The 121,409-nt window shown below is 38.2% G+C and overlaps 4 protein-coding genes across 8 annotated transcripts in view; 2 read left to right on the top strand and 2 right to left on the bottom strand.

Moving 5' to 3' along the window:
- Positions 1 to 16,629, bottom strand: part of LOC140236903 (uncharacterized) — a 60,030-nt gene extending 43,401 nt beyond the window's left edge. The window contains exons 1-5 of the mRNA XM_072316837.1: positions 16,545 to 16,629; positions 8,231 to 8,361; positions 7,481 to 7,570; positions 6,392 to 6,523; positions 4,782 to 4,937 (exon numbers count right to left, since the gene is read on the bottom strand). Coding sequence (XP_072172938.1) covers positions 4,782 to 4,937; positions 6,392 to 6,523; positions 7,481 to 7,570; positions 8,231 to 8,361; positions 16,545 to 16,566 — 531 coding nt within the window. The 5' untranslated portion in view covers positions 16,567 to 16,629. The remainder of the gene's footprint in view (positions 1 to 4,781; positions 4,938 to 6,391; positions 6,524 to 7,480; positions 7,571 to 8,230; positions 8,362 to 16,544) is intronic.
- Positions 16,630 to 42,589: 25,960 nt separating this feature from the next.
- Positions 42,590 to 60,454, top strand: LOC140236695 (armadillo-like helical domain containing protein 1). Of its 2 annotated transcripts, none has more exons than XM_072316617.1 (12): positions 42,590 to 42,628; positions 43,832 to 44,090; positions 44,853 to 44,921; positions 45,509 to 45,675; positions 46,038 to 46,234; positions 47,117 to 47,201; positions 47,978 to 48,097; positions 49,334 to 49,406; positions 50,431 to 50,560; positions 52,540 to 52,617; positions 55,314 to 55,395; positions 57,654 to 60,454. In XM_072316617.1, the coding sequence occupies exons 2-12, from the start codon at positions 43,891 to 43,893 to the stop codon at positions 57,671 to 57,673; spliced, it is 1,221 nt and encodes a 406-aa protein (XP_072172718.1). In that variant the 5' UTR covers positions 42,590 to 42,628; positions 43,832 to 43,890; the 3' UTR covers positions 57,674 to 60,454. The 2 variants fall into 2 exon arrangements, with proteins under 2 accessions (XP_072172718.1, XP_072172719.1); XM_072316618.1 differs by having other exon boundaries at positions 42,591 to 42,628; positions 43,836 to 44,090.
- Positions 60,455 to 64,199: 3,745 nt separating this feature from the next.
- LOC140236641 (uncharacterized) lies at positions 64,200 to 114,619 on the top strand. Its single transcript, XM_072316561.1, has 31 exons — positions 64,200 to 64,284; positions 66,158 to 66,312; positions 68,570 to 68,725; positions 69,182 to 69,334; positions 70,454 to 70,541; positions 71,817 to 72,081; positions 72,613 to 72,763; positions 81,140 to 81,324; positions 82,094 to 82,259; positions 82,841 to 83,002; positions 84,096 to 84,293; positions 84,968 to 85,185; positions 86,502 to 86,593; positions 86,817 to 87,043; positions 87,631 to 87,733; positions 88,577 to 88,829; positions 89,708 to 89,921; positions 90,659 to 90,721; positions 91,457 to 92,009; positions 92,349 to 95,041; positions 95,460 to 95,681; positions 95,974 to 96,741; positions 97,288 to 97,461; positions 98,002 to 98,112; positions 100,491 to 100,668; positions 102,071 to 102,222; positions 102,983 to 103,192; positions 106,936 to 107,160; positions 108,515 to 108,754; positions 109,302 to 109,467; positions 112,099 to 114,619. Exons 1-31 carry the CDS (start codon positions 64,200 to 64,202, stop codon positions 112,350 to 112,352), a joined length of 8,880 nt encoding a protein of 2,959 aa, XP_072172662.1. The 3' UTR covers positions 112,353 to 114,619.
- Positions 114,620 to 114,977: 358 nt separating this feature from the next.
- Positions 114,978 to 120,312, bottom strand: LOC140236778 (synaptonemal complex central element protein 2-like). Of its 4 annotated transcripts, none has more exons than XM_072316708.1 (4): positions 120,176 to 120,312; positions 117,866 to 118,066; positions 117,203 to 117,422; positions 114,978 to 116,439 (listed from the first exon to the last, which is right to left on the bottom strand). In XM_072316708.1, exons 2-4 carry the CDS (start codon positions 117,994 to 117,996, stop codon positions 116,239 to 116,241), a joined length of 552 nt encoding a protein of 183 aa, XP_072172809.1. In that variant the 5' UTR covers positions 117,997 to 118,066; positions 120,176 to 120,312; the 3' UTR covers positions 114,978 to 116,238. The 4 variants fall into 4 exon arrangements, with proteins under 4 accessions (XP_072172809.1, XP_072172812.1, XP_072172811.1 ...); XM_072316711.1 differs by having other exon boundaries at positions 117,866 to 117,940; positions 120,176 to 120,261; XM_072316710.1 differs by lacking the exon at positions 120,176 to 120,312 and adding an exon at positions 119,530 to 119,778 and having other exon boundaries at positions 117,866 to 117,940.
- Between the last annotated feature and the right edge of the window lie 1,097 nt (positions 120,313 to 121,409).

Below are 121,409 nucleotides of genomic sequence, written 5' to 3'. Positions count from 1 at the left end.
TATCACAATTATGGCATCTTAAAAGGAAATGAAAATGAATAACAAGACTTGAACTGCTTTAATGAAATCAAGACTTCCTGGTTAGAAAGTCTACAGTTAAAACGACTTTTACTCTTCAGTGTGATTAATTGATTTAATGACTCATTATTTTAAGCAACAATGAACTTGTGTCCCCTTACAGTCTACATAGTCTGTTGTAACCAAAAGACACCCCCAAAAACAAACACACAAACAAAAACAAAATGAAAATCTAAGATAGAGGGGTAAATTTAGTCAGGGCATCGAGTGAATTACAGACTGGTTGTACAAACTTTCATGTTTTCAAATAGCTCAGATGAAAACTGAACTTTATCCAGTCATAATCATGTTTTATCAACCTACTGTACATGGGATTTTGCATTTGATTTCAATTGAACACAGACTTCCACAACTGCTAGTGTCCAGTCCAACCTGTCATGTGATAATATGACACTCTCAGTGAATTAAAAGGCTGTAAAAAAGTGAATTCTACCCCAATATCAGGCATATATGCAGTCCAGTCCTCCACTTTCCTGCTTGAGAAAGTTGCAAGGGTTAAAGAAGCCTGACAAAAAAAAAGTGCATGTTTCACCTTTTCAACTCAATTCATCACTTGCGATTGATTTTCACTATCACAAAAACTGAGGTCATAATCAAAGAAAAAAGAATGTAATGCAGCAGTGAGTAGTTCTTACGTTTCATTGTTTTGAAAGGTGGAAGATGCATTATTGTCTCTTTCATTGATCACAACTGTGTTGGCTAAGAGTTCTACAAGCTGTAAGTTGGTATCAATCCCATTTGAAACACCACAAAGCAGCACAAAATTAAAGTCATGTTTAATGTATCTGCCTTATACTTCACTGGGTTTTCCATATTTGCAAATTTTGTGAGTTGAGTGTTAAGTGCAAATTCAACAAAATGCAGAACTTTTTATCTCTTATGCCAACATGACAGCAATGTGCATTCATACATTTCTCCGTTCATTACTAAACTCCACGACTGCGACTTCAGCCACTTATGAAATTGTTGGGAAGTCCCGATCTGCGAAAAATTAGACTTGCCAAAAACATTGTACTATATGGCATATCATACAATATAAACTAACAATGGATGAAAACGCAAACAACGACATGCTGAACAATGATACACTCGTATATTATGCCATTTCACATGCAGTCATGTACTGTATACGCCAAATATTTCACAAGGTTTTTATTTTTGCGAATTTCGTGGGTCAGGTGCTATTTGCGAAATTAAAGACACACAAAAAATAATGACTCTGATCCCAATATGAATGTGACACACACGTATACATTTCTCTGTTCAGTACAGCACTTCACAATCGCGAATTTAACCACTCGCAGAATTATCGGGAAGTCCCAATTCGCGAAAATTTACACGTAGACTCGGTAAATATATGGCGTATACAGCAACTTTGTGGTCCTTGCAGTGTGTCACTTAATCTTTAATTAGGATTTTATATCATAATATTGCCATTAAAATCATTTGCCAAGGCAATCCTATGAAGATGCGTGTTGTACACAATGTAATTTGGACGTTGAATATTGGACCCTCGAACATCAAACACATTGGACTTCAGGCTCAAGACCTGTATCTTTGCAATCAAGGCATTGTAAACTTCTGTTTTATTTGGGGAGGATTGGGTCAGCCCAGACCAACACTATCATCATATGCCTAGCACAAGGAGTGATCTCTCAAGCTGACAAAGCCGTTGGATAAACATCTCAGGTCAAAATTCAAAGAGCAGAGATGTTCTACCCAACATTCAAGGTGCGTTCACATTCTGCATTAATTATCATGGTGATCTTTTTATGCATATGCCTTATATTTCATATGAGGTCTCTATCAGGCAAACTTTCTCTGCTTTGTAAAAACTTTGTGATAAATGTCCCTCAAATTAGTTAATTTACATTGAGGAATAATCTTTAATAGCCCTCTGATGCCAAACAACAAAACAAACATTTCCTTGATAACCCAATGTCTGTACTAAGTGGCACTACATCAACTACATTCAACAAAGCAACTACATTTGTAACCTGCCAAAAAAAAGTGAATGCAGCATTGACGAAGTTACAAGTCCATGGGATATAGATATCAAAGCGGGAAAAGAGGAATAACTGATTAGTTTAAATTCAAACTCCACATCAACATATTGTATATCAGCATGTTCACAAACAATCCATGTTAACATTCATCAAATCTTTTTCAAATCTCTTGATGTATAATCCAACATACACCTATATATCATTTTGTCCTGTCTTTTTAAAGGGACTGTATAGTATCTGTTGAGGTGAGGATTCAGCTTGTAACGTTGTGCGAGATATTTAGAAACCACTCTATGAAATGTTAAAGAGCATACAATTCTACACAAATCAAAAGTTTATTTGAAGAAAATCGGTTTTGAAATGACTGAGATATCTAAAAACCAGGTAAAACAAAGAGATCCTAATAAAAGTCGTGGTCTGTCAATTTTATTAGGATTGCTTTTTTTTAATATCTCAGCCATTTCAAGACCAATTTTTATCGAATAAATATTGAATCCTTCTTGAAATTACACATTCTCTTTCATATTTCATAAGAGGTTTTCCATTATCTCACCAGAAGATTATATAAACCTGACGATAGGTCTCCACCAAAACTATACAATCCCATTCTCTGCAATACTCACTGCAATATAAATAGAACCTTGGCTGTTGTTTATTACACTCTCAATTCTTTGGAGCAGGAGAGTCACCGGTTGGTAAACACTTAAATGACTTTGTTTCCACAAACAACCTCTCCAGAACTTTGACCCAACTTTTTAATAATCATACTGAAGTCAAGACAGCTTATCATACATGTTTACTTCCCATAGCCAACAGAGGAAAGACACTTGTAAAATTGGCAACACAATAGACACAGTGGTTGATATCACTTGATAGATAAATGGAAATTCAATATTTACTTCTGTTTGCATTACCTGCTTCTGGTTCCAAACTACCAATCAACAATATCCCACGGCAGAAAAAATGTGTAACAACCTGGTAGCTACAATTTGGAGATAGAGATACCAAATGTAGGCAGTGTTAAGAGGATTAAGATTCCTATCTAGTAAAGATAAACTGACATTACACAAAGCCAACCAATGCAAAACTCCAGTGACTCCCATGAGTGTGTGCACCTCTGCCTCCACCGGTATTTATGACTCCACTGGTATCAACCATCTCATGAACTGCATCTCATATGGGTACTGGTGTATATGTATGTGTTACATTCTATGCTGTTTTGACCTGGGCCCCATTTCATAAAAGTTAGAATAGCAACTCTTGCTAGATTGACAACTTCCAATAGCAACAGCAAATCAGGAAGCGGGATTCTTGTCATTACCATGACAATTGCCATTCCAGCAAGAGGTGCTATCATTTGTGACCGTGCACCACAAAACAGACAAAAAGTCGCACCCCTTTATTTTACGTAAGGACTCAAAACAGGTGAAATGGGTCAACTATGACAATCTTGAGTTTTTCATATTTTCTGATAGAGCTTTCTTTTCTCTACATTATTCTTTAGTTTGGGATCATAACACGAATGAGAAAGTGTGTTTTCAGCAGTTTTTCTACAACCCCTTTTTGGGGGAGAGAATAGAATCACCATGTATGTATTAGAGGCCCTTTTTCATTTCTTTAAATCCTTTGTACACTCTTCACTTTCAAGTCTAATAACTTTTGAAAGGATAACGCTACTGCTTTGTAATTTCGCATTAATCATGGGCAGAATATATTAATAGAACATGCCCAATTTCAGCTTAATTTGACAATCCCTTCATTGTTGTTGCTCCGGTGGTTGACATCCTGTGTTTTGTCCCTTTCATCGCACAGCTAGTGCGGCTTGGTGAAAGATTAAGCGCTTGAATAGACCTTGTACTTTAGAGCCTCTTTTCTCAGTTCACATTTTTTCAGAGTGTGTGCTTTCTTTTCAGTATTTAGGTAGGCTCGTGGAGTCCAATTGAATTGAGTTATACATCATTTTAAAGCTTAGAGTCTGCTCTTTCAGAATCTGTCCTTAGCTAAAAAACCATGCCTGGCAACTTTTTGTTGGTTTTGTGATGCAGGGTCACATATCAACTTTTTATGAAATGGAGCCCTGGTGTTTAGAGTACACAATATTACAGGATATATCCTGCAATAGGGGAAGAATAGTGAGTAATAGGAGGAATGGAAAGGGAGGGAGGGAAGACAAGATGAAAAACAAAAATGAGCAAGAAGAATGACAAGTAGAAGATGAGGTGTAGGAAGGAAAGAAACTAGTGATGTAAAGGATGAAGGATGAAGGAGAAGGGGGTGAATAGATATGGAAGATAAAGGGGAGATGGAGGAGGAAGATGGGGAAGAAGAAGACGAAGAAGAAGAAGAAGAAGAATATGATGGTGATGAGGAAGAGGAGGAGGAAGACAAGGAGGAAGAGGAACATGAGGAGGAAGAGGAGGAAGAGGAAGAGAAGGAGGAGGAGGAGGACGAGTAGGAGGACGAGGAAGAGGAAGAGGAAGAGGAGGAAGAGGAGGAAGAGGAGGAGGAAGAGGAAGAGGAGGAGGAGGAAGAGGAGGAGGAAGAGGAGGAGGAAGAGGAGGAGGAAGAGGAGGAGGAAGAGGAGGAGGAAGAGGAGGAGGAAGAGGAGGAGGATGATGAAGAGGAGGAAGAGGAGGAGGAGGAAGAGGAGGAAAAGGAACATGAGGAGGAAGAGGAGGAAGAGGAACCAGTACTGACCTTGAAGGAGGCTATCTGCTTTGGTTCTGCCTCCGTTGCGGGTGTGCTGGACTGTCCCGTGATCTCCTCCTGCTTTTTCTGTGCTGCAATCTGCTGCTTCTTTAGGTCCAGGACCACTTCAAATAGGTCTTTCAGGGTCAGGACTAAGGCATCAGCCTGGTGAGAACATTTACAAGTATCATCTAACAAAATATAATTTATGCTAACTCCTTTCATTATCTTTTAGTACATGTGCTGAACAAACAATAACCACTGGACTATGTCTTCAATTTGGGGAACTAGAAGCGAACATCTTGGTTGGCAGGCATGTTGTTTCAAGCTTGTTTTAAAATTCTTGCACATGGTACTAGTCCAAAGTGGATACAAAATATGCAAGGTGAATGGGCCTTCAAGCATGCTGCAAAATATTACCATACTTGAAAATTGAAAGTTAGGAGAACTATCACTTCAACAATTATCAAAAAATTCACCTGCATTGTGGATTCAAAATATAAACCTTTGTTTTTTATTTGAAATTCATGCTGTAAATATATAACATTACAGTTCTACAAACCCTACTTCTGTTCCCTGTTAGAAATATTTGTTGCAGATTCATTCATATCTGTCTTCCTCTTAAAACAGAATACTTTTATGGCTGAAGGCATATTAGGCCTTTGTTTCAAAACAAGCTTAATTTCAATCGGTGGAACATCTACTTTGAAGTCTGCTGGATAATGAGCAATGGAAAATGAGGCCAGTTGCTACTGAATACCGGACGTTTGACAAAGGATGTTTTTGACAACAAGCCATAACAAAAGCATATAATTTTATTCTTGTGCATTTAGAACTCTATCAACTTAGAAGTATTGTGGGATGAGTATTAAAGGGTGTGTACAGTTCTGGTCGAGGTGAGGATTTAGCTTTTAACGTTTTGCGAGATATTCAGAAACCACTCCATGAGATGTCAAAGAGCATGCAATTCTAAGGGGTATCAAAAGTTTATTTGATGAATATCAGTTTTGAAATGGCTGAGATATCCAAAAACAAGGTGAAACAAAGAGGTCCTAATAAAAGGCGTGGCCTGTCGCCTTTTTTTATCATCACTTTTTCGGACATCTCGGCCATTTGAAAACCAATTTTCATCAAATAAATGTTGAATCCTTCTTAAAATTACATGCTCTTTCATATTTCATAACAGGTTTCTCATTATCTCACTTAGAAATGTTCAAAACATGAATCCCCACCTCAACCAGTACTGTACAGTCCCTAAAGTACTGACCTGCAAATGTTTACATTTATTTGTCATGACTCGCACATGTATCTTTAGGGCATAGAGCAAAGAAGATAAAACATGCAAGCAAAGAAGTTGCTCTGTCATACTTCTGTGGAAGAATTTTGCATTTTAGTTTGGTATCAAGTGCTTGGAAGACAGATGAACTAATGATTAAGACACAGTATTATTTTATATTTGAGAAATCTGTCTCCTGTATGTATGATACAAGTGACTATCCAAAAACTTCACTTAAGTCCATGGTTTTGATACACCCCTCCACAGGGCATGAGCCTCAGGCCACAGTCCTTTCTAGTGAAAGTCTTCCATCTCCAATCACCATGGCAACGGTGCACTCTACCTGTTTCTCTGTCTTGATGCCGTAAAACTTGTGGTTGCCCTGCTCCCCAGTCACGTAGCCAAAGGCCCTGAAGTCTGTTGGGTCCCTGGAGATAAATGATATTCTGTGGACCTCATGCTGATGGAGCACTTCCTGCATGTCAAAGGTTAGAGGTCAAGGGTTGAAGTGATATAATCAGATGGAGTATGTACACAATCAACATACATGTACACTGTTTTGAATAGATGGGATCCTCATTAACTTTGTACTCCAAGAAGATTTAGAGCAGAGCTTTCTTGGGTATTTTGTTGCTAGGTTTTGGGATAAAACTAGATAAAGTAGAATTCTTATCACATACTAGGCTATTCCTGATAAAAAAAAATAACTGGCAAGGACACAATGTATGTTTAAGAAGATGGTTTGCATTGATGTAAAAACTACACTCCACATACACGTGCATGGTGAAGAACTATACAGGTACTGTATATGCCAAATATTTCACGAGGTTTTTACTAGGTGCTATTCGCGAAATTAAAGACACAGGAAAATAATGACTGTGATCCCGACGTGAATGTGACGTACGCGTGTACACTTCTTCGTTCAGAGTACAGGACTCCCGGATCGCGAATTTAACCACTCGCGAAATCGTCAGGAGTTCCCGATTCGCAAAAAATTTAGACTCGTGAAATATAATGTCGTTATACAGTATACTGTAGGTGACTGTGCATGAGGGTGTACTAGAATTAAATTAATCCCATCACAGCTAAATTCAAGAACAACAGCCACTGAATTCTACTCAATCAGACAGTGGTTCAAAGTGGATAAAATGCACAATGCAAGGCAGAGATTCACACAAGTGACTCTGCATCAAAAGACCCATGAAACACTGGACCAGGTCACAATCTGGTTATGTTGGTTTTCTGAAGGAGTAAAATTTCTCCCAACTTAACAGAAGATTGTTGTTTTTGTTGATCTAATTTTTTATTTTACATTTCATTTTCAAGATCTCTCAAGCAATACCTACATTGTATACTTGTAAGCTTTGAGACTAAAGTAGGTTGGATTAAGTCAATTCAGGGAAAATCACCACCACAGAAATCTTGTTCTTACCCTCGTTCTCTCATCCAAGATGCGAACGCCCTCAATGGACACGTTGATGATAATCCTTGGCTTATGTTCACCGCTGGTTTTGACGAGATACTGTCAAAGAGAGGAAAGGTGTTTTGAAATCAGTACGAAGACCTTCTCACATTTTAATGCAATGATAGAATCTATCTCTATACCTTTGTCTCTCTTTCGAATCTATTCTCTCACTATTTTCATTAACATCATGAGAAAATGCTATTATAGAGCATCTCATTTATGTGCCAAATTGTCATCCTTACTATGATAATTGGGATTAGCATGTATCTCATCTTCACTCCTACTCCATCTTGTCTTCTTCCTCATCCTCTTCATCTTCATTTTACCCATCACTCCTGATGTCATCCATCCATCATCATCATCATCATCATCATCATAACTAAAATCACTTTCATCATCTCTATTATCATCTCTTCTTTCAGCAAAGTCTTTACAATACATACCATTCAAACCATAATTTCTTCTACCAACATCATTACCATCATCATCACCATCATTACCATCACCATTAGCACATTATTCATCTGCATCTACATAATCATCATTTTAATTGATTATCCTTCAATCAGGATACAAACGTAATCATTATCATTTTCATATCAATACTATCCCCGCCATCACACCACATACTGACACACCATCATCACTGTCATCATCACAACCATCTTCAACATCACAGCAAATCATCATCATCATCACTCTCGTTGCCATGGCTACCTTTAATTTGATCATCGCATCCAGACACATCTTGTCCCCCCTGGCCTCTGCTACCGGTTCAATGCCGATGAGTTTGGCTTTGAAGTCCACTCCAGGGAGCATGAAGCGGTCCTCCCTTGCCTCCCCAGCATCTGCCAAAAGATAAAACTTTAAAGTTTACTATCAAAAATCAGAATGCACACATAATGTACTCTTTGACGGCCTGTTCTCGCTGGGGTAATATCGGGGCATAAAAAATTGCCATAATTGAGCTGTCTATTTTGATACACCACAACAAAAACTTGCCATGTTGAGGCACCATCTGGAGACAAATCATGGGGTTTTGCCACCATAATAAATGTTCATACACATATGTGCAGTTGGCATGCACAGTTTGCTGCCACATCCAATGTAACACTAGCCTAGATGACATGCTGTAACTAGTATATGTTGCCATGTAGAGTGAGCTAAACATCATGTGGAAGTCACGACAGACATCTTCACTCTGCTACATGGGCTTATGACTGAAAATCATGACATCAAACACCATTTCAAGTCGATACAAATAGCATCGAGGTGTGCATTTTTCTGGCACTGCATCCGATTACTTCTAGCATAGTTGCCTAGCAACTCTCACAATGGAATCAGTTTTTGTTTACATTACAATATTATTTCCTCATTTATGAATGCAGACAATAATCAAATACCAATAAAAAATGAACTCTTGCATTCAAAGTTGGCAGAATCATCATCTGGTTGCCAGATAATGACAAAGTTAATGGGGAAAGGGTATTGTATATTGAGGTTGCTCAACTCATCCAAAGTTGAAAAGAACTGATTTTAAAATTCATTTTTCTTTTCTGATAACAGATAGCACTCATAATTTTGAGAAAGAAATCTCCATATCCGTCACCCACTCTCCATATTTTTATATCGAATTGTTTCTTTGTATTTTATACAGCCCTGATATCAACCGATTCATAGAGATAGTGGACTTTGAAAGCTCCTCTGCCTGAAAAGATGACTCGACAGATAAATCAAAGAATGGGATAATCTTCATTATTATTAGTCAGGTTAATCTGTTCTGTGTATCATATCTTGCTCAGAATCTCCCACAGTTTAATCTGACAAGCAGTACTTCTTGTCTTCATTTCACCAAGTCAAGGAGAGCAATTTCACCCAATCACCAAAGTAAAACAAAGACATGATAAAATCTGATTTCATTCACAGCGAGTGGTTATATTCAAAGCCTAAACAATTCACAGGAGCACCCAATAACTGGTGCCCCATTGTGCAGGAGACTACTGTGTTTCCATGGCAACCAATGAATCCTCTGAGATGGTAAGTTGTTCGACCCTAGATGGGTTGATTCTCCCACAGCACTACACCACTCACCAGCACCCCTGGCTCTTTTCGTGTTTAAAACCCTTCCTATGGTTACGCTATTAACCTCTTTGAGTTATTAAAACCAAGATCCAAGGAGAGGGTAACTGGAGACATGTTCTCATTATTGTGAAGTACCACTGTCTTTATAAATCAAGATGTTTGTGATTTCCATATACACTACAACAACAAATTGCAAAAGTGGAAAAATCAAGGATTTTGCCATCATAATACACATGTATGCAGATTGGTCGTCCACTGCACATTATTACGCTCTGCGAAATTAAAAAAAAAATAAAAATGAATAAAAAATAAAAAATTTGGCAGCTACACTGTAGCTGTGTATTTCAAGTGTGTGGCCATGGGAGGAAGGATTGCAGACATACATGGTTCTAAAATAACATGCCAATTACTGCAATTTTTCTGCAGTAAGCAGTCTCTTTGCAAATGGCACAAAAAATCCACAAACTTCACTTTAGCAAGAAAATTTTCCCTCTAGTCAGCCATTTTCTGGGCTCTGTTTTTGAAACCTCTATGCAATTTTGACTAACACTATCAATGAAATTTTATTAATTTTCTGACATTCTTTTTGTGATTTTTTTCAATGGCAATATAAACCAGCCCTTGCACAAACTCCACGAGTCCAGCCTAACACCCTTATCAGACAAGGCAATTTTGAACAAGTGCACCTCATCTACTGGCCATATATTTCGCGAGTCTAAATTTTCGCGAATTGGAAATTCCCAGTGATTTCGCGAGTGGTTAAATTCGCGATCGTGGAGTCCTGTACCGAAAAGAGAAATGTACACGCGTACGTCACATTAACATCGGGATCAGAGTCAATATTTTCATGTGTCTTTAATTTCGCGAATAGCACCTGACTCGCGAAATTCACGAAAATAAAAAACTCACGAAATATTTGGCATATACAGTATTTCTTTAGTCCGACATCTCTCTATAATAAAATGCTGCAGATTGTTCTGTGTGACTCATCTGATCTGCAATGTGCTCCAGTTGAATCCACACAATATACACTGTACAAATGTGTAATATAAGTTACGCCTTATCTGATAACTGAAGGGGGATTGCATTATCAACAGTCAGCAAGGCACAGATTACTAAACCTTTGCCCAAGGGGCAGCATGGGGATGAGCACATCAAAAATGCAAGCAATCTTATATTAAAGGCATTGTATAATCTTGGTGATTTCTTCTTTCTCCCAAAGAAACTGGTTACATGAGCAATGAATTGAAGGAATTCCTCATATTAGTATTTCTTAAGTAGGCATATAGGTCTATAGTCTCCAAATCAGAAAAAAAAAAAAATCGAACAACAATGTACAGGAAAATGCACACAAACACCATACTATAATTGGGAGGCTGTTTCTACCTCCTTTTGAATAACCTCCCTGACTACACTTACTTTTTGACATTATGATAGTAATAATAATTCAAAACAATTAGCCATTTGATAGTATGATCTCTACATTCCAAGCTCCCCAAAACTGATAAATATGCCATTCTTTATAAAAACATTATATACAGTGCATGAACATACTTTAATTCTCGAATACATATTGAAAGGACCTTCCCAAAATATATTTCATATTACAGCTTGAAAATGAGACTATATTGGCAAACAGCACAAAATTTCTTAGGGATCCTTCGGATTCTCAGACTTTAAAAAAACACAAAACAAAAAACAAAAACAAACTAGAAAAGCAATCTAAGAGCACATGACCTCCACCAAGCAGGTTTTTCCAACACTGATCTTGTTCTTCCATAGAGATCAGTGATTTCCACTCATACAATGCATGCTGAAATTAGCCCACTCTCCCAATTGTAGAAGCTTTTGTTATGTCATCAACTTTCAGCTGTGCGGTGCCCTTCACTCTAGCAGATACTAGAGCATGCATTTTTTAGTGCGCGCATGAAAACCTCAAAAATATGCAGCTTGAACTCCCAAGTTCATTGACCCAACCTGCCAAAATATCGAAAATCCTTCATAAAATCTGTAAAAATTCCAGGATCACTACCAAAATTTAATCATCTGTTACTTGTGTCATTTTCAATCTTTCGTTAAGTTTCATCCAAATCTGTTCACAACTATTCGAGTTATTTTGCACACGGACAAACAAACGGTAACGAAAACATAACTTCCTCCCTTGGCGGAGGTAATAATTCAGAACGAGTAGCCATCTGATAGTACCTCTACATTTCAAGCACCCCAAAGCTGAGAATGTCATTCATGATTAAAACATTTGTATACAGTGTGTGAACATACTTGATTTCTCAAAAACATATTGAAAGGGCCTTACCAAAATATATTTCGTATTGCAGCCTGAAAATGAGACTATATTGGCAAACAGCACAAAATTTCTTAGAGGATCCTTTTGGGATTCTCAGACTTAAAAAAAAAAAAACAAACAAACAAAAACAAAACAAGACTTTATGGCTGAAGTGTCAAAGAAACATACTGCACCAGTATCCTTTGGAAGCATATCAAATGTGGCCAGAAGTAAGGAAATCCTTCCCCTACTGCAATCAACTTTGTACTCAATAGTTATCAAACTTTGTGAGTAATACAATTACAATATTTGCAGTTGCCATAGTAACAGTTAAAAATACTCACAGCCGATTGGTTGTTGCCCAGCTGTTACCATGGAAATTACACTCATTGTATGTTGAAAAGTTGGTACATTGCTTTGAGATATACGAGCCCTGCAATTTGTGACCTTTGCTGGCTAGGGCCATAGAATGTCATTGTTGTCAGGTCCTGGAATTCTCCATGGCAATAAAATGAGCTCAGGGATCGCACTTTGAGCTCGCATAATCTGGCAGAACAGCCTCACATAAAGGCATGTGATTGATAACCACAGTATCAATTTCTCTAAATTTGGTTGTCATGGCAGCACTGCCAACACAATAATGACTTTTCTTGTGTCTGCAGAGAGAGAACCACCTCACATTTTTTTTTCTTACACCCCAAATGTTGTTTTGTAAATGGAATGAAAATATTCCCACACCAATCTCTAAAAGGCTCTTGGCAATTAACCCGTTGAGGACGGACTGATTTTGCTACAACACATATTTCCCATAGACACTTGCCCGAGTATACTCTAGGCTCTTTCTAAACGGTTTTAAAGATCGCTATGTGGGCATGCGAATGAATATTGAGCTTTTAAAGCTATTAAACTCCCCCCCCCCAAAAAAAAAAAAAACCAAAACAAAACAACAACAACAAACCAACCAAACAAACAAACAAACAAAAACAAGCAAACAATACCCTGGTGATGAAAAGGATACTATCAACGAAATATTATAAACCAGAATAATCAAGATAGGCTTACTCATCCATCCTGGGAAAAAGCATGATGGGATTGAAAATCTTTCTAATGTACGTATATATGCTCTGGTTGAAAAGATACAGTTGCAGCTCCCTACTACATAGCATTTTATATCTCTCAAAAGGGTACAGAGCAGAGCAGAATGACACTCCCACAAATTCCCCAATTTCCACATCCCCAAAATACCCACTTTTAAAGTGAAAACAAAGCTCTGGTAAGGGCTTGAGAACCTGTCTGGCACCATTTCATATTTGCTTGCAATATATCGAAAGAGTCTACAAAGAAACTTACCTGGCTGACGCTGTTTGCCGGAATGATGAGTCGTTTTGGAGTATTTTGAGAAAAATGATAAAAGTCGGAAAACCGACTTTTATTCCAGAAGGCTCCAGACTAACTCGGCCTCAGGGAGAACTCGACCCTATTTCAGTCAATTTACATGCAGTTCGTGATCGCCTTATTCTACTGTATAATACCAAATGAGGCCTAACTGAACAGACAGGAAAGTGCGTGCTAATCCTGTACAAAACAAATGGACAGCACGCGGTCCTCAAGCCTATACGCACATCACCTCAGTTGCTGAGATGTGCGGTCTTTGAAGTTTTTGTTGTTGTTTATCAAGCGTCTTTGATTGTTTTTAGAGGTGCTTGATAGGCGCACACTAATTTTGCATGCGCGCCAAAGAGGTTTGTGATGCGTGCATTGTAACAACTCGGACCATTACTGCGAGTAGTCAGATCGTGAAGTGCTACGTTGTACAACGTAGTTTATACAGGCCGCTCCCATAGTACAACACTGTACAATGCAGAGGGACAACCTTTAACAACTCAGCCCCCCCCCCCCCCCCCCCCCCGTCAAAGCGAGGCCAAGTTATCCCTGAGTTTAGCCTGACCCCGTTCGGTCAAGTTTTGAGACTGAACCCTTTTTGTCTATATTTCACATTTTCGTCGTTACCCATCGAATATCTTGTTATTACAGCTTTATTCCGCACACATCCTAGGCATACGTTCACATTTGGGAGCGAAATTTGACAACTTTTGCAGGTGTACCAGAACTTTGTTTGGGCTTTAATAAAAGAAAAGCCATTCGATAAATATATGTAAGAGAGCAAATATCCCTAAATATGAACATGAGTTTTTGATTATTTCATAGTGTAAAACAAGCCTTATGAATGCAAAGTGCTGAAGGCAAACTTGTAGAAATTCACTGCCTATTTGAAGTACTTACAAGAAACAACACATCAAGGTGGATTTTTCTCCACAAATTGCATATTTTGAGAACTGTGCACTGAGAAGGAGGGGCAGGCAAGATTATTTTTTCTTCCCTCCCTCATCAAAGGGGGGGGGGGGGGAGGATCTGTTATCCAATAAACTTGTCTCACAACCAAAGGTACATACTCCAAACATTATACCAGGAATAAGGCTATTTTGATTTTATGAGTTTTCTCCTTGCCCAGCAGGACATACTGTACTTTGACCTGAAGTGGAATTCACTCCCCCTCTCTCCTGCTCTCTCACTCTCTCTCCCCGACAAAGGTCAAAAGAGGTCATGCAGAGTCAAAGTTTTTGGAAAGGAGTCTCTAATCTGAACTGGGAGTATCACTGCTACGCCCATGGAAAAACCAAAACTTCATGGAAACTAACACCAAGTATCCCTCAGTTTGCAGTCTGTAAAATTTACAAATACTGAGAAAAATGTAGTCCCCTTTGAAATTGACAGAAACAGAAGTCCAAATGACTTTGGGTTGTACAGAGACTGTAAGAAAAAGAAAAAGCTAACAAGTTCTGTGACTGTGCCTTCCTTTGCATATAGATATAGAAGAAAAAATTGTTTTCAACTTTTTAATCACTAACAGCACGCACAAGTTCTTCAAGACAATTTTCTCCACGATTTTGCTCGAGACAGCTGTGTAAGGAATAACTGAACTGTAAATAAACATGCCATCCTCGTATTGGCCTACTCAAATCAACTGAAAAAAAAATATAAAAAATAATGATGCTTACACAAGCAAAGCAAATGAGTGCCAGTGAATGACAGAATTCATTGAAATCACAAGACTCTAATCAGCTTTTAGGATACCATTTCCATTTGACTGATGGTCACTATCTTCTTCTATGTAAATTTCTGCTCAAATTTAAGTTGCACCTTTGGTTTCATAGTACTAGCACTACCCATGAAAATTCCTTGTTACTAACTAAAAGAGCTGTAAAAGCAAAGTTTATGACAACTGATGATAGCTGAAAAGGAAATCTAATTTTTCTATGAAACTGGAAAAATACTTGGCCTAGCTCCTCTGACAGGAATATGAAGAAAAAAAAAAATCTGTAACATATCGCACTAACTGGTCAAGGGAATGTGAACTTTTTCAAAAGAGAATGAAAAGATACATGTGATTTTGTATTTTCCTTAAATATTATTCTACAACTGTGGCATCTCAAACTGATGTAGAGTCCCTATCTCGCAGAATTAATCACTGTCTGAACGATTTATAAATTCTGAGAAGCTTGTCTGATTTTCACAATATTCACAGTGTGAGGCACTGATGTCTCACCAAATACACTTGTATGTGTAGAGGAAAATTATTCCCTTCATAAGAAATGTTTGTTTTATTCTGCTATTATCGCTAGTGAAGGAATTGCACACAATTTCTATCAATAGCTTTGCTTTATTTTGTTTGTTTTTTTACTGTGACCGCCCAGCTCAAAACTTGCAAAAAGAAGGCCAAAATGAATTTCCACTTTTCTTGTAAGCTCTAAGCTATAAAATGATATAAGACCATATAAGATATGAAGGGCGGATCCAGGAATTCCGTAAAGGGGAGGCGCCTTTGAAAATAAAAGGGGGTGCATGCATTCCCCCCCCCCCATTTTTTTTCTTTGTATTTCTTTTGTTTCAACCAAGAATAAAGAGGGGGCGCGCACCCGGTGCACCCCCCTCTGCATCTGTCATTGGATATTAGACCACCCTAACCTATTCCACGAGGTGATTGAAATATTTGAGAGAGTTATAATGAGGTGCAGTTTCATACAAAATTTGTAGGAAAGGAAGATAAGAGGATTTACAGATTAGGGTGACTCAGGCATGCAGGGCTGAATTAGCAATGAAAACATGTTTTATATCACAGTGAAAAGAGTGCCTGTCTGAATAAATATGGTCCAGAAAAACTGCTAATATCAATTCTGATTCTGTTTTAAAGCACCAAATTTTGACAGTAGGTCAACAGAGAAAAGGGTACTCTCCCAAGTAAGACAAACTTTAAAAAAAAGAGTCTGTCAGCCTAAATGACATATTTGGTCAATTACAGATAATCCTAATCTGCAACTTTTTGTAGGTTTGGAGCTGGGTGGTCACAAATGTAATACTGCAAAGATGGCTGCTGTAAAACAAGGAAAGTTCACAAGCATTTTGATTTCACGAATTTTGCGAGAGCCAAGATTCGCGAAATTAAAATGTGAGCGAAAGTTCTTTTTTACACTGTATGCATTGAAAGTTAGACGCAACTCGCAAAAATTTCATACCGCAAAAAGGGCCATTGGCTCCAATTCATGAAAATTTCATGCTGCGAAAATCTCGTATGTTACAGTATTAGAGGGTAATGTAAAAACAAACCTAATGTTTTCCTTTTGATCATGTCTGGAATCTGGCCTCAGGCACCGACTGGAAACGAACACAGTTGAGCCTCACAGAATATGTCTGCATAGAAAGAACAGAAACAAAATACATTATATCTGGAATATATCTGAAAGCATCAGCAAAAGATAGTTTCAAGTTTACAAATTTTTCACAAAAAGAGAATCAATCTTTCTTTCTTTTTTGCCAGAAAGAATCATATGTCCTGTATCTTTACTATGGATATTCATCAAATCTGGTATGTGCCCGATACTTTGGAATGTGAAATTACAGAATAAATCCATTTAAATCGTGTTTGAAGCTATTTTAGTCTGTGAAAGCTTTGACAAAAAGTACATATCATACTAAAATAACATATAATAAGTATGACCTTCATCAACATAGCCTGACAAATAACAATTCAAACACACTGTACATCAGTGTGAAACGATAAAGATTACCATCAATATTTAACATCAACTTGCACAGAATAGTGGTAAAAAATCAGCTGAAATGCCTTTGAAAACAAGTGATACATTCATTTCGAGCATCATATTAAAGCTTTTGCAAATGATATCCACAGTCATGTCAATGCACAACCATTTTAGGCAGCATTCCACATTCTTACACTTCATGACAGCAGTGGGGGAAAAACAGGAAAATGTGAAATTTTTACAACTAATTGGTAACACCTGCTTACATTATTTTTCTCAGCGCTGGGGGAATGAACTAAGACTTAAGAATGACACACTTAATGAAGCACAATTACTACCGGTATTGCATCCAGGCTTACGAACAGGCGCATAAGGTTATACAAGGTGCATTCACATGCAAATTACCGTGGTATTACATACCATATTAACTCATTACATACTGCAGTAATTTGTTGGCACTGTTCCCAGTGGTAAAATACCATCGGGATGGTAATTCACTTGGCGCAGTTCTTATTCATGTTATACTCTTGTATTTCTGGTAAGCACTGTGCATGGGCATTCTCCAATAAGAGAAGAACATGAAGAATCAGTACCTATTCTGTGACACGATTCACACTCAAGGCTCTCATATGAGTATTCCTATGAAGTTTGAATCACCTTTCAAAGTAACACAGTATTTTGCAATGTATTTTGTGGTGTATTTGCAGTCACAATTACAAAATTCTGCACAAAATACTGCGGTCTTTCAGAATTGAAAGCACCTATGGTTGTTATACAAACACTTTGCAATTAAGTAATAACTCCACCTGATAATGGCATGTAAGACGACATTACATCAAACACACAGAATAATACAAGTTAGGTTACATCAGAAATTGAAAAGCTACAGAATCTTACATTTTGATTTCACAAAACAGCAGCAATGGCTGTAATCATGCTGTGTGCTTCGAATTCCTAGATGAGGTAATAATGTCTGTGTTTCAAATTAAATATCGTACCAGTACCAGTGTCCTGGTATTCTCTGAAGGTTTCCATGCTGGTGGAACATTTGGCGGCAGGTGGTTTCATGGAACATCATGTATTTTTTCTTGGATGGCCCTGAAAGAGTTTCAGTTTCAGTAAGCATGTTCTCACCAGAGAAAAGCATGTTTGCATGCTTCTCTATTCATGTTCTAACCATTCTTCGGAGGATGGTAAGTACATGCAATATTGAAATATCAAGATTGAGTAGGTCCCAGTACCACACTCATATCCAAAAAAGAGTGCATGGTGTAACCGTAAAACCACCTACCACCACTGTTTATTTGGTAAAATGTTTCTAATCATGTTTCACGCCAGATAAATCATTTCTGTTTTTGTAAGTCTGAATGCAAACTTTGATCATGTTTCTCCAATCATGTGTCTGGCGAATCCTGGTGTGAAAATGTTTTTAAAATGTGTTTTGCTTCATTCTGGGTGCACATATGTAATGTGAATGGCTTGACCTCTGTAGGCCCTAATCACAATCGAGTAGGCAGAGTCTGGCTGAACCCTGTTTTCATTTTTAGGCATCATGTATCACAAGTTGCATGTTTGATAGTCAGTCTGCAGAGTTTGTAGACAGCTGCTGCACAGAATGTTCCTTACAAAAACGGTTTGTGGATGGTGAGACTCATTTCTCTTTGATGTGAACAGTCGGCAACTCAGTTTCAAGAAACATGCTCGTAAATGAGTTCTTCCTCAATGTGAAATCCAGCTACAAGTACACGCCTGCCTACCCCCCATTCCCCCTGAATATGGCAATTCGCCGTCTAGATATCCTGTTAGAACAGGTGATTGATTGTTGAGGCTTTCTGACAACAGGCTCTACAAACATTCACAATGCAAGTACAAATCATCATAGCAAAAGAATGAAAGAGGTACAGGGAGAGGTACAGCTCTAATGACAGTTCTGATAATTTGACTTGTATCTTCACTCTATACCACCAAAATGTGATATCTCTCTGGAGCATATATATCTGTTACACCTGGAGAATGAATTGTGGTAGTTTTTTTAACCTTATCTCGAATCATCTGCCTCATCTTGCCATATCCTTCAATCTTCCTGAACTGGGTGTCACTGGAGTTACTCCACTTCTAGTCCCACGAACTGGATATCTTGCTGGGCATTTTGTAAGTTGAACAGTACCAGTACCATTTCAGTGCATGTACCGTATGCATACTCACCTTATTCGCTCAACCATGCCTTGAAGATCTTTGTATCTAACAGACTTCGAATAATGTGCATACCAGAGTACTTACCTGAATAGCAGTGTCTTTCAATGCATCTTTGATGAGGTGAGTGTCACTGAAAACATCTAGGCCAAATGGCGGTCACAAGAACAACAAAGAACCTTGTGAAAGAACTCTTGACAGATGACGAAGTCTGGTCCACAATCAAGGAGGCAGTGACCGACATAATCTCAAAGAAACTATGTGAACTTAGTGATCGTCTGGAAAAGCAGGAGGGACTCATCATGGACCTGCAAACAAAAGTGGTGGAATCTGAGCAAGAAATTGCAACATTAAAGTCAAAGGAAGTGCAAAACAAAGATGCCATCTCAAATCTACACTCACAGTTGAATAACCTGGAGCAGTATTCTCGCCGGAATTGTCTCCGTATACATGGTGTCCCAGAAAATGCACAGGAGAGGACAGACGACGTTGTTCTTCGCATCGCCAATAACAACCTGGGAATTGGCCTTCAACAAGGAGATATTGATCGATGTCATCGCATCAGTCGCCGTCACCCACCACCTGCTGGTACTACACCCAAACCGCGTGCGATCATTGTAAAACTGGCATCGTATCGTCATCGTCAGGCCCTGCTGAGAAACAGAAAAAAGCTAAAGGAACAAAAAAGCGGAATCAGCATATATGAGGATCTTACTGACACAAATCGTGCACTTCTCTGGGATGCCTTCGCTGAAATGAAAAGACCAAATACCAAGGTCCTGTCAGCTTGGACCATAGATGGCAGGATCATCATTTCCATGAGGGCATCAAATGGGAAAACAATCACAAAAAGAATCTACAGCAAGATTGACTTGCAAAAGCTCTGAAGATCCACCAACATATGAAGTGATTAATAGATTATTGATTCTATGTAAACTGGGTTCTGCTGATTGATTTCTTATATCTGACAATATAAAAGATCCGAATTTCAATACTACCACTCATATCTCACAAGTTTAGTGTCTAATGAAATAATCGAAAGGTGTTTTCTCCTGGTGTTTCTTTGCTATTGATTACAACTAAAATACGATCTAGGTTTATACCATTCTAATTTTTGCATTGTTTTTTTCTTTGTTTTTCCTCAACTTGCCAATTGTGTGATAGTTATTTCAACTACTCTGTAGTTATGTTTGTGTGTATTTTCGTTGTTTCATTGTAATGTCCAGTAAGAATGATTATCGTCATTTTCAGCGCCTTGACAATGTTGATTTAAGTATTCTTAAGGATTATCTAACTCCTTCTGACTCTGAGGAGAATGTCTTCTCGCAGGGGTATTTGACAATTAATGAATTTAATAAGTTTTTAGATAGTAATTTTGAACTCAAACAATTTCATGATAAGATATTTTGTGTACATGTGAATACCCGCAGTTTGTGTCATAATTATGATGAGGTTGCATTGTTTTTAGACTCTCTGTCTGTACAGCCCTCTATCGTAGGCATAACTGAAACATGGTTTCATGATAATATTGCATTGTCTTTGTATAATATTGATAATTATAGATTTGAGGAAAATCATAGAAAAACTAAGCGTGGAGGAGGAGTTGGTATGTATGTATTAAATGATATTGACTGTAAGAGACGCATTGATCTAGATGTAAACAATGATTTCATTGAAAGTATTTTTGTGGAAATTGAAAATTATAAGAATTCGTCAATAGTTGGCGTTGTTTACCGACCTCCAAATCAAAGTACTGATGAGTTTCGTTTTTATCTATCTCATATTTTAGACGTTGTACATAACGAAAAGAAAATAATATATTTGATGGCAGTGGCGTACCGTGGGTCAAGACATTGGGGGGGCACCTCATGGCAGCAACATCAGAATTGCATAACGTAACAATTAAATGCGAGCGAGCGGAGCGAGCGAACTTGAAAGTTTTGACATTTTACAGTCCCCAAACTGCCGTTTGTAGCTATATATAATAATATATGTATGTATATATATACAAATATATATATATATATATATATATATATATATATATATATTGCTTTGGAAATTAAGGGGGTTGCACCGGGCGCAACTGCTGGCAGTTGCTGGCAGTAACATCACGAGAATGGCATAACGATTAAATGCGAGCGAGCTTGAAAATTTTGACACTTAACAGTCCCCAAACTGCCGTTTGTAGCTATATATGGCATATAACGGTTAAATGCGAGCGAGCGAAGCGAGCGAGCTTGAAAATTTTACATTTTATGTTCCCAAAACTGCCGTTTTTAGGTATATTTTTTCGCTTTGGAAATAAGGGGAGGGGGCGCACCGGGCGCAACTGCTGGCAATTACTGACAGCAACATCAGGAGAACTGCATAGCCATTAAATGCGAGCGAGCTTGAAAATTTTGACATTTTACAGTCCCAAAACTGCCATTTGTAGCTATATTTTTTCGCTTTGGAAATTAAGGAGAGGGGGCGCACCGGGCGCAACTGCTGGCAATTACTGACAGCAACATCAGGAGAACTGCATAGCGATTAAATGCGAGCGAGCGAAGCGAGCGAGCTTGAAAATTTTGACATTTTACAGTCCCCAAACTGCCATTTGTAGCTATATTTTTTTCGCTTTGGAAATTAAGGAGAGGGGGCGCACCGGGCGCAACTGCTGGCAATTACTGACGGCAACATCAGGAGAATTGCATAACGTTTAAATGCGAGCGAGCGAAGCGAGCGAGCTTGAAAATTTTGACATCTTATAGTCCCAAAACTGCCGTTTTTAGCTAAATTTTTTCGCTTTGGAAATTAAGGGGAGGGGGCGCACCGGGCGCAACTGCTGGCAATTACTGACAGCAACATCAGGAGAATTGCATAGCGATTAAACGCGAGCGAGCGGAGCGAGCGAGCTTGAAAATTTTGACATTTTTTTTGACAGTCCCAAAACTGCCGTTTGTAGCTATATTTTTTCGCTTTGGAAATTAAGGAGAGGGGGCGCACCGGGCGCAACTGCTGGCAATTACTGACAGCAACATCAGGAGAATTGCATAACGTTTAAATGCGAGCGAGCGAAGCGAGCGAGCTTGAAAATTTTGACATCTTATAGTCCCAAAACTGCCGTTTTTAGCTATATTTTTTCGCTTTGGAAATTAAGGGGAGGGGGCGCACCGGGCGCAACTGCTGGCAATTACTGACAGCAACATCAGGAGAATTGCATAGCGATTAAATGCGAGCGAGCGGAGCGAGCGAGCTTGAACTTTTTGACATTTACAGTCCCAAAACTGCCGTTTGTAGCTATATTTTTTCGCTTTGGAAATTAAGGAGAGGGGGCGCACCGGGCGCAACTGCTGGCAATTACTGACAGCAACATCAGGAGAACTGCATAGCGATTAATTGCGAGCGAGCGAAGCGAGCGAGCCTGAAAATTTTGACATTTTACAGTCCCCAAACTGCCGTTTGTAGCTATATTTTTTCGCTTTGGAAATTAAGGAGAGGGGGCGCACCGGGCGCAACTGCTGGCAATTACTGACAGCAACATCAGGAGAATTGCATAACGATTAAATGCGAGCGAGCGAAGCGAGCGAGCTTGAAAATTTTGACATTTTATAGTCCCAAAACTTCCGTTTTTAGCTATATTTTTTCGCTTTGGAAATTAAGGGGAGGGGGCGCACCGGGCGCAACTGCTGGCAATTACTGACAGCAACATCAGGAGAATTGCATAGCGATTAAATGCGAGAGAGCGAGCTTGAAAATTTTGACATTTTACAGTCCCAAAACTGCCGTTTTTAGCTATATTTTTCGCTTTGGAAATTAAGGGGAGGGGGCGCACCGGGCGCAACTGCTGGCAATTACTGACAGCAACATCAGGAGAATTGCATAGCGATTAAATGCGAGCGAGCGAGCTTGAAAATTTTGACATTTTACAGTCCCAAAACTGCCGTTTTTAGCTATATTTTTCGCTTTGGAAATTAAGGAGAGGGCCTGGGCGCACCGGGCACAACTGCTGGCAATTACTGACAGTAACATCAGGAGAATTGCATAGCGATTAAATGCGAGCGAGCGAAGCGAGCGAGCTTGAAAATTTTGACATTTTACAGTCCCAAAACTGCCGTTTTTAGCTATATTTTTTCGCTTTGGAAATTAAGGAGAGGGCCTGGGCGCACCGGGCACAACTGCTGGCAATTACTGACAGCAACATCAGGAGAATTGCATAACGATTAAATGCGAGCGAGCGAAGCGAGCGAGCTTGAAAATTTTGACATTTTACAGTCCAAAAACTGTCGTTTGTAGCTACATATATATTTTTTTTCGCTTTGGAGGGAGGGGGCGCCCGGTGCTTTTGCGCCCCCTGGATCCGCCACTGGTAGTCAAGGGTGTCGGTTTATGTTCATGATTGGGGGAGGTATGACCAGCGAGGGGGCGTCGAAGTGACCAAGCGGGAGAAGGATGTCCAAAATCTGCACTTTATATGTAGAGCATCCCCTGATTTGTTTGTGTTTGTGAGTGTGTGTGTTTCATATAGATGGAAAAGTTAGGAAATAGCCAAGGCCAAGTCTTATTATTGGCAATGCAAGGCATTTGATAGACTAGTATGTAAAGCAACACTGCCAAATCAATGATCAAGCTTTGATAGCAAATGTGTACAACCTATCAAACATCACATTGCGCAACATTGCAGCGACTCTTTTTGCCATTCCGATGTTCTGAGCACACTGCGCACATCCTGTAATTGTATTCAAAATGCCAACCAGGAATCACACTGAATCACAATCTTTTGTCGTCTCCGGGCTTTTTGAACTATGTTTCACTATAATACCTCTTTATATCGATGGTTAAAAGAAATCTTAGAAAAATATCTTTTTTCTTGATCATCCTTCCATGTCGATTTCAAAAGTAGTTTACCAACCCTTGAATTACTATTTTGGTATTTTTTTTTCTTTTTTTCTTCTTTTTTTCTTCTTTTTTTTTTACCAGCGGATTGGGGGGGCACGTGCCCCCCCATGCCCCCCCGTAGTTACGCCACTGTTTGATGGGTGATTTTAACATAAATTTATTGAATGCCGGGAAAGTGCAAGATGTTAATGAATTTTTAGATATGTTGATGTTGTACTCCATGTTCCCTTCTGTGCAATGCCCCACGCGAATCACAAAACAAACTGCCACTCTTTTAGATAATGTACTTACAAATGATACATGTGTTATTCATTCAGGAGCCCTTTTTACAGATATATCTGATCATTTACCGGTATTTTGTATTTCTGATAATAGCATTAAGTCCCAAAGCAAGACAAGTTATGAAAAGCGGGATATCAACGAGACCACTATCACTCTTTGTGTACGTATGATGGAGAATGTGGAATGGTCACCTGACGCAAATGATGTTAATAGTATGTATAGTGATTTTTTGATTAAGTTTTCAAATGTTTACAATTTTTGTTTTCCTAAAAAAGTGTGTTACAAAAAAGAATTTAAGAAAGGTAAACCATGGATAACATATGAAATTCGTAAGTTGTGTAAAAGAAAGTGTCGTTTGTACAGATTATTTGTAAAGAATCCGAGTGAACGTCATGAGACTGTGTATAAGAAATGTCGAAACAAAGTTACAAATATGATCAAACTTGCCAAAAAACAATATTATGTCGGACAGTTAAACAAATGTAATGGAAGTACGAAAAAAACTTGGAATGTTATAAATAAAGCAATGGGCAAAGAAAATAACACATTCAAGTGCAATGGAATATTAAAGAATTGTGAGAAAATATCTGATAAGAAAGAAATATGCGATGTTATGAATAAGTACTTCGTTGATATTGGATATGAATTGAATTCAAAGTTTACACAAGATCTTACTGATAATTTTATGCAATATGTGAAAGTAAATGAACGCACTATTTATTTTAAACCTGTTACTGAGAAAGAAATTATAGACATAGTCTGTAACTTAAAATCAACTACCAGTGCCGGATATGATGATATTCACATAAAAGTTGTAAAGAGAGTTATACATATGATAGCAAAACGTTTGCGTTTGATATTTAATAAGTGTTTTGAATTTGGTATTTTTCCAGAAAATATGAAAATTGCTAGAGTGATTCCTGTGTTTAAAAGTGGAAGTCCGGAACTTGTTTCTAATTATCGGCCAATTTCAGTCTTGCCAGTATTTTCAAAAATATTAGAAAAGTGTATATATAATCGTCTTTTTAATTTTCTTACACAGTGCAATATAATACATGAAAATCAATATGGTTTTAGGCCGGGGCACTCCACATCATCTGCAATGGTGAATTTTGTGCATGAAGTTGTAACGGCGATTGAGAATAAAGAATATATGATTGGTGTATTTCTTGATTTAAGTAAGGCGTTCGACACGCTTGATCATAGTATATTGGTACGTAAATTATATGCATATGGAATTAGAGGATTACCATTACAATTACTTAAGAGTTATTTGTGTGAACGTAAACAACATGTAAGCATCTGTAATGATAAATCGATTAATTTAGGCATAAGATGTGGAGTGCCCCAGGGCTCTATTTTGGGACCTTTACTATTTTTGTTATATATCAATGATATTTTCAATGTTTCTGAAACTTTAAAGCTTATTCTTTTTGCCGATGATACGAGCATATTTTTTTCACACAAGAATATTTTAGAGTTACAAATTATTTTGAACCAAGAACTTACTCTGATGACAAAGTGGTTTTATTCAAATAAACTTACAATTAATGTTCAAAAAACTAATTACATGTTATTTACCATGAGAAAATGTAATATTGATAATTTTTCTGTCAATATCTGTGCCTCTCAGGTAAAACGTGTGTCGGCTTTGAAGTTTTTAGGATTAATACTTGATGAAAATGTTACCTGGAATGCTCATGTAAATAACCTTTGTAATGTGTTGGCAAAGAATATTGGTGTTATGTATAAATTAAAGTCAATGCCTAAAGTGTTTTTAAAAATGATTTATAATTCAATTGTTTTACCACATTTGTCATACGGGATCATAATTTGGGGCAGTGCATCAAAAACCCAGTTGAACAGAGTTTGTGTCTTACAAAAACGTGCAATACGTATCGTACACCATGCTTCATATCTTGCCCATTCAAAACCAATCTTTCATTTGTATAAGATGCTGCAATTTTATGATATTTATCTTTTACAGTTGGGTATTTTTATGTATTTATGTTACAAAAAGTTCCTTCCAGAATCCCTTTTAGATTATTTTTCGCTGAACAGCACTATCCATAATTACGAAACAAGAAATTCTGCAAACTATCATCTATATCACATGCGCACCTCATTTTTCAAAAATTCAGTTATATATCAGGGCCCTCATATATGGTATTCTATCCCTAGAGAAATTAAAGCATCAAAATCCATAAATAATTTCAAAATTAGATATAAACACTTTTTATTGGAAGATTACAAACATAATTAATTCAAGGCGTATTTTTGTTGTTGCTGTTTTTCTGTGTTGTTATCGTCCATACCTCCGTAGTTTTCTTTTGTAATGATTGCATTGGTTTGACTTGTTCTGTTTTGTCAACTTCACTGACATTTTTTTTTTCTTAGATAATTTTATGTCAAAGGTATGTATGTTACAGTAATATGGGTCAGCTACTCACAAGGGCTTTTCCTTTCTTGCTGCTTCCCCCACCAATGGCATTGTCTCTGTATGTAGTCATACCGCCACATTATTTTTACTTTTATGTCGTAATTCTATGTCCTATGAATTTTTCTCTATTTGTATCTCATTTTGTACACTCATGTTTTATTGTATGCTCTGTACATTTTTAATGCATGGTGCAAAAATAAAAATAAACTAAACTGACAAGTGCACAGTCAAGTACATGTACAATTGTACATGTACATGTACATGCAACTACGTAAAGCAATTCAAGATTTCAGACACTTTTAAACATCCATCGTAGAGTACCACATAAAATTGTTGCTCATTTGAAAAGGTGATTGTTGTCAAAGATTTTGTTGTTCTTGTTGTGGCTTGCTCTGAATACCGACAGGAGTAAATTGGAAGGCAAGGTAGTTTCATCAAAAAAAAAAAAAAAATGGAAACACACAAAACTGTGAAACTGCCATGTGCTGGTGTGTGTTCAATTTGTCTATGACAAGAAGACTAACAGGTGTCGTGAGAATCAAATTTGTCACCTGGTACTGCTTGTCACTAGTCACCTGTTCAGACGCAAGCCAATTTTTACCAAAACTCGATAAAGAAACAACGTATAAAGAGTCATCGTATAGCCAACAGACTGTTTAGACGCTAATCTCGACCGTTCTGGAAAACGTTGTATAGATGTGCAGTTTCCCACTGCGCATGCTGGTCATGAGTGACAGGTACAGGGTCACCTTTCATATGCACTCCCATTAGGCCCCGCCCAGTTATACCGTTCTATGGTCGCCATACATTCAGATGCAAAATGGACATGATGGAATGCTGATTCATTATCGAGTTCTAGTGCGAAATGATGCTCTGACCGTCATTTCGCTATACGTCATTTCGCTATACGTCATTTCGTCATACGTCGTTTCGTTAGTCAGCATTCAGCTAGATGTATAAATTCATCGAGTATGCTATACCGTTTTGGTATAGCTACAATGTATACCGCTCTAGTATAATTTCTTTTCTTTTTTTTTTGTCTGAGCACCCTGTAGTACACAGCTAAGATACACAATGCATGCATTTTTAGGCAGATGATGCTGAGGCGGAGTGCAAACACAAAAACAAAGAAAAGCAAGGAAATTAAAAGTGTACATTGTGTTACACACTTGAAGACTGTAAAACCAGAAGTCTTTATGTGCATGAAACTTTATGAATGTTGCAAGGAGCTAAAATTTACAAAAGTAAAATGCCTGTGAACATTTTTTGTCTACACATGTAGTAAACTTGTTCTGTTTTTATGGTTGGCAATTCGGGAAAAGCTTCATGCCGCGAAAAAAGGCTGTCAGCTTCAATTCCATCCAAACAAGTGGCAGTTACCGGTACTTGACAAATGATATCATAAAAAGTATTTCTGCAGAAAGCATTCTCATGCAGAATATCACAGCAAACTTCATACAAAGTTCAAGAAAATTCAAGCACCATGGTATGCCATTTTCCTTGCCATGTTTCAAGTGGCATTTGGTAGTTTTGCACAGCAACTTTCAGAGCTGCTGTGATTTTTGTAATGTTGTAATTTTTTACTCCACCAGTCTTAGAGGGCATTATTGTACAGTTTTCCTGACATTTTCTTTTAACCGACCCAAGCACCAGTGGGTGTAAAGTACATATTAGCTGATGTTGACTTTTCACAGTTCATGAACATTTATTCAAGAGGTTCTAAACTCTTTCAGGAACTGCCTCTCTCAGTGTTAAAATTATTCTGATATCAATCAAAATGCACAGCCAGCAATAAATGACACCCATGTCTACAAATCACAAAGTGCCTAACATCCTGGATTAAAACGTTGAAAAGACAAGGCAATGATCAGAAAGAGACACTTTCTGGAAATTTTAGGAAATTTCTGGAATATATCCATACATTCTATTCTATCCAATTTAAATCAGAACAGAATTCAAAACTTGAGATAATTCTTCACAGGGAAGTAAGGCACAATCTAATGTCTGTATCAAGACATTTCTGAAATGCAACATCAAATGCATTCACAGAGTTATAATGTTGTGAACTTTGCTATAAATGACCTGGTAAGTGTGAAACATGTCTTATAACACCTATATCTAACAAGTCCTTTGTGTGAAGTGCATGACAAATCTCATTTGTGTGTTAGCTTTTCTCTCCCTCCCCCCCCCCCCCTTCTATAGCTTGGAGTTGCAAGCTGTCTATCGTGTAGGCCTACTGAACATTCTCATTAATGGGAGCGTTTAAATGCAAACATTTTCTGAGGTACACTGTATAATCACCATTCAAAATGTGTTTGAGGCATTTTCTGGTGATGGTAAATGCAAGCTGTGTTTTAATTAATGGTTAGAAATGCCAACTTAAAACAGCAATAAAAGGGTTTGATTTTCTGCTTCATGAAAGTTTACTACGACATACATCAATGATGTATTCCTGGGCAAATCCTCTACTCCTCTACCCCCTCCATTAAAACAAAAATGGTATCCTAAATCATCAAAATAGATATTATACACTATTGATGAGCAGGCCTGAGTACGAAGTACCTCCTATTTCTTTATGCAAATATGGGAATTTCAATATTGTTGGATTTTGTTTAACAATCGTCCAGCCCCTTCAAGACTACAAAATGCAACATTTTACGAAGAATGTGAAGATCCATTTGAGTCTGTGACATACACATCATCATAAAACAATCCCCCCCCCCCCCCCCCAGATTATGTGCAGCCTTGTAAATGAGGACTACATTTGCAGCGTCTCCATGGGAAGTTCCACTTGCTGGAAATATGTCGCGACAGGAAATAGAGGTCATTACCTTTTCCTTCAAGAATACATTGTCGTTGAAGATTCAAACTAATTTTTTGAAATCCTCAAACACATAAAAAGAGGGGTTTTCGTATCAATGAACTCTTGAACAAATGAACCAATGAAAGGACGGAGGTAGGGTGGGATGGACAAGCTGAAACATAACATACTGCCTCCCAATTCCTTCACGAAAAAGTGTTGTGCAGTTACTGCAAAAGCGGATATTTTTGAGCGACTAATTTTTCGCGCTCGGCGGGGTAAGAAGAGTTTGCGTATTTTTAATTCCGCGAAATCAAGACAGAAAGTACTAAAACGTATGGCATGCAAAAATATTCACATGCTTTTATTTCGCACTAGTTTCTGGTTGCGTGAAATGTGCGAACAATTTCAAAAACCGCGAAAATTTCCACTATTACAGTATGATGCTGCTTAACAAACAGACATCACGTAACATATTCCCATCACAACAGGGGTAGATATTTGGTACCGACGATTACATCTGATATATGCGACAAGAAACTGGTTTTATGACTAAATTTCTAATAATCAAATAATTTTTCAACAATTTTTTGTAGTCTTGTTCTTGACACAAAAGTTCACATCTTTCATTTTCTATGTCATGAATATCAAAGTGTTTACTATGATTAATTCTAGTAATGAAGCTATACTTACCATTCAGTATTGTATGATAGTCTACATAAACTGCAGTTTCAAGTAGAACATGGCAGGCTGTTGTGTTGTTGCTCTTCAGGGGTTTTTTTTCCCCTTCTTCCTCTTCTTCCTATACTACACCTAAACGGAGGTTTTCTCAGATGTATGATGCATCATGAAACATCCACCTCAATGAAGTTCCCTCACACGCTGACTCCAAAAGGACAAATGATCACACCAGTAGAACTACCAGGTACAATCACAAATCCTGTGTACATTATCAGGAAATTGACTATTATGGATGGTGCATCAATTCAAGAAATAATGTGTGCAGCACAGGAAGCTTCAAGCAGCACTGTACACAGTGTTCAACGTCTTTAGCACAGAAAGTGTTAGTGAACCTTTTTTCTTCGAAATTCTGCCTATCCCTATAGACTTGATACACAAAATCCCCATTTCATACTCTCTAAAAAAATCGAGTGAAAATATTCACTCTTGAAGGGGTGAATAAAAAAAAAAAAGAAGAGTGAATTTAGAGTAAAATTGGAGTGAATTTTGAGTGAAAATGTTCATTTTCACTCATTTTAGAGTGACCTCAGGGGTCACTTGAAGATTTTGGAGTGATCCCTGAGGTCACGCTAAAATGAGTGAAAATTAACACTTTCACTCAAAATTCACCCCAAATTCACTCTTTTCTGTTATTCACTCCTTTAAGAGTGAACATTTTCACTTGATAAGTAAAGACCTACAGAAATGACAAAAATCTCATATTTCAGCCATACAATAGAACTTGCCGTAATAAAACCACCCAAAATGAATAAGATCAACAAATATGTTACCTGTGATACATTTTGGTATGGGATTATGTTTTTTACCTGTGTTAGCTAAAAATAACAATTTTTCTGAATTTAATATATAACATGTACATGAAAAATTGTGATGGCATGACATTATCAACTCACTCAATTGAATTATTTTGTAAGGACTGATCAAGAAATGTGTTCTGAAAAAATGTGAAATTTCAAAATGTCCTATCTTCCTTATTTCTTATTCACTAATTTTTGTCATTTTTGCAATGTTCTGTAGGGAATTTTTTTCTCTTTCTTATCTATTTTTATATATTTTGGGGATGGATTTCCTCTCTAGAGGAGTGCTGAGTAGGGACAAGAACAGTCAAAGAGCTGCAAATTTTTCTCTGATGTATTCCCATATTAACCTGTTGAAGATGAGTCCCGAGTATACTCCGGCAAATATCTATGGAAAATGCATGTTGTACTTGTAGCAATATCAGTCTGTCCTCAATGGGTTAAAGATAATATAAAGTTTTGGTACCTCAAAAGTTTCCCTGAATTTCCTTGTCTTAGTTTGTGTTTCAGGTTAAAGTACCTTTTATATACATTGTAACTACTGTAACACTGTGAGACTTACTCGCCCCAAAGTGCTCTCATGTCTTAGTAATCATGCAATTAACTGCGACCAGCAGCCCCATACGCATAGCGTAATGGGGCTTCACATTGTAGCATTCAGGATCATGACAGATTTAGTATCGCGGGTAAATATCAACTTAAAATCCAAAAATTTCTTCAATTTGAAGACTTACCAGTTAAGTTGAAGTATTGAAAACAGGCTTCGGGCAATGTTTGGTTCTGCCAATAGTCCCTTTCTGTTCGAATTGATGACTGAATGTGACTCGGTCGAGAGGACCTTGGGAGAGCTACATACACTGAATACTACGGCCAGCGCATGCACATCACATGCGCACAAATTTCAAATCCATGAACGCATAAAATGTTTTTTAGGCATTTTCCTTGACCATGTTGTCATGTCTACCAAGGTCATATTATCTGATTTATAACTGGGGACTTTTGTAGCAGCTCCCTGTGGTTTATTGTGCACGACTGTCTGCATGGTGTATAATCACAAAGAGATCTATTATGCACATCAAACATGTACATTGTACTTGATGTACTCTACACTACAGCAATTTTCATGTTTATACCAAAGAATATATTTTTCCCAAAGGATCAATTCCGACTGGTTTCTGTAGGGTGCATATTTCCTAAAAAGTTATACGAACAGCACATGCAAGTGTACTTTGTATCTTTGTCTGTCGAAAAGCACTGCTTTCATTGAACAAATGTTGTGATATACACATACTAATCCTGTTATTATAAATGACATTAAACATGTTCTCTAATTCTAATGACTTACCAAAAGGATGAAACTAATGGTTGCAAAAGGGGACGTATACAACTGTATAAACAACACATACGTACAAAAGTGAAATACTGCCTGAACTTCATGATTTATGATGACTATCATGGCAGCAAGCCAATGTACTTGTACATCGAGGTGTACTGTAGTTATACAGTTCCCTTTTGAATATCAGTTCCTGTAATATCTCCTAATCCACCCCCTTTTGCACAGAGTCAAACACACACACAACAAACCAAATCTAAGTTTTCTAGGGCTGTTTCATTGAAACTTAAAGCATAATATAAATGGTGACCTTTGACCCAATACCAGGTAACAGAGCCCAGAGAGGATGGTGGAGGTCACACAAACAAGTAGGTCTACTGTGTTGGCAGACACTTACACTTGGGGCAATTTCACATTGGATTTGGAACATATGTACCATGGTATTAAAGACCAATCACTTGGTGATACCATAGCCCATGGCTGGGAAGGCTGGCCCAGTTCTGACATCATATAAAAAATCCTGGTAACGTATTGTGTACAGCTTTATCACTGATCTCTTATGTATTATAAAATACACTCACAGCTAAAGAATCTCAGCTGGGGTCGGCTGTTACTGATGAGAGTACATTGTATGTTTCGATGCACACATTTGCTGACGGGCGCCGTTCATGATTTTCAAATGTACCCTGGTGTCCAGCGAATGAAGATCGATTCAATCAGACTATCCATGTTTCCCCACACTACAGGATGTTTAAATACCACTGTCAGTTGTTGCCACCTCTCTCACTGGTGAAATACTATGGTAACAAGCACTGTGGGCCTAAATGCTGGTATAATGTATTTTCATGAGGGTTTAATTTTCAAGAATTTTGCAACTCACTGTTGGGCCGCAAATCTGGCAACATGTGAAAATATCATGAACAGACAGGCATTAATTCACTTTACGATAGTCCGTGTGTCAACATTTTTGTAACCACTTCAATATCAAAAATATCTGTACTGGTTTGCAAAAATAACAGCTTTTACAGTAACATGGTAATTGATTTGGTACCACTCTCAGTCTTTTGATAACCTAGTATTTCTGATAAGCATGTCACATGCACATAAAAAAAAAAAAGAGTCACATCACACAGCAAATATAGGCCTACTGTACAATGGAGTGGTACAGCTGTATTTTGTGACACGATTCTCACTAAAATCTCGTGTTGTGTTTTAGTAGGTTGATTGAAACAATCAAACTTGCTTACAAGTACATGACTGAAGAAGATACAGTATGTTGCATTTTGCATTTGAACATGAAGTACACTTTAACTTTCCTTAATTTCAATAATCTATGCCCGAAGGGAAAACTAAACAACAAAAATCAAAGTGAAATCAAATTTAAATTGTGTGAACTTGAGAGCAAAATCAAGCAAATAAAGTAGTTTCTAATAGCAATTTTATAAAATGAGACAAATTATTTAATTTTTAACAAATGAATGTCAAATTTGGTGAAAAGGTCCCTGAACAATTCAAATGGAACTCCATACGCTGTTCAAAACATTTGAACTAACTGATTGACAGAGCACTCGATTGATGATTGGACAAAGTTCCACAGTTCTGCATGGTAATACAATGAGTCTTACAGGTTTTCACAGAACACAATGGTTGTAATCAAATCATCATAGAATAGTGTACGGCTGATGGCATTATCAGCCCACAAAAGTCTCCTACTGACACATGTGTGTAAACAGCAAATTTCATTATTTCTTGCTTGATGAATTCCAACAGAAGACACAGTATCCCTTCACATCAAATTATTTCAGAGTTGCAATTTGAGTCATGTGATCTAAACAAGGAGTAACCATTTTCTCCTTTATTACTGTCACTTCTTCTCATTGAGAGTACTTGCACAAAGTACTCAGCTTTTAATGGGTCTCTCATTACAATAATGACTTGCTGACTTTTACTGGTAGTAATAAATAATTACAAGATAGCATTCATTTACCAGTCAATTTGGCTTTCTAAGGTATGGCAATAGTAATCTGATCTAGCATTTCCTCTCCTTGCTACAAGAATCCATGGTCATCTTTATTTGTGACACTTGGCAAAGTTCCCACGTCTAATTGTATCTTAAAGGCATAATTCACCATCATATAATGCAGATGCAACAGAAACCCAGCATTAGTGCTTTAAAATTGTTCTAAAATGTGAGTTAGGGATAGAAACAACCACTGTAAAAATTTGAATCCGTATACATGTACTTGATGTTAAGTGTTGTTAAATACGCAAAATGCGAACAATAGTTATAATCAAAATGTTGCCAGATTAAACCGTCTACAGTTATTTATTATTTACGGTTTATTGAGAAAAACACTGATCAATATCTCCATAAATTCTCTAGGTTTTATTGCGAAAATGGTAGGTAGAAATGGCAGGATATTTTGTGATACAACAGACCTACACATATGCATCAAATGTGATATCTTTATAATGATAATACAGGGTACTTATAATGCGCCAATTCCACATGACTAATGTGCTCAAGGCGCAGTAGGAAAAGTGAGTTATGAAGTACAAAAATCATTACACACACATGCACATGAAAATGAAAAAAAAAAATCAAAATATACAATTCTTCTGGAAAGCGGTAACAAAAAAATGAATCTTAAGGGCAACTGTAAAGGAATCAACATTCGAAATGTAATGGATAGCTTGAGGCAACTGATTCCACAGGTAAGGTCCAGCAGGTAAGGTCCAGCATGTGCAAATGACTGATCCCCCCGTGATTTCTTCATTTTTGGAAAAACAAGCAATCTACAATTGGATGATCCTGACCATTTTTGAAATCACTGCTCCCAAAGGTAAACAGGACCTTTTAAGACAGCACTGAAAATACACTTAACCACGGTACCATAGCATATTACCAATCAATGACTTTTTATTTTTCTCTTGATGCTACGTATGCTAGGAATTTTTTGTACCCTTTGCGCACACGAAGTGGTAAGGGGCATTATACACTCCATCATTCTCAGAAACTTGAAGAAACTAAAATAAAATATCCTGACAATACAGTTTTCTGTACTATGATCTCAAACTGAAGAGAACGCTCAGACTCCAGGACATAAGTTACTAAGACGAAAGTATTACAATTGAGATACTACAAACAATATCACATAATGAATGGTACGAAGTGTATGTTGAATTTTGACAGCTGTTTTGAACATTAAATCTTATTGCATTGTTAATAAAAATTCCACTGAATAATGGAAGGCTTTCCATTTGAAAGTAAACTATTTAAAAAATCACAAACATCACTAAAGTCAGTAAAATAATCAATGGAAAATTCCATAGATTTACATTACACTGGACCTCCATACTTCCTGTTCAGTTTCAAGGCTACACTTGAAAAGAAAAAGAAAAAAAAGAAAACAACTTTGGTATGCTTATAATACTTCTAGATCAAAGGATTGCAGCTCATATTAATTTTAAACAGACACACAAACATACACTTGCTAAATCTTCAATTCAGAGCAAGTGGTACATGTATATGACTTTACTGAAACTGAAAGTTTGTTCGTTTCTGAACTACCCATTAGTAACAAGTAGGAAGAATTTTTATATTCCAGCATTTGCATTTATTCTTGCAAGTGTGTACACCTTTGAGTGGAAAAAAAAATGAAGGATTTATTAGAGAATTCAAATGTATTTAATCTCTTTTCCATTTACTATAAATTCTATTAATTTTTATAGTTAAAGACTACTTCAGGTACGTATGTAGGCCTACATCATACAAATAAGAAATATTTTGTTGTGTCAAGAAATACTATGCAATACGCTGGTTTAGGACATTAACCCTTGGAAGACGAGTCCCAAGAATACTAGGGCAAGTGTCTAGATGGGAAAGGCATGTTTTAGCAAAACCAGTCCGTCCTCAATGGGTAAATTAAGCAGGTAAAAGTTTTAAGTTTAGCTGTTTGAATAAAAATTTATCTGAAAAGAGTGAAAGTAAAGTGAAATTCCACATGATGATCAAATTTGGTTTTTAAAAATGGAGCAAAACTGAACAAACAAAATGGTATTTAACATAGCAGAGGCTTCATCAAACGTGGATCTGCAGTGAAGTCAGTGAATGTTAATGGTTTATCACATGGTTTCATGACAACCTCATCTGTAAAGGTCTTGATACCACAATCACACAAGTCCATCACTTTAACACCAGCAAACATATCACACACAACACAAATACTCCAAGTAAGCTTTCTCTCTTTTTCTGGTATAAAAGAACGAAACACTTTGGAGCCAGATGATTTATGAATCTCAACTATTCTATTCATCTACATACCGCAGATTACAACAAGGTGTAGACACTGCAAATCAATATTTGTTTGTAGTTTTATTTACCTATCTTTTTCGGGGGGGGGGGGGGGGGAGGGGGGACCAGGAGATACATGTAACATTTTAATAAACAGGACATCACTTACAGTATATTCCTGCAATACAACGTACATTCCAGCAGCTATCAGCTGCCATTTCTACATACCCTAGGTCCCTATTAATTGTGCACACCTTTCATGGAATATGTGTACTCTGAAATCTTTTTACAGGAAGATATAAAATAGGAAATAATCACATCTTTTTTGTTTTCTGAGAAAATTTGATATCTTATTGTAACTTCACTATCAAGGCACATTTCCAGATGTTAATCGTCAGCACACTAAACTTTAATACTGGGCTTTACTAGCTGCCATCATCACTGACTAAATATGAACTGAATCTGAAAAACCACCAGTCTAGGTACAACCGCGAAATAAAGTGTGCGAGTAGCAGATCACTTTAATAGGCCTTCATGTATACCATTTTTTTTCTCTCCTTAATATTATATAACTTTGAACCCTCTCAAAATGGACAAGCCATAGGCAGATAGGTGTAGGATCTGGCGACACTGTCGAAAATATGTGTACAACAATCCTGTTTGAACTGCCTCCCAAGCTTCATGATGATCTGTGGTGAGATTGCTGGGCTATAAAATAATCACCGACATCTAGGAGTCAACAGAGTTCCGCCTCCCTACATTGGCAAGAAGAAACCCTGCTTACTCCCTGCGGTTAAAATTCGTGATAAGAGACTCCTTGCACGAAGTCCTAATCCTCAAACTTTGCTGCTGTAACTTGAAACTTGTTACACACACGCATCCATACACACACGCAAACACGCACTAAGCTTATCTGCCGCAACAGCGCGAAGGTCACAGTTCCGCCAGCGGGCTGCACCCGGAGTATTCCCCTGAAGAGAATCGGCGTGGTCTCTATACTCCCCCTCTCTCTAATAAACGCAGAGGAGTTACCGTGTCTGCGAACATGTGTTCATAAATTTAGCCCTCTGCAATTTACAAGATGATATTGCCTGCCAATAATTTCAGCTACACGTGAGCACAGATAAATGCTCGAGTAAAAAGTCTCTGGTAGATTTATACATATGACTTTGAAATGTTCTTACCGTAGTTGAGGTGGTCAGTCCCTTGGTGGGCGTAACTACCCATCCGCCGAATTACGACATCCAAAACTGCACAACCCCAACCACATGTTTATGCCATGCATGCCACGCATCGCACCGAGCCGAATCATAAACACTTTACAAATCTCGCCAAATGATGGCGCTATACCTCTCTTTGGTTATCAACATTTTACTATCAGCAGCGAGTGGTCATAACTGTACTAGTATAAGTAGTCGGCAGCCGGCAGGGGTCCTACTTTTAGAAAGAGTGTGGTTAAGCTGGGGGCGGATTCAGGAATTCCGTAAAGATGAGGCGCCTTTACAAACTTAAAGGGGGGGGGGGGGCGCACGTACCCCCCACCACCATTTGTTTCTTTTTATTTCTTTTGTTTTAACAAAAAATAAAGAGGGGGTGCGCGCCCGGTGCGTTCCCATCTGGATCCGTCACTGAGTAGTAAGCAATAGTAGAGACCTGCCTATTTGAACGGATTTTTGACTAAATTTGTGTGGAAGATCGAATGACCCAAATAAAAATGGGCCTACCTTTTATCTTTTATAATATATTATGTGTTCAAATCACTGCCTGGATTTAAAAGATTTTCTTTGATCGCGAGAAAGGAGGTGTTATTTGCATCTCTTTGGGTGGTTAGATATTTTATACATCTTTTATATAGAGAACGTCCAAAATGCTCGTCAATGGCCTAACCAATGTAGGCCGATGAATAAACAAACAAACAAATCAAATCAAATCATGAATTTATACACAAATAAAGAGGTAAAATAAACAAACAAATGAATGGACAAACAAATGTAATAGTACTTCAAAAATGTTTATAACACTTTATTATTAGAAAACCTACTTTATCTTCGATTCAGAGTTTTGTTTTGTTTTGTTTTTTAATCAGTAGGTCTGTTAACAATATAGTAGTTTTGTTCTTACATACAGTACTAGGAACTCTAGGAAATAAGATGTCATGGGAAGGTTGTGCATTTTCTTTCTTTTTTTAAGTTTTCAATGTACTTTTTTTAAAGCATTCAACACTGTATTCTCTAAAATGAATTCTTCGGAGGAAACCATGAGGGGATTTGAACTTGAGTCCTAAGACTGTGAATGAATGGGGAGTGGATAGCGGACGAAAGCAGGTCTAGATATCACGATGGGGGCGTCCGACGGAAAGTGGAAAGGGTTTATAACAATAGCTGAAAATCACGTTGGATGTTATGATGACACCCATGCAGAAGCTTTGCAGTTGGGTTCGTCTAGCTTTAGAGAAAGGGCACGCACGCACACACGCACACACGCACACACGCACACGCACAAACACACACGTACACACACACACAACACACACACTTTTTTTGTTTTTCAAAGATATTTTATTGATTTCATTCAAATCAATCATAAATCAACCCATTCTGGGTGTAACATGAACATAAAAACGGTACAAATGCCATTCAAAAGACAAATCCATTACCAACTTATACTGCCCATCATCTCCCTTCAAACATAACAACTCGATTATAAATCAATCCTACTGACCATTTCTTCACGAGAAAGTATTGACATGTACAAAAAAAAAATGTATATATATATATATATATATATATATATATATATATATATATATGTGTGTATCTTTGACTATGGTATACTTATACTGCCAATCATCTCTCTTCAACATAACAACTCGATTATATATCGAGTATGTATAAGGGTATATATATACACAAGGGTTTATACATAGAAAAAGCAACAAAAATACGTTATACAAAACTAGAATGAAATCATTTCATTGAAAATCAAATCCCCATCCCCACCAACCCCAATGCACTCAAACCTATCCCACACCTCCACCACAACCCCAAACACATACATCCACAACCACCACACACATACACCCCAAACACCAACACACATACACACCAACACCAAAAACGCACATACACACATACACCCCACACACAAAACACACCCGAAGCGATACCACCTTCCTTCCTAATGAAAACGACTTTCAAATGTTGATTGATACATACAACATACAAGCGTGTAATGGCCGTATGCAGAAAAGCATCGTCCGCCCGCACCCAAATACCGCTCCAAATACCCATTCAAATTCATCAAACTCCTAGCTGCGGACAAAATCCTATAACTTTTACACCACCAAAAACTTATCCTTCCCCGCGCGCGGCCAATGACACATTATATTGCCTTCACCACTGATAACTACACTGTACTAATAAAAAGAAAAAGAAAACAAAACAATACTTAAGCTCTCGTTTCAGAAACATTTTCCCATTTCAGCAAATGTAATCCCAACTTATTTCTTTTTATAGCAATTTCTTTTTCTTCATCCCGAAAACTTATTATTCTTTTACAAATTTCCTCCAAAGTAGGAATTTTTCCCTCCGACCTAGATCTAAAAATGATATATTTCAAAATAAAAATTATTGTATTATAAAATTTTACTTTTGGATCCCTTCCCGTAACACCAAAATGAACGTCTCTCCACTCTATACTTGGAAGATCTGCCATCTCAAACCTATCTATCACTTCCTGCCACAAATTCTTAACATACACACAACCCCAAAATAAATGTTTATATGTTTCTACCGATTGCTCACAAAAAGAACACCGGTTATTTGCAACGAAACCAAACTCAAAAAGATTTTCCTTTGTATAAACAACTCCATGTAATAATTTATACTGAAATTCCCTAAGTTTTGTTAGAAGTGTTGTCATTCTTGGTCTTAAAAATATATGTGTAATTTCCTTTTTCGAAAACAAATAATCATTTTGGCCATCTTTCATTCGTAAAACATACAATTGCTGTAAATTTGTAACAAAGAGTTCATACACCTTTCTAAATGAAACATCTTTCAATAAAATTACATTCTCAAAAATGTTCAAAGAAATATTATATTCCTCTTTATCAACAGAATAAAAATCATATATATTTCCCTCAAATTTCTGGCTTCTTACAACAACCTCCCCTATTTCCCAAACTTTAATTATATTTTCACTATCTAATCCTAACCTGTGAAAATATACTGCTGATCTCATACGATCTTTTTCCAAAATTTGCTTCACTAAATAAATATTCTTCCTATATAAATTTTCACAAAAAATCATTATCCCTTTACACAAATAATCCTTATTATTAAAAAGAATTGGATTAATCTTGCCTTCTTGATAATTCCGGTTATTCTCCATTTCTTGCCATGCCCTCAAAATTTCTAAATAAAACAATGGTACATTAAACTTTAAAAATCGTATATCATAATTGCACAAAAATATGAATCTTCCTCCCGCAGTCCTAAGAATATAATTAAAAAAAAGTTTCCATCCCATGAGCTTCTCACCATATAACAATCGCTTCAACCACATAATTCGTTGACTCTTAACAAACAATTCAAAATTTGTCATTCTAAGACCGCCCTCACTATAATCCTGATAACAAATAACCCTTTTAATTCGATCTTTACCATTCCATATAAATTCAAAACAAATTTTATTGATATCTGCCACTACCCACTTTGGAACCTCTATTGATGAAGATACATAATATAATTTAGACAAAGCATATGTTTTGAGCAAAAATATTTTTCCCATTACAGTCAAATCTCTTTGTCTCCACCATCCCAAAAGTCACACACACACACACACACACACACACACACACACACACACACACACACACACACACACACACACACACACACACACACACACACACACACACACACACTCGCACACACACACACACACACTCGCACACACACACACCGTGACACAAAAAGGCAGAGGTAGATAATAGGCATATGGGCCGAACGCTTGAATTTTTTGATTAATACTCATGCATTCATTCACAATTACCATAATTATTTCATCTTTGATGGCATGACCCCGTAAAATAATAAATACGGATTACAGACAAGAAAATCATCAAAGTTCATATATATTTTTTTTTATAGTAGTACTCGTAGTTCAAGGAAAATTATGTAATTGAATGTATCCCAGTACAAGCGGTTTGTGTACGCCTATACGGGAAGTCTCTTTTTGTTTGCTTATTTGTTTTTGTTTTATTTTGTTTTGTTTTATTTTGTTTTGTTTTTGGTGGATTTTTGTTGTTGTTGTTTTTTTTTCACGCGCAAAATTGATTTCATTTGAATTCAATTGTTTTCTTGATATCAACATCATCACAGCCACAGGCAGGATTGTGACATTTTACATCAAATGAATAAAGAACAGAATACATAAAGTAGCCCCCCCCCCCCGAAAAAAAAAAAATATATATCGTTTTATCATAAACACACACATACACACACACACACACACACACACAGAGAGAAGATAAAGTGCATGTACACATAAATATGCATAATGAACCAAATAAAAACAAACAAACAAACAAAACAAAACAAAAGGGAACGTGCGGTGACGAAGAATGAAGTAAAGTGTAGATGCATTCCAGGTAGGCCTATATATAAATACACAATACGACACGAAATGAAATGAGCACATACTCAATGACAGGTGGACGGACAAGTATGACACAACGAATACAATGCACTCATCTCGGTGATTGATTGGCAACCTGCACCATTCTTTTGGTGACATGCGCCACCAAGCGATTACATACACACAGCGTTGTGTTTCTTTGGAAACGAAGATCATCGCCTGCCGAGCGGACGTAGTTCATCATCCCCGGTAACTTCTAATCAAAATTTATTTTCTGTCCACAGTTTCTATTCCTGGTGACATGAAAGTTAGCTAACACAAGTGGGAAAACAAATTTATTTCTGACAAGTTGTGTAGTTTTATCGTCAATAAACTTGTCGCCAGGCGCAGTGGTGGTCCAGTTAAAGTGGTCAGAAAAAGATCAGTCCCATACGTTGACTTTAGTGTAGGCCTAGGCCTACTGTTTAAAAGTTACCAAATGACAACTCGTCTGTGATTTGTGCTGTGCTGTCTAACATGTTGTTACAGTCTAGCCTTGTCTAGGATTTCGACACTAGGTCTAACGTAGGCCCTATAGACAGTCTAACGTTAAAGAGTCTAAACGTTAGACAGAATTAGAAAAAGCCGTCTGCCCGGACTCGGAGGAGTTGTTAGAGTTACTACGGTTAATAGACCCCATTTCATGATTTAACTGGGGCGTTAGCCGTTACAGTGAGCGAAAGGGCCGGGCTCGGCTGCGGCCGAGCCCGGCCTTCATTTCACTGTAGAATTTAAAAGTGCAAAAGGCCAAATGCGGTACCAAAATCGGCCACACATTTGCCCAAGCTCTGGAGGTAGTCTCGGCCACGACTTGGCCGCGGCCAAACCCAGCCTTTTCTCACTGTAAACGCAAACTGGGTCGAATGCGGTACCAAATTGCGACTGGCGCGCTCCCAATATTTTAGATTTAATACAATAGATCTAGTCCCGAGTAGACCTCAGTCATTTATTTAAGAGACTAGATTCTAACTAGAATCTGGAAACTTGGAGAAGTAATCCCTTTTGCAGCTCATTCTGCAAGTTAAACTGCCCCTTGGATAGGCCATTACAGATGGAGGTCCTGTTTGTGAGAGAGCTACAACCCATGCATGTAAAAGATCCCACGTCATTCCTTTTCCATCTTATAAGATTTGAGCAGGGTGCTAATCTGGTGAAGTAGCCTATCTACCCACTCAAGATCATCTTCGTGATAGGCTGCATATATGTACTATAAAGATTTATACCCCTTTGAAGATTAATAAAAGCAGAAGAAGAGGAAGAAAACTCTGTAAATAAACTGTAGAAACGAGTGCACATTCTTCAATTTATAAAGTGAAGTCTTAGTATTTTCTTCTAAGAATTTTACTTCGTTTCTTATCCTCACATGCGGGTTGATTTGCAGTCATTTTATGATTTGTCATTTTCTATTGAAAGGAAGTTGTGAAAGAAAGGACTGACTTTACTTGGCTCAAAGGAAGTCACAGAGCTTCCAGATGGCATCGGCTAACACAGCAACGAGCAGCATGCTGTCTCTCCTTCGGGAGTGGGACAAGGGCTCTAAGGCAGTTAGGGCACGCATTCTGCAGGACTTTGTCCTCAACAACCACAACAAGACTGGGCCTGAAATTGAGGCCCACTTTGCGCAGGGAGCAAGCCTCTTTCTGGCAAGATTGACGGCATGGCTTCGCCTCACGTATCCTTGCTTTACTTAACGATGGCATATTATAGTTGATACCATGACATGCTGTAGACCAGGCACAATGTACTACTTCTTGAGTTGAGTTGAGTTGAGTTGAGTTGAGTTTATTAACAACATACATATGAGTATGATAACATGATAACATGAAATTCCACAGTGTAAGATACAATAACATGAAATTTTTATGAGAATACAATGATTTTGTACAAGGTTCTTACAGCTTTGCAAGCATATATTTTACATACTTATATCTACCTTACATAAGAATACATGTGTTATAATACATTTAGTTTCGTTGTGATACATTTATCACTGAAAAGGCAAAGAGAATGAATAAGTATGTAATGTAGACATATATGCATAGACAGAGGTTCTGAAAAAAAATAATCGAAAAAAAAAATAGAAAAACAGAAGATAATGTTGTTAAAGGGGGAACCAAAAGTTAGCACAAGTGCTACTTCTGGTAGGATTGTTCAATTTATGTACAACACGTGTACATTGACAAACATCAGTTGTTCAATTTCATGAAAATGGTATGTCTCATCTGCAATATTTCAAAAAGCATTGATTTGCCACAGTCTATCGATTACTTGCTAAGGACCATTGTGCAAACGTATGTTCTTCAGTATACTGTCCGGGATACAATTTGTATGAATTCAAGTTTACAACAAAAACAGAAATGTATATCTACTTGTGTTGGATATGTCATATGACAAATGCTTTTCTTCCTTGACAGTAAATTCTCCTTTGGAACAGATATATGGTTGGGACCTGTGTTAATTTACAGCTGCAAGCTCTAACAATATTCTTAGCAGCATCGAGTGGGTAAGTTTTCTCTTTCTTACTCCATTCTATTGTCACTGCAATATGGATTTGCAACCGATTGACGAATTGCCCTGCATCAGCGTAAAGGGCAATTTGTCAGTCATTTGAGTTAAAACAATGCGACACAAGAATTGCATTAATTTGTATGAATATGGACTTGTTTGTCACATTGAAATCATTACCAATATTTCAGTCAAATTGCACATGATGTAACAGGCACAATGTAAAGTAAATCCACTCTTTCATTCATACAAGAACCTTGGTTGCTTCTTAAATCAATTTGGTACTGCTGCCAATTATCTGTATAGATTGGTGGCATGATTGGAATATTGATAAATCATGTTATGACTTTGTTCCCTATGGAGCAAGATTATCGCAAGTGAAATTTGACACCCCCTCCCCCCCCCCCCCCAAAAAAAAAAAAAAAAAAAAAGAGAGAAGAAATTCCAGAAACCTGTTTTGTTGAACAGTGTTTGTTCTGCATGATAGATGAAACCAATAAAGGAATGCAGCTAGCTATACACTGGTCTGAAAACTGCCCATCATTCTATATGAGGCTAACAAAATTTTCTCTGTCCCTTGTGCAGCCACAAGTTTCTAGCCGAGTTTCTAGAGGTGGGTGGAGTGATGACAGTGCTGGAAATTCTGGGCCTGAAACAAGCCAAGGAGGAGGATAAGACACAGGCACTGCTTCTGCTCCAGTGTGTGGCCAACGCTGGCCGCAAGTACAAGGAGCTCATTTGTGAGAGTTATGGTGAGCAGCGATCTTTTCCTGTCTCTCTAGATCTGCTTTGCCCTAGTCTTGTTGCCTTCTCTTCTCCTTATATGACTTCTCATTTTCTTGATGATGTTGCCACTATTTCATGTTTATTTCTCCTGTTATCTTTCTTTTAGGGTAGCATTTCCATCTGTGCTGTATTCCTTTTTTGAATTCAGTTTGTGTTTTCAACTGTTGTGCAAGATGGAGTGATACAAAATTGTTTCAGTGAGTGCTTGGGGTGCAGACAATAGAGTACAATGAAGTTTTTGAATAGAATGTTTGAAATCACTGATGAACTCTGGAATGGTTAACTTTAATACCTTGACCTGCTTGTGTGGTGTTGTGATGTGACATAGGTATTCGGGCAGTGGCCGAATGTCTGGCGCGGTCCAAGTCTGAAGAGACCCAGGAGTGTGCCCGAAGCCTCCTTCAGAACTTGGCCCAGGGCAACCCCAAGTTCCAGTCCCAGGTCTACAAGGGTCTCATAGCCCTGCTGCCATGCAGCTCCCCTAAGGCTCAGCAGATGGCTGCCCAGACCCTCAGGATAGTCCAGGTAGGATGACCAGATAAGTGACATAGGGGTAATCCTAAAAAGGACTGAGAGTAATTTTACTTGGTAGATTTTAAAAAAAGATAACAAAAAAGAAAAATGGGGAAAAAAATGTGGATGATTGACAGTTGATTGCCCGTTATGAAACTGTTTTTCAATCACTTGTCCAGTTCTCCTCAGACTTCAGTCTGGGAAGAATACATAAAGAACAAACCATTTCGGGGCTGCAGTGGGGTAGTGTAGTGCAAAATATCTGCACGCTGTGACCTTTACCAGTCATTGAGCCAATCTGCAGACAGCATTTATAATAGGCATTTAATAAATTGTCAAGATAATCGATTGAAAACAATAACCATAACCCTGTATTAGAAGCTGATTGTTGATTACATTCAGCAATTTTATTACTTGCTAGAGAGTTTTTTTTTTTTTTGTCTGTGTAATGGTACAGTATATTTGGGATGTGACAGTAAAGGCTTCTTGGGAATTTTTACATCATGACTAACACTGTGATGTTCTTCATGTTAGCCAACAGCCCAGTGGGCAAATGGAGTAAGAACTAAACCATAATGCGAGTTGCTGTATACTTGCTGCATGCAAGTTGCTGTACCTAAAAAGTGTTATATTACTTTAGAGTGTACATAGGATTAAGGTCACCCATGCTTCAATTGTCCTTTTGTAAGTACAGAAACCACCTTCATCATTAACCTACAGAAATCCATAGTTTTTTTTTTTTTTTTTTCCCGAAAAATGAATAAACATTTTCCAGCGGAAATAAAGGTTACTGTTTCCATGCATTTTACTTACACAATTTTGACTGCTGTGAGATGTGGAGGTGACATTTGAAATCAGGAGATGCATTCTCTGTCTTCTTTGTTATGCCCACAGAAAATAATTGGCCATGCGAATCCAAGCATTGTGGAGCCAGCTGTAGCCCTGCTGAGATCCTACCACCTCGAGGTCCAATTTGAAGGTACATCCAACAAATCACAGTTTTATCTTTTCTGGTTGAGTAAGAATTAAAAACGCACTATACTACTGCTACAGCTACTATTGCTGCTAGTGGTAATAATGCATGATGATGATGATATTGTTGTTATTGTTATTGTTATTATTGTTATTATTATTATTATTATTATTATCATTATCATTATTATTATTATTATTATTGTTATTATTATTATTATTATTATTATTATTATTATTATTATTATCATTATTATTATTATTATTATTATTATCATTATTATTATTATTATTATTATTGTTATTATTATAATTGTTTTGGATATAAACTCCAAATTTTATTGTCCAAGAATGGAAATTCTTTTTGCCCAATTGATCGTGGGCCCGGCAGCCACTGAGCAGCGCCAGATCGACGTTGCTCTAACCTTTCCAACTGTTGAACGGCAAACAAGGTAGCAGCAACTCCCATCTTTTAACGTCTTTTGGTATGACGCGGCCGGGGTTTGAACCCACAACCTCCCGATTGTGAGGGCAGCCGCTCTACTCACTGAGCCAACACATTGGTTCTAATTATTGTTGTTATTATTATTATTATTATTATTATTATTATTATTATTATTATTATTATTATTATTATCATTATTATTATTATTATTATTATTATTATTATTATTATTATTATTATTATTATTGTTATTATTATTATTATTATTAATGTCATCATCATCATTATTATTATCATTATTATTACTGGAGAGTAATCTGAGTTGGTTGTGTTGGCAGGAACTGAGCTGATCAAAGACTTGATGAACTATGAGATCCAGGACCAGCTGTTGAACAACCTGGTTGCTGCCCTCTCCCCTTCCAAGGAGGAGATTCTACACCGACCAGAAATCCTTGATGGTGAGATCCATATGTATATATATATATATATCTATTTTTTTTTTTCCATTTAAAACTAGTCAAGCATTGTTCCAAACAAAAACAAACAAAAAAAGGCGAAGAAACCACTTTATTGCTTGGTGCCCACTGTTGTGCGGTATGCTATGTGTGCCACGATTGTCCATTAGTACTGATAATGGAATTTTTGTTGATGTCTATGACAATTTGTACCAGAATTGATATCGCGGTCTGAATTGTGGAGTAATGATTGTGATCGCATCTGATGTTGAGGTCTTCTGTGTCACCATGACCTTCCTGGTGTAGACTGAAGCACTTTTCTTCTACACCTTGAGTGGGCTTGAAATTATTATCTAATGAATGCTGATGAAAAAACGTAGGAAGTTATAGATAAGTGCCTGTGCACGTAAAGGATTCAGGTGCTGCAAGTTGCTCTCTTGTGACAGTGTTAAATGAGAGAAGTTGCTTTTTATTGCTGCAGTATTTTTTTTTTCTGGCAAAACACTTAGTGTACTGTGGACATCTACTAAAGAATACATGATCATTACATTCATTGTCTTATCCCGTGTCAAAAAGAAAATGTGACAAATCTGTTGTTGTTTTTGTCACATCTTATGCATCAATGGTCTTGTAATATATAAAAATATTTCATTTTTTCAATGCCTCCGCCACAAAGTGTCATCGGGGCCATTATTTTGTATGCTTTGATTGCTGAGACAAGATATTCATTTAATTCAGCACAAGCATTGGGCACCACCTCTTGTAAATTCTGTTCAACATCTGAAATCATCCAATAGCTCTTTGCTCTACTATGAGATTCATTTGAACTGGTTGGATTTTGGTATCTTTGTTAAGATGAAAAACTTGTTGAATGAATAATATCTGGAAATAAAAAAAGATTGATATGAACTGTCCATTGTGAATAAAAAAAGCTACCCATCATTCGTACATCTGATTCTCAATTTAACTAACTAGCAGCAAGATACAAACAATAATTAAACAAATTGCAGTGAAAGCTACTTCAATGTGTTTTAGATGAATTATATTCTGTGATTAAGTAATCATCTCACCAACTTTTCAGAGATAACTGAACTCAACTTATCTGAGCCATATCTAAATGTAATTAAATGTTATTTGTGTGCATGTTTGAATTAATTGAGTCATCAGTACAACGCAGTAACGACTGTGCGAGGTCCAGCTCCCTCTTTCTGATAGCTTGCTTTCTGTCTTTCTTTATAGATCCAAGTGCACCTGACTTAAAGCGCCCTCTACCTGTGTTTGTGCAACAGGCTTCAGCTGCCAAAGTCATTGGGTAAGTTAAAGAGAATCGACTGCTATCTCAGAGTCGGCTATTCTTAATTCTCAGCCTTTGCCAGTGATTTTGGCTTCTATCAGCTGAAACATGCAAAATTATTAGTTCTATAAATATGTTTTTCAAGTCTTCAATATGATACCAATAGGAAAAACCAGAAAAATAGTACCTTATGAAATGTGGGTGTTAAGTAGAATGCAGGGAGGATTATGTAGATCCACATCCTCAGCGCTCCTTTTTATGAGACATTTCAGCATTGGTAGAACTACAATTCCCCCTTCCTTTCCCATTTCCCTTGTCTCATTTGGAAAGAAATATTGTGAAAATTACTATCTATGATGAGATTTCGCTCTATAATTAGCACCATTCCCTGGACCTAGTGAACCTCCTGTAAAGTTGTCTCGATGCCAAATTGTGAAACATTCACAACAAGTCTTTGTATGCAGTGAGATTTGATAACTTGTTCTTGTTTTTTGATGGCCTGCAAATCTGTCAAGAAGAAAGACTACTGCCACATGCTTTGACTAAGAGCTCCTCAGTTCATTTTCAGTAGATTTATTTGCTTCTTGTAGTCATACATCCCAATTTTATACTACTAAAATTCTAACAGAGGGCTGCACACTAACTTATTTTTTCCCCCTGCTTATCCAACCTGTATGTCAGACCAGTAGGTACCCAGATTTTCCATCTTTTACTTGTCCATTCCTGAAAAGGTTACTGGTCCGCCAGTGATTTTTACTGATCAGGGACCGTCGGACCAGTGCCAGTGTGCAGCGTTGTCTAACTAGTCAACTCAGGATTCTAACTGAACACATCTGGCCAGGAACTGATTTGTCTGAAGTTGTGCATGGTCATTTTTCTCCTTTTTAATAATGATGATGATGATGATAATAATAATAATGACGTTGACAATAATAATCACATTTATATGGTGCTTTATACTGGTGTTCCTAAGCACACTGGTGCTATTCATACAAAAGGACTGGAAAACACAAAAACAATATCATTTACTGCATGTATATAGCATCCTAGCCCGGGAGTCGCACCAGATCTGTGAGAAGCTCATCCAGCTAAGAATTGTCCATAACCTGATGCTAGCCATGGGAAACGAGGACCACGCCGACAGCCAACGCCAGGCCAGCATCACTTTGGAGGTGAGATCATCATTGCTAGGGAACAGCTGGCTATCTCTTGGCCACACGTATGCAGCGTAGCTGGCATTTGTACGATAATGATAACGGCAGTACCAGTGATAATGATAATAACAGTCATTTAAGTCTTGCTTCTAATAAGTTGATGAGAAAGTAATTGAGTTGTTATTAGTCCAAAGGATGAAAATTCTCTTCAAGCCATTGATGACGATTGTCTCTGAGGCCCGAATTCACGAAGGTGGTACAAATGAAACCATGGTTTAAACCATGGACAAAAACCACAGAGCGCCAAGTGTCGCATGGAGTATTTCATTACAAAATCAGTCATTTCGTCAATGAAATGATTACTTTGTAACAAAATGACGACATTTTGTAACTAAATGAACATTTCGTCCATGAAATGATAATTTTGTTAACGAAACGGTCATTTTGTCGATGAAATGACCAATTTCGTAACGAAATATTCCGTGCGACACTTGGCGCTCCATGGTTTTTGCCCATGGTTTAAACCATGGTTTCATTTGTATCACCTTCGTGAATTCGGGCCAATGTTTTTAAATGTAATAGTGGTTGGATTGGTAGGATTGGTACTCTGGGACCAAAGTCTTTCCGCATCAGTTCTTCACCCGCCTCCTTATCTACCACTCCCATGCCTTCGTCCTCCCCATCACCTTTCCCCCTTTCTTCCTATTTGCTAAATTTCTTCCTTCCCTTTCCAATTCCCATTCCCATTACCTACCTCTTCCTCTCCTCCTCTTCCTCTTCCTCCCACCCCCTCCCTTCCCCTCTCCTTCCCCTCTTTTTACCCTCCCTTCTCATACCTTTCCCACATCCTCCTCACCCTTACCATTACCCTCATCTAGGCATCACTAGTCTATTTCAAAGTTACTGTACATTGGTATCATTACCCTATTCCTCACAATGTATTATATACACTGTACATCATATATTTTTAAGGATTTTTATTTACGCAAATTTTGCGAGTCAGCATCTATTTGCACAATTAACAACATGCAAGAATATGTGACCCGCTATAACAAAAGGATCCGAAAGTCGGGCGTGGACAATTTTCTGAAAATAACATGACATTTTAATTTCATACATAACACGACTCACAAAAGCACTTGGTTGCGGAGATATCAATGATTTTATTAGCGCATGTCGAGTGGTTTGGAAAATTAGCGTTTGGAGAAAACCGCCTTCCAAAGTTTTCTTTCCGACGCTATCATGATCAAGGGGAGGCAAGACAGTTTTCACCGCTTAACAATAGAAAGTATGCTCCTAGCAACCTCAACGACGTTCATTCGAGCTTAGCGCTAGTGGTCTATACACGACCAATCAGTAACCAGGATGCCAAGCACTGAGCATTTAGATCACTCCCTCGTTGCCAGGGGCGGAGTCTAGCTGCAGCGCTAAATTTAAATCTTTGGACACATTTGTGTTCCGTTGAAAGTTGAAAAGTCATGGCCCAGAAAAATGCTATTTTCTTGCCTTTCCTTTGATCTTTTAGCTTTGAAATTTTGGCAGATGATAGACGATACATTGGACTACAAAATTATGCCAAAACAGAAATCCCATCGTTTTGACCAATTTTGAAGATGTGACTTCAAACTCAATTTTCTCGGCTCTGCCGTCATCGACTTTAGGATCCTTTTGTTGTAGCAGGTCACATATTCACTCTGATCGCGATAAAAATGCAACGTGCGTGCTTACATTTCTTAGTCCATTTGCTGTACTCACATGACCATGAATTAAATAACTCATGAAATTACCAGGGAGTTGTGCTTCTCTACAAAATTAGACTCGCTATTACAGTGTACAGTGTATACTGTATATGAGCTCCATCAATGGTTGTCATTAAGCATTTTTAAAAGAGTTTATAGACATTTGATGACTTTTGTGCTCTTCCTGAGCATGTAAGGGGACTGTTTGTATTGTATTGTTTTATTTTCTCTATCCCCCCCCCCCCAATAAAAATCCAGTACCTAGTCAGCACATACCCAATTGTGGATGAGAACTGCCGAGAAGCAATGGGCGACACCCTTTACCAGATGTTTATGGTGAGTAGCCTCCCTACCCTCACCCATCTGTTGATATTCTCCTTTTAGCAGCTTACATCCGATGGACCATTTTGTGGCTTCCTTTGCTCTATGCAAGTCCCGTTTTGACAATGATTGTGATGATGATGAGACTGTATCAGAATAATAGCCCCCCCCCCCCCCTGAACTTCTTATCAGTGCTTCCTTGAGGTGGGATTAACCTGTTAAAGACTATTCCCAAGTATACTTAGGCAGGTGTCTGTGGAAAATGTGTGTTGTAGCAATATCAGCCCATCCTCAATGGGTTAAAGGCTGTGTCAAATGCAGATGTGGGCAATATCTTTGACATTTCAACAGTCCCTAGCACAATTAAAGATGAGAGCTTTGTCAGCAAGAACCCTCTACTCAGAATAAGGATGTAACTCCAAGAAATTATGACATTGTTTCTATCTTGGCTGCCACAAAGCATCAGACTTTGTACTCATGCCTCAGGGAATGTATTTCATCATAAGTGTGCAATCGGTTTGACCATGTTTAAAAGCTCATCATGAGCCCATTTTAGTTGTCATAAATTTATCTCTCTTTTGTGCTGTGCAAAGTAGGGAACCTTTGCTTGACAAACTAACTGTGCTTTGATTTAACTTACAACACTCTAATTGAACAACATGCCCTACTCTGTAACTAATTAAGAACGTGCATGTTGTCCTTGATAGCAGACAAAGTTGAATGATCTTGTGATATAGGACTTTACTTCTATGGGATCATAAAAACTGAGTAAGAATGAGTTCAGCCTTTTAGGTAAATGTTTTCTGTATCTGCTGAAGTGTGCCGTTTGCCATGAGAGTATTGCACAGTGACAGGTTTCTGTTTGGTGTACAAGTTTTGTTTTCTTTTTGGCCTTGACATTGATTGATGTGCCCTGATATCTCATCACATGTACATGTATCAGTACCTGCTTTGATACAACTGGCGCAGTAGATTGACAGATATTTGTATCTATGCAGTGGATGGAGACGTGAGGAAATTTGTGAAAGATATGACTGCAAGGGCACAAGTAGAGAGGTAGCTGTGACACTCTCGACATTTGGTTTAGGGAATTCAGTCTAAAGTCCATGGTAAGACAATGCACACGAATGTAACTCAACAGCAAAGTCCGTGCCTTGATGTGTGTCCCAATGACAATTGGGTACAGAAATAACTACATGTTTTGCAAAAGTGTATCACGGGTCAAGAAGGTAATTGCATTAGCCCTCTGTCAGTGCTTATTCCGATGTTATTCTGAAGGAGACTGCACTGGATATGACTTTTTTTTTCTTTTTTTTTTAACCACAGAAGCACAATAAATGTGAAATAATAGTTTGTTGCAATTGGAAAGTCTGTGGGTGTGTGTGTGAGTGTGGAGGGGGAGAGAAGAATGGAGGCATGATGGAGAAAAAAAAACAGTGAAGGATGAGCAACTCTAAGTGAATTTGGAATGTGTATCTGCCTATGTTAGAATATGTTTTCTGCTTTTTCTAGTGTGACTGCCGGCTCAGAGACATGATTTTACCAGGGAAAAATTGAAGAAATGCTTCCAAATACAGCAAGATGGTTCACATCCTTTTTATGTTTATCTTTGATACAGTTCATTATTCTGAAGGTTCTTTAATCCAAAAATGAAATAAAGTTCATTATTTCAAAGGTTTATTAATCTGAAAATGAAATCATAAGTTTGTTATTCCGAAGGTTTGTTAATCCAAAAATGAAATAAGGTTCATTATTCCAAAGAGAAAATAAAATCAGGAGGTTCGTTATTCAGAAGAGGTGTCAATCCGACAATAAAAAAGAGAAAATCCATAATTTAGAAGGTTTTTTTAGTATCCCTGTCTTTACATTTTTGAATTAATGGATCTTTGGAATAACAACTTATTTCATATTCACATTGATAACCCTTTTGAATAACGAATTGTATTTCATTTTCAGGCTAACAAAAATTCAGAATACTAAACCTTATTTTATTTTTGGAATTGCAAACCTTCAGAATAACACTACAAATATTGGGATTAATGAACCCTTTCTCATTTTTGGATTAACGGATCTCTAGGAATATGGAATGACGAACCTTTGGAATAATGAACCTTATTTCATTTATTGATTAATGAACCTTCGAATAACAGCCGTCACCCATTTACCGTTACCATTAGTAAAGTGACATGTTGAGGAATACTATCTTGCTGCACTTTGATAGCAGTTGTATGAGTTTCTAACTCTCATATGTTACTGACACAAGGTGGTAGATTCTAAAGAGTAGTTATCAATAGGCAAGTAGTGTTTGGTATACAGAATGACTGGGCAAACTTTATCAATAGCTGGCTGAATGTTTGCCTTACCAAAAACTTAGCAAGAATTTTATAAAAAAAAAGAGGAGGCAGGACAATGGCCAACAAAACATACTAATATGATGTAATATTGCTAACTCTGTGTCTTATCCTACTCGGTGAAGGATGTGCTTAAGTGTTTTATATCCCACAAGATTTTTTTTTTCTCTATATTTCTAAATTGTTATCTGTTCCAATGTTTTTGGGCAAATTATTTGTTGTATGGGGCCCCATTGTTTGCTCTCTCTCTCTTCTTTCTTTAAAACACAACATCTGTTCTACATTGCATATAAAACTGATTGACCTTAAAGGTAGTTGTCAGATTATACAGTCATTAATCTCTGAATTCTCTTCCTTCAGTCCAACCCAGAATCTGTGTACATGGTGATGAGTTCAGTCCAGGCTGATGTCCTGAGGTCAAACAAGGTTAACATTCCCGGAAGTAAGTGGATAATTCTCGGTTTGATGGCAAATGATTTTAAATTGGTATTTTGCCACTTTCGCAATCCAGTGGCAGATCCAGAGGGGGGCGCACTGGGTGCGCGCCCCGTCTATATTTGTTGTTCAAACGAAAGAAATAAGAAGAAAAAAATGAGATGAAACCCGGAAGTAGCAACAGAAATATTGTTTGTGCCCCTCCTTTACGAAATTCCTTGATATGCCCCTGCAATCTGTGAGTTATGATCTGCAGCCCAGCTTGTCAAATTCCACATTACTACTTTTGTGTGCTGATAATGAGGACTGTTCTCCTTTAGGAATGATTTGTGTTCTCTCTCTCTCTAATTATGCCTCCGCCACGAAGTGGTGCCGGAGGCATTATGTTTTCGGGTTGTCCGTCCGTCCGTACGTACGTCCGTACGTCCGTACGTCCGTACGTCCGTACGTCCGTACGTCTGTAAGTCTGTACGTCCGTACGTCCGTCTGCTTTCGTTTACGCGATAACTTGAGTAATATTTACTGGAATTTTACCAAACTTGGTCCAAGTATGAAGTATGATGGGGCAACGATTTGATAAGATTTTGGGTGAAATCGACTAAAGGTCAAAGGTCAAGGGTCAAGGTCAAATTATGAAATTGTATCCGTTTACGCGATAACTCAAGACTCTATGGAGCAAATTTCACCAAACTTTGTTGGAGGATGATGTATGATGGGACAATTACTTGATTAGTTTTTCAGTGAAATCGGACAGAGGTCAAAGGTCAAAGATCAAGGTCAAATCCTAAAATTTATGTGTTTATGTGATAACTCAAAACTGGATGAAGCAGCTTTCACCAAACTTGGTCCAAGGATGATGTATGATGGGACAATCACCGAACTAAAACATAGTGGAATGCGTGTCCCTATTCCCAACATACACGAGACCGTGCAGCCAAATTACCGTGTTCGTCGCCATCTTGTTCGGGCAATTTTTCCTTATATGGAGTGCACGCTTTGGCGCGGTCAGACTGGGCCACTGGTACGCGCGCAAGCAAGAGTACGCCGTCCAGTGGCTAGTGATTATGACGTAACAATGCACGTTTGTACATGACAATGGTCAATTGCGCTTCGGAGACACAGCCCGCACTCCATATAAGGAAAAATTGCCCGAACAAAATGGCGGTGGTAGCAAGTTTTGGTGGCTGCGTATTTCCTGGGTGAACACGCATTCCACTATGTTTTAGTTCGGTGGGGACAATTAGTTGAGTAGATTCTAGTGACATTGACAAGAGGTCAAAGGTCAAAAGGTCAAGGTCAAATTCTAAAAATGTTGCTATTTCCCCCATATCTATGCAATGCCCGCAGTTATTTTCTTGAAACTTAGTGTAGACATGTACTACTGCGTAAGGATTCTCCAGAGAGAGTTTCATGTCATAAGGTCAAAGGTCAAAAGGTCAAAGGTTAGGTGAAAATGTTGCAATATCACTTTTCTCGCAAATGGTTCAATGTATTTTCATGGAACATGGTACATATGCATGTACTGACTGGCAGGGATTATCTAGGGAATTTAGGGGTCATGGGTCAATAGTCAGGGGTTCAAAGGTCAAGGTCAACTCCTCAAAATGTTACTACTGTATTTCCCTCATACATGTACCAGAGTGTATACTAGTATATGCAATGATTGCATTATTAGTTTTAAAAGTGTTTAATATATATGTACATGTATTACTTGATGGAGATTCTCTTGGAAATTTCCAGCCAGAAGGTCAAAGGTCAAAGGTTAAGGGTCAAAGGTCAGGTTTAAATGAAAAAAAAAATATTTTGTACTGTAATTACACTCTTTCTTCATACCTTGAAAATTATACTCAATGCATAAACTTATAATAAGGTCGGTCAGAAGTCAAGTAAAAATTTTCAATTCCCCAAATATGTGTACCTGCACTCTTTAATAGACAATTATAGCAAACCCAGTTTGTGGAAAGTGAACATTTAAGATATTTCTGACAAACCTGTTATTTCGATATTTTGCCAGTTATGTGAAACTGTCATCACACATTGTCAAGACATTGTACTGTACACCTATTGGGAGAATCATGCATTATGGCGGAGGCATCAGTCGCCGTAGCGACATTTCTAGTTGATTATAGCTCCACACAAGATTTACTCATAAACCCTTTTGACATTCATCCACATTTTCATGGCAGCTGCCTACATTCTAGTTGAACTAGGATTGCTCTGATTCAAAGCTAATCACATTTTGTATGTGGTCCTTCCCTCTTTCAGTTGTGGATGGTCTGGACTAAAACAGCCAAGAAGACCCTTCGATGCAATATGATAAGGAGTGAAAGCCAACTGGTGAGGGAAGGTACAAACTCTCTCATGCATGAATGATTTTTTATGCATTGGATGTCGGATCACCAGCATTCTAGCCCAACACCAGAAGAAGAACTGCTCCACTAACTCATTGCATGCAAAGCCACTAATTAACTCTTTCACAACTGAGCAAAGAGATGATGTTTCTGAAGCCTGCACCACATCAATTCAACCTTCAGAGTTTGGGAAGTTAACACAACTTGCATGTACAGCGGAGATATTGAAGTTAGCAGACCATATTTGAAGGCTTTCTCCTGCTTCTGATGAATTAAGCACAAAGTCTTACCTGGATCAGAATAGCATGAGTCAAATCTTACCTCACATGCCTCAGACCGCGTCAGTAGTGAGAAATTAAATTTCACCTTGAATTGTGTTGTTTTTTTTTTGGTTTTTTTATCTATGCTTCAGGCATCTTTTTGACACCATGGGATTAAACAATTTAGAATTTACGGTTTGTTTTGTTTTGAGAAGAAATATGCATTTTACCACAAGTGCTTTGATACAAATCTGGAAAAAACATTTGATTGGTGATGGTAGTCGTGGATAGAAAGAAACCAAACGAGAGCTGCCCACATAAAAGCATGATGTGTCTGCAGTAGAAAAAAAAATACTACAAGTCAATACAGCATAAGAGGAATAACTAATCAAGCATTGCAATTTGACAACTGAATGAGGTATAATTGTAATATTAAAACAACCCATGATTAGAGAGATACAGAATTCTTAATCAGTATGTCTCATTTATAAACTTTGTAGCTTCATCCAGCGATTGCCTTATGGCGGGTGTTAGCTTTGGTGAAAGAATCATTCGCCGCTTGGAAAGTCTACAGGTCTAGAGCAGAACCAACCTAGCTAGTCAAACAATAAAGTTGGTTGAAGCTTGAAACACCACAACAAACAATCAGCCTGCTTATGTTTGAAGCACATGTAGTGTCAACTGTCCCCTGTAGGTTAAATAACTTAACCCGTTCCATACAGGAACCTGGTGGCCTGTGTATTAAGTCTGTGGGGATTTCAGAATTCAGTATGTAATGGGTTAAAGGCTGGCTACGTAACAGTTTGTCCTTTAGTACTTTGATGATATTGTCCCAATGTTTGTCATGGGGGTCAAACGTCTAACGGTCACTTCTGATAATCCTGTCACTTCTGATAATCCAGTCAAGTGACCATGGTACAGGTATTGTCCAGCAAAGCCATTCTTCTTTGAACAAGCCAGTCAAAACATGTCTTTGGTTGAGTCATTCACCACCAAATCCTGATGCCGATACATTCTGTCCATTGTGGTAGTACTGAAGAAAGCCTTCTACAATTCTTATCTTGCTGAAAAGCATAATATTTGACACTGATGAGAATGTTATGTCATTTTCAATTGCATCACATGTTATTTTGTCTGTTGCACAGCATCACATAATAACTACTTTTCATTTTGATAATTGGGCATTTCAATATATCTGTACAGTGTATGTGAAACAAGTAGTGTCAGTCACCTGCAATTATTGAATTACAGTCATTGTAGAAGACATTCATATAAAATACCCCAAATATGATTGCATGATAATCCCATCTTCGGAAAACTTAGACAGTGGATACAAATAAATATTTCAATTAATCAGCAACATGAGAATGATAGTGATATAGTGTAGAATTGCTTTAATTGTGGATATGGTGTGTTGGGTTGCTTTTCTTGACCTTTGAGAGCAATGTCCACATTTTGAGTCCATCGGAGATGGTAATGGAGATGGTAACTCTCTGGCCCACTGCCCATCCAATGATTCATGGTCATTGGTTTGATTGTTGGCTGGTCAAGATGGCACACAGTATCAACTGGTGTTTGTTTGTCTGTTTGTTTGTTCGTTTGGTTTTGTTTGTTTATTGTTCTTTGGTTTGACCTTTATCAGATATGATGAAGACTCAAACATGTGAAACAAAGTGATAATTGTTGCACTAAACATCAACCAATAGGTTGCTGTATAAAGTCATGCATCAATATTCATACAAACTTACTTCTGCATAGAAATATGCTACCCTTTGCTTTATCTTTTCCTGAAAGAGTGGTAGAATAACCATGAAAAGGTCCATTTTATATTTGGAAGTTTTGTGATATTTTTGCATATATTATCATTATTATTGTACATAGTTATCAAGTTGTATAAATATATAAATATTGCAAATAAATTATGTTTATATGTACTTGTTGTATATACAAAATGATTTGAAATAAAATCTATACTATGCATATGATTGCCTCAATGAAGTTGGATCATTCTGTGTCAGTGAATAGCTCAGATGTTGTCACATGATAAAGAGAGGGACCTGCAAGGGTGTTATAGGATCTTGTTTATGTCGATGTCTGGCAATTTGTCAAATCAGTTCAATAAAAAGCAACGACGCGAGAATTTCATCACTTTAGATAATTATTCAGTACCCACTGCATGCTATAAGAATTAGAAGCAGTACTACACCAGCTGTCGGGCGGAAGCTTTGTGGTCTAGTGGATAAGACGTCTACGGTATGTGTCTGCTGATCATGGGGTCATAGGATACCATCCTACCCGAGCATGAATGCCCATGACTTTTTTTTTTACTGTGGCTACTATTCTAAACACTGATTAATTAGGTGCTCATTTTGATAGTTGATGTTGGGCAATTTGTCAAACAGTCACAATAAATGATTCTTTACTTCCCATGTGTTGGAGTCCTCCCCCTCCCCCCCCCCAAAAAAAAAAGAAAAGAAAAGAAAAGAAATCCACAACTAAACAAAACAAGAAATATGAAACAAAAATAACCACCCTAATAATCAATGGAAAAACAAGCAAAATGAAGTAATAAAAAAAAAGAAAATTAATAAGATATTTTATATAAAGTTGTAGAGATCGATTTTTGACATGGTTCTAAGATAATCTGAATCACTTTGTTTTTAATGCATGTGGGTATTGTATGTCCATTGGGGTGTGTTTGGGAGGTGGGAGGTGGGGGTGGGGAGGGTAGGGGGTGGAATGGGAAACTGGTTTTAAGATGGATGGTATATTAGCACATCATCACTGGAATGACAAGACCTTGTATCTACCAAATGTCAAATGTTAAGGAGAGCAAAAATTCATGGCAGCCAAAGCACTGTCAAATGGCATAGCCTTTGTATTGACATGTCATGTTGGCTTTATTTTTAGGGTAAGAGAGCTAGGTTTTGGACAGAATGTCACATAACTGATTATCTCACCATTACAGTAATCCAAAAAAAAGTCATTTTCACCAAAAATTTCAGAAACAAGGTCTTGTCACCCAAGCAACAATATAAATTATGTATGTCTCCTGATAAAGATAATAATGGGTTCCCACTGCCGATCGGATCTACACGATCAAGCCCGACCAATTAAATCATTTTTGGTCAGGGCAGGCTCGCTGGGCAAGGGCAATCGGGGTCGATATTGGTCGATCGGGGTCAATCTACCTTGATAGGCATGGGTCTGGCTTCCTAGTATACAATTTTTTTTTTTTTTTTTCACTGTCAAGCCCACCTTATATTTTACAACATGTATCAAATCACATCACAGTCATACTGTATGCCTAATCACTAAGACCTCCCAGGTGTGCTGTAAATTGGGACAGGGTGATGCAAAGGATGCTGTATCAGCCTGTCTTGGTCGTTAACCCTGATGATATTTGACAGATGAAATTTGATAATGTCTTTCAATGTCAATGAAATATCTATGTGTTCATTAGTGAGCAATGTTTGCTGCTTTCCCCAATATGATAAGGGTGATGTCTTTTGATATTCTAATGACATGGAGATAGTTTGTTCTTGGGTGTAGTGTGCAGAACACGTGAGCTGCTGATTGGCATGAGCGTGTGGTATCTCGGCCACCAAACCAAACACTTCTATTTTTTAGGGGTGTACATTGCACATCAGTGTGAATCAGTCTGTAGCTGAGGAATGATTAGTTATTGCAAAGGTCAAGAGACTTAAAGTTCACCTCATTTAGTCTTTAAAAGGTGCAGTGTGCAAAAAAAGGAGATTGACGGCCAGCCCACATCAAAATATTTGTAGCGAGTCCTGTGCCAGGAACCTGACTGTTTAGTTAAAACAAAGAAGAAGAGTGTATATGTGAACTAGAATTCAATTTGAGTCATAATGAAAGACAATAATTTGTCAAAGGAGATGTAGTACAGATGTTGTAATTACTGACGATAGTATCAATTATGTGTTTATGCCGAGAATCGAACCAGACTTCCCCCGGGCAGCTAACATTCAAAACAACATTTTGCATAAATTCTTTTATTTTGGGTCACTACATTTCTTTTTTAGGCTGCCAAAATGTAAAAACTGAAAGATTTTATTGGCCAAAGCGGGCCCAAATGGACAATTTGAAAAAAAGTTTTTGTGTCAAACCCTGATATACACACATAACATTGATGATGACTGATGTGTGAAATAGGGAATGTTCCAATTTAATTGGTGCCAGATGTATTGTAACTTAGTATTCTATTGCCCATTACAAAGTACCGGTACATGTCAAGAAGGTGCAAAATGGATATAAACCCCATTTTATTTGCTGTTTTGTGATATTTGTAATAAAGAACAAAGGACAGAGCCCCTGCTAACTATCCAATCCTAAGAGTTTAAACAGACAAATCCGTAGAAATTAGAACTGAAAAATCAGGAGGTGATATGTTTTCATGGGCACCTCTTCGTTGGTGTCCCATCTCACTCTTATGGAAACATTTTTGCAAATCCTGACATCAGCACAGACTACATAGTGGAAATCAGGGTATTTTTTTTTTTTCCTGTATCAGAATGCTCTTGACACGATGTCCTGGATGTCCCCAAATTGTCACCTTATCTACTCTCAAAAAGAAAGAAAACATGTTGGCATAAATATTTTAGATTTTGCGATTTTCCTCGTTTCATTTATGGTTCTCCTCGGGAGCATTTGTTATGCCTAAAACACAAAAGTGCACGGTTTACCAGCGTGCTGTGTTTGTTCTACGTCCATTGTTCACAAGATCATGTTATCATCTGATTAGGAACAGCTGACCTTGTTGTAACAATGATATCTCTCGTCAAGAGAGCAAAGTCTCAAGACTGGGATCTCTATCTCCTTGTGTCTCTGACTTTTGTATTTGTTGCCCCACCCCCACAAAAAAGGAGAAGAATAAGAAGAAAATAGTTCTTCTTAGTCTATGACAGTGCAAGCATAACCATTCTACACTTGAATTAGTTGTATAATGTTGTATAAGAGTGACTACTGAATTGTGCAAGGTGGACGAAATGATTTAATGCAATTTTGCAACATTTCCTTGACGCAAACTTTATAGAAGTAATCCATGGAACATAGACATTTCATTTTTGAGATACCAAAACTATCCTCTAGCAAAGGAGGAATAAAAAGAAAGTGATATGGCATTCCACAAGAATCAGATGAAGGAAATAAAAACAATTCTGGTACGGTACCTCTCATAAGTTGCTTGCTAACCCCCTTGTTATCCATTGATGAGCCTTGTGTATGCAATATTGATAGCATTTGAGAGATAATGGACATGAGAGTCTTACATATAAATAGAGCAGTAATGATAATAGCATGACTGCAGTCCCATATAATTATAATCTGTGTTGGGATGTTCATTTAAAAGGCAAAATTTACCATTTGCAGATGAAACAAAAACCCAGCATTAGTACTTTAAAATAGTTCTAAAATGTGAGTTAGGGATAGAAACATCCACTGTAAAAATCATAATCTGTAAAGAATTGTTAAATATACAAAATATGAACAACAAATGAAATAAAAATATTTCCAGACTAAACCATCCACAGTTACAGTTTATTGAGAAAAATACAGATATCTCCTTATATTTTAGGCTTTACCGCAAAAAATTTATACATATGATAGGATGTTTTGTGACACAACAGACCTACACATATGCATTAAATATCATATTTTGAAAAATTTTTTAAATCACTGTTGCCAAAGGTAAACAGGGCCTTTGTCTTTAAAGCGTTATTTTGTTAAATATATGGCGTATACAATATAGCAGCCAGCCATAAACATATTTCTTTTTTAACACCAATTTATACAAGTGAGCTATATAATTCAGGGCATGCAGTTCCTGATGAGTCCAAACTAGTTTGAGATTGCCAAGAGAGGCTCTGTGTCAACAACCCGATCATCACGATGAAGAAGTCTCTTGCCTTTTGATCAGCTGTAATCTGATCGCAAACCGTTATCTCTTTTCGCCCTGGTGTGAATGAGGTCAGAGAGGGACGTATTCAATCATGTACTGACTGGAGGAACTTCACAGTCATTGATGACTGCTGAGAAACTTCATTGGTTCATTGCGGAGAGTTTTTTTTAGCTGCTCCTACTTCTCCTTTTCTTAGAGCCAAAGCAGGCATAGCTTGCTTTTTCTTACATTTCAGCAGTCCTTTATTTTGAGAATGCGGTAGAAGAGTTATCCACTCAAAATGAGGAATACTGTCTTGTTTCTGCTTACATTGGTGACCCTGGAAACCATTGGATTTTCCATTGCGCTCCGGAAACCCACATGTGGTAAGTTCTCCAATAGATTGATATCCAATAGCAGATATCCAGTCTCTATCATGTTGTTTGTTGTACAGTCAGTTGTTAGCATTTATACCAGTAGATGGAAAACTAAAAATTTACACTGTGTTGGACATGGATTAGCAGAAAGGGAGTATGGTAGTATTTCAATGATTTCTTTCTTTTCAAAGTTAGTTTGATTATACCTGTCCTCTGATATGATAATTCTTGTATAGAAAAACTAAAATTAGTGGTATCTTGATGAATTACCAAATTCAATACCATAACTGGCAATTGAACGTTGTTGAATACCAAATAAGCTTTTACTTTGTTACTGCGTGATATTGTCAAATTGATGTATTACCACTGAATGATAATGAGTTTCACATATTGTTTTCATTTGATTGTATTGTGGTCGTTGTATGTTTGTGTGCATTGCTTCAATTGTTTTTGCACTTTTGAAAAATATGAGAAACAGTAAATAAGATAAGGCAAACTAAGTTTTGAATTGGTAAGGATAATGTAAATGATGTATCCATAAGATTTTGTGGCTTTTTAGTCAGATCTGCCAATCAGTCTATTTTTCTGCCGTAGATTTTTATACAATCTTGAAAACAATAGCATTGGTTTAGTTTAATAGCACTTCCTACTGAGTACTATGATGTCCAAATCATTTCATCTATTCTCAGATGGTTTTCTTTTTTTTGTCCACATTGTACCTTTCATTAAACGTATCTGCTTGTTTCAAGAATGTCCATGTTGGAAATGAAATACCACTCTGATACCCAGTATTTACTCATTTCAGATGTGTCAGGTACAACAAAATTGTTATTGGTAACTCACTGGATGTATGGTGGTAGATGATTTTGTATTATTATATGATGATCACATATTCAAGAGCATGAGAAATGATGGAAATTTAAACTTATTGTACAAGCAATGTGAAAATTCTTTATGTTTGTTATGATATATGAACTATCTCTTATTCCCCTTAAGCGTAGGTTAACTTAGACTCACATTATGTTTCTTTGTGATGTGTCACAATTGGAATAAAGAGTTAAATTGTGAACCTGGATATTACATAACAAGGGTGTATACTGTAATAGTGTAAAAGTGGTTTCTTTCGCGTACAGATACTTTCGCGGTTTCCATCGGTGCCGACTTTTTCGCGTGTGTTTCAATTCGTGGACGGCAAAATCTGTTTTATTTTGCACATGAAACCCAAACTATAATCCAATTATTCTTTTATCTATTAAATAGAAATTAAAATCAAATGCAGGCTTACCTATCAAATCCTGTCTCTCGAGTACTTTATAACATGCTTGTACTTACATTGCATGGTATCGCTGTGTGTGTGTTGACCATCAATACACTCAATGCGCGGAATCTTCGTGTGTGCATGTGCGCAATAGCGTTGTAACAAGGGGCGAGTTCAAAACATTTCCTTGCGTGGTTAAATTCGCGCGACTTTTCAAAACATTTTCGCGTGATGTTAAATTCGCGGTTCAATCTCAAAGTGCGAAAAGCGCAAAAATAAAACCTCCACTAAAGAAACTACTTTTACAGTAGGGCCTACTTGTAATTTCAAGTGACCCTAAAGATGAGTGTCCTTAAGATGAAAGGAGAAATGTAAAATTGTCCTGTATTTTTCAAATATTTTGTTGAAGCTGTTACGGAACTTGTATTTTGTATTCTTTTTTTTGAGGGGGGGGGGAGGGACAGGAGGGGATTATTCATGTATTAATTGATGAATTCTGATATTAGTTAAAAGATTTTTTTTTTAAGCTGTAAGTAATACTCACTTTGAACAACTGGTATATACTGCTTTCTTCTCCGAAGAATGGATATCTTTCCTGACCACATGATCTTGACATTGTTGCAGATGAATCTCTACGGCTAGACTGTGAGTATCGATACCTGTACGAGAGTCAGATCTTGACAGGGGTGAGCTTGGATGAAACTAAAGATTTTTCTGGGCTCAAACTAACATCTGTCGTCAAACTGCAGTATGTGGAGGCAGATCACTTTGTCCTGCAGGTAATGTACAGCTGTTATCAAAGTGATATACAATGTACTGCTCCTTTGTCTTTGTACATTTGTGACCCGCCAAGTCAAAAGGATCCTAAAGTCGCTGACACCTGAGACGAAAAAACCGAGTTTGAAGTCAGATCATCAAAATCGGTCAAAAATTTCTGTTTTTGGAAGTCTGATGTTTCGTCTGTTTGCCAAAATTTTGAAGCTAAATGATCAATGGAAAAGCAAGAAATTAGCGCTTTTCTGAGCCGTGATTTTCTGACTTTCAACGGAACAGAACCTTGCCCAAAGATTTGTATTTAGCGCCATGGATAGACTCCGCCCCTAGCAACGAGGGAGTGATCTCCTTGGTCAGTTCCTGGCATCCTGGTTACTGATTGGTGGTGCATAGACCACTGGTGCTAGGTTTGAATGAACATCGTGGAGGTTGCTAAGAGCGTCCCTTTTATTGTTAGGAGGTGAAAACTGTATTACCTCCGCTTGAGCATGACTGCACAGGAAGGAAAACTTTGAAGGCGGTTTTCTTGGAAACGCTGATTTCTCAGGCCACTCTACATGTATTCTTAAAATCATTGATATCTCTGCAACCGAGTACTCTTATGAGTCGTGTTATGTATGAAATGAAAGCGTAAGAGTAAGGGAATAATGTCCTGCCACTTTCAGAAAATCTACCTCCCCGACTATGGGATCCTTTTGTTGTAGCGAGTCACATTTTGTGCATATTCAAGGGAGAAATTGTTTTACGATTTCAAATGCCTACTTTTTGAACTTGACTCCTTTCGTTTGATGTCATAATATGAACCATTTAGTCACATTTATTGAAAACTTTGTCATAACTGCAATAATAAATGTACTTTCAGTTCAAGTCTCAGCATGCACTTTAATTAGATTCTCATTTGTCACCTGATAAAAGATGAATAGGCCTTCATTCGGTCAGGCAGTCTTTTGGTTTGTCCATTGCAAAATCCTGTGGATCGAATGATTCCCTCATTTTTTGAGAATTACCTAAAATTTGGAACATGTGACTGCTATTTTCAGTAGATGTGCAAGACGCTTTTTTTTTTTGTAAGTATATTGTTTCCATGGTAATGGAAAGATTTGATAAAAATCATACCACAATGTTATGGATCAAACTGCTCTCTCAGTTTCAGAACAATTCAGTTGAAATTGGGTATATGTGATTAAGTGATGTGCAGTTTTACAAAAGACCTTTTTGTGTGAGTTTTAAGAAATGTGTTGCCACAGCAACATCTTTTTAATTCAAATCCTGCCAAATTTTGTGAATCCAACTTCTCTGGAAGTTTTTGAACATTTGAGTTGAAATTTTGGATTGCATTATATGTTGTCAAACATGACACCTAAATGTGAGCATTAAGAAATGTGTAAATTGCCATGACAGTAGCATTTCGTATACAAATCCTGTAAAGATTTGTTGGGCAAACAACTCTTTTTCTACTTCTCCAGTTTTCAAGCGATTCAGCAAAACTAGGCACACATGTGTGATTGTTTAGCCCAATGTAAATTTGTGCAAGACACATTTTCAATAGCTGCAGAAGGTGCATAGTGATTATACAGTTCTCAAAACTAGGTAAAAAGCTTTTGGATCAAACTACTTCTCCATGTTTTATTAGCTTGCCCCCCCCCCCCCCCAAAAAAAAAAAAAAAAAAAAAAAAAAAAACAACCAAAAAACCAAAACAACCAACCCCCCCCCCAAACCAAAAAACCCCCCAACCCCCCAACCCCCCCCCCAAAAAAAAAAACCCAATTGGCAGACATAAAAAATATCAATGTAAAGTTGTGCAAGACATTTTGCAAGTTTGCTAGAAAGTGATGTGTGTTGCCACGATAACATGGCATTATGCCCCAAGTCGTTGTAAGGCTTGCGAGTCAACCCACATTTTTAGTTTTCAAGTGATTGAAACAAAATTTGCTTCAAATGTTGAGATCATTGTAAATTATGCAAGACACATCACTTCAATGATATTTGTAGTTCATTTCTGTCAGCAGAAAATGTTAATAGTTTGTAGAAGGAAAAATATTCATTTACTGTAACAGTTACAAGTACTAGCACTTTTCTCCAACAAACAAGCAAACACTGATATGATTTGCAAACTGGACACAATTTACAGTGTATTTCAAATTGAAAATTTTTCACTTTTTCAGATAGTTGTCTTCCATTTGCAACAAAGTGTAGAAAGTTTTGTATCTTAAAAAAAAGGAAAAATGTTCAGTGCTTTTGATTTTTAAAAATGTGTACAGCTCAGCCAGCCCTCTCTGCGCAAATTTCAAGGCAAGATCGAAGACCCAGCTGTGCGGCTTAATGCCTCTCTCTTCGATACCGTAGAGGGCGCCGAGCAGGATCTTCTTTTGTCTGACCTCACCAAGCGTGTTGACTTTGAGTACGACAGGGGACAGGTATTGCATGCCTTTTTTTTTTTTTATAATCATAAAATTTGCAGTTTTCATCATTTTGATAACTGTATATTGAGCAGTATAAACTGCAAAACATGAAGTGATGGAACAATTGTACTGTTTAACAAAATATCCATTTTTCTAAAATATTGTTAGTCTTTAGTGGTGTGAGTGCAGCAGTCCATGAATATATGAGAATATGAATGAGAGATTGATGAAAAAGTATGTACATTGTGTAGGACCTTGCTACATTCCAAGTGCGTCTCTATGTCCACAAAGAATAGAATCATTGAAACAACAATGTAGGCCTACTGTCAAGTGAAAGTAGTTTCTTATCTGCTTTTATTGGCTTCTCAATTTAGCGTACTGTATGCTCATGGTGTGACCTAATGATTGAATATATGAAGCTTGTACATCCAGATAATAGAGGTGCCTTTTAATTTTCTGGTTTTTTGGTAGTTTTTGCTTGGATACTTCCAAAATGATGATGGTCTCGACTCAGTGAACATCAAATTGGCCATCCTCTCCTTGCTCCATGTTGATCTGACTGGAAGTGAGGATGAAGATGCCATCACTGTGAACAAGGAGAAGTTGTTCTACCGGGTCATGGAGGTAAGCTCATTACTCATTCTCCTGTACCTCCAACTTAGTTGACTCTTGTAAGTGGGAATCTCATTGGCCTAGAGGCATGACCTTAGGTGACTCAAGTCTTGCTGGTTGCTGGTCGCTCTTTGCGACGTCTCCTGGAGAATGATACTTCTGTATATGAGGCCCTATACGTCTGTTCATGTATGCCCCTTAAAAAGGAGAAAATGAAAGGGAAGCAGAACACACTCCAAAAGGTCACGCGTAATATTTGCTCATGATTCTCCAGCTGTTTGCTTCTTTAGATGGTGCTTGCCCATTAGTGTACTATGGCAAATCGGGAGAGTGTTTCCTCTTAGCACACTGCTTTTGCTTAGGAGCCTATACACTCTTTGATAAGGACAAACTGTTCTGCACTCGTGTAGATATTTGTGCTCACAGAGTGACGTCACTATTTTCCACTTGCCAAAGACGGGTGCTCTTACGTGACATGTAAAATGCATAGAAAAATCTGTAAGTTTGACCCAAGATTCTTTTAATGGCATGAATATTTTCAAATAAATTGAATAGATAATGTAGATGGTATTGCCATTGCAGCATGAAAAGTCTGCAACAGTTTGTGACACCTTTGCAGGACGAAGATATGAAGAAAATTCAATACATTGTCATATTTCTTGTATGAAAGAGCTCCTGACTTTAATAGGCCTACCTTTTTCAAAGAAGGGGGACCATTATACTGTATTACCCAAAACATGTTGAGGGAAAGTTTAATTTTCATACAATATGACATTTTATGGAATTGTCTGCTTATTAGCTGTCCTGCAGCGATGTCTCAAACTGTTTTCTTCTCATCTATCGATGGTGGCACTTAAAATTTAAGAGTTTATAACTTTTGCACAGGGCGTGTGATTTTCCTCAAACTTCAATAATGTGCTGGTTCTATACTTGTATTGCTGCATTCATTCAATCCACATTCATATTTTGGGTAAACTACCCCTCTATAAACCTTACAGTCCTTTCCAGCACATATTCATGGAATCTATACAAGATAAATTAGACAAGACAAATCACAAAAATCCTGCATGTTGTTTGTATCTCTTATGAAACAAAAATAGAATAATTTTCCCTGTATCTATCTCCCCTAAGACGGGCATTGACGGAGATTGTGAGGTTGTGTACAGCAAGACGCCCTATGAATCGGACTTCCAATTCTTGGCAAACGATGTTATTCAATGTGAGTAAATCTTCATAAAACTAGTCCTTAATACTTGTTCCAGGCAAGGGCTGACAACTTTCAGAAATTGAATTTCCTTCCATGATGGCATAGTGGATTCATGATGTCAAACGCACTGAAAACTGCAACATCTTTGCTACATAATAGTGCTCATTACAGTTCTGTAGTACGTCTGTAGTCTGTCAAGAGCTTTTTTCCTTTCTTTTTTGAGGTAAAAGAGATGTGCAGTTTTGGCAGAAAGTAAGAAACAAATCTGTTCCTTGAAATGAATTTCATTAAAGCTTGGTGTTAAAGGGATAGTATAGTATTGGTTTAGGTGAGGATTCCGCTTTTAAATTTTTGTAAGATATTTAGAAACAACTATATGAAAGGTTAAAGAGCATACAATTCTAAGAGGAATTTAGAATTTATTTGATTAAAATCTGTTTTGAAATAAGCTGAGAAATCCAAAAACAAGGCATAACAAAGCGATCCTATTAAAAGATGGATCCCACTTTTTATTAAGATCTCTATATTTTGGATATCTCGGCCATTTCAAAACTAATTTTCATCAAATAAACTTTGAATTCCTCGTAGAATTGTATGCTCTTTCATATTTCATGAGAGGTTTTTCATTATCTCACAAAAAAAGTTAGAAACCTGATGCCCCATCTCAACCAAAGCTGTACCATGCAACCCTTTAAATGGATGGGTATCACTGCTCTTGATGGCCCTGAATTTGTCTTTCGGCTGCAGTGTCTAATTGAAGCCCATCGCACACTACTTAGCATATTATGATCAGACCGGTCGTATGACGAGAGAGGCATACAACCAGTCGCAAGACTCAGCACCATACACTGTATGATCAGAACACAACTACTTGTAGGCTTACAACTGTTCTGGCTTCAATACAGTTTACCAATGAGTAGGCCCTACACCTATAGAAGCGCATGCAGTGCGCATTGTGTGCACTTCTGTACTCTTTGCATATAATACTCTATTGTGATTAGCTGAAAGCCAATGACTGGTCGTGAAATTTTTGACAAATCTCTATGACTGGCACTAAGTCCCAGTCGCATGACTGAAAACTGGCAAGGCTGGTGATGTCACACTTCCAGTTTTAAATTCGCACGACCAGTCTGATCCTGTAGTGTGCGGCGGGCTTAAAAGTTCGTTATTTCTTTAAATAGTGTGAAAAACAAGTCTACTTCTTTGACTTTCCAATGTGTTAGTTTACTAAGGAACCATTGCCACTTTTTGATTCCTACTCTATAAAGTGTAAATATTTTCCAACAGTTCCCAAGAGGATGAGGAACATCACCAAGACAAAAAACTTTGCCAGATGCAACAGTAGCCCCCGACAACAGAGGGCGTACTTCCTAAATGGCCAGCCATGTGAGACGTGTTCAAACCGGCTGAAGCTGCTTGACTCTAGTTCTGAGACCTCCTACTCCATCACTGGAGATGATGGTACATTCGTCATCAACTCAGTCAGCAATGTCGCTCAGCACTCTCTTCGACCTTTCAGTGTTCAGTCCGGCGGTTTCACCACGTTCATGAGGTGAATGATCAATGAATATCTAAAAGCTTCAGACCTCAAAAAAACAAAAAAAATCTTGGCCCCGTCTTATAAAGCCTTCAAATCAATCACAAGTCCCCAAATCAATCGCAACTTGCATTGCAGCTCTCACAAAACTTGTGATTGATTTCTATCACAAGTCTTTATAAGACAGGCCCCTGAAGGGCAGATAGAAATACTTAGCATGTAGACGTGAAAACATATCTTTACGTCTCTTTCATTTTTTTTTTCTTTGCCTGTATACTACGTACATATACTATGTACATATCTGTCTATCTTTATAGACACTTAGGTATAGGCCCTATGTAACAATTTTGATATAATACATGTCTCATTGCATTTATGTTCACATTCATTTGAGAACACAGTAAGAATTGAAGGCTCAAGATACTATGGAGGATGATTTCTAAGGATTGTAAGAAGTAGGCCTAATCTGTTCTTTATGCTAATATAATTTCTGTGCAATTTTGATGTCATCTGATGTTTGTTTGTTTGTTTTGTTTTGTTTTCCAGACAAGATCTAACTCTGGAGAGCACAAGGAGGACAAGGTTTGGGGAAAGTCGGCTCATTGTGGATACATCCGGTCACGACATTGTGGACAGCCTCCTGTACCGCTTTCCCCCAGGGGAGGCAGCACGGCTCTCGGAAGAAGAGTGGCAGATGGTAGGAAAGTTTTATGGAATTACCCATTTCTCTTATGACACACGAGACTGATGTGAGAATATTTTAAGCTTTTAAAATGAGGGTATTTCCAAGTACTGTCAAACCTGTCGGTAGCATCCACCCAAGGGAGTTGAAAAGAGTGGCTGTTTAGACAGATGGCTGCTATAGACAGGTGGTCACTACAGCAGGTTTGACCATATGGTCAAGTCTTTTGTCATTTTTCAAAATGAAAAATGTATTTGTTATTCAAACTAACCATAGTGGCCCTTTTAGACATCTGTCTCTCAATGTATTTCTCATATTATTTGACATTATTCATGACAGGTAAACCATGTCTGAAGTAAGCAAGCTTTTTCAGTAATGTTTACTGCTTAATAGCTTGAGCAGTACTCATGGTAACATCGCCACCTTTTAGAGAATATTGAAATCAGTATTCAAACTTTCCTTTTCAAAACAAAGAATCACAAGTACACACAATTTATATGAATTTGGAGAGTACATGTAGGTTTGCAAGGCCCATATGATGACAAGATACCAATGGTACCTGTGGACTTGTTAGCATTCAGATGGTCAGGACTTTCATGACTAATGTCTGTTTTTATGCCTCCGCCACGAAGTGGTGCCGGAGTCATTATGTTTTCGGGTTGTCCGTCCGTCCGTACGTACGTCCGTACGTCTGTACGTCCGTACGCCCGTCCGTCCGTACGCCCGTCCGTCCGTACGCATTCGTTTACGCGATAACTTGAGAAATATTGACTGGAATTTTACCAAACTTGGTCCAAGTATAAAGTATGATGGGGCAATAACTTGATTAGATTTTTGGTGAAATCGGCGAAAGGTCAAAGGTCAAAGGTCAAGGTCAAATCATGAAATTGTATCCGTTTACGCGATAACTCAAGACTGGATTGAGCAAATTTCACCAAACTTTGTCTGAGGATGATGTATGATGGGACAATTACATGTTAGTTTTTTTAGTGAAATCGGACAGAGGTCAAAGGTCAAAGATCAAGGTCAAATCCTAAAATTTATCTGTTGACGTGATAACTCAAAACTGGATGAAGTAGCTTTCACCAAACTTGGTCCAAGGATGATGTATGATGGGGCAATAGGCCGGTTTACTAATGTATGCACAGATCTTTAATTTTGCACACGGCCGCAACCTCGGGCAAACAAAGGATGCGAGCCTGCAACGTCGGCTGCTGCAGCCGTCCCCGACACGTCCCCACATGTAGACTTACGTGTATGTTGTGTACATGTGTGCGATGCATCAACTTCGACTTTACCTCCTGGCATTTCGTGTGGCTCTAAATCAATTCCCAACCTTAGATGAGGGAAAATTCTGCTGTGATCAAACGCAATTTGGACTATAGTTTCGATTTTATTGAATTTTGGCTTCGATTTTGTCTTCAGTAGTTCTGAAAATGGGTGGAAAACACTGCTGCTACGGAACATACAACAGTATGACCGCATCACTTCAAACTTCAATGATTTTAAGCATTATGATTGATTGTGAAATCTAAACTAAACAACGAATCTCTCATATCGATATGTTTCCAAGGATTTTTTTAAAAAAGTTAGACTCAGACTGATTAGACTTCATGAAATAGAATAACGATTTTGACCTATTTTTCTATTAACAATAACAGTTAGGGGGCCTAGCCCTATATAGTCTAGATATCTAGATCTAGAGTAGATCTAGACGTAGACCTGAAATTAAAAATAAAAACAATGATAGACTTAACCTCCCTGACATTCGCAGTAGGCAACATTTATTTTCCCCTTTGACTTATTCATCACGACCCAGGTCTGGTACATTGGTTTGTTGTGGTATGTCCGGTAGGCCTAACCTCACTAAGGAAAACACGAAAAGGGCTCGTGTCTGAAACCTCATTGAACTGCAGGCTTGAAACACTCCCATCCGCGAAAAGACGGTAGTCCTCAAATGACTTGTATCCCTTTAGCTTTTCCAGTCATAGTCAGTCCGATTGATGATCAGGTACTTGTACACGTCAAAGAGTCCAAAATCTGGAATACTCTCGAAGTTGGATGTAAACCCAGTGAGCTTGTTAGGATCGGAGAACGAGCAGCCTACCAGATATCGAGCGAGCTTCTCCTGCAGTGACCGGCCGGTGTCCACGCGGGAGAGGTCGGGATCGATGGGCAAATCCAAATCGGCTACGGCAGTTGCACTAGTTTGATGAGTTTCTCCTTGTTGTAGCCGCTTGTGCTCACACCTATATCCCTAAAATACTCAGTTAATTCCTTAACTGTCCAATTCTTCCATGGCTTGCTCGAACTTTGGCTAGAACTTGAAGCTGATGCCATCTCAAAGCAAGGTTATACAGAAACAAAAGTTGTTGATTATCCGCAGCGAGTAATGATCGTAGACAATACACGCGTGAATGCAAAAACAGTGTGGCGCGCGCGTCCGTGCTTAATTCGCTTGCCCGACTTAGTTACAATCACTAGGGTCGCGTGGGGTTGACGTCATTATGCATATCATTAGTAAACCGGTCTATTAGTTGAGGAGATTTTAGTGACATTGGCAAAGGTCAAAGGTCAAAAGGTCGAGGTCAAATGCTAAAAATGTTGCTATTTCCCCCATATCTATGCAATGCCCGAAGGTATTTTATTGAAACTTAGTGTAGACATGTACTACTACTACTGCGTAAAGATTCTCCAGAGAGAGTTTCATGTCATAAGGTCAAAGGTCAAAAGGTCAAAGGTTAGGTGAAAATGTTGCAATTTCACTTTTCTCGCAAATGGTTTAATGTATCTTCATAGAACTTGGTACATATGCATGTACTGACTGGCAGGGATTATCTAGGGAATTTAGGGGTCATGGGTCAGTATGTAGTCAGGGGTCAAAGGTCAAGGTCAACTCCTCAAAATTTTACTGTTTCCCTCATATACTAGTGTATATTCAATGCTTGCATTATTAGTTTTAAAACTTAATATATACATGTTGTATTACCTAATGGAGATTCTCCGGGAAATTTCCAGAGGTCAAAGGTTAAGGATCAAAGGTCAGGTTTAAATGAAAAAAAAAATCTATTTTGTACTGTAATTACACTCTTTCTTCATACCTTGAAAAGTAGTCAATGCATAAACTTATAACAGGGTTGGTCAGAAGTCAAGTAAAAATCCTCAATCCCCCAAATATGTGTACTGGGTACCTGCACTCTTAGACAATTATAGCAAACCCAGTTTGAGGAAAGTGAACATTCAATACATTTCTGACAAACCTGTCATATCAGTATTTTGCCAGTTATGTGAAACTGTCATCACACATTGTGAAGACATTGCACTATACACCTATTGGGAGAATCATGCATTATGGTGGAGGTATCAGTTGCCATAGTGACATTTCTAGTTTAAAATGTGATTTTCAGGGTATTGGTACATTTTAACATAAATGCACAGGAAGGATAGTACACTGTTAGCACAATTCCCGCCATGGTGTCAATCTTATGGTAGTGCTCTGATCCAGCACCTTACAATGCAGCACATCTGAAGGTCTTGGTTTCACTTTATTCAGACTTCGGGAATTTGTGATGATGTGTGCAAAGGAAACAAGCCAAATAGCTCTAACACACACACACACACACACACACACACACACACACACACACACACACACACAATCCAACTCAATAAATTGTTGATGGTTTTGCAAGCTCTGTTTGATAGCCAACTGTATGTTTTCCATCTGAAGAGGGCTGCATACCTCTACAGAGTTCATAATAACAAGCAATGAGTCATTGAACTGTACATGTCTTTCAAGTATTGTTCAATGGTGTGATCTTTCTCCATTGGCTGGTTCAATCAAGTAGCATACTGTACACATGAATGTATGCCATTTATACATGCATAAAATTTGCTATATATGAATGACCGCAGATCTGACACCGTAACAGAATGCCTGATCACATTTATATATTCATATATAATAATGTTGTTTAATCATGACTTTATTCAAGTTCAAGAAAGTGTGAGAATAACAAGTATACAAAAGAACCAGGTCCACTGTTTCATTCAAAACGAATGGCAGGTTCAGACACGTACATGGGGGTACAAAACAACAATATTAGAGTTTACATTATTGCAACCCATATCACACATAGAATATCAAATATTACCGGTGATCAATCAATAAAAAAAAATCAATACATATACTATTTCTGTGTTACAATAACAGCAGTGATGTAGTTATTATCCACAATATTAATACAATAATCCCCATTAAAATATAATATAATAAATTATACAAATACACATATAGGCCTATATATATGCATATACATACATATTGTATATACATTGTATATATTTATATATTCATATAATCATATATTCATATATTCATATAGTCCTATATGTAGTATGGACCTGTTGATCATTTGTGATTATTTGTAATTATTTGTAATTATACAGTTACAGACAAGCCTGATTTCACATAGACCATGTACAAGGTACAGCCGGGCCAAAGGCGGGGCCTAAGGCCGGACCCAAGGCCACGGGCCTTAGCCCGGAACCAGGGGCCCAGAGCCCAAGTGGGCCCAGGCCCAGGGGCCCATAGCCCAAGTGGGCCCAGGCCCAGTGGCCCCAGGGGCCCACGGGGCTCACGGGGCCCAAGGCCGGGCCGAGGCCAGGAGCCTAAGTGCTGGCCCAAGGCAGGGGGCCCAGCCAGGGGCCACCAGACTGAGACCACTAAGAGTACCAGTCATGACTTGCTGTGATAATGATGTGACAGGCCTGTGCATACACATATTATGTAAATACACTGTACAGGGCTGTGCATATTATGTAAATAACACTGTACACTAACTATACACAGTCATGACTTGCTGTGATAATGATGTGACAGGCCTGTGCATACACATATTATGTAAATACACTGTACAGGGCTGTGCATATTATGTAAATACACTGTACACTAACTATACACAGCCCAGTCGCTGTATAAATTGCGACAGGGCTGCAGCCCTGAGCAGCTCACAACACAGAGCAAACACAAAGCAAATTTTACGATTGCATTTAGTTTTGATACTTGACATCATTTTTTGTCACCTCAAATGCATCAAAGACAATCTTTATTAAGGAGACTTCATACCGTACCTGTTTTCCTGGGGTTATTTGTGGGAATTCTCCAATCTGGGTACTATTCGCAAATCTAACAACATGTGAAAATATCAACTCCTGATCATGTAACGTGCATGTGTACATTTCTGTGTTCACTGCTGTATTCCATGAACATGAATTCAACAACTACTGTTATATCCTGTAATATGAGCTGCCAGGACAAAACTCACATACGCTCTGATTCTGTATAGCAATCACTTTCAAAGCAATGTATTGATACATTTCTGCCAGCTAAAAATTCTTAAATGTCGGTTCACCCTTGTGAACGGGTACAGAAACTGAAGCCTAGGTGGTGGGTTAAGCAGAATTGCTGCTGTCCTTACAGTCCCACTCATATGTTTTCATGTTAGTCTAATGCTAGTTTGTGGCAATAAGAGAGTGTGCCAAGCAGTTTGCCAAGCAGGGATTCAGCTGGATGTCGAAAGTGATTACCCATTCTGATACTTGAATTTAACAATACCATTTAACAATTCCATACCACCTAAAACCCCAATCCTATCAAATTCTTTAGAATTTCTGCTATCAAAACAATGATAGGATAATATGCAGATAAAGTAGATTTTTTCTGTCACAAATCTGCTGTTACTGTGTTATTACCTCCGCCCAGGGGGAAGGTTATGTTTTCGTTACCGTTGGTTTGTTTGTTTGTTTGTTTGTTAGTTAGTTTGTCTGTGTGCAAAATAACTCAAAAAAGTAGGTAACGACTTTGGATGAAACTTGCAGGAAAGGTTTAGATTGATACAAGTAACAGATGATCAAATTTTGGTAGTGATCTGAGAATTTTGGAGGAATTCATGAAGGATTTTTGATATTTTGGCAGGTAGGGTCAATGAACTTGGGAGTTCAGGCTGCGTGTATTTGAGGTTTGCATGCGCGCACTAGTGCGTGCTCTAGTTTCTGCTAGGGCAAGGCGCGCTGTGCAGCTGAGGGTTTATGACGTAACAAAGGCTTCTATATTGGGAAATTGGGCGACTTTCAGCACAAAATGCTATAAGTATGTATGGGTGGAAATCACTTCTATGGAAGAACAAGATCAGTGGTGGAAATGAGCTGCATGCTTGGCGGAGGTCTGCGCTCTCAGAGTGCTTCTGTAGTTTTGAATGTCTTCCTCTGTGAAAAATGTGAAATCAATGAAAGGAAAAAATATGGTACCTGGTAAATATTAATAGCTGTGCACATTATTCACACATGTACTATACAATGTATGACAGTAGCATATATTCACTCACAAAAAAACACTGATACATGTAAAGGAGTTAAAGAATCAGCAGACATAGTTTTACAAGATGTATTGCAGAGTTCAATTAGTATTAGTATTAGTATTAGTATTAGTATTAGTATTATTATTATTAGTAGTAGTAGTAGTAGTAATAGTAGTAGAAGTAGCAATGATAATAATAATGATAATAGTGGCCACTTGTATATAGCGCACAGGTCCGCTTTTTAGTGCTCATGGCGCTTCATAAATGAAAAGATAGATATAACACATGTTCAAGCATGACAACAGAGAAGAAAATGGCAAACAACAACAAACACATACCAGATAAAGAATACAATTGTTCCGAACATTATAGACTGCAATTATAGTCCTTAGTGTGAGAGGAATAGGTAACGTTTTGAAGTTTGGATTTGAATGTTTCTGTAGATGACAATTATAGCTGTACACGCAGAGAAAATGTTCCAGTTAAAGAGGAACGTAGTCATACAAAGTGTATGTATTTCACATTTTTCAGTATTTTCAATCTTTCATATCCATATGCAATGGGCATAATGGACTCATTTGCATATCATTTGCATAGTATGCTATCATGGGGTGTGAAAGTATGCTGAGTGTTGACATATAGGTCATCCACTCATTGTATCCCTCGAACAGTGTTCGGAGGATACTATGGATTTGGCCTCGTTGCGCTGCGTCCGCCGCAGAGATTTTCTTGTTAGCACTCTACTGGCTGCAGTTCTTCTTAGATCATCTTCAAATTTGGCATGAAGGTGTGTTATGGTAAAACGAAGACGCCTATTGTTTTTGGTGATGGTGCCCTCGCTTGTTCCGTCTTTATACATGAAAAAGTAAATTTAACAGGGTCTGTTTGTGTGTGCGATGCTGGCCTTGCTTCGTGACCAATTTTTTTTATGCCTCCGCCAACGAAGTGGCTGGAGGCATTATGTTTTCGGGTCGTCCGTCCGTGTACGTACGTCCCATTTTGTTTTTGTCGATATCTCAAGAACCGTGTGGTGGTTTTACATCAAACTTGGTATGAGGGTATATCCTGGGGGGATAATACTTTGTTTGGATTTTAGAGTCACGGGGTTGAAGGTCAAAGGTCACAGGTTATTTTGTGAAAAAAAAGGTTGAAAATATATGTTTTTCTCCATATCTCGCAAATGGTTCAAGGTATCTTCATGGAACTTAGTATATATGCTTGTTCCAATGGGCAGTGATTATCTAGGGAAGTTGGGGGTCATGGTTCAAAGGTCAGGGGGTCAAAGGTCAAGGTCAACTCCTCAAAATATCACTACTTTCCTTATGGTTATGCAATGCCTGAAGGTTTTTTTTTTCAAACTTGATGTATGCATGTATTACCCGATATATATTCTGTGGGAAGTTTCTTGCCAAAAGGTCAAAGGTCAAAGGTCAAGTGAAAGTGTTGAATTGCACTTTTTCCTCCATATCTCAAAAGTAACTCAAGGTATCATCATGAAACTTACATATTTATGCATGTTCAACCTAACAGTGATTCTCTTTGGAACTGTGAGGTCAAAGGTCAAAGGCCAGGTTTAGATAATGCTATTTTCCCATTTGATACTGAAATTATACTTTTTCTCAATACCTTGAAAATTACTCAATGCATAAACTTATAAAAGGGTCAAAAGTCAAGTAAAAATCATCAGTTCCCCAAATACCTGCACTCTGACATTTTTAATCATTCATCCAATTGAACCTAGTTCTAGGAAAGTGAACATTCAGCACATTTGTGGCAAACCTGTCATTTTAATATTTTGCCAATTGTGTGAAACTGTCATCACACATTGTCAAGACATTGTACTATAGACCTATTAGGAGAACCATGCGTTATGTCGGAGGCATATCAGTCGCCGTAGCGATATATCTAGTTCTTTATTTTAATTTATCAATCTGTTGCTCCTCTCTGATGCTTTCAGTCGGAATATCCTTCTTTTTGTCTGCATGTGTTTCAACTTCCCCTTTAAATATATTCAATCCATTTTGGCTCTCAGGTCATTGACCTCGCTGAGGGGATAGCGAGAGATCTTCAAACTGACTACATTTCAGAAGACATCCCAGAGAATTTCACACAGTTGGTTGAAATTCTGCGACGGGCCAGCAGCGAGGAGTTGACTGAAATCTTTGACCTTTATGGGAGAAGACAAGCCAATGAAACAAAGCTGCAAGAGAGACTGAGGTTAGTGGAGTCAGGGACTTGATTTAATGTCAAACATTGTTAACCCTTTATGTGCTGTTAGTGCAGGTTGACACAGAATCCCTATATATTGTACAGTGTCCGAAGTCACTGGTACAGATAGGGTTTGAGGGGACAATTTTTCTTTTTCTTTTTTTAATTGAAAAAACCTTGTTTTTAGAACTATGTGTATTATTCTGTGTAAGAGTGAATATGAATGAAATTCAAAATACTTTGATTGCAGTGGACTTAAATGGCTCCAGATATTTTTTGTTTGAAACCTGCCTTGGGTGCGTATCCTTGGGCTAGATGATTAACTCCTTTGGAACCAATTGAAGGCATGTGGATTGGTAACTAACAATACTATCAGCACTGGCTGTTGGGCAGGAGCTCAGTAGTCTAGTAGATGTGATGCCTGTGTAGTATAAATCGGGATATTATTGGTTTGAGTCCAACCTGAGTTAGTAACTTGGTATGCCTGTGTAGTATAAATCAGGATATTATTGGTTTGAGTCCAACCTGAGTTAGTAACTTGGTATGCAAGTGATTTTCATCATCATGGCTACTAATGAAACACTGAATAAGAGCAATTTGTTGATCACTTGTAATGCTGGGGTAAAGAACTGTCTTTAACTTTGAGGAGAATAGTGCTTACAAAAAGATCAAAGAGGCTACCATGTATGAATATAAGACCATATTGCTATAGATTATTACATGATGTAGGTCATTTGTATGTTTGATGTGATTTTTCTCTGCTTCTCTGGATCACAAGGCAACTCTTTGAGGACACCCTACCTCTTCTGGGCACAGGACATTCTGTTGTGCTGCTGAGGGAAAGACTGCAAAGTGAGAACATCACAGGAGAGCGAGCGATTCAAATTCTGACCATGCTGGGATTCCATTCAACATTTTCACCTGATTTTCTTCATGCCCACAAGGTAGGTATAAGGAGAAGATTATCATCAACTTGGATGACTCTTCTCTTTATGCAGTTCTTAAGGTGTGATAGGATTGAGTTTGGAAGCAGGTTAAAAGACTGGGAAAATGATCTCTCATGATTGACAGAACCAAAAATATCAGAGTAAATGTCATTTTCATCCTTATCATCATATCTTTGTGGCCGTAAGTCACCCATTGATTACTAGCTGTAACTCTTTGTCATTTTCAATTCATTATTTGTAGTCATACAGGAAAGTTGATTGATATAATATAGAAAAGGAATATTACACTGTTTGATATTATTTTTATTTACCCTGCAGACACACTCACGTATACAAGCAAAGTTATGATTGAAGTGATATGAATGGCTATAAAAAGAGGAAGTTGATAACTGTGATTTTTACAATGATGTGAGGAGTCCAAGTAGTAGAGCAACGACTCCAATGAATATGGAAAAATTAAAATATCATAAATGCTGAGCACAAAGTGGAAGCATGTACCTACGTTGTTATTCTAAGGCATGAAGAGAATTTTTGTCATAACTGATATTTGTGCAATGTAAATGTGTATTTTTCATCAGGACCTGTGCCAAGTTCCATTGGTTCAGAATTCTTCAAGCCTGTTCACGGCCTGCTGGCTGTCTTACGGCTCTCTCCTTCACAAAGCGTGCGGGGAAGGGGTCCAGGACCAGACCCCACAGGACTGGACCTGTGATGACAGTCTGCTGAGAACTTTTTCACAGGTGAGTCCCAGTGGAGGATCAAGCCCTTTGGCTGCACATAATAAATAGAAATTTGCACTGGCTTGCATAAGTTGTTTACCAAGCATTTTCTAAAATATGGAGTTCCAGAAATGCAAATTCGGTGACCAAATTGACCAGTCACAAAAGAGCAAGTTCAAACTGTATCTATAGACAAGCTTGCTACACACTTGGGAACTTGCTGCAAGTTTGCGAGCAAACAGCAAACAGGTTGCAACCTTGTTCAATACCTTTGAAACATTAATGCTTTCTTTTGATTGACCAATTGTTATCCTCACTTGCATTTTTTTTTTGTACTGTGCAAGTGACTGCTAGCCAGTGTCTAGATTGCATTGAGCTTTCAGCAGGATTGCAAGAACTTCGTGCTTGAGCAAGCTTGCTGTAAGCTTACAGTAACTTTGATCATTACATCTTTTTGTATGTAGACCTTTCCCTCTCAAAAAATGTCTGCAAGTTATGCCAGTAACAGTAACATTCAACATCTGATTAAATTTTGCTGCAGGTAGAAATAGTTATGGATTTAACTTTTAACTTTTGATTTTAGATGCAAGATGATTTGTTTTCTGATTAGACTGTCATTTCTGAATGGCATTCGTAGATTGACTCACATGTCTCTGTCAGCATGGATGTTTATACTGCATGATTTATTAGACTAGGAATAGAGTTAGATTAGCATAAGTCCCAAGGAATTGTATTTTTGCCATGCCATTTGTGGTAAACAAGAAAAGTAGAATCATATGAGTTTTACATACTTATAGGTACCAGCATTAAACACCACCTAAGTTTTTTTTTGTTAAATTTTCTTTACCAGGACAGTATACTGGCTATTATATCAGACTCTTGCTGCTCAAAGATGTCATTGAACATACAAACCATCATGATTTTACTGTTCATGGCTTCAATCAGAATTTTGTCTCGAGTGTGATATTCTGTCCTTCTATGTCATGATGTTTTGTGTGTTTTTTTTTCTCTCTCAGTTGTTGTAGAAGTGTAATGACGAGTGTGAGGGATGCAATGCAATGCCTCCCTGGATGATTACAGATAAATTTTGCAATTCTATTGACAATTTTTGTAGCCTCTTTATGATGGAATCCATGCCAGCAATCCTGAGTGGCAGAGGCTGGCATACCTCAAGGCCCTGGGCAATGCAGGACTGACAAACCAGTCCAGGAACTTGGAAGACCTGGTCCAGAATCCCAAGGCGACGTCTGACCTTCGATGCCAAGCCATCTATTCACTCCGCAGACTGACCAGAACTCAGTCCAGAAAGCATGTGAGTTCAGCCTTGTTTAAATTAAGTTTTGCATTCATGTACAGTGGTAACAATCATAATTTCCCCATTGCTAAGGTGCATGATACTGGAAATCAATGTGTGATTTATTTATTCATTTATTTATTCATTTATTTTATTTATTTATGTATTTTTTTGTTTGTGCTCAGTAAGATGAATTTTGTATGTTTTTAATTTCGAAGACAGTCGTGCTGATTAAGGGAGTACTTTAAACAGCTCACTCCTAACATGGCATTTTAAGACTTTGACATACTAATGATAGCTTGTGTGCATTATGACACAAAATTCACTCAAGCTACAAGACTAGTTAAGAAACATAAAGAAAAATACAAATAACACAGCAATTTTACCTTGACTATGGGCCTATATACCTGCTACTTATCTTGAAATTAACCTGTTGAAGACGAGTCCCAAATATACTTGGGCAGATGTCTATGGGAAATGCGTGTTGGAGCAATATCAGCCCATCGTCAATGGGTTAAAGATATAAAGTAATGTCATCAAGTGGATAGATATTGTATCAGTATATCTCGATCATTACAAAATTCGTGAAATATTGCCCACTTTGTAATATGTCATATTCTTCCATTCCAAACTAGAAATACTGTATGAAGATGCCACATTACTCTAAGACTCTGAGACCTTTTGCTTTCCAGGTGTCCCAGATACTCCTGCATGAGTTTCTTGACAGGGAGAACTGTGCCGAAGTCCGCATGGCAGCATTCGTTGTCCTCATGGACACTAAACCATCGGAGCCCGTCATGCAGATTTTGATCAAGAGCCTGGAGTCGGAGACTAGCCGGCAGGTGATCAGTTTTGTGTCTTCTCATTTTGAGGCCCTGAAGAACCCCAGCATGCAGGTGCCTCGCAATGTGTGAGTGTCTGTCTTTTTGAAATGTCAAATTATTGAAAATTATTTATGAGTAGGACCTAACCTTCTAATTCAAGTAGGAATTAAAAACTTGGAGAACTTAAAATCATTGAAAATATGTACCAATTTTTATAGGGATGGTATAGTATTGGTGGAGATGAGGATTGGTTTTTTATTTTTTTATGAGATATCAAGAAACCACTAAGAAAATAGTACAGAGCATACCATTCTAAGAGGAATTCAAAAGTATATTTGATGGAAATCGTTTCTGGAAGGGCGAGACATCCAAAAACGGAGTAAAACAAAGCGATCATAATGAAAGGTGGGTCCCATCTTTTATTAGGAACAGTCTGTTTTGAAAATCTCAGCCATTTCAAAACCAGTTTTCATCAAATAGATGTGGAATTCCTCATGAAATTCCATCCTCTTTTACATTTTATAAGATTTTTCTCATTATTTCACACACACACACACAAAATTTAAAACCGGAAGTTTATAGGGCTCAACCAAAGCTATACGATCCCTTTAAGTATGTAGGGTTTATGCATTATTGTTGTATTGAGAGGTAACATATGAAATTTCAAGAGGTCTCAAAAGAAAGATTAGTTTCATTGTATAATTATGATGATGTGTTAAAATCAATTTTGATTCTTTGAATGAAATGAGCTGTAGAAAATTATTTGGTTAATTATTTTTTATTCAAAGTGTATTACACCTTTTACACATTTGTTTAAAGGAATTCACAGTTCTGACTCATATGTCTTCAGAAACTTGTTGATTTTTGCTCTAAAATGAACATGTATGCAAAAGAAATATGGGAAATAACTCTTTGCTGACACAATTTTGGTAGGGTAACGACCAAAAAGCAAAATATTAGCCAAAAGTTGCAACGACAGTATTGCAGTCTGAGAACATATCTGGGCCCCATTTCATAAAAGGCTGATACGATGACAACTCTTGCTGGAATGGCAATTGTCATGGTAATGACAAGAATCCAGCTTCCTGATTGGCTGTTGCTATTGGAAGTTGCCATTCCAGCAAGAGTTGCCATCCTAACATCTTTTATGAAACGAGGCCCTGATCATAGCGGCTACATAACATCTATAATGAATTTTGATTGGGCCGTAGCAGTATCCATCTTACTTCTGTGCGAGAGTAAATCGCATGCAGCTTGTTGCAATTGCACTATCGATCATCACGCTTTGTTCTACCTACCTGGAACCCTTTGATGAGCACACAGGGCACTTCAGGAATAACAGTTGGATATCAACTTTTAATTTATATCTATTTTTTTTTCAATGTCTTCACATTTCTTGCAGGTCAAAGGTTGCGAGTCACTTGTACGATAGTCTGCAAAATACAGACTTTGGAATACAGTATTCCAAAAGTTACAAGGCTGGACTATCATCAGGTGAGATTAGTAAGCACTGAATTCAAACTTTGCAATTTTGAAATACACATCAGCTAGAAACACAGTGTTACATTCAGAGTACAACTAATTACATTTTGTTTTTGTTATCGTATTGTTGCTGTAATTGTTAAACTGCAATACCAAAATAATATGAACGTATGAATTAGGCTGCCCTGAAAAACAGACTTCAATAGTCCACTAACTTTTCTTCTTATGACTGCAGAGGAAGACAGAGTGGGCGTGTTTTCCAACCTGAAGTACATCATGTCGCCTGATTCGCCGTTCCCAAGGGGTGGGGCTGCCAAGCTTAATGCCCACCTCATGGGAGTCAGCCTCAACTTCCTCGAGTTGGGCTTCAGGGCCAGAGGTCTACAGAAGCTGATGGATACAGCATACACATTTGAAGTTGACCCTTCCTCTGACCAGCTGCTGCATGACATCACAACCCAGGTGACCACTGGTGATGATGTAATCAAGACTAGTCTTGGTGCCAGCCTGATATGGATGTAATTGAAAAAAAAAATATTTGAGTCTTCAAAATGACTTAAAAGTATGACAAGAAGATAACATAAAAGTAGTCCCTGTCTACCTAATAGCTTTGAAATCCTGGTGGCTTCCATAAACTATATTCAGACTGTGGAAGTTACACCTGCATCAAAAGCGATTTGCAACGCAAACGCTAAGACGATACCTCTTTACGGGTTGGACAATGGAAACAACTGTCTCCCGCATGTGTGGAGAACCATTTTTTTGCCTAAATAACATTTTCCTAGCATTTGTGTCGCAGAGCTAAAGCTCCCTTTTATTGACAATTATATGACTCAGAACATCTACCCTATTGTGCATGAGAAAGATTGAGTGAAACTCGTTGTATATTTCAATGAATTATTTATCACCACCATTAAATCAAATCTTGGAGGAAGACTATGTCTTTTCTCTTGAGCAAGTTTTGTACAGTATTGTTTCTGACATGTGATTATTTTCAGGCAGTTGTCACTACTGAATATATATACCAATATATATTTTTGTCCCTTTAGCTTGGGATTGCAACTCGGAGTGAGGCGGAGCCTGTCATTAACTTTTACCTCAAGTCATTTGGAAACGAATTCAGGGGATTTCACTTCCCACCAGTTGAATCTGGTAAGTTCCAAAGTGGTTAATGTTAGTCAGTCTGTCAGACCTTGTACAGAAGATCTGACAGATATGAATCAGTCTTTTATGCACAAAACCCTGCACCCAGTGACATAAAAATGTATTGGTGCTTTTATCCTGTATACTGTCAATCATCCGTCCCCATATAGACCTCATCTTGAAGAGGTAATAGTGTTTGGGTGGTTGTGATAAATGTCATGTTTTTATTCACCATTTACTAAACTAGAAATACTATCAGCTTCGCTTTCCAAGTTAAAAGGAAAATCAAAAGTAACATGTTAAGTTTCTAGTTTTTCATGATAATTTTTTTTTTCTTCAAATTGTAAATCTCATTCAATTTGCATTGTCCAGTAAAGTGGGATTGCACCATACAGGAAACAATATAGTATGATAATAATTCCATCTGATAGTGAGAGTGGTTTAATCTTATATGTTAAGTATATAAGACATAAAATGGAGGTCTTGTGTGTGAAGAGAGTCACAACTCATGCACGTAAAAGACCCTGGTTCATTTAATCATTGCAAGGAGCAGGGTGCATAACACAGTGAAATGGTCCTGCATGCCTCACATCAAACTCAACCCACGGAAGACCAGCTATTGCTGCTGAATATGGACCATCCAGCATATGTCCATCTTGTAAGATTGAAAACTGAAACAAACAAACTCTGTTTTGTTCTAGTTGATGTATTAGAATCAGTGGACATCATCTATTGCAGCTCGGTGTCTGAAACAGAAAATACTTTATAATGCAATGTGCAGTTTGGAATTTCAAAGTCAGGAAAATCAGATAAAGATGTAAGATTTACTCAACTTTTCTCCCATTTCAACAGAGCTCTGTCACATGACCAGATTTGTGCAGATGCTGGAAAACCTTCAGATGTCCTTCCAGAAGGCGGCCTCGCTGAGTGAGGGCACCCTTCGGGTTGCCACCTCCCTAGGTATTCCACTGACCCTGAAGCTTTCCGGCTCAGCTGTTACAGCGATCGACGGTGCAGGAGCAATAAATATGGAGCCTTCATTGCCGCAGCTAATGTTTGGTGCCCCTCCTTCTCAAATCAGCATCAATGGTACTTTCAATCCTCGGTGAGCACTGATGCTTTTTCTATTTATTACTGGATCTTACAGTAGTTTGCTTTCTTGTCATCTCCAACATTTTCCACTGTAGGAGAGAAGGATTTCTTTTTTTTTCATTTATAGCACTGGAACAGTCCAATTTAGCAGCTAAATGATTCACACATCAAGGCAGTTTGAATTCCATGAAAGGACTTTGTCATGCATTTATGTGTGTTCTTTAACCTGTTGAGGATGAGTCCCGAGTACACTTGGGCAGCTGTGTACGGGAAATGCGTGTTGTAGCAAAATCAGTCCGTCCTCAACGGGGTGAGATGCACTCTTTTCATTTTTCTCTCAGTTAGCATCATACTATAGTTCTTTTAGAGGACAGAAAATGTCTTCACCTCTTAGTTCACTGAGAATATATGAGATACAAAGTAGAATGTAACTTCACCCTCTGCCCATGTTGTAGTCCCCTGAGGATGCAAGAGTTAATATTACCCCTTAGTTCACTGAGAAGGCATGATTACAATTATCAGTCCACTCTGTTCACCCATACCCACAATCTTACACTTTGCCAAAAAATGAAGGAAAGGAAACACTTTCTTTAGTTCCTATTTTTCATAGATTTCATAGATCATCATCCTCCGTATGGAACTATACAATGGCTACCATGGTACCACAGGAATCTACATTATTGTAATTTTCAATGATATCTGCACAATGCATATGTAAACAATCTTATTTCAAAATTGAATACTTCTGTGGAGGCTCTGCAACAATTGTAATGCAGTATTAGTGTACTGAGTGGAAAAGATTGGTCCTGTGTGAAGATTGCCATATATGATATACTAACTTCACATCTACCAAAGATGTGAATTAAGACTTCCATGTCTTATTTCCTTCAGCCTAGCTGTGCAGATGACAGGGAGTATGGGAGTGAGTATTAATGATGCCATTAAGACCGGAGTAGCCCTCAAGGTGTCGCTCAACTCATCCCTCTTCCTAAATGGATCAGTCCGCTTTGACATTCGGAGACAAGACTACGCCCTCAACCTGACAACGCCCACTGAGAAGCGGCCACTGTTTGCCTTCAGCAGTAAACCGTTGACCTACTTTGAGGCAAGTCTGCTACTACCATCCAAACATCACTGTCACAAAAACCATGTGCAAACATGGTACAATATGGAGCTTTAGACACTGAATTGTGACACAGATGTTAGAGGGAAAAAACAAACAAACTGTTCTTCGCATGTGCAAAATTGCTTATCAAAATCAATATTGCGTCGTCTGTGTAATCGCCGCCAGTTCTGGACCCCTTTTTTGTTTACTCAAATTCATGATGCAGAGAGCTATTTGATGCAGTAATCATATGGGAGCCCCATTTTGCTTTTTTAATAGGTTGCTTCTTCGCGAGATCTGAAGCAACTTTACAACATGACGCAGGAAGAGAGATGAACGGCAAATGCAATCTTTGTCTAAACATCTGTGTCGCAAATGTAAAGCTCCCTATTTTGGAGTTGCTCAAAGACAAGCACACATCAATCATGATTTCACACCACAGTGAGACCATATACATCATTTCAAGCTACAACTGGTTGACTTCTGTGAAGAACAAAAACATAACTATTGAAACTGTATGTTCAGCTGTATTTCATAAATAAGGAACAGAATAATTTGTATTTGGGAAGAGTGTATGCTTATTTGAATGATACAGTGTGATATGTTTGCAGAAATTTTCAGAATTTGTGTTAAGAAAAAAGGCAGAGCAATACTTGATTGAATATGTTACTTGACATAAGGACAAAATCTTGAAATCATTAAACCCTTTTTTGCATGTGTAAATTAATGATCCACAGGGTGATGCTGATGGAAAGACTGTGCAAACAGTAACCAACAGTAAGAAGCCAAGGTCTATGGAGGTAAGTCATTATCCCAAAGAATACTAGAATGCCACTGTTCTTTAGTTAGGACAGATTTTGTCAGCAAAATTCAAACAAATGGTATTCAAAGCAGACACATGTAGGATGGACTACAGACTTATAACAACATTGTCTTATTATACATGTATGTCTGCAGTCCATATACATTGTGTAAGTGTCTGCTTACCTTTTATGCTTGTCATTTTGCCTGTGATGAAGACCCAACTTTAATAAACTGCATGTTTTTCAGAAAGTGTATGATATATTCTAACATTTCATATATTTGTTCTTTGGTAATTACCCTAAGCACTATACCAGATAATCTTATAGTAACTCTGAGGAACAATATAAATCGCCCCATATTGATACTTAATTTTTTTTTTCACTTGGTTTCATGGAAATACAATCATCACAATGACGTAGTAATGATGAATGGTAGAGACATAAAAGCTCTGAGCACCTCATGGAATCACACAAAAATCTGTAGCTTATTTCTACACGAGAAATTTGTTTTTTGAAAGAGTAAACTCAAAATGTTTACTCAGTTTTTTGAGGGGGGGGGGGGCATAAATGGGTACACCATTCCTTTCTCACAGTTCATGAAAGGCAGCTGGAAATTTAATGTAATTTTAAATGCGAGTCATATGCGTATCATTTCTGTATGATTAGCAGCAAATAAAGTCTGTATGATATTATCAATAAGATTATTTGCTCCATTGCTAAATTTTGTTGTAGGTGAAACCTGAGCTGTTGGGCGTTGGGCTTGGTGCATCATTCCTGGGACCTTCCGACAAACTCACCCCATACAGTTTGCTGAAAGGACCAATGCAGTTTAACGTTAGTCTCCTTCCAGGAGAATCTGCACCAAGAGAGCTTCAAGTACGCCTTCGCATCAAAGACAAGTATGAGATGGTGCTAAGGGACCCCACCAATACCCACTCACACTATTACCATCATTTTGACTCTCCATTAAGATGGACGTTTGGCACAGCAGAAAGTAAATGGATGGCAGCAAACCACATACATAAAGATCTCCAGGACAGCCAAATACATGATAGCATTTATCATGGACATATAATGGCAGATTATCACCATGGAGACTACCATAGTGAAAGTGATGAACATCATCATGGAAGTCTTCTAGGAGGCTATCACCATGGAGACCACCACAGTGGAAGTGATGAACATCATCATGGAAGTCTTCTAGGAGGTTATCACCATGGAGACTATCACCATGGAGACCACCACAGTGGAAGTGATGAACATCATCATGGAAGTCTTCTAGGAGGTTATCACCATGGAGATTATCACCATGGAGACCACCACAGTGGAAGTGACGAACATCATCATGGAAGTCTTCTAGGAGGTTATCACCATGGATACCATCACATTGGAAGTGATGAACATCATCATGGTCACCCACTGCCCCTTGGAGATCATCACCATGGTTACCACCATAGTGGAAGTGATGAACATCATCATTACCCACATCCAATCTATAATGTGACAAGGATGGAAGGACAAAAACATAATCATACAGACTACCACCATGTTGATGAGAATGGTAAACCACTTCAGTATGAGCATTCTCATACTGTGTATAAGGTCAAACCTCTTCGCTCAACAGATCAGTATCACCATGATCATCACTTTGGAAGTGATGAGCATCATCATGGAAGTCTTCTGGGAGGTTATTACCATGGAGACCACCACAGTGGAAGTGATGAACATCATCATGGAAGTCTTCTAGGAGGTTATCACCATGGAGACCACCACAGTGGAAGTGATGAACATCATCATGGAAGTCTTCTGGGAGGTTATCACCATGGAGACCACCAAAGTGGAAGTGATGAGCATCATCATGGAAGTCTTCTGGGAGGTTATTACCATGGAGACCACCAAAGTGGAAGTGATGAGCATCATCATGGAAGTCTTCTGGGAGGTTATCACCATGGCGATCACCATAGTGGAAGTGATGAACATCATCATGGTCACCCTCTGCCCCTTGGAGATCATCACCATGGTTACCATCACAGTGGAAGTGATGAACATCATCATTACCCTTATCCAATCTATAATGTGACAAAGATGGAAGGACAAAAACATAATCATACAGACTACCACCATGTCGATGAGAATGGTAAACCACTTCAGTATGAGCATTCTCATACTATGTATAAGGTCAAACCTCTTCGCTCCACTGATCAGTATCACCATGATCATCACTTTGGAAGTGATGAGCATCATCATGGAAGTCTTCTAGGAGGTTATCACCATGGAGACCATCATAGTGGAAGTAATGAACATCATCATGGAAGTCTTCTAGGAGGCTATCACCATGGAGACCACCACAGTGGAAGTGATGAACATCATCATGGAAGTCTGCTAGGAGGTTATCACCATGGAGACCATCATAGTGGAAGTGATGAACATCATCATGGTCACCCACTGCCCCTTGGAGATCATGTCCATGGTTACCACCACAGTGGAAGTGATGAACATCATCATGGAAGTCTTCTAGGAGGTTATCACCATGGATACCATCACAGTGGAAGTGATGAACATCATCATGGAAGTCTTCTAGGAGGTTATCGCCATGGAGACCATCATAGTGGAAGTGATGAACATCATCATGGAAGTCTGCTAGGAGGTTATCACCATGGAGACCACCACAGTGGAAGTGATGAACATCATCATGGTCACCCACTGCCCCTTGGAGATCATCACCATGGTTACCACCACAGTGGAAGTGATGAACATCATCATTACCCTCATCCAATCTATAATGTGACAAAGATGGAAGGACAAAAACATAATCATACAGACTACCACCATGTTGATGAGAATGGTAGACCACTTCAGTATGAGCATTCTCATACTGTGTATAAGGTTGAACCTCTTCGCTCCACTGATCAGTATCACCGTGATCATTACTTTGGAAGTGATGAGCATCATCATGGAAGTCTTCTAGGAGGTTATCACCATGGAGACCACCACAGTGGAAGTGATGAACATCATCATGGAAGTCTTCTAGGAGGTTATCACCATGGAGACCACCACAGTGGAAGTGATGAACATCATCATGGAAGTCTTCTGGGAGGTTATCACCATGGAGACCACCACAGTGGAAGTGATGAACATCATCATAGTCACCCACTGCCCCTTGGAGATCATATCCATGGTCACCACCACAGTGGAAGTGATGAACATCATCATGGAAGTCTTCTAGGAGGCTATCACCATGGAGACCACCACAGTGGAAGTGATGAACATCATCATGGTCACCCACTGCCCCTTGGAGATCATCACCATGGTTACCACCACAGTGGAAGTGATGAACATCATCATTACCCACATCCAATCTATAATGTGACAAAGATGGAGGATCACACACATAACCACACAGACTACCACCATGTTGATGAGAATGGTAAACCTCTGCAATATGAGCATTCTCATTCTGTGTATAAGGTTGACCGTATTCCCTCTGCAGATTATTCCAATCAGCATCATTATGCTCATCATGATGGAAGCGACGAACATCATCACAGCAGTCTTCTGGGAGATCATCATCATGGATACCACCACAGCGGAAGTGATGAGCATCACTACTATGATGCCATGCATCACTCCCTGGTAGTTAATGATAATCCACACAATCACACTTTGCGCTACCATATTGGAGGCCAAGTCAAGGAGGTAACCTATGAGCACAACCATCCTGTGCCCCGCCCCTATGCGGTACCTTTGCAGAATCATCCTCATTTTATCAGGGATCTTCCAGCCAGTGTTGACACAGAATCTGTGAAAAAGGAAGTCCACACTAGATACTCTTCAGCGTTTTCCTCTATGATGGACCGAGTCTATGACTATATTGATACTTGGTTTGGCCAGTCACATGAGCCAGTGCCTACTGGTGAGTCTGAGGATGTCACACCCACAGAAAGTACAATCACTGTTTCATCTGCTGACGACATGGCAAGAGCTGAAACCCAGAAACCGGCCAGTTCTTCCCCTCAGGATGCCAGGATGAAGCAGATCTTGCAAATCATTGACCGTCGCTTCGGCTTCCACGTGCCCCACAACCACTCGGCCTCCCATCATGGTGACAGTCATCTCTATGACTACCATCACCATGGCAGCCATGAACACACCCATCTTCACCGTCATGGGGCATACAATGGCACTGATGATGCTCACTTTAGACATCATTATCACCACCATCAGCACAGCTCCTTCAGTGAATACTTTGACCAAGCCTTTAGCAACATGGACCTGGACCAGTTTGTCAAGATTGTTACCAGGAACTTCTTCCTAAATGTGAGTCTTCAGTCTATTGCGGTTGTTTGTACATTTAATCATTATGTTAACATATATGCAATTTATGCTTTTATATGTGGTAAGCATCAAATGTAACATTTATATTGATTTGATGACCACTGAAAGAGGCTGCTTTATCTTGATGTCGGATCTCTTGTGCTGATAGATTTATCATCCTGTCAAAGGCATGTATTAACATAACACCAGCTAAACTAGAAGTGCTGGTTTTTGTAACCATTTTCATTTGAAATCTGCCCTTTTTATTTTCAAATGACAAAATCTCTCCTGGTAGTAGACAACGATATGGCAGGAAAATTATTGAATGCTCCTCCTGTCACAAATTGAAGATATTTGTCTTAAAGGAAATGTTCATGGAGTACAAACCAGGACACAGGTTTTGATATGATTTTTTTTTCAGATTACGGCCAAGGCTGCAGACAATATGACCGATGACCGCACCATAATGGTCAAGTTGAATGCTGACCTCCAGAGCCCTCGACACAAGGGTGTGGAACTGCAGATTTTCCCAGCAGTGCAGCTGGAGCAGAGTGAAAAGGATGAGGCAACTCCTCTACCACTTAGCAACGATCACCATGGCAACCACCACCATCACCATCACCATTATGATGATGAAAGACAGGTACTCGAGTATTCTGCGTGTCAGTAAGCAGTTCTTGCTGCCATTTTAGTACTACTTTGATGTAGTGTAACTAAGTGCCAAATTTCTTCATGGTTTAAGAATATATCATATGGGTGGTCCTGGAATAGTAAGTATGGGTAAAATGTGAAGTACACTAAGGGTCTAGTAAACAGACTGTCAGATGACTTCTTATGCAGATACATGTTTCTATGTTGTTTGACTGCTTTGCTTCTATATTCATTTTATTTCTGCAGTGTTTTATTCAGGACTTTCCTGTGTTGCTTATTTTCAGGTGTTCTGCATACAGTTTGCAGCTGACTTACCTCCACCCTTTAAGTCGGATGAACCTGCAACTGTTCCCACGTCTCTCAATCATCATCATTACCATGACTACAGTGATGAACATTACCATGCTAATGTACTTGGTATCCATCACCACAGTGATGAACATCATTTCCATGGTAACCATGATCTTAACAATGGCAGTACTCCACAAGGTCTTCATTACCACCACCATTCTCACAGTGATGAGCATTATCATTGGGACCCGGTTGGTCTGCATTATCATAGCGATGAACATCATTTCCATGGCAACCATGATCTTCATAACCACAGTGCTCCACAAGGTCTTCATTACCACCACCATTCTCACAGTGATGAGCATTACCATGGCGACCCGGTTGGTCTGCATTATCATAGCGATGAACATCATTTCCATGGCAACCATGATCTTCACAACCATAGTGCTCCACAAGGTCTTCATTACCATCACCATTCTCATAGTGATGAGCATTACCATGGTGACCCGGTTGGTCTTCACCATCACAGTGATGAGTATCATCATGGTCACACTTTGGGCTTGCATCGTCCTATTCCATCCTCCAATGCCTCAGCCCGTTCCCTTCCAGTCGTTGCTCATGACAACCATCATCATCTTCATCTGGATGAGATGGGAATGCATGGTCGTGGGGGTCAGCTGGCAATGGGTCCTCAGGTGGGATTCTCCCTGAATGTTGGATGGGGCAGAACTTGTTTCTCTGACAAGGGCATCGCACTCAAGGTGAGATGGCATCGATACTCTGTATCATCAAATCAAAGTATATTTCTTGTAATGATTAAATGACAAAGATAGTATATCATAGCAATGGTTGATATTGTTTTTGCTATACAGAATAGATCAGGTTTGGTTTATATCATTTTAGCCCTATTTTGGGGGAGTGTAAATCAAATACTGTTGTCTCTTCATTTTGTGTGTGCGAATTAGGCAGATTTCAATGTGAACGTGATTTCACAGAATCCTCTAAGCTGAGTAATTCTGATGAATTCCAAGTATAAAGAACATAATGAACAAAGAGCACATTTTGACTGTTTTTGCTTATGCTTTTCTCCATATGAAGTTGGAAGAAAAAAAGAATACCAGGGAGATTGTTTTAAGAATGGTGATCTGAGAATTGCAATGAAATTGGAGTCTGATGGGAGATAAACAACAGAAACAAAAGCAAGCAAAAAAAAAAAAGAAAGAAAAGGAGTGGTAAAAAATGCAGCATTTACATAAACAAGAAAGAAATGTGAGGAAAAATGTGTCTCTGTTCCTATCACCTGGCAGGGTAAATTTGAGCGAAGCAATGCGCAGAGAGAGGGCCTGGTCCAGGACTCACCCATGGTGACCCAGTGTAAGAGAGACAAAGTCCTCGGCAACCGCTTCTCACCTGCCTGCAAGGATGTCATGAAGAAACGGGACCAACTTCAGGCCATGCACCTTCAGCTTAGTCACCGACATGTTAGTCAAAATGATTTTAGTGCCGCTCTATTATCGAGTGTACTTTATAGAAAGTAAGAAATCATACATACAAAACAGTGTGTTTTGAAAAGAACTTTGCAAAAATAGCTGTTGAAAGCTACTTGTCCAGTAGGGGCAAGCCAATGGAGTAAAATGGAGTCAAAACAGGCCTGAGGTTTTGATTCTAGCAGAATCTTTGTCAGAGCCAAAATGACCTTCATTTTGCCTCTGACAAAGATTCTGCTTGGTCCAAAAGCTCAGGCCCCCTTTGACTCCATTAAGAAAAGATAAAAAGGTTAGCATCTTTAAACCTATTGAGGACAGACTGATTTTGCTACGACATGCATTTTCCGTAGACACCTGCCCAAGTATACTCAGGACTCGTCTTCAACGGGTTTATTAGGGGATTAAAATCCAAAATACATGATTGTACATGGACATATGGCCTGCCTGCAACTATGGGGGTAGAAAGTCTGTTCTATTGAGAGAACATTTGTAGATGAATTTGTTATTGACATCTTTTTGTTTTCTTTCCCACAGCTGCCCTACTCTCTGCAGCAAGTGATCTCTGGAGGCTTAGAAAACATCAAACACCTGCTATGGGGCAAGGCAGAGGCTGAGAGATTCACTGATGGCCACTCTCGTGGAGAGGTACGTAGGTGGTGGTGTTGACTCTAATTACTGTGGAGCAATTTAGATATACCTCCAATAAACTAACATTGGATTTTTTTTCTTCCACTTAATTTGAATGATGTTGACTTTACAAAAATTACTTTCTGCAGTTTTTCCTTCAGTTGTTTTACTGTGTTTACTGTATAGCTTTTTACATTACCAGGAAAAACATTGCAAATATGTCAATATGTCAAGAGATAATGTTCACATGCCAGATTTGACAATGTAGTACAATGTACTGACATAACAGTAGCAGATCTACAGGGGGGAGTTCGAGGTTTAAACCCCCTCCTTAGGCTGCCAAGTAAAAAAAAAAGAAAAGAAAGAGTGCACAATCGAACAAAAAATAATTAATCAATTATTTTGAGACCAAAATAAACATAAAGACACTTTTCTTGACTAAAAATTGTCAATTTCATAACTGAAAATGAAAAAATGTTTGCCCCTAACGGGGCGAAAATTATAATACACTAACAATATACATTATATCTATACACTAATATTTACTTATGAGTAAATTTAGTGTATATCAAGATTGTAGCCTCGCGTCCTCAAGTGTGCCCCGTGGAACATAACTTTAGTAAACCCTACATTTTTCCTTTTCTTCTATGCTTTCTAGTAATATAAGAATAATTTTTATTGCTCGAACAATGCGATTACGTTTTAGCTTTTAATGAATACATTTCAGACGAATGGCAAAATGAAAGTGGCTCGCTCGCTCTGTCCGTACTTGTAGTAAAATGAATAGTTTGCATAAGTTATGATCATAGTCCTTCGCAGTGATTTTTTTCTACTATGTTTAATTCCCCAGAAATTTGATTTTAATGCTCTATGTAAACGTGACTTTTATACTCTGTTTTTACGAAAAGTCCCTACCATGGAAAGGGGTATTCCCCTCCCACACCCTCCCACGGGATCTCACACTGTCACATAAAATAATGTACAGTTGTACCCCCGTATCTCATAACCATAGTCCTTCGCAACGATTCTTTCCACTGTTTAATTCCCTCTAAATTTGCTTTTAAATGCTCTATAAACGCGACTTTTGTACTCCATTTTTACAAAAAGTCCCTACTGTGGGAGGGGGTATCCCCCCTCTCACATGGATGTGCTCCGGCCCTGTCGAGATTTTGCCCCCCCCCACCCCCCTAATTATTTGGGCAAAAAAGAGAAAAAATAGAGCATGCAAGTATGCTTAAAATCGCAAGCTGCAACCCTAAAAATGAAAAATCTCCCTACTGTGGGAGGGGGAATAACCCCCTCCCACACCCTCCCCCCCCCCCCTCGCTCGCTTTGCTCGCTCAGGCTCGGTCGCTACACTCCCTCGCAGTACCCAGCTCAGCCCCATAAACCCCCTCCTTGGAAAAAAGCTAGATCCGCCCCTGCATAAATAATTGGGTAATCAGTTATTATTTTTAAGTAACTAAATAATAAAATTTTAAGTAATTTTTTTTGTGGACTAGACCAAAGTTTTGTTGCTGTTGCTTCAATTTCTGTGTAGTGCATGAAATCAAGAGTACAGGACAACTTTCATGACTGGTAGTAGTAGGTATACTACTTATCTCTTTATACAACATATTATATTAAATGGGTTAGTCAAATACTGGTTAGTGTTGGCTAAACACAGTCACGTGATGGAGGTACATTCGTTATGTTCGCCCATGGGCGAATATTCTTGTTATGTTCTCCCATGTGAAAACATTTTCACGTAACAAATACCCGCGCGCACAGTGAATTTGGCTCTGCGCGAGCTAGCGTGATCGAGTGCGTTGTGCGCGTGCTGGACCTTTACGCTAAGCGTACCATGAAGGTACGGTGTACGGTTTGATGTGCCACTTTCAGAGCGTGAAATCAATTGATAATGATGGTATTTGACTAACCCATATAATATAACAGATGATGACTTTTGTTGTCGGGAACATACCATACGTTCGACCCTCAGGGTTTGAAATGCTATTTCGGGAGGCTATAAGTCCCTCAACTTCGTCTCGGGACTTATAACCTCCCTCAATAGCATTTCAAACCCTTCGGGTGGAACATTCGGTATGTTCCCTTCCCCGCCAGTCATCATCTATATAATGTTCATAATCAAGGCTAAATGACATTTCAAACCGCTGTTCAGCACACCTGATTGGTTATGCATGTTTTATCATTAAGTATATAAAACACAAACCATAAAAAATAATAGCATAATGATATGAATTTTCTTTCCTTTAAGTGTACTTTGCTAATTCTGGTGATTGCATAAGAAGTGAATGTACAACTGTAAATTGTGAAGTTCAAAAATATGTCAAATTCATATTTGTTCTTGAATATACAGTATATCATGCCTGTAATTCTGTTTTCTAACATTGCAGATATTGCTCTCTGCTAGTTTGAGTGACTCTCACAACAGTGCCAACATCACGCTGTCTGGGTCACATGACCTGATGCGAGTCAATGACATCAAACTACCGCTCACAGTTGCACCGTACAATGTCAGGAAACCCTATGTGGAGGGATTTATGGATGACGTGCTGAAGCAGCCATTCATGCGTAAGAATGTATCCCATTGTTTTTGGAATAATTGATTCATTTTGAATACGCTGTTACTCTATCATAACTCCTATCAAATGACTGTATATCAACCATTGTGTGTTTGACCATTTCACCAGGATTTTTCCCCATCTTGTAAGAGAGAAGTGAAGTGAGGTATTTACAGGTATGAATCTCCTACACATGCAACTGACAGCTGTAGCCTTAGTCTTAACTTACAATAGGCTTTGCAATGAGGATAAAGTGAATCGCCAAAGGGCACTCCTGCTGGGCTGGGACTCGAACCTTGAATGTGTAATGGAAGTCAAAAGTCTAGGCCGCATGGTCTTAACTGCTCAGCCACAACAGCTCCATGTAGATCTGCATGTCAAGTTCATTCAAAACCTTTTCCATTATATTAAAATTTTCTGCATTCTAAGTGAAATCAAGAAAAAGCTATTCTTTACTTAAGCAAACTGTATGGAAAACTGAAAAAAACTACAATATTGTATTTCTTTCTGAGAGTACACCTTGTAGCAACCACTGATATTGTCTCAATCCAAACAGAGATAGTATGGGAAGGCTTTCAATGGCCCATTTGAGTTTGCATTGAACTTATAGGGTGTGTACAGTTCTGGTCGAGATGAGGATTTACCTTTTAACATTTTGTGAGATATTCAGAAACCACTCTATAAGATGTTAAAGAGCATGCAATTCTAAGGGGTATTAAATGTTTATTTGATGAAAATCAACCCATTTACAATGTGCAGAGAAAATTGTGAAGATATTTTCATGGGTTTCAGAATTCGTGCTAGCCAGAAGTAGTGCAAAATACGCAAAAATCAATGTACAGTGAATTTTTTTTTGTGTTTACAGTATATAAAATATGTCATCATTTTTGGGACCAGAGAAAGGGAGTGAAGGGAGACACAGCAATTGTTATGTAGTAACAAGATATAAATTTTATAAAATGGGATGGGAAAAAGTGCTTGTATTCCTTTAATCACAGTCTTTTTTTTTTTAACCTATTTTATGTGGTCACAAAGATAGTGCTTAAATGCTAACGAGCAAGATACCAAGAGACTGATGACTTTAAGTCCTCTCCAAAGGGCTAGGCAATGAAGATTACGTGCCTAGCCCATGCAGGGGCACAACCTGTGGTACCAGGGGACTGAACCAAGGACCTCAAGTTTGAGAGTCTGTCTTCTTATCCACTGAGCCAGAGCAGCTGCTCAGAAAGAAAAGGGATTTCAAAGAGAGAAAATATGATTGCAACTTCAAACAAAGATTCTATTCATGCGACAAGTTAGACAGATTGAGTGCATAGACTAAGCCATTTGAGACTTCAAAGAGCTACATGTAATTCGAAGTTATTACATTTTATGCAGAAAGAGTCTTTTTTTTATCTTTCTATCCCCGACAGCTAAATGTCACCTGTTGTCGGACGGTAACATCACCACATTTGATCATGTGACTTTCCCCTACACTTTGTCTGAGTGTGAACATGTGGTGGCCAAGGATTGCTCCAGCTTGCAACGCTTCACACTGCTAGCCAGGGGAGTGGCTCAGAAAAAGGTAAAGTCCCCCCCTTCCCCCCCCCCCCCCACCACAAGGTCGGAGGGAATGCATGTGTGTTCCGTAAATCTCCGGTAAAGGGGTATCATACTTTTCATGCGACAAAATATGACCTGAGAATTGTAAAAAGAGGGGTTTATTTTGACTTTTCTCTTGGAGATTTCTTTTAAAAGGAGGGTGTTTTTTCTCTCTTTCTCACTGGACTCCTGAGAAATTTAGAAAGGGTGTTACAAAAATATGTTGGAGATCATAGAAGAAGTTATCAAATTGAGGGATGAAATTCTTGAAATTGCTGCTGGTTTTGAAAGCTCATTCCATGTTCGCGATTGTTTCATTTCATTAACTTTTAAAGGTATTGCTCAGACACCTTACCTGAGATGTTGAGGTGGGGGGGGGGGGGGTCTGTCTTTCAAGAGATAAGGGGTTTGAATGAGAGCTCACCTGAGATGGGAGGGGCTAGAAGTGCATTGAGCAGTGTTTCCAATTTAGGGGGGTCTTCAAGGCTGGGAAAGCCTACACAAATTACTGCCCAGGGGGTAATTGTCCTAGACCCTATATGGCATATATTTCGCAAGGTCTTTATTTTCATGAATTTTATGAGTCAGGTGCTATTCGAGAATTTAACAAATTAATGCACACGAATACCTCTGATCACAACATGAATGTGATGTGCTTGCGTACAATAGGTTTTGTGTCTGCAATGGGATTATAAACCTTTATATTCTTATACCATTTTCTTAAAATGTAGTTTATGTTTCAGGCAATTACTCTGTTTGCTGGTGCCAACAAAGTGGAACTGACCCCACACGAGTCCTCTGATATCATCAGCATTGTGCTGAATGAAGAACCAGTAGAGGTACCCAGGTACTCCAAGGTGGTCCTCTTTGATAACGGCACTAGCTCCACAGAATCCCTTCTTCAGGGCCAGGATCTGAGGCTCAAGGCACCAGGACCAAACCTAATTGACGTGGTATGTTACTTGTGAAGCACTGGTTGTGACTGTGTAGCTATAATAATATACTCATCATTAACATTGACTTGTGTTATATTTCTCTCAGTCTCTTTCTTATTCCTGCTGTATTCTTATTAGGTGATCCGAGTATCCTCTCGGATCACCTTCTGTTTTTGTACGGATTCTTTCTTCTTCTTCTTCTTCTTTTTCTTATTTCTCCCCAAAAGTTGTGCATCGATTAGCTCAGAAAGTCCTCTTCCTATCAATTTCAAACTTATACCATATATGTATCGTCTCCCAAAGACGGCAATCGAACTAAAATCAAAGTGATCAGTCGACCATGACGTCACAATGACGTCATTATATGAAAACACATTCTCAATCATATCTCATTAATGGAATGGAATTTTTCAATGAAATTTATGTCACATATATTTCAAGTCAAGCGCATTCTACTCATATTCTCAAAATTCATCTATACCTTAAAACGTGCGTGTACGCGCGCGTTGAAATATTTGTATGCTCAAATCGAGCTCAAATTTTTTTTGCACACGTTTCAGACCATTTAGAGCATTTTTTGAAAAATTGAAAAAATTTTACGGACGCGTACGCGCGCGCGCATATACGCACGCACAGCTCATATGCAATAGAAATTTCCCGTTTTTTCACACTTATTGTTTGCCTGAAATGTCAGGGAATATGTCTACCAAGTTTCAAGTCAATCCGACTCAATATGACGTCATACGGGCCCGTCAAAGTTGAAATTCCGCGCGCGCGTCAATGGCGATATACAGTGCAACAATGCCAAAAAACCGCCAATTTTAAATCCGATTTTACTCGTCAGGATGGACGGTGACCCCCCATTTTCTTTACATATTCTGAAAGCTGATGAGTTGTACATGTCATTTCATGGGTTGGCGATGCTGGAAAGATGATTAAAAGATATCAAATTTCTTAATAAAATAAAAAGAGTAAATTTTCAAAATGACGTCATCAAATTACAAGTTCACTCGAGCGTATCTCACTTATCCTTTGCCCATTTTCATTCAGATTTCAGTATGTTGTAGCTTACTAAATGCTCTTTCATTAATGTAGTAACAACATTTTGATTAGATGACGGCATCACCTCGTAATATTGGATTGAAAGTAATCTTGTCAAATTTGACCAGTTTACGTGTTATCTTAATGGGAGTGCAGTTTTTCTGGAAATGAAAATTGACATGACTATCTTTTTCGAGCATTAGCTCACTTATGCTTCGGTGAATTTCTCTAAGATTTTAATATGTTGTAGCTGAGACTTTGGGCTATCGTAAATGTGCCCTTCATTTTTTCATACGGTATCGGGATCACGTCCAAAAACTTGGTTGAAATCAAAGCCTATCTTCGATGTATTTTCATATTTCTTTCTTTTTCCAACTTTCTTTGCAATAACTCAAGAAAAAGATACTCTATCACCACCATATTTTGCACATGTTTAGTTCATGTCACGTACATTATTTCATAAAATAACAAGTACTTCATCAGACGCCATCTTGGGTATGTAAATTAAGGTCAAAGGTCATAAATGTTTCATCCTGTATCTTGGTGAATACATGTTCTATCTTCCCCATATATTGCACACGTAAAGACCGTGTTACAAGGATCATTTCACAAAATAACCACTTTTTGCTCTAATGCCATCTTGTCTGTGCAGATCGGGGTCAAAGGTCATATGTACTTCTTTCTTTATCTTCGTTATGACGTGTTATCTCTATGGGAGGGAATTTTTCTAGATGTGAAAATTGACATGATTGTCTCTATCGAGCACTAGCTCACTTACCCTTCGGTGAACTTCTCCCAGATTTTAATATGTTGTAGCTGAGACTTTGCGCTATCGTACGTGTTTCCTTTGTTTTTCATATGGTGTCGGGATCACGTCCAAAAATGTGGTTGAAATTAAAGATTATCTTTGATGTATTTTCATATTTCTTTCTTTTTCCAATGTTCTTTGCAATAACTCAAGAAAAATAGCCCCTATCAACCCCATATTTTGCACATGTTTAGTTAATGTTACGTACATTATTTCATAAAATAACAACTACTTGATCAGACACCATCTTGGGTATGTAAATTAGGGTCAAAGGTCATAAATGTTTCATCCTGTATCTTGGTAAATACATGTCTTATCTTTCCCATATTCTGCACATGCAAAGACCATGGTACAAGAATCATTTCACAAAATAACCACTTTTTGCTCAGATGCCATCTTGGGGGTGCAAAGGTCAAATATACTTCATTCTGCATCTTTGATAGTGTATACGGAATTCGGTACCCAAGATGGCAGGTCTGACTCCCTTTTCAAAATGAGAATCCAAACATCACACGACCAATGTCCGTAATCTCAGGTGAAAACTCGAATCATTGATTTAAAAAAAATCGGATCACCTAATTTGTCAGTCTTGACAAATTGCGAGTCTAGTTGTAGTGTAATTTTATTAATATACTCTATTTTTGCTTTCTGGTTTATATGTGTACTTTTGTTTTGTTTTGATTGTAATGTTGTGTATTTGAATATAATGTTTTTGTATCTTTTTATTGTGCAGGGCCCCTTGGTAGGGCGGTTTTTTAACTGAAAGGGCTACCCTGTTGAAATAAAGTGGAAATAAAAATAAATAAATCATAGTTGCTAATTAAGGTTCATAATTCATAGCTATGATTACAAGTACAATGATGGCAGAACTTGCTGATAATTCACATCCTTTGAGTCAATTACCTCATATTTATGTACTTATAATAACTCTTCATGTGTCGTAGTAGAAAGCCCTTGTGTGCCACATTATTCTGAGACACCAACCTTGTCATGCTTTGAGAAAACATTCTGTTTTTCAAATCTATGTTACTTCTACAGATTTCTTTTAAGCTGAATGTATACTGATTAAGTTGTAGAGAAAATGCCAAGCTTTGCTTTGATGTAAATTGTATGACATATCTATGATGACTAGGAGCTAAATTACTGTAAAGGCATGACTTCTGCACACAAAACAGTGACAGAAACTAATTAGAATTTACACGCAAATCCAGGACATAACATCACTTGTTAGTCAATCACCACATAAAATGCAAGCTATATGTAAGAGGAACGGAAGCGCGAGAAACGCTTTTATTGTACTGGGCATTTGGCGATTTATCGATCATTTTGGGCGGGTTTGTGCGTTTGAGCAGAATATGCGAAGTTGGCATGCCATCGATTGAGTCGGACGTGTGAACATGGCACATAAAGAGTTAAGTTTCTACATAGTTATGAACAAACATTAGATATGTGCTATGTTCCCTTGTATGTGCCTGCATGTGTGTGTGTATGTGTGTCCCTACCCAACTATGGGGCTCCGGAGGGGCCGCTTGTGTTTCCTGAATCTCCAGTATGGTGATATTTTTGCATGATTAATCAGCTCAAGATTACAAGAAAGGGGGTGCAATTACATGTAACTTCTCACCTGGAGAGTTCTTTAATTTTGTTTTTCTCGTTCTCTTTAGATTCCCTAGAAATATAAACAAAGAAGTTCTAAAACATCTGGAAAATCATAGAAAAATTGATCAAATCCTGGAATGGAATTCCTGCTAGTTTTGATAACTCACTCCTCATTCAGGATTATTTCATTTTGAAAAGTAAAATCACGAGCTCAATGTTTTGCAACTGTATCAGGGTATTGTGATGATAAACAGGTCAATTTTATGTTATATATTATCGTTGTTTATGTTCCTTCTCTACCATTTCCTGACAGACAAAGAGATACCTGGAATACCAGAAGGAGATGGAGCAGGCTACGGAGGAAGTGACCACACCCGTAACCACGCCCGCAACCACGCCCAGGAGAGAAGGAAACACTCTCAGTCTTCATGAAATCTTGACAGGACACTCTGAGCATGCCCATCACCATGACAACCATGAAGGTCATCACCATGACCACCATAAAGGTCATCACAAGAGTCACAGTCACCACCGACAGGTAGTAAGCCCACCACTTCACATTATCAACTAATTATGTTGCCGATGTTCTCTTGAATGCGCAGAAACATTGCTTTGGCGCTGTGCCAATTTCTCATTTATTCTTTTATGTTATGTTACCAAATTGATAAAAGTAACAATAGTAATGGTGATAATTACGTTTATTACATAGGATAATGATGACAGTAACAATGTTTATAGTGATAGTTATTGCCATCATCATAACATGAACGATGATGGTAATATTGTGCAGCCATGTAAGTCTCCCCCCTCCCAATCTTTGTTTTTGTTAAGATCCAGCAAAATTAATTGACATACTGTGTAAGACAGATATTACCATATAAGCCATATATTCTTTGAATTTGGAAGTTGGGTGCTATTTGTGGATTTAATGACACACAAAACTACATCTGTGATCTTAACATGAATGTGACATGCATGCATGTGTACAATTTTCCATTCACTCTACTCCAGGATCATGAATTCACCCAATCGCAACATTGTTAGAAAGTTCAGATTCACAAAAAAAATCAAGACTCTGTAAATAGTTGTATACAGTAATATATGTGTGGTGTGTACAACTCATCACATAATTATTCTCATTAAGGCTGAGAAACAGACAGCAAATCATGGTAGTTTGACATAAAGTTTGGAAATTTAATATGTCACTAGAAGTTTGCTACCTCAGCTCCCTCTTGTCTGAATTCTTAAGTCTGAGAAGTGAAATGTCTTGAAAATTAAAATTTTCAGGTTTTCATGAAGCATGTTGTAATGATAGTGTGAATTGATCTACTGCATTTAGCCCCTTGTGTGCTTTGAGTGCTGATTGGCACTGAAAATCTCAATATTGTACACACTGTCCAAAGACCCTGCCAGTGAAAGGGTTAATGCCTATTAATCCCTTGCATGCTTGACTCTATCTAAACTTCAAAACAGACTCATGATACTGTGATTAGTTTGAGCCAGCTTTCCTCTCATTGTTGGGGATAGTTTTGAGATAAAGAGGGGCAAATTACAGTCAAACCTGTCTTAGTGACCACCTTTCTATAACAGCCACCTGCCGTACATGACCACTAATAACAATTCCCTCTGAGAGAAAAAGCATGATAAAGAATCTGTCTATAGCAGCCACCTGTCCATTATGACCACTTTATTTCATCTCCCTTGGGTGTCCACTATAGGCAGGTTTGGCTGTATTTATCATTGGAAAGATGAGACTGTACAGAATATAATGACCAACATCATCATAGAAATCATTTGATATTCAGTGACTTGATCATGTGATGTGATGAATGACATGTGATCATTGTGTAAGGTCACCTGACCAATTTATGATAATCTTCTCCTTGACCTAGCCATCTGGTGAAGACCTGTACTGGGCGGGGCTGACTCGGTATGTGGAGCTAGTCATGAAGGACCAGGAGGCTGAGTTTGAGCGCTTCTACCAGCCCCTCCTGGAAGGCGGGGCCGACCCCGCCCGGCAACTACAACCCATTGAGACGCTGCGCCTGATCCGTGTGGATGGCAGCTACCTGATCGATGCTCCAAATGAAGGCGTCATGGTCTTCTATGATGGGATGGACATCAGAGTCAAGGTATCATTTTTGTTTTTCTCCCTGCTCTGTTTCTATGGCAACAACATCCTCAATCAGAGAATTGAAAAACACAAAAGCATACATTGAATATACTGCTAAATATTACTTGCATGTAGTGCATTCCATCATATAAACCTCTGTGGTGGTGCTCTTAACTTATTAGCTGTGTATATGATTTTTTTAATCACATTTTTTCAACCTCCTCAAAAACAAAACAACAGATACATGTGAGAGAATGCCTGTAATACAGAACAACATATCTATTCAGACATGGTCACATTGTAAAAGTGGCCCAAGCAATGTCTATGTACCATTCCAATGACTTCTGAAACTCCCTTTCATACTTATCTGATATTTCTCATAACTTTAGCCAGTCTAACACTTCAGTTTCATTCACAGTAACTATTCCCAGTCAGTTAAATTTGTCCACACTACAACCACACTTGGTGTGAACTTGTGATAAGACACTCAAGTAGATGTTCTTGATATGTGTGGTCTACATTGACATGAAATACCAATCACTTTATAATAATTGTTTCTTTTTCAGATCTCTAGGCGGTACCAGAACCTTCAGTGTGGTCTCTGTGGCAACTTTGATGGAGAATCAACGCCAGAGACAGAGTTTGTCGGTCCTGACAGAGAAGTTTATTCCAGTGGACCTCATTTTGCTCGGTCATACCAGCTGACCAATGATGAGTGCACCAGAAGGGCAGGTGAGTAGCCATGGGTCAGGCTTTCCGCTCAGGTTCTGTTTCTTGGTTAACCCTTCACTGGCTGTGCTTTCTTCCCCAAATGGACACAGACATCTGGAAACCAGTTTTGAATGAATAGAGATTACAGTGCACTCCCGTTACAATGAACAGTTATGATGAAATTCCAGTTACAACAAAGTACAAATTCAGGCCGCAACATTATCCACCCTTTGTATTTTTATTATTTGTTTGGTTATAATGAAATTTCAGTAGAACAAAAGAAAACTGCCAATCCCAAGGACTTCATTATAACAGGATTTCACTGTACCTAATCCATCTAATCCCCATTTTGTCACCATTGCCTTCCTGTAGGACTGAGGTATATTGCTTTCACCATGTAGACTTGCTGTCTTTACAATAAGGTCAAATTTGGATAGATTACTGAATGCTGGTTAAAAAACTTGGCATGTTAACCCGTTGAGGACGAGTTCCCGAGTATACTTGGGCAAATGTTTATGGGAAAAGCGTATTGTAGCAAAATCAGTCCGTCTTCAAAGGGTTACTGTGCGAGATGAAATTTTGCGTACAGGTATTTTCGCGAATTGCTACTTGGAGGACATTTTGGAGTGTTGTTAATTTCGCGGTTGCCAGGGTCTAACTGAACTTAGTTATTTGCGTGTTGTTATTTTTGCGGTTCAAAGGCGATTCGCGACATTCGCGAAAATAAAATCACCGCAAAAATTTCAGCTCGTACAGTAAGTAAAGTGCTTGGCACAAAAGAGTTGAAGGATGAAGACTTCACTTACAGACTTTATCTCAAATCTCTTCAAACACTTGGTTGAAGCTTGTGTTGACTTCCTTTGTACGTGGGCTATCAGGGGATTGTGCCAATTACTGAATAAATTGTAAGATTTGGGATTGCGGTTCAAGTGGAAACTGAATCCACCATGTATGAAATCTGTGCTCTATGGTGAATTATCACATCTCCATGGAAACGAGATTACTTGCCTTACTGTGATGGTCACATTTATTGTAAGATTCTTTATACAGTGTGCACTCTCGTTGGATCACGGCTCTAATGAAATTCAGGTTACAACGAAGTAAAACTTCAGGCCACAACATTATCCACTCTATATATTCTTATTGTTTATTTGTTTGGTTATAACAAAATTTCTATATAACGAGAAAACTGTCGGTCCGAGGACTTTGTTATAACGGGAGTCCACTATAATGCAAAAACAATGAAATACAAGGAAAAGTAGAAATTACGCGGTGCGTAAAATATGTTCCCGCCGGAAGTAGCATTTAGTAGCAAAATGTACAATATAGGTAAAAAGATCAAGGTCAAAGGTGAAAGAAGTCAAGGGTCAAAATTCTATGTAGAAGTTTTGAAGCCCTCACCTAGTGCCATCACATAAAGCAAACGGAATCGAAATCGGGTTAGAAATGACGAAGGAGTAGCATTTTGTAGCCAATGTACAATATAGGTAAAAAAATCAAGGTCAAAGGTCAAAGAAGTCAAAGGTCAAAATTCTGTGTAGAAGTTTTGAAGCCCTCACCTAGTGCCATCACATAAAGCAAACGGAATCGAAATCGGGTTAGAAATGGCGAAGGAGTAGCATTTGGTAGCAAAATGTACAATACAGGTCAAAAATCAAGGTCAAAGGTCAAAGAAGTCAAAGGTCAAAATTCTGTGTAGAAGTTTTGAAGCCCTCACCTAGTGCCATCACTTAAAGCAAACGGAATCGAAATCGGGTTACAAATGGCGAAGGAGTAGCATTTGGTAGCAAAAAAGTACAATATAGGTAAAAAATCAAGGTCAAAGGTCAAAGAAGTCAAAGGTCAAAATTCCGTGTAGAAGTTTTGAAGCCCTCACCTAGTGCCATCACATGAAGCAAACGGAATTGAAATCGGGTTACAAATGGCGAAGGAGTAGCATTTTGTAGCAAAAAAGTACAATATAGGTCAAAAATCAAGGTCAAAGGTCAAAGAAGTCAAAGGTCAAAATTCTGTGTAGAAGTTTTGAAGCCCTCACCTAGTGCCATCATATAAAGCAAACGGAATCGAAATCGGGTTACAAATGGCGAAGGAGTAGCATTTTGAAGCAAAATGTACAATATAGGTCAAAGGTCAAGGTCAAAGGTCACAACTGAAATTCTGTATAGAAGTTTCAAAGCTCCTATGTAGTGCTATCATATAAAGCAAACAGAATCAAAATCGGGTTAGAAATGGCGAAGGAGTAGCATTTTGAACATTTTGATCACACACGGACGCACGGACACACGGACGCACGGACGGACACACGGACGGACACACGGACACACACACGTACGGAGCCCGTTTCATAGTCCCCTGCTCGAACTCGTTCGGCGGGGACAAAAAAGATATTCTTTGTATAATACTTCAAGATGAGAATGAATCTCTGATTTTTTTTTTCACTGCTTTAAAATTGCTGGCTGTTTATCTCTCCTCCTCTCATGTCTAGCCAATGGTTGTGTTCTCATGATGTCATTTGTCAAGAAGTCTGCAATTCCTCAGGGCAGCTGTTTGTCCCTGTACCAGTGTTATTCTTTGTACAGTTTAAAATGAAAATGAACCCAGGAGTATTTTGTAACTTTTTCCTATTCTTTTTTTTTTTTCCTGACCCATCAGACAATAGCTGTCTTCCCTTGATGACGCAAGTGAAGAAGTCTAGAATCATCGTGGATGACTACGAGTACACCTGCCGCTCTGACCTCCAAGTGCCTCAGTGCCCTCCCACCCACCTGGCCTCCAAGATGGAGACAGTTGTTATGACGTTTACCTGCCGAGGCACCCTGCTCACTTGCAAAAGGAACTGTGAGGATAGTGAAATGACAGTTACTGCTAATGTGGACATGCACATGAACTGTGTCCCCATACCGTAGTAACACAGATATCACATTTAGTCTTCAATGCAGTACTGTATAAGTGGACAGATTGCCGCAATTTTTTTCACTTGGCCGGATAAGATGAATTTCACACATTTTTAATTTTTCAGAATGAAGACATTAACTAGTGGTACGTATTACAAGCAAAAATATTTGCATGCTTTTATTTTTGTGCTAATTTCTAGTCACAAGAAATGCACAAAAATTTCCACACTGCAAAAATTTCCACTTTACAGTAATGTGTTTTATTACTAGCATTTTTTTTTTTAAAGATGAAACATTAGGTAGAAAGACAATATGCTTACACCTTCACTTCTCATGTAACAGCTTAGTATATATAAGTTTCATTCAATTGTTTTATTCGTGCAAATATGCATGGAAAATTATTGTCTTCACCATGACCAGAAAATAAGAGTAATAATGAATGATAGTGGCCATATTTTCTATGTTTGTCTGAACTACTCTGATACTTCTGTGGAAGAAGTTTAAGATTTTTAATCCATCGAGGACAAGTTGATTTTGCTATAACACACATTTCCCATAGACACCTGCCCAAGTATAATCGAAATTCGTCTTCAAGGGGTTAAAGAAAAGCAATGCACTTCTTCCTTGACATTATGTAACTTAATTACTTTTCCTCCTAATTGGACCTCCTCTTCCTCATCCCCCCTCCCCTCATTTGCTGTCATCTTCATGTAAATCCTACTGGGTATGATCCACACTGTGAGATTGAGGACCACACAAGTCTAGCTCGTTTCCATGGGAACAGCAATGTACTATCACATTACTTTATCGTATTGCAATAAAAGTTACGAGCTGTGTCAACTCGTTTCTCTAAAGAGCGCACACTCCAATTGTACACCCATTGAAAAGTTCATGTTAGTGATTTATTTTGCATACCACATAATGTATTACAGTGCACTCCAGTTCTAACAAATACTGGGTACAGTTATAACGAAATATCGCAACGAAGTAAAAAATTCAGGTCAAAAGGTCATCTATATGCAATTACATACCGGTACTTTACTGTTCGGGTATAATACGTTATGTACTAGATGGATAATGAACACGGTTATAACGAACTTTGGTCACAACGAAGTAGCATTCAGGGCCTATAATTATTGTCTAGGTATCTTTTTACTCTTTACTTGTTCAGAATTAACAAATTTCACTATAATGGAAAGCAAACTGCCGGTCTCGTGGACTTTGTAAAAAACGGGAATTGCCTGTGTAATAAAAATAACAAACGCCAGTCCCAAGGACTTCATTATAACAGTTGTGCTCTGTATCTGGTGGTCAACAAATTTCATGAAAGCTCTTTTTCACATAAAAACCTAGCATGAGCACGAACAAAGGATATTCAAACCAGGATCCTCTCACCAAGACATCTTGATAAGATACCTTATCCAAAAAGAGCTTTAAACATATCTTTATCTGCTGCCCTCTGGTGTTAGAGAGCAAGACAGTGCTTTGATGAGTACAGTATTAGATGCTATAATGACTTCAATCACAGATTTAATGTCAAGGTCAATTTCTGTGATTGGCTTTTTGAATTAAATCTTGGAATGTTAAAGAATTATTAAGACGTTAGATAGAAGGATGGATGCAAAAGACATTATGACATTTGAAGGAACTGTAATATTTTTAACAGAAAAGGTTGAATACTTATTCACTGCACAGACAAAATATGTGAAATGAAACCAAGAGGGAAATGGCAAGGGATATGATTTCTGTGGTTTGTTGTTATTGTTCTTGAAATATTAAAATGTTACATGGATTTGCATGACATTCGTCGATACAATATTGTTATGTTATTCTCAGGATGCCGTGTGAATTTTTTACTGTGAATTACTTTGGGCATTTCATTAGTATAAATGAAAGTAATGTCCCCACAAGACTGTATTGGCTCTGTTAATTCAACCTACATGATGATTAATTGGCAGATGATATACCAACAGATGAAGCAAGATTTTGACATCAGCCTCCGTCTGCATTTGAAAGTGAATGAAAGCGTACGAAAGCAAAAGCTCTTCTTCTTTGAGTATGCAAAGTCTGTTGTTATACCATGTCAATCAGGAAGTACATTTAATGCTAACTTTCTTGCATATTATGAATGCATTGTATTGGTCCCAGGTCTTGGTACGTTCAAGCTATAAAACTGATTTTGTATTGCGATAGCCATATTGCTGCACCAACTGAGTGAAAATGTGATTTCTGTTTTGTAATAGCTGCATGCGCTGCAATAAATCATTTATGCACATTAATGTATTGTATGTCATGATAATATCCGTTTGTAGTAGACAAGTCACATATGTACAGCTTTGCCATTGCATTAACTAAGGTTTTGATGTATGGATATGTATGTTACATACATACACACACACACACACATGACACACACACAAAACAAGGGAATAATTCTCCTGGTACTGCACAGCAATTTGCTCTGCATTTTGGATAAAATTGGTATACAAAGTTTCAGTTGTGTACCAGTTTGATTACATTAATTGTATTCAATTTTGTGCAAAATATGTATAACTGTAAATGCTATTCAATACCAAGAATGGAAATTATACCCTGACAACATACACACATACACAAAATTCCAGCAAGGATAAGAACTTGAAGTGTGCAGGAACTTAATGCTCATTATTAGACTTTAAAATCCAGCCATAAAAATATCATCAAATAACATTCAATCGTTTTATGTACATACACTCATGGCAGTGATGAAAACCCTGCTACAGGAACAAATAAAGCTGAAAGCAGTGTTTATTTATACAATACCATACATAATGGCAAAATATGTTCTGCAGACCATAAAGGTGCTAAGTATGATTTACTAAAATCTGTAGAATAGATACTTAGTTAAAAATTCATACACTGTACCTTGTTGAAATCTTTCGCCATATCTGAAGGCCAACTTAGATGCTCATTTAAAATCGTTTTCTTTTGTTGTTTATATATATATATATATATTTTTTTTTTTTTTTTGGGGGGGGGGTCATAACTCCAACGAGTTCAAAAGCTCCTTGTACAAATAAAGTAAACAAGCACATCTTTTGGAAAATCACAACAGTTATTCTGAGTTGTAAAACCTGCTTGTTTCTTTGCATCTAGGATATCCTAAGATCATAGTACAAGGGCTTTAAAACTGCAGATCAAAAAATATATTAATATACAGTGAAATATGGATTGAAGGCAAATATATTATAGTCATATAATTGGTAAAAAACTGTACTTACTAGCATGTTGAACAAAATTTCTTCAACAAATTCCCTTGAAAACAAATATTTACATCAACCTTCTGATTTAAATCTCAAAATCATTATTCACGTCATGAAGAAAGAAGATCGGAATGAACATGTTTCCATTAGTGTTCTAAACACGTATTACTGCATTATGCACTTTGTATACACAATAATACATTCTTATGAAGTTATTATTTCTGTTTGTAAATACAGCCACATTTTTTCTATAACTTTTGTTCTAAAATCTGCCTCTATAAAATGGCAAAGATCCAAATGAACGTTTCATTGAAAACATATTCTGAACATGTGGTTATACATACCACTGAGGCAATGTCTCAAAATATTCACTCATCAACCTTTAAAAGCCTCACAACAATGTATAAAAAAAGACAAAGCAAGTCTGATTTCTTGTTCACATAGTATTACAATACAGTATTACAATAAGTTTCTGCACATAACCTTTCTGCAGTCCCCCTGTTGTGGTTACCACTGAATAAAAGACAAGACATGTTGATTAAAATGAATCCTGTCATAAGCTGGAAGTTCTAAAAACACATTTACATGGCTGTGCTGCTTTGCCATGACATCCACTACGCTACCTCAGATCCCCTGAGCCCTAGCCTGGACTCGCATTAGTTCGGAGCCACCGGAGAGTGTTGAATGTCTGTATAGAGGAGACCCAGAGCCTCCTTGAAGTGGTCCAGTTCCTCTTCGATAGAGGCCACCCGATCCAGGGTGGAGAACAGTTCCTGGAGCTTGGACTGGATGGTCTTCCCATTAGCCTCGTAGACCTGGTACATCCTCTCTTCCAAGGTATCACATGACTTTGTCACCTGTCGACCAGAATCAAATGGATTTCACTGACCAACTCTTTCTCAACTTGGTGATCTCAATCGGAAAGACATCACAAGAATGCATTGCCTCTATTCTTAGTATATTATTCCAAATTGCTACTTGTCAAACGGAATTAATTTCACCAAACATTGGTGTCGGTCTCTACTTTGCATGCTCAAGAGATCACTTTGGGAATAAAGAAAACCCGTTCCAAAAGGCTGCTAAATTTTGATCCTTCAAATTGGCTAGCTCACGTTGGACTTGGTGTATCTGGCAATTCTTACCATTTTCTCAAATGGCAAGGAAAACAGTTTTGTTTCTACAAGACTTATCATTTAGATAACACAGAGTTGTGTGTAATTATTCCCTAGACTTTCACTGATTTATTTCTCTGCTTTCTGTTCTCGTACCAAACAACATATCAGGATGGAATTTCCCTGAAAATTTAACAGTAAAGCAAACATCAACATCTTCAACATGCAGTTCACATTTTGTATGTTCAGGTGTACGATAGTACTGTACTGGCTTTAGCTTTACAAACAAAACTTTCTTCTTTGTTTTAGTGGTGAAAACAAAAATGTATAAATCTTTTGAAATCAATTGAAAAAGAAAATACAAGTATTAATTGAATGCTTTGCCTCAATGGTCATCACATGTAAACTGCACTAAATTAGTTTCTTGTAAAAATCCAGTGTTCCGCATACGAGGTAAACTCAATCCCATCAGAGGCTAAGTCATGACAGAGCTAGAACTTGTCATCACCTGGTTTTGAAGCACCTTTCTGAAGTCGTTGAGGAGAGTGGTATCTCGCTTTCTCTTCTCATTAATCTGGTCAATGACCTGCTGCGCACGCTGATTGATCTCTTCTCTTGATGGCAGAGATCCTTGGGTGACCTCAAGGTCACGGGTCATTAGATGGGTGGACACTGGGTCAGGGGGTTGGTGGATAGGCATCGTGGCACCAGAAGAGCACTCCTCTAAGCTTTGGACAAAAAATGCACAGGAGTCCCTGTTCACAATCTTAACATTTTCCCACAAATCACTCAAAGAGTTCTATGGAGTTATGGCTAGTAGATTTTGAAATGTCAGAATGGGATCTTGATCTTGACCTTTTACATGTATCTTTGCTTAAAAGAAAGTGGAAAATATCTTAGAACAGCAAATTCTTTATAACTGAATTTGACAGAATTTCCTCTCTTGATATACAGTATTATTATTAACTCCCAAGGGATGAACTTCTGAGAGATTAACTACCCTTGACTGTTCATCCATGGACCAAATAAATCCCTTTGCACTTGTGACATGTGTATTAAATGATTACAGAATGGTCAAAAGTACAATGGGTATAGGGCCTATAGCCTAATGTGTATAGGGTTCTACCTCTTTGAGAAAGACAAAGTGTTGGGTCAAATGTTGTGTACTTACTCGTGTTCCATTGACATCAGGGGCTCATTTGCTTGAGGGGATGGGCCATGTTTTCTTGTTTGCGCCTTGGTAGAACTAGAAAATATGGCACCATTACTGGCATTAGTCAGATCCCCTTCAGTCACATCCATCTTGAGCTAGAGACTTGCCTGGTATAGAGCCTAGTGGTAGGCCCGAGGCCGAGGTTCTTCTGTTCCTTCACTAACAGTTAACACGTTAGGCATGCACAGAGGAGTCAAGTAATGACTAAAAACAGTATCATTAAAGCGGTCACAAGTGAATGTAGTTATGTAGGCCTACAAGTACAAGTATGGTAGGGGTCCAACCCACCGACCGGGTCCATAACGACCGGCCGCGCATTATAATGGCATTGCGCTTACAGAAAGAAAATGTACGCATGGGACTACGCGCAACGGTGTTCGATTCTTCACTGGGCTACGCTACCGAGTAAAATGTGGCGAAAACAACTAAGTATTCCCTCTAAATTATCGAAATTTAGCAAAATCGAATAAGGTTTATCGTGTAACTACATATAACTAGGCCTACCTTTGCTGACTCGTTGTTAGATGTAGAGGCGTATCCTTCCGTAATAAATTTGACGATTTTGACCGCAAAATTGTCACCGCCGCTTGTACGATCGTGCACAGTATGTTACACATACACATGACATAAACATTTTGTCGCCCGCTTGCGCTACGACCGTACGAGTTGATGCAGAAACGAGAAATGAATACCGTGAAAAAACAAACCGACTCATCTAATTTATTTCAATTACGATGAAAAGTTTCCTAATGAAAATCAAGTCAAATTCATCAAACAGTCCTTCAAAAGTAATATCGAAGGATTCAAAATATATTCAAATATTATTGGGGAAAAAATTACGACTAGAAAAAAACAGCAGCTTGTCGAAAAAACGCGTTTAAGTACGCTTTATACGTATTGTCAATAGAGGGCGGGGTGGTCGGTCGATATGAGCCGGGCAACTGAGTGCGGAAAAAATGACACCCCACGCGTTCGAAGCCGCCATCTAGAGCGCGTACCTCAGATCGCATTTTCAGTGCGCGCTTGTGAATCCGGAGTATTTTCTCCACACGTGAGTAAAATTTCAGGCAAATTGTGAGATTTTTCACGTTTCTATTGATAGAAAAACGTTAGGTGTCCGATATTATGGACACCCAACCATACTACATGATGTCTATTAGCTTCAGCTGGCATGTCCACAGATACTAAACACATATTATACACAGCCCAGTCGCCGCTGTAACGTTACATACGTAGCGTATTAACAGCGTCTGGTCGGGCTACTAAACACATAGAATTCTAACTTTAGATTTCTTTCTTAATAATAAAGACAGATAGATCTACAGACATTAGGCACATTCATTTCTTGCATGCCATCGATAGCGAAATGCATAATTTTTTACTTCTCGCAAGAGTTAATGGAAAGTCTGTATGATGATTATTGTCTAGATGCTTAAAACATAGGCCGGGCACGGAATCTAGCATCACCTGGCCTAACTTCCAACGATGTCACAAGTCACACAGCTAGTCTCAAGAGCCATCGTGTGTGCAGAGTGTAGGGTTGGGGGTACCACGTATCGACACCCTAAGGATCTGTAGCTTGTTTATTCTAAAAATATAATACAAATCCGCCTAATTCTTACCTCAAATATGCCATAAATACTGCAGTTTTGAATGTCGTGACCGTCTCGTTGATTATGAATCTCCGTTTTAAAATAGCGCAATTTTAGTGCGTGCGTTCCGTTTTCTTCGCGCAGCTAAAAAGGGAACCTTGCGATCGGCACCCCCTCTCCTCCATAGGTATACACGTGAATTTCACAGCATAGGTAATACACGTGAATTTCACAGGCCATAGGTAATACACGTGAATTTCACAGCCATGCGTCGTTACTGATCGGATGTGTTATTTTTAGCTTGGTTTGTTTGAGTTTGATTTTCGTTTCTTCGTTTTTATTGTTTTTATAGCTAATGACACTTAATCCCGCGCGTACTTTTTCGTTCTATACGCAAACAGCCATGATACGCAGGGTGTCGATGGGAAGGTGCCCTGTCGATAGGTGGTGCCCCAACCACATACTTATACTATAGATTTAAAATCCCATGTACCAGCATTACCAACGCGTTGACGGTACCGTAAATCAAATGTGCCTAGCTATCTAACGTTAGGCCTACGATGAGTTTTTCTCAGTAAAGGCATCCCACACTCGTTTATAACTTGCTCAAATGAAGTCTTGTCCTTCTATTACTGTATTGGTTATATTATACAAAATTCTACGTGATAAAACTAACCTTGTCGGTTTTGACGGGAATGCTACGAAGTCATGAAGAGCAAATCAACACAAGCGGCCTCTAACAACACACTCTACGCATTCGAGCCGTGAAAATGAATTGAAAATCTCACATCTACGCAAGATATACGCGTAAGATCGGCGCCGCGGCGCGGATCAGCTGGACTAGTCGACAACGTGTGCAAATTAATCCCGGTAGCCTCCTGCACCATCACTAGGTAGGCCAAGGCAAGAGGGGCGCGTTTTTAGGATTGGGAATGGGGGCGGGGAACCACAACTTGGAGAAAAAGCAAAAGCATAGGCTTACCAGTAGTATACTGTATTCATGTTTGAAAGGCGTAGTTAATCATTATCAGGGATTGTAGGCTGGCAAGATAAGGTAGACCGACCTGGGGCCCGTTGCATAAAACTTACCGTTGAATTTCAATGGTAACTACCGTCAAAATTAGGCGTCACAGCCAATCAGCATCAAGGATGATAAAATTTACCGCTAATTTGAAGACTTACCGCTAGAAAGGAGCGGTAAGTCCAGCGGTAAGGGTTTTATGCAACAGGGCCCAAATGCGACTGGGTTGTGTAGATAGGGCCTATGGTGAAATACAAGGATGATTATTGTGTAATTAGAATGATAAATTCGATAGGGCCTACTATGGCAACATGCAATTAAAATAGGGGTTAGGATCTGTGTGTGTGTGTGTGGGGGGGGGGGGTGTATTAGGGTAGAACCGCATAATGCCAATTATCTGATTGACTAAGTTAAAACTGACTCACCGCTAAACAATGGAGAATGGGTCCGTAAATTCATCCGAAAGAATCCAAAAATAAAATGTACTCGATATCATGATACAAAGGTTTGATGAATAACGTTAAGACAGTGCAGAAATATATATATAGATAGATAGATAGATCCAGTTGCTGAACAGGCTTTGATGAGAAGCACCATAGAAGTAGAAATAGAGCTAAATAGATATAAATAGACATGTGAATGCACAAGATAAGGTCTTACATGATGTGTTTATTAGTGAGTACTATAATTGTAATAGATCATTGCGGAAGGCCCCTTTTCCTGTTTTCAATCAATATTAAAATGTTACCGGCTATAATTTATAGGTCTATATTATAGGCCTCCATTCGGCAGCTGGCAGAACAGAACAGTCATTACCGATCATCAACACATACTATATCACAGTTGAAATTAAGGCCTACGAACATAGAATAGGCCTACAGGCCTATAT

This window comes from Diadema setosum, chromosome 13 (genome assembly GCF_964275005.1).
Source record: "Diadema setosum chromosome 13, eeDiaSeto1, whole genome shotgun sequence".
Classification (NCBI taxonomy): Eukaryota; Metazoa; Echinodermata; class Echinoidea; order Diadematoida; family Diadematidae; genus Diadema; species Diadema setosum.
The sequence above is the reverse complement of the archived record's forward strand: the minus strand, read 5'-3'. Positions and strand labels throughout refer to the sequence as shown.

Coding starts and splice junctions, on each gene's coding strand:
- LOC140236695 (XM_072316617.1), top strand. CDS start 43,891: ATGGCATCGGCTAACACAGCAACGAGCAGCATGCTGTCTCTCCTTCGG. Junction 44,922..45,508: donor TTCTTAGCAGCATCGAGTGG/GTAAGTTTTCTC, acceptor TCCCTTGTGCAG/CCACAAGTTTCTAGCCGAGT. Junction 47,202..47,977: donor CCTCGAGGTCCAATTTGAAG/GTACATCCAACA, acceptor TTGTGTTGGCAG/GAACTGAGCTGATCAAAGAC.
- LOC140236641 (XM_072316561.1), top strand. CDS start 64,200: ATGAGGAATACTGTCTTGTTTCTGCTTACATTGGTGACCCTGGAAACC. Junction 68,726..69,181: donor TTGAGTACGACAGGGGACAG/GTATTGCATGCC, acceptor GTTTTTTGGTAG/TTTTTGCTTGGATACTTCCA. Junction 87,734..88,576: donor CTTCCCACCAGTTGAATCTG/GTAAGTTCCAAA, acceptor CCATTTCAACAG/AGCTCTGTCACATGACCAGA.
- LOC140236778 (XM_072316708.1), bottom strand. CDS start 117,996: ATGGATGTGACTGAAGGGGATCTGACTAATGCCAGTAATGGTGCCATA. Junction 117,423..117,865: donor CTGATGTCAATGGAACACGA/GTAAGTACACAA, acceptor TTTTGTCCAAAG/CTTAGAGGAGTGCTCTTCTG. Junction 116,440..117,202: donor GAAAGGTGCTTCAAAACCAG/GTGATGACAAGT, acceptor TCTGGTCGACAG/GTGACAAAGTCATGTGATAC.